Below are 114,305 nucleotides of genomic sequence, written 5' to 3' on the forward strand. Positions count from 1 at the left end.
AGGACCCTTGTGATTACATTGGGCCAACCCAGGCAACTCAGGATAATATCTCAAGATTGTTAACATAATCTCTTCTGCAAAGCCCTTTTTTGCCATATAAGGTAACACTCACAGCTTCTACGGGTTAGGACGTAGACATCTTTGGGGGAATATTATTCTCCCTATCTTAGACTGGAACTATATTATCCCCATTTATCAGACAAAGAAATTCAAGCACAAAGTTTAGTATGTCCACGGTCACACAGCTCATAAGCAGCAGACCCATGATTTAAACCCAGACAGTCTGGCACCAGAACCTGTGCTCAAAACTGGGATACTGGGCTTCCCTGGTGGCGCAGTGGTTGAGAGTCCGCCTGCCGATGCAGAGGACACGGGTTCGTGCCCCGGTCCGGGAAGATCCCACATGCCGCGGAGCGGCTGGGCCCGTGAGCCATGGCCGCTGAGCCTGCGCGTCCGGAGCCTGTGCTCTGCAACGGGAGAGGCCACAACAGTGAGAGGCCCGCGTACCGCAAAAACAAACAAACAAACAAAAAAACTGGGATACTTTTCTGTCCTGGCAGAATTCTGGGTTTCTGATGATTGTAGGGTCACCTTGCCGGCCCTGGATAGCCTGCAGAGAAAAGTCAATGTCCATCTTTCTAAGGACTGTCATTTGGGGAATCTTTGTTATAGTAGCTATATTCTTATAGAGGAATCGATAGCTACTCTACATAATTAAAAATAATGATTTTATGTTATTCTGAGTGGTTTGAATCTTTTACAAGGAAAACTTACTCTTTATTCATTTCAAATGTGTTCCAGTTGGAGGGTATGGCTGCCAATCTGCCCACATCATACCCCCACTCACACCTTTCAGGGACTCCACTGTCTCTGGGATGGAGTCCGAGCTCCTCAGCCTAGACTGAAAGCAAGCCCTTCACCCATCTTTCTGTTTCTCGTTGGTTCTCTTCCTGGGATCACCCTCAGGCCAAACTAGCGTTTACTGTGACCCCAGAACAGACCTTTGGCCATGCCCACCCCTCATGCTGCCCCCTCTGCCTGGAATCCTGCCCTTTTTTCCTGTCTCACTCCTGCCCAGCCTGTCTCACTCAAAACCCACCTGTGAACTCCTATTCATCCTTCAAGACCTAGCCCCTAGTTGCCTCTGGAACGTTTTTGCTTATCTTGGTTTTTCTGTGTCATGTTTAAGATTTTCCTCAAATGTCTGGTGATCCAGGTCATAGTTAATTTGCTCCCCACCCCCAGTCTGCACACACACACACACACACACACACACACACTCACTCACTCACTCACACCCCTCCCAGGAAGATCAGGCATCGCCTTCTTTTGCTTCTCCTTGTATGTTCCTGTGTTGAAATAACCACACCAGCACACATTTCCTATGATCATTGTTTATTACTAATATTACTTATTATTTTAGGAATTGGATCTTTTAACAGCCTCCAGCAGCAATACATGACTCAAAATAAAAACAATACCAAATAACGGGATAAGCATAAGGATATCTGGCAAAGTCCTGATTCTTCCCATGAAGACCCCTCTGATTTTTAAAAATACTAAATTATTTTTAAAATATCATATGAATGAACGTGTGGTTGTCTGTCTTGCTGGTGCCCAGCACTTGCTGCTCTGCACACCTGCCTGTTTGCAGTGAATCCTTACACAGCTCTATATGGTAGAGGTTCCTGTTGGTCTCATAACCAGTGAAATGAGGCACAGAGAGGTTGTATTATTTCCTATTGCTGCTGTAACAGATTACCACAAACTTAGTGGCTTAAAACAACACAAATTTTTCTCTCTTATGCTTCTGGAGCTCAGAAGTCCAAAATGAGTCTTATGAGGCTAACGTCAAGGAATTGGAAGGGCTGCATTCCTTCTGGAGGCTCTAGGAAAGACTCTGTTCCTCGCCTATTCCAGCTTCTAGAGGCTTGTGGACCCTTCCAGCATTGGCACCACTCTAACCTCTGCTTCTGTCATCACATCTTCTCTTCCTCGCCCTCTTGCCTCCTTCTTATAAGGACCTTGTGATTATATTGGGCCCACCTGCGTAACTCAGGATACTCTCTCCAACTCAAGATCTTTAACTTAGTCCCATCTGCAAAGCCTCTTTTGCCTTGTAACTCATTTATAGATTCTGGGGATTAGGACATGGATATCTTTGAGGGTCATGACCCAGCCCACCAGAGAAGTGAAGGGACTAGTCCAAGATCACACAGTATTAAGCGACAGAGCCAGGACTCTAGCCCACGCTAACTCCTTCTGGCTCCAGAGCCTGTGCTCCAAACCTTCTTTCAACACTAGGCTTAACAGGCTGAGGGGTCTGTTTGTTTTTTCTTTGGGTCCACATGCACTATCTGTTTTTGGTCCCAGCCCCATCCTACCCCTGGCCCTGACTCTACAGGCTCCCACTCTAATGCATTTGATACCCACCCCCACCCAGGTTTACATGGGGTCTCCCCAGCCTAACCAGGAGGGACCCCAGCTCTGCAACCTACCTGCCACCAGTGCTTGTTGAGTGGGTGTATGAGTGAGTGAGCAGACAGAAGACTGCTATCTCCAGCACCTTCCCTCTAGCTCCTGCCTCTGGCTTGAAGATGCTCCCTAGCTTGTGGAGCCACCGAGGATGCCTGACCTCGGGACCTGGGCCCCTCATTCTCCTGGTGGATGTTGGTTCCCTTCCAGCCACTCAAACCCTGAAGGAGGGCCAGCCCTCCCCCAGACAAGGGGCACAAAAGCTGAGTGCCTGGCCTGGAGCTGGAGGACATGAGGTCCCTCAGTCCATCCCGTGGGCACGGCACTTTGTCAGGAACTTCCAGAGGCCAGTACTGTTGGGCCCAAGGACCAAAACATCCCAGTTGCCTCAGTGGCTTGCCTGGACTCAGCCCTCAGAATCCCCCTTTCTGGGCTCACAGCCCAGTCACTGCTGGCCCACACCTCGCCCCACCCCACACTTCTGCTTGTTTTCTGATCTCTGTTCTTCTAAGAAGCACCTCTCTCCTGCCTGGGGTGTTCCCATCCCCATCCTGGGCCTGCAGCAGCCGTTAGCAAGTTGAAAACGCAATTACATTTTGATTATTCTAGTGCTGGCCAGACAGAGGTTACTGTAAGTCACGATGGAATTGGGAGGGAGGGGGAGGCAGCACCTGGGGCCAGTGCCTGGGCTGACACTTGAAGATGGATGTGACAGGGACCTGTAGCTCAGAGGCTCAGGATTAGATCAACAAGGCTGGAGCTGGCTGGTTCCAGGAAAGAGGTCGTGTGGTCTCGGTTGACCCTCAGCTCAGGCAAAGCAAGGGCTTCAGGCTGGCCCTCCCTGGGAGAAGGAGATGCCAGGCTGAGGGCCCAGCCTGGAGATGGAGGATATGAGGTCACTGGGGTCCCTCTCCTGGGCACAGATGCTTTGCCAGAAGCTCCCAGAGTCCAGGGCTGTTGAGCTCCCAAACCAAGCAACTGCAGCTTCTTGTGGGTCTCCAGGAGTGTCACTGGCCCCCTTGGGACCCCAGGATTTTCTCTGAGCAGGCATACCAGGGTCTCTACCCCATGCCCGCAGAGGACAAACAACTGGCTTCTCCTACTCTCAGGCCGTGGCTAAGAGAGCCAGACTCAGGACCTGGGGACCCAGAGCCTCCTCCCTGGCCAGGGTCTGATAGGGGAGGAAAAAATATCTGCTGCTTCAGGGTACAAGGAATCACTCAGGTTTCTTTGTCCTGGGGAGCAGCCATCTCTGGGGTACCAAGGGATGAAAAGAGGGTTTGGCAAGTGGGAATCCTCTTAAGGGGAGACAGGACTGGCTCTGCGACATTGGGCTTTGCGGGGGTGGGGGTGGATTCTCCGCCTGACTCCGTCCCCACACAGACAGGTGCACCCCCATTATAATGACTTGGGGGCACCTGGGAAGCCGCTTGATCACTCCAACCCAGGGTGTCTGGGAGGCCTTGAATCATGGCACTCTGAGCCCTGGGCTGGGTTCTAAGCCTGGTCTGTGCTGAGCTCAGCTGGTGCCCACCACCCACACAGGCACAGAGGGGTCTGTACCTTTCACACCGCCGGCTGCAGCTGTCATTTGACTGTCCGGCGCTATGTGCCTCCCCTCCCCGCGTGTGCCGCGGGCCCCTCCCAGCCCCTAGCAAACAGTCACAGCTCTAGGTGGGGGGTGATTCACGTGGGGGATTAGATGAGTCATCCCCGTGGGGGCAGACATACTGAGTTCCACGCACGCACGCTCGGTCGCAGAGCCATGGACGCAAAGGCACACCACACTCACATTCCCATACTCACAAGAGAACACACTGGGAGGCCAATGCTAGTCAAAGCCACAATCACACACCCAGACACACTGAGAGACAGACACCCCCCAACACACACACACACACACACACACATCCCTCACAGACACAAACACCAGTACACACAGAGACAAATCAAGACCCATACAGACATATCCCACCCAGGATGCCCCCCAGTCATCAGCCCAGAGCCTGTCCCTACCCACATGCAGGCTCAGAGACACAAACACACACACAGCAACACACTGGATTCCCCAGACACACAGTCACAGCCCTTACTTCTAAATACAGACACTAACTCCATTTCTCTCTCTCTCTCTCTCTCTCTCTCTCTCTCTCTCACACACACACACACACACACACACACACACACACATCCCTCATAGACACAAACACCAGTACACACAGAGACAAATCAAGACCCATACAGACATATCCCACCCAGGATGCCCCTCAGTCATCAGCCCAGAGCCTGTCCCTACCCACATGCAGGCTCAGAGACACAAACACACACACAGCAACACACTGGATTCCCCAGACACACAGTCACAGCCCTTACTTCTAAATACAGACACTAACTCCATCTCTCTCTCTCTCTCTCTCTCTCTCTCTCTCTCTCACACACACACACACACACACACACACACACACACACACACGTCCCCTGATCCATTCCCTTACCTCTGCCAGCACCTAGGGCAGGCAGGACAGAGTGTTGTTACTGCAAGGATGCTCTGACCCATCACTCACTGCGCGGATGCCACCCAGGGACAGGGTTCTGCTCTAGGGCCAGCCTCAGTCCTTCCTCCTGCCCTGGGCAGGTGAAGAAGGTCCCTGACCCGTCCCCTGGGCTGCCCCAACTTCCCTCCCACACACTCTGTGCCTAATGGTACATCTCTAGCTCCTTTGGAAAAAGGCTTTGGCTGCAACAGGGAAGATGGAAGTTCCATCTCAGGAGTCATCTCCCAGGAGGGAAGGGGTGTGACTCTCCGAAGGTCAAAGGGGAGGGTGAATCTGATGTTTTAGGAAGGTCCCATCCTGAGACAGATAATAGCCAAGGTGATGGCTTGATGCTCAGAAGGTCACCCTTCACCGACTTGTGACTCCTGGAAGGGCCAACCTCCTCACCTTTGCCCCTGTTGTTTTCTTTGCCTTGAATCACTGGCTGCAGGCCTTCCTTCTCATTCTTTAGGTCTCTGGTGTGTTCCTGCTGTAGGAGGCCTGTCCTGACACCCTGGTTGGATCAATCTGTCCTGTGCCCCCCAGCTCCTGGGCCCCCTGGCAGCTCTCCTCTCTATAGAGGACTTGCCTGTTTGTGAGCCCACCTGGCTCCAGCCAGCCTCCGTCTGGCGTGGGGGGGAGGTAGACCTGGAGAAGAGTGCAGGTTTGAGTCCCATCTCGGCCTCTGCTGTGTGACCTTGGGCAAGTCACTGAACCATGTGAGTCCAGGGTCCTTATCTGTGAAATGGGGATGGTAACAGCTGCCTCACTGGGTTGATGTGAAGATTAAGTGAGATTATGCACATGGTGGGGACTGTATAAATGGCAGCTGTATTATTCTAGCTCACTGCCTGGCACACAGCTTGGAAAATGTTAGTTGAATTCATCAGCCCTTCTGGTGCCCCCCCTTCCTGCCCCCACCTACCGTCCCTGTCTTGGGAGGGGGGAAAGTAGGTATGAACAAAAAGGATTGGAGGGCAGATGGAACAGGAGGCTGGGAGAAGGGCGATCAGGGCCTTCTGGCATCGCTGGGAGCTAGCTGCTCCAGCAACAGCCGGAGCCTGGCTGGAGGCAGTGCAGTGACCCACCTGTGCCCTCATCCTCATCAGCTAGGTGAGGCAGCGGGAAGAGGTGGAGCTGGGATCCACCTCTACATTGTGGCTCTTCAAAGCTACCTGGGGCCCACCGGCACACAGTAGGTGCGTTCTGAAAACAGAGTAGTCGGAGGCAGAAATGTTGAATGAATGCGAAAGGTATGAATGAACGGATGGAAACATGAATGGAGGTGGGATGGACGCTTGAAGTCTGGGGCGAGGAGGAACGAGCATCTCCCTCCCGATCTCTGGGTTGGGAGACCTGCAGCCAAGACCGGCCCGGGGCTCCCTCCCCTCCCTGCCCCTCCCGCCCCGGCCTCCCCCCTCTCCGCGGCGCGCAGCCTGGCGGAGCCCGCGCCCAGCCACAGCCCGCGTCGGAGCCAGCGCTCGCGCCCAGCCGAGAGAGCCCAGGCAGCGCATCCTTGGGAGGGGGTTGCCCCGGCCCCCTCCCCTCCAACCCCAGTCCCCGGAGATCGGCCTTCGGGGCGGGGAGGCAAAGTCCCGGTGCAAGATCGGGGGACCAGCAGCCGAGGACGCCGGGGAACCGCAGCCAACAGGTGCGGGGCTTGGGGGACCCCCGGGCTCGGGGTGGGGGACTTCAGAGGACCCTCGGCGGGAGCCAAGAGTCTCGGGAGATAACCTGGGTGCTTGGAGGCTGGGTCCCCGGCATGCTCTGCCCTCCTCCCGGCAGGCAGGCTCCTAAAGAATGCTTCGCGCCCTCGCTCCCCGCACCGCAGCCCGCACAGCCCCAGAGACGCAGGGAGGTCCCGCTGAGGAAGCGGGTCCGCCGGCGCCCGCTGGGGGTGTGAAGGAGACCCCTCATGCTCCCCGGGGGGTCTCCAGGGATCGGCAACCCTCCTACATACGTCCGGGGTCCTCCCTTCTCAGCCGGGGAAAGGACGGGTCTGAGCGAGCGAGGAGGGGCGGGGTGCGAGGCCGGATTTATGAATGAAGAGGGCAGCCCGCACGCCGGTCCAGCGACCCCTGGCGGCCACCGGGGCGCATCGCGGCCACGGGATTCAAGGGGGGACTAGCGGGGGCTGGGGGCTGACGGGCCCAGCCCCTGTGCCTGGGGCTCTCCCCTCGCTTTCGGAGAGGCTGTCAGTTCCTCCCTGCACCTCTACCCACACTGTGTGCGTGTGTGTGTGTGTGTGTGTGTGTGCGTGTGTGTCCCCACCAGGGAGGGTCTGGCAGGTCTTGTTGGCAGGGCGTGGGTCTTCAAAAGCCTCCCTTGACCAGTTTTTCAACCAAAAATTCAGGCCTGTGAACTGACTCAGGAGAGAACATTTAAATCAGGATGGCTTCCCCTCTCCAATCTGTGGTGTTTGGTGGACTCAGACAGACCTGGAATAACAGCTTTGTGACCTTGAGCAAGGGGCTCAACCTCTCTGAGCTTCTATCTCCCCCTCTGCAAAGCAGGGCTCTTAATAGTGGTAACCAGCAATGACCGTGAAGCCGGCTTCCGGTGCCAGTTTCTGGGTAAAGCACTCGGCATTCATTAGAGCTCATTATTCCTCAGCGAGGCCCTGTGAGGCCGGCTCAGTTATTACTCCACGGGATAGATGGGGAAACCAAGGCTGAGAGGGGTGAGGTAAGTTACCCAACTGGTATGAAATTGGGAGGCAAGGCAGATCTGTCTTTCTCCATCGATTTCAGGCTCTCCATAACCCACATGACTGTGAGAATTAAGAGGAAGCTCATCTGCAAGTTGCCTGGCACTCTCCCTAACGTTCCCTTTTCCTTCCTTCAGAAGGTTTCAGGCTGGGACCACAAACACCTGAGTGCAAGACTCTGGGTCCCCTGAGGGAAGTGGGCTAAGGCCTGGCCCAGGGGCGCCCCTCCCTTGGGGGAGCCTGGGATGTCCATCAGCTGTAGTGGCTCCTGAGCTCATGGAGCCCTCAGCCACCCCAGGGCCCCAGATGGGGGTCCCCACTGACAGCGGGGAACCGTCTCCGGTACCTCCAGACTACGAAGACGAGTTTCTCCGCTATCTGTGGCGTGACTATCTGTACCCGAAGCAGTACGAGTGGGTCCTCATCGCCGCCTACGTGACTGTGTTCCTCGTGGCCCTGGTGGGCAACACGCTGGGTAGGTCTCTAGGTCCCTGTGGTGCTTCGGGCTTCCCCTGGGGACTGGGAGGGGTCCTGGGCCTTGCTTCTCTCCCCCTCCCCCAAGTCCCTACTGGGTACTGTGGGGGAAGGGTCTCACTGATGGGACCCAGCTAGACTGGGCGTGACTCTGCCACCGGCCTCATCTCATCCTGCTCCCACCCCGCAGTCTGCCTGGCCGTGTGGCGGAACCACCACATGAGGACGGTCACCAACTACTTCATCGTCAACCTGTCCCTGGCCGACGTTCTGGTGACAGCCATCTGCCTGCCGGCTAGCTTGCTGGTAGACATTACTGAATCCTGGCTCTTCGGCCATGCCCTCTGCAAGGTCATCCCCTATCTACAGGTGAGCTTTGCCTGGGTGCCCCTCATGACCCCCCTGTCATACCAAGTACAAAAACCATGGCCTTGCGTAGCTCTCAGTGACCCTCAAACTTGCCTTTTAGACAGGACATGGCTCAGTACCTCGGCAGTGTCATGCTCTATTGTTAGCAAGGGCAGGCCGTCAGGCAGGACACTCAAGGACACAGACACAGACACAGCCCCATATACTCATACAGAGATACCCTCCAGGTCACACTCATAGACATTCACAGAGGCATGTTCGGACACATGTACAGTCACTTCCAGGTACACGGGCACACAGTGCAGGAGAGAGGCGCAAGCCCACCATGACAGAGAATGGGCCTGTTCCCTGACCCCAAGGGGGCAGCTTTGAGGTGGCGGGCTGGCAAGAGTCTCCTCCCCGGCCCTTCCGCTCCCGGCTGGGGCCTTCCCTCTCCCAGTGGTGGGTGTCAGGCTGTCCTGTACGGTTGTTGGGCCAGAAGGAGAGCTGGCCAGAGGGTTGCATCCCTCGACCCTCTCCCTGTACCCCAGAGGGCAGGGGGCACTCCTGGAGCCAGTGCCCCTGCGTCTCTGGCCTAGGTTCATCTCTGCCTCCCAGAATGAGGACTCTTTCCTCACAGCCTGGGGAAGGGATGGGATGCCAGGGCAGAGAGAAATGCCTCTTGGATTTCCCATTATTTGGAGGTTTCCCACTCAACCCATTAACTTTGGCAACCCTGAGAATAAAGACAGGCAGGTGAGGAAATCCACCTTAGGCAAGTTATTTAATCTTTCTTGCTTCAGTTTCCTTACCTGTACCTTGGGGGTAAGAGGACACACCTCAAGGGTTGTTCTGAGGATAACGAGAACAGTGTCCGGCATGTAGTTATTTCCTAAAGTGTAAATTATTATCCATAGTAGGGGAGCACCTACTATGTGCCCGGTCTCAAGCTGGACATTCTCCATCCATAATTTCATTTATTCTCACAAGAATCCTGCCAGGTGGATGATACATTCCCATTCTGCATACGAGCCTCAGAGGGGGTGAGTGATTTGCCCAAATCTACACAGGCAGTAAGTGGTGGAGTCAGGATTTGCACTGCACCTGGCTGCCTGGTATTTCTGGGCTGTGAGCTCCATCACTCACCCCATGTCTCTGGGTGGCCCCCAAAAGGACTGACACTGTGTCCCCATGGAGCAGGCCGTGTCTGTGTCAGTGGCAGTGCTGACTCTGAGCTTCATCGCCCTGGACCGCTGGTATGCTATCTGCCACCCCCTGCTGTTCAAGAGCACTGCCCGGCGTGCCCGTGGCTCCATCCTGGGCATCTGGGCCGTGTCGCTGGCTGTCATGGTGCCCCAGGCTGCTGTCATGGAATGCAGCAGTGTGCTGCCCGAGCTAGCCAACCGCACCCGGCTCTTCTCTGTCTGTGATGAACGCTGGGCAGGTAACGGCGGGAGCCTTGGGCAGGTGTCCCTGAAGTGGGCACCTCCGGGGCACACACCCCCAGAGCAGACATCTATCAGGGCACTTTTGGGGTGGGCACCCAGGGGTGGGTATCTCTTGGGAGGATACCCTAGAGCAGGCATCTAGCAGGGATACCTCTGGTGTGGGTACCTTCTCTAGTGTAGATATCTGCCAGGGGTCCCTCCAGGATGGAGACCACTGGGCTGGGCAACTCCAGGGTCTCTCTGCCATGGCGCCTGTACGGGGCCCAGCTGCTTACTTTGGCCCTAGTCAGGGCAGGGTGGTATTGCTAAGCAGGGCAGGGTGGTATTGCTAAGCAGGGCAGGCCGGGGCTTCCCAGACTGAGCCCAACCCCTGCATCTCTTGGCCCCTGCAGATGATCTCTATCCCAGGATCTACCACAGTTGCTTCTTCATTGTCACCTACCTGGCCCCACTAGGCCTCATGGCCATGGCCTATTTCCAGATCTTCCGCAAGCTCTGGGGCCGCCAGGTGAGGCCCACTCTGGTGTCACTGTGTGGGCTGGGAGGGGACAGGGGTACTGGTCTGAGGGAGTAGACAGCCCTCTGCCTTCAGAACATGCCATCCTGGCTGCAACCAGAGAGGCAAGGCCTAGGCATGCGTCAAACTCAAGGCCGAAAGTGCTAGTGCCGGCCCTGGAACCGAATAGTAACTGGCATCCTTCTAATATCAGTAGCTGCCAGTTACTGCACCAGGCACGCCCAGCTAGTCTTGCACCCCCTTCACCACCATCCGTTATCCCCTTTTTTTTCTTTTTAATAAATTTATTTATTTTATTTTTTTTGGCTGCGTTGGGTCTTTGTTGGTGCACGCGGGCTTTCTCTAGTTGCGGCGAGAGGGGGCTACTCTTTGTTGCGGTGCGCGGGCTTCTCATTGCGGTGGCTTCTCTTGCTGCAGAGCACGGGCTCTAGGCGCGCGGGCTTCAGTAGTTGCAGCACGGGGGCTCAGTAGTTGTGGCTTGAGGGCTCTAGAGCGCAGGCTCAGTAGTTGTGGCACACGGGCTTAGTTGCTCCGTGGCACGTGCGGTCTTCCCGGACCAGGGCTCGAACCCGTGTCTCCTGCATTGGCAGGCGGATTCTAAACCACTGCGCCACCAGGGAAGTCCCTATCCCCACCTTAATATATGAGAAAACTGAGACCCAGAGAGGCAAAGCAACTTCTCCCAAATCCCTCACCAGCGAGTGGACGATCAGGGACTAAAACCCAGGTCTGTGGGGTTCCAATGCCCGGTTCAGTGCCACAACAAGAATAACACCTCCGTGTTGCTGTCCAAATTAGGCACTTTGCTTGCAATGTCTTCACAACTATCTAACCAAAGAAGCAATATTACCCACTTTACAAATGCTGAGTAAGGGCAACCAATCTGCCACGGCTGATGAGTGGCAGAGCCTTTCTGGTTCCAGGGCCTTCCTTCTTTCCTCTATTACACACTGACCAACAGCAGGGGTTTTTTTTGGAGGGGGGCGGTTTGCCATGGGAGGGCATGCTCAGAGGCCTTTGGCACTAGCGGGGTGAGTCCTGGATCAGCGCCCGGGCAGGGAGAGGAGGCTGGCCGGAACACGAGCAGCCTCGCGCTCCACCAGCGCTCGCCATCTGCTCCTCACAATGCCCCGGGTCCACAAGGCAGGAGTCGCTATCCTTATCCAACAGGAAAAGCAGGGCTCAGGAAAGAAAAGTGAGTTTACCAAGGTCACATAGCTCTTGAATGGCTGAGCTGGCCCTAGATCCCAAGTTTCCTGAACTCTAGCCCCATGCCCTTCTGTTGTGGGGTGATTCAGGTGTCCAGTGTGAGAGAGGCTTTGAGAATATCTGTGGCTGCTCCAGGTGCCTAGAACCACCATAGGCCTATCGGCACTGACCTAGGCTGGGACCTATGCTCTGAGGCCCAGGCCATTCCACGCTGTCCACCTGCATGCCCCTTGCTCAGGCCTCCCAGGGTCAGGCAAGGACCGGGGGAGGCACGAGTCATCCAACCACCCCCGTCGCCACAGATGCAGGTGGTGATTTAAGGAAGATGGGTGGGTAGCTGGAAGGATGTTCAGGCCCCAGGCTGTGACCTGGGGGCTTGTCAAGGGTCCCCTACTTCATCTACAACTAAGGGTGAATAATACCGTCCCAAGAGACATATTGTGGGTGGTCTCACGATGAGCTAATGGAACACGGAAGTCCACTCAAGTCCAGAGTGTTGGTCTTTATCATGGATATTAGGCTCCTTCCTGCTGCAAGGGTTTGTTCCCTTGCCCACCTCCCCCTGCCCCAGGGTCCAGCAGGCCCAGCGAAGCAGAACGACCCTCCCAAGGAGCTGTACCCACCGCTGCTGTCTGTGTGTGCTGGACAGATCCCCGGCACCACGTCGGCCCTGGTGAGGAACTGGAAGAGGCCCTCAGACCAGCTGGAGGACCAGGGGCAGGGCGTGGGCGCAGAGCCCCCGCCTCGGGCCCGTGCCTTCCTGGCCGAGGTAAAGCAAATGCGAGCTCGGAGGAAGACGGCCAAGATGCTGATGGTGGTGCTGCTGGTCTTTGCCCTCTGCTACCTGCCCATCAGTGTCCTCAATGTCCTCAAGAGGTGAGAGCGCGTGGGGAGTGGTTGGGGGTGGGGAGAGGTGGTGGGGTCAGAGGAAGGAGCTCTCTCTGCTTCAGAGAAAGATCTGGCTCCACCGCTCACCCACTGTGTGACCTTGTGGGAGTAATTCTCTTCTTTGAGCCTCAATCGCCTCATCTGTAGAATGGGAATAACCGGCCTGCCTCCTGGGGCTCTCGTGAAAATTCTCTCGTCTGGCCACTCAATCATCAGGTTGTTAGGGCTGGGAACGGAGTGAACGAGTGCACGGGACAATGTCCTGCATTCGTGGAGGCGACATCTGACGGGAGAGAGAATGGACATGTACTACAATGTCAGCCAGTGATAACTGCTTTGACGAAAAAATAGGGAAAGGGGATAGAGAATGACAGTGACAGAGGTTGGTGGGGTTAAAAATAAATGTTTTTTAGATGTAATGGTTAAAAACAAAAAAGCCTCTCTGAGGAAGTGACATCTGGCAGAGACTTGAAGGAAGGGAGCAACCACACCCACAGGGGTCTGGGGTGACCTGTGAGAGGCCATGGGGTGGGGGTGGGGAGGGGGGCAGGGCAAGACCCTGGCCTCTTTGCCATGAGACAATCTCAGTGTGTTTGTGCTTGGTCACTTCCTGGCTGTGTGATCTTGGACATATCACTTTGCTTCTCTGAACCTCAGTTTCCCTATTTAAAAAGTGGATGATGTCTATGACTCATCGTGCTGCTACGGGGATGGATGATAAAGTGGAGGGGGAGCCCCAGGGGGTCACACGGCTGGTGACTGAGCAGAGGTACCCTGGTCCCTGTTCCTAGGCCCACTCTGGTCATACTTTCTGCACCCAAGAACCCCAAACTGTGGTCAGGACCCCAGACTCAGAGGCCCAGGAAAGGGCTGCCTGGTGCACAGAAGGGGCAGTGGGACTCTTGTACTTTACAGCCATTCATGAGCTATGTGACCTTGGTCACACACACACACACACACACACACACACACACACACACACACACACACACACACACACACACACACACACACACACACACACACACACCGCCCTCTCCCATTTCACACACCCCGCCCTCTCCCATTTCTGAGTGTCCTGCCCCCTGGTCCTAGGGTGTTTGGGATGTTCCGCCAAGCCAGCGACCGAGAAGCCGTCTATGCCTGCTTCACCTTCTCCCACTGGCTGGTATACGCCAACAGCGCCGCCAACCCCATCATCTACAACTTCCTCAGTGGTGAGTGGGCTGGGGACGCAGAGTAACTGAGGGTGGCAACAGTCCCCAGGACAATGGTCTCCCCATCTTCAACCCAGGCTGAATAAAGCATGCGGGGAAGAATACACCTGCTGCCTCCTGGGGATCAGGACCCTGCTCTGGGAACTCCCACTCAGGGGGAAGACTTGTCCCCGCCCAAGAGCCCTGGTCTGAGTGGGAGACAGGCCACACTCCCAATAGTGGCCAAAGAAGGTGACCAGCTCCAGGATCCAGTTTTGCAGATTATGCAGACCACTGAGTGGGGGGGAGCACAGGGGCTGGGCCAGCTCACCTCCACCCCTGCGTGATGCACGCACAGCAGGACTGCCAATCAGCCAGTCTGGTCAACACAGGCTCCAGATGGAGCCCCTGCCTGAGAAGATGACTGCATAATCGAGGCATCAGGGGGAAGGGAGGGCCACCAGCGAGGCAGCCCAGGGCCGGGAAGCAGCTTCCCCATGCCCAGCTAGACACGTGCTGGCAGAGTGGCCCGAATTTGGGGGGGCTACCCCTGAATCCACCTGCCTCCAGCACCAGCCCTCCCACTCTCCCCTCTGCAAGTCCAGGCATCCCTGGTCCCCTGCCCCCCCCCCCCCCGGCCCAGGCCTCCTCTGTCCACTGTCCCATAGCCCCCACCCCCTTCCACTACCTCCCGGTCTCAGGGTGGAAAGGCCCCACCCCGGGCCCCCGCCTGGACTCAGCAGAGTGTGACTCACCAGACCTGACTCGGACCAGGCCTAGAGAACTGACCAGATGACTGCTCAAGCCTGGACAATCTTTGAGAAAAGGCTGAAAGGTTAAAGAAGGGGCTGGGGTCAATGCTGTAACCCTCACTGAGACTAAAGAATTACTCAACAGAGGCTAGCCGGGTGGTTTCCAGCTCAGAGGGGAGAACAGAAGAGACGAGCAACGGCAGAGGACACGTCAGGCAGACTTCCTGACGTGCATTTCTTCGTTTGGTCTACATTTACTGAGCGCCTGCTGTGTGCTCGGCCCTCTGCTGGGCACCGGCCAGGCTTGCGGGGCGATTGAAACATGGTTGTTCAGTTCCAGCACAATCTGTTGCCTGGTGTCCTCTGACTGTACAGATGGCTGTGGTGATCCCTCCTTCCCCACTGTTCCCTACCCTTTAAGCGAAGGCTTTGGAATTAGACCGCTGGTGACCTTGGGCAAGCCACTGCACCTCTGTGTGCCTCTGTGGAGTGAGGCTAGAGGACTCCAGGTCTTCAGGGTGCTGGGGTGAGCTGGGCGACAAACTCAGGTGCCCGGCACAGTGCCTTTGCAAGGGCTGCTGCCGCTGTATTTTCATCACCATGGGGCAGAGATGGGGAAAGCCTAGCCACAGATGGTGAGCCGTGAGCCCCTCCACCTGCCCGCCAACGAGGGCAGAGGTGACCTAAGCTCCCTGAGCCAGACAAAACGTTTTCAGCCAGGCTCAGAGCCAGAGCGCAGTCAAGGAATCAGATGAAAATTGCATTTCTCCTTGGGAACCTGCTCCAGGGCCTCTGTCCTCACTCTCCCTGGCAGTGACGAGGTCGCCTTGGGGCTCTTTCCTGCCCAGCTCTACCCTTCCCTCCCACCCCCTCACAGGCAGCTTGGCTGGAGCTGCGTGGGTGTCCCTGGGCCCAAGGCCCCTTCCTGCTGCTTCTGTCTCCTTATGGCTGTGTCTTCTGTCTCTCAACCAAGGCAAATTCCGGGAGCAGTTTAAGGCCGCCTTCTCCTGCTGCCTGCCTGGCCTGGGTCCCTGCGGCTCTCTGAAGGCCCCCAGCCCTCGCTCCTCTGCCAGCCACAAGTCCTTGTCCTTGCAGAGCCGGTGCTCTGTCTCCAAAGTCTCGGAGCACGTGGTGCTCACCAGTGTCACCACGGTGCTGCCCTGAGCGAGGGCCATCCTGGTGGCAAAAGGGGGTGCAACCTATCCCCTGCCTGGGCTGCTCCTCTGGCTACTGGGGGAGCTGCCCCCACTCCTCATGGAAAGACTGCTGGTTGCAGTGCGAGGCCGGGGCTCCTCGCCTCGTTTTCTGCCTGTTTAACTCTGGGCAGTGTCACTTCCCTTCTCTGAGCTGCGTCCCCTAAGCGGATTCATGTGAGGATTAAGCACGCTCAAGAAAGTGGAAAGCTCTCTGTAAACTGTAAAGTGTTAAGGACAAGATTAACGTTGTGTTCCTCTCACTTGGCTATACCGCACAGTACCATCCATCACTATCATCCTTCCAGAGCTTGGCCCTCCTCCCAAAGACCCCTCTCCTACCCAATCATAGGTCTTCCCTGGAGTCTGCTATAAGGGTCCCAGCAGGCATTTCCATCTGGTCCAGGGGCTCTAAAGCCCAGGCTGCACTTGGCAGCGCTCCTTGAGGCCCATGTGAACTAATCTGAGCCCAGCCCCTCCCCAGTGGGAACAGAGCCCCACCCTCGCCAGGTGCCAAGTGCACACACCACAGACTGGACCCCGTCGGTTGTGCAGTGGTAGAACACTCTCCACGAGGCCATCTGGTATGGAGGCCAGCAGCCTGAAGCAACTGTAATTAAAAGCCTGGCACTGCATGTTCCCTCTCCTTGTCATTGCACAAAATCTGTGCTTCTTAGGTTAGGAGTGAGAAGGTGGGGAGGCTGGGGGAGGAGAGAAGACAGTGCTGAAATGCAGCTATCTGCTGACCCCTCCCACCTCTCGTCCCCTAACACACGGGATCCCAGATGGCTCCTGGGCAGGTCTCAGAGCACACGTGCTCCTGCCCCCTCACGTGGCTCCGATCCTCTGATGCCAGGACCTCGATCCTGGCCACATCTGTCTGCTCATGAGCCCAGCAGTCTATGGAAGGTAAGGGGGGTAGGGTGGGCAGACAGCAGGGTTAACAGACCAATTTACTGTTATCTTCACCTTCTTGGAAATCAGGGCTTGCATTTATTTTCTATGAACTCACAGATTAAAAAGAGAAAGCCAGAGACTGGGCTAGACGTGTTCCATCTGCCACCAAGATGATTAGAGGGCTGCCAGAGGCCCTGATCCTTGCTGCCAGAGCAGGAGGTGGGAAGCAGTCTGAAGGACTGTCTGCTGAGACAAGCGGGAGACATCTGGCAGAGGCCAGCTCGGCCATGCGCACCGCTGGGTCTGCTTAACCTGATTAATGACCTCACCCGTCAAGAAGTGGGGCAAACCGCAAACCGCGGCTCCTGCCAGGGGCCCAGCCCAGGAATGCTTTAGCTCCCCTCCTCGTAGGCAGAGCAGGTGGAGGGAGTGGTCTGAGCATGTCATCCTGCTCTCCAGATGACTCGCCAGCCCAGCTCACGTGAACACTGCCACAGATGTGCAGCTGTTGCCAGAGGGTACAGGGTGTCCCGCCCATTCTCCACTCCCTTCCCGCTAGCCTTAGGATCCAAAGCTGTTTGTCAAGTTTGTAGCCAGGCTTGGAGGGGCAGTGTGTGGAATGAGGTGTGAGGGCTGACGCCCAAGCCCAGAACCAACCATGTCCACAAGGAAGAACCCAGGTCCTGGGTTCCTCAGCCCCAGCTGATCACAAAGGTGACAGAGTATGATTGACACTGTTCTAGACACAGGTTTCAGTAAACACTTGGCTCAGTGGGAAGAAACCACAAAAGCTTCCCCTAATGGCTGCAGTGCTACTCTGTCCTCTGCGGGTTGAACCCAGCACCATGGTGGGCCTCAGGCCTCTATTTTGGGGGACTCAGATGAACTCACAGGATGCCATGGAATGAAGCTCAGTGAACAGCTTCTGGAGAGCCTGGGACTATCTGGCCTAGGGAAGGGAGGACCTGGGGGAATGTGGTGGCAGGTTCCAGATATCTAGAGGACTGGCATGCAGGAAGGGGTGGAGTATGTTCTCGGTGGCCCAAGAGAGAAAACCATAGCCAATGGGTAGTGTTTTCAAGGTGGTGGGATTTGGAATCCACAGCAGGAAGAAGTCCCTACTAGTCCAGGAGGAAATGGGCTGCCTGGAAAGGCACTGAGTTGTCATTGGAGGTTGGCAAGCAGAGGCCAGACTCAAAGTGGGGTAATGGAAGGGGTTCTAGCTCTGCATGGGGGCTGGCCTCTGGGAACTGGATTCCACCTAACTCTAGGATTCTAGCACGACAGCAGCCCCAGAGGAGAACCGGGGCTGAACTGCCTAAGCCTGACATAACCTGCCAGGCCTCACTGAGCTGCTTCCCCAACCAAGCAGGGAGGAGAGCCTGTTTTCTTATCTTCATCCCCCAAAACAAAAGGATTAGCTCACCATTACCCATCATAAGGTCCCCCAATCAAACCAAAACGTCTGGTGTCTTGGCTTCGGATTGAACTTTTGTCAGATCACTGTCGACGTTTGGTATAGACTGATTATCAAGCTGATGTGAAGATCCAGCTGGCAGATGTCTGCACTTAATAAAAATGGGGAGAAAGTTATGACTGCATAAATGCAGTTTGTCTGGAAGATTAAAACTAGGGTTTGAGATAATAAAAAGGCCAGGCTGTGGAAAGTCTGGGGTGGCTGCTTCTAGCCCAGAATGCCAGCCCTAAAACTGTTATAAAACACACGGTCAGCTTCTTGGACTGAACCTGGCAAGGTTAGACTTAACCTGAAGTTAAGTTACACTTAACTTCAACCCAGTAAGTGAGAGCAGCCCTGTGGAGGCATGTCCCCCTGAGCTGTTTCTTTCTGCATGGCATGGTATACACTATGTACTTAAATACTCGTTGAACGAAAGAATAAATGAGTGACTGAATGGATAAGCATATGAACCTGTAACTGGGACGGTGTGGTGGAAAATGTGGAACTCCAGAGTTTTATTCTTGTATTGAAGCTTACAGTTGCACCAAACTTTTGGCCCCAAATGAAAACAACCACAAATAAAAAAAAAAAGCATTGGCAGTGGGAGGTAGCAACTTGTCCCCTGGGGACTGAAGCCAAGCAGAGGATGGCAGGCAAGTATGAGGGGTCCAAGCTGCAGAGGGGTAGCCTGGCCAAAGATGCCCAGAGAGCAGACTGCCCAAGCTCCCTGAACAGGCAGCTAGAAGTCAACACACACGGACTTGTGGGGGGTGGAATCCAAGCCGCTGGACCCATGGGCAAATCTCTCACCCTGGTCAGATTCCATTTTGGAGAAACTGGGTTCATCTGACAAGACAGCATGGGTGAGGGAACACAGGTGCTAATGGTTAAAAGGCTGATGAACACTTACCGCTGGCGTCAGGGCACAGAAGGAAAAGCTAGAGTCTGGAGTCAGCTGACTGGACACTAACTCCATTGCAATGACCAGCATCTCTGGCACCTGGCGCAAGGCTGTGCCATTTAAATACTCAGGGATGTAAAAGGACATTCAATTTCCGGTCCTCTCCTAGGTCAGGCCCCTACCTGTGTGGCCTCAGCCCAGGCCCCCACTACCTGGCGGCTATGACGCAGACTCCCAGCCCTCTTTGTGAACAATGCTGAATCAGGCAGGGGAGAATTCTTTTTCTAGGAAGGGCAGGAAATGAAGAGAGGCCCACATGCTTCTCCCACCCTAGGAGCCAGGAAAAGTCCCTTGGTGCACTCCCCACTTTACAGATGGGCTGGTCATAGCATCCGAGAAGCTGTCATGGTGACGAAGTCCTCGAAGCTGAGCCGAATGTTGCCCTGCACAGCTGTGTCCTTCTCCCGGAAGGCCTCAGTCAGCACCTGCAGCTGGGTGCACACCTGGATGAAGCGATCTAGCTGCATGGCAGGACTGGCAGAGCGCGGGCAGTAGCGGGAGATCAGGAGCTGGGTGAACTGGGGGCTCAGATTGTAGCCCATCTGGGACAGAGCTGGAGAGGAGGGGCACACAGAGCAGACACAAAAACCTGCCGTGAGCACCGCCATCAACCAGCTCCACGGAGTACAGCAGTTCAGGAACTTCAAGGGGACTGGCACCAAAGCAGAAACAGGACAGATGTCCCGAGGGGCTGTCCAAAACGGCAGGAGCACACAGGGGCTCTGGATGCTCCCCTGGGCTGGAAGGCCCCCATCCCTCTTTCTCAAAGTCTCTGTTGTCTGTTCAACTAGGGGCCCGCAGGGTCCCAGAATGACACCAGTCTGTCCATGCTCATCTCTGACTCGTCTCTATTACAGACAGGAGCCTGAGCCCCCTCGGGTCACCCTGCCCCGAGCAGACACACATGAGAGGTGGCTCAGCGTGAGGCTATGAGGGCCTGCTCTGGAGTCGAGATTGCCCCTCTGCAAGTTGCTTATTAACCCTTGCTAATCCTCTGTCTTATCATCTCTAAAATTGGGATAATACTTACCTTGTAGGTTCTAGTAAGGATTAAAGGAGGTGATCGTGCAATGGATTTGGTGTAGTGCCTGGCACATAATAAGCACCCAGTAAGTGTTATTTGCTAAAAGTTATAAAATCATCACCATCTCCCCAGGCGAGGCTGCTGGGCAGTTCCAAGCCCACAGCCTCCACGCTGCTCCTCCTGTCCCTCCACCTGGGATGCTTCCTTCTTCCTCTCTGTATAATCTACCAGCTCAGGCTAAAGTCTCAGCTCCCCTTTTGCTATGTGGCCCTTGGGCAAGTCACCTAGACTAAGCCTCAGTTTTCTCACCTGTAAAAGGGTAATAATAAGAGATCCTTCATCTAAGCGTGGGGAATAAGAAGCAGTACCGATCACATGCAGAGAAAGAATGATGTAATATATGAAAAAAGCTTATTACAGTACCTGGCCCATAGCAAGCATTCAATAAATATTAGCTTTCCTGTGATAATATCACCCTTACAAATATCCATCACCGGACCATTACCTGACAACAGAGTAGGTGCTCAGAACAGGTCACCTCCTTTCCCTTCCACCAGGGAGCTCCCCTTCCCCCTGCTCCCGCCCCCAGGCTCCTTAGTCGGATTGAAATCCATGGCCAGGGCGAGGGGCTGGGTTCTGTGGGGAGCCCTTTCTCCCTCTCAGGTGGCAAAGCTCCCCGTCCAGTTCTCATCCCCACACTAACCAACCATCCTCTGGAGTCAGAATTGGAACCAGACCTGGAGCTGTGGCCTCAGGTCATCTTACCCAACTGCAACTTTTAGAGTGGTCTGGGTCCCAAAGCTGGGAATGAGATTGCCTTCTAGTAGGGCTGGCAACAGAAGCCACCTTTCTGAGCCCCTCTACAGGGCTCTTTCCATTCTGCATGCTAGAAACTAGAGAGGAAAGAGCCACACGAGCCACATGGACCAGTCTCAAAGTGCCCTCGGCTGCTGAATTTCCATCCCCAAGGCTCCCTGACAGCTGCGCCTGTCTCACCTAGTGCTGCCAGGAATCCCATCGCCAGAGAGTCCAGCCCCGATCGTTTCCCTGCCCTGGACTGGGCTCACGGCCCAGCCAGGTCACAGAAGGGGTGGGGAGAGGGCCTGTGCTGAGGGCAGCGTTTTGCAGTGCAGTTGGACACGTGGTAGCCAGAGGCTAGAGAGAACCCCTTGCTCTGTCTTAGGGGGCAAAGAGAAACATCCGGCTGTGCCTGTGCGCTGAGTCCCTGCCAGGCCCTCACCTTGCTGCAGCTCTGTGTAGCTAATGGAGCCCGAGCAGTCCCGGTCATACTGCTGGAAGAGGTTCTTCCACTGCTGGATGCACTTCCACAGAGCTGAGAAGCCGTAGACATCAATGTGGCCTGACTTGGTCTTGTCAAACATGTCTTGGGTGGGGGAGGGAAAGAAGGCTTCAAGACTAAGGGCCAAGGGTCCTCAGATACCACTGAGGCTCCCTTCTCCCCAGGCTGGAGTAGGACACTCCACAGAACCACAGGCCTGAGGCCCAGATGCCGGTACCCAAGATGCTCCCTCATCAAGTACGATACCAGCCTCCACCCCTGCCAGAACTGCATCTTCTCCGCAGGCTTGGCAGCCGACCCCCACCCTGCCATCTCCCACCAGGACAGGGAGTCCCATTCTGCAGAATGAGACACTGAGCTGGCCTATGATTCAGCAAGGTCTAGAACTTGAGCAAAGAGCTAACGAAAAGAGCTCTCTAAGGGATCTCACCTTGAACCCAGTTTCCTGTGAGAAATCCTCCCTGGCCAAAAGATTTCTCCTCAGAATGGCCTCCCACCCACCTACCGTCAGACAGGAGGTGGCTCTGCCCCAGCCGGAGCCCATGAGGAAGGGCTAGGACTCACTTATCATCATGAGGCATGTCTCGTCGTTGAACGAGGACCAGTTGGAGTTGACCAGGGCCTGCTTCAGCTCCTTGATGGAGATATAGCCACTGTGATCGGAGTCCACTGACTGGAACCAGGAGTAAGCCTCGGGATCCACATTGGGAGGGGTGCCACCTGCAGGAAGGGGTGCCAACCAGGGGAGTCAGACGCAGGCCTCAAGACCAATCCACAGAAATGCTGGGAAGGGTCAGCCTCAGTGCCCCCCAGCTACCCCAAAAGTCTCACAAATCTGCCTACCCACTCCCTGTCTTCCATCAAGACAACATCCTTACTCTAATGGAAGAGGACCTTCTGTGTAAACTCACGAGTATTTGTGGTTGATTTCTACTCCACAAATCCTTCAGGTTTTTCCTACGGTGCTCCAGCCACTTCTCTAGTTGATTTTAAGTTTCTAAGGAACAAGGACTTGTCCGGCAGATTAAGAATTCTCTGAAAAGGGGGATCATCTCTTCCCCAAAAATGTTTGCTGAGCACCTAACATGCACAGCCCAGAGACAAGCATTTGGAGAGTCAGGCAGCAGGGAGCTCTCTGGGGTGGGAACCAGGTCTGGTCCATCTCTGGCACCAGGAGAGCTGGTATATTCTATCAAGAGCTACCAGAATGTGGGTGGCCACGGAGCTCCACGTCTCTTCCCTCCCCATCACCTCCGATGCCTGTCCCCATCTCCAAACCTCCCTGCAGACATCTGTGACACGTCCTCATCCCACACACCCAAAGAGCTGCCTAGAGCTGCCAGTTCCATACACAGGTGTCAACTCCTCCCTGTTCCTACTGCACCTGCCCTGATTCAGACACCTCTCACCTGACTGCGGAACAAACCCAAAATCCTAACCAAATCCTCATGACAGCGACTCTCCACCACTTAGCACTTGTTGCGGAGTAATCTTTGTAAAATTCCACTGTTCTCACCAATTTCCCCCCACCTCAACTCAAAACTCTTCAAAGGCTCCCCACTGTCTACAAAATAAAGTCCAGCATCCCTAAAACAGCATTCCAGTTTCCCCACAATGTGGTCTACCCCCATCTACCTGTCACTCTATCCCCACTCTGTCCCCCTCCGCCTCTGTTCCAGCCTAGGTGCAGTAAGTAAGACACGTGGTCCTACCCAGACCTTCACAGCTCCCTATGAAGCCTTTACTCACCTCACCAGGTGCTCTCTGTCTCATACCCTCTTCTCCCTCATCTCTTTGCATCCATTTCCCACCCACCCTTCAAAACCCAAATAAAATGCTGCTCCTTCTATAAAGCCTTTCCTCTTCTTCCATCCCTGGACAGGCCTCCTTCCTCTCTCCTTTGTACTCCTCTCTATGGCCCTGATCACTCCACTGTGTACATGTTTTTTCCTACTCTTTCCAGGTTACACTTGGAGCAACTTGTGGGCAAGATCCCAGCCTAACTCATCTCTGAATTCCCAGGGGCTAGCACAGAGCCGGACACAGAAAGGGGAGGTGCTCAATTCATGCTAGAATTGGCCTCCTGGTTCAAGTCCCAACTCTCCCATGTGCGGCCTTGGTTAAGTTATTGAAGTTCTCTGTGTTTCAGTTTTTTTATCTGTGAAATGACAAGCACAACAGCATCTACTTCATAAGGTTATTATAAAGATACAATTAATAAATGAAAACCCTCAGATCAACACCTGGCACTATCCAAGCACTTTATACCTGCTGATTATTAGCGTTGCTGTTGTGGTTCAAACGGCTTTGTGTGTCTGGGAGCTTTATGTGTACGTCAGATGGAAGAAAGGATCATTCATTTGGAAAGACATGCAGGGTGGGCTGGGGGTGAGGGGAGAAGGTGACAGATGAAAGCAGAGAAGCACAGAAGACCGTCTTGGGAAAAAGCCAGAGTTACACAGTATTGGTAAACCTGCTGAGTTGACTGAGGGCTCCTTCACACATGTAAGTATCAGAGACAGCACAGAAACCACTGTCCAGTCCCCAAAGTAAGGCCAGAAGGATAAAGGTTTGCCTGACTGAGGGACTAGTCTGACCTCCTCGGATGGGAAATCCAGACAGGCCCCACCCTCCTTCCTAAAACAGTTGCTGTGCCATGGCGGAGAGGAGGTCACAGCCACAGGCAGGAGAGTCTCTGTAATATGTGGTCTGCGCAGTCAGCATAGAACAGCTCAGGCTCTGGAAGCAAAGAGAGCAAAGATCCTTACTAGCCTGTGTGGTTTAGAGGAATTGTTTCATTCTCTGAGTACTGATTCCCCCATTTCTAAAATGGACCTACTTCCCAGGGTTGTTGTGATGATTAAATGAGATAACAGCAAAATAAAGTTTTCACAGAGGGCCTGGAACGTGTGCAGTCACATTTTCGCGGAGGAAGGCCTATTTAAACTGGGTCTGAAAGGATGATTAAGAGTTACGATGGGGAAAAGAAAAAGCATGTGGCAAAGGCACAGAGTGTGTTCAGAGTACTCCAAGGGGTCTGGGGTTGATGGGAGAGAGGGTCTGGAAAGGCCCGTTGGGAATCGAGTGCCCTTAGGATCTTCCCTGTGGGCAATGAGGCACCTTTAAGGGTCAAACCTCTCTTGCAGAGCATGGTGTTCAACATTTAGACCCTGTATTCAGCGGGGTTAAGTTAGTGGGGCCTCCAGGTGACTCCACTGCAGGCGATATACGGATCATACTTTAAGAAGCACTGCTCCAGGGACTTCCCTGGTGGCCCAGTGGCTAAGACTCCGCGCTCCCAACCCAAGGGGCCCGGGTTTGATCCCTGGTCAGGGAACTAGATCCCACACGCATGTCACAATTGAAAAAAAAGATCCTGCACGCTGCGACGAAGATACCCTGTGCCGCGACTAAGACCTAGCACAGCCAAATAAATAAATATTTTTTAAAAAAAGAAAAAGAAGCACTGCTCCAGGGGCTCACGGGCGGCACTGGAGAGGAGAGAGGAAGCTGCAGAGGGTGAGCAGTTAAGAGACTAAAGCACATTTCTCCTCTCCACTGCAGCCCCATTATCTCTGGCCTTAGGCCCTGGAGGGATAAGCCTCACAGCCAGGGGTTTCTTTCCCTGCAGTGACCTCATGTAGGCTCCGAAACAAAATTTTAAAAGGAGGAGGAAATCCACCAGGAAGCTTCTGAGCTGAAAGCAAACAGCCAGCAGCCCCAGCTCTGATAAGATAAATGCCACTGGCTCACAGTGTTTAGAACCCCCAAGGTCTGAGCCTCTTCCTCGGCCACCTGCTGGGTGTGTATGCTAAGATGCTACAGCTTCCCAGCAGCACCATTCCCTGGAGGCCCTTCAGGTGCACCAGAATGGTTCCAGGCTGCCTCGCTGCTGGTGTGGTCTCCTGGGAACAAGCACTGCGAAGAGGCTGATTGAATGAGCCTGGGAGGACACAGGGGTCTGGGATCTCACCTTCCCCAACCCCGTCTGAAATCATTCAGAAATCTTCACTGAGCTTGAAGCCCCACCTAAGATTCTCTGCCTCCACTGAGCTGCCAAGCCCCCTCCCCAGCCCCCATTTGTCCAGTACCTCAGCTTTACAGTCTCTGCTCTTTATCCTTCCCCTATCTCATCCCATCACTCTCCTGCCTGCCTCGGCATCTTTCAGTGGTACGGCCCTTGCCATATCTGCTATCACATTAAATGCCACATACCTCGTTGCTGAGAATGCTCCAGAATGAGTCCTCTCACAGAACTCTGTTTACTAAGCCCCTCCCATTTGCCATACCCTGTGCCCAGCGTTTACCTGCAACTTCTCATTTAATCTTTATTAACAAACTTGTGAGGTAGTGACATTTACACATTTTACAGATGTGGACACTGAGGCTTAACGAGATGACGTCATTTGGTCAGGTCAGTAAGTGATCTGATCTCAAGAGCCCAAGCTTTCAACAACTATGCTATCTTACCTTTCTACATATAGCAGTCAGTCTCTCTTACACAGAAATGGGGTTTCTCCCCACGGTAGACTGTAGTATTATCTCCAATCATTTGCTAATCCACTCCCTCCCCTGCTTCCCTGCAAGAGCATGGTACATCCTCTCCACTGCCTGACGGCCTGCAGAGCCCCTCCAGTGAGAGGAGTATCCATTCCCATCCTATTGATGTCAGGCTTGACCAGAGGATGTGGTTTGGCCAATAAACGTGAGTGGAAGAGGTATAAACTACTTCAAAGCAGAAGCTTTAGGGGACATCGTGCATTCCTGCTAGCTCTCTTACTCTTTTTGTCTGCCACAAAAACAGTATATCCCAAATAGGGGCTGCTCCTCCAGCCTGGATCCTGGAAAGGAAAGACACGTGGAGCAGAACTTCAGCAGCCAAGCCTGCAGCTGCCGACATGTAACCAAGAGTAAATAAGTGTGAGTAAGGAACAGAAATAAACATTTGCCACTGTAAGCCAGAGATTTAGGAGTTGTTACCACAGCAAAGCTAACTAACAGACTTCTCATTCTACTAATGCAAGCTAAGCTAGAGACAAGATGCTAAGGTGCCGGAGACCAGGCTGCCTACACATCCACAAGGAGGGCAAGGAAGGGCCCTAGATAACTCAGAACAAGGTCAGAGGCACTTGGAGTCCAAGGTCCCTACTTACCTGGAGGAGGTGTTCCCTGTCCATAAGGCCCGGGATGCTGGGCACCATAGGAATTTGGAGGTGGTGGTCCATAGGGGCCCCCTGGGGCCGCACCACCATACGGTCCTCCTGGAGTTCCAGAAGGGAGCCCCCCAGGGTTGGGGTGTGCATAGGGCCCTCCACCAGCTGGTGGTCCGTAAGGCCCTCCAGGGGCAGGACCTCCTCCATATCCGCCACCAGGGGGTACCCCGCTAGCATACTGCCCTCCAGCATGGGGGAGTCCGGGGTAGTAGCTACCCGGAGGGGCTCCGGGTGCTTGTCCTCCAGCTCCTGGGCAGCCCTGCAAGAAGAGCAAGATATCAGTCAGAATGACAGGGCCAGAAACCAGCCACAGTATGGAACTTTACAGTTATAAGGCACTGCCACTGCCTTTCTTTCAACTGATCCTATAGGCTGAACTGGACTGGAATCATGACCCCATTGCTCAGATGGGGAACCTGAGGCTTCTGGAGGAGATACAACTTACCCAAGGTCACACTGCCACTGACCTGCAGAGGTAGGGCTGGAACCCTGCCCTCCTGGCTGCCCTTCCCTGCACACCAAGGGGCTCCACAGGGGCTGGTATCATGTCTGGTTTGCCACTTTATCCCTTTATCCCCAGCCCCCAGTGCAGAACAGATGCTCAATACATATTTATTGTATGAATGAGTGGGAAATTAATCAAACTGAATTCCAAATCCACCCCTGTGGTACCCCCATCTCTATCCGCAGAATTCACAGTGCAAATGTGATCTCCAGCCCATGCCCCTGACCCTCTTCAGTCACAAATGATGTATCTAGAGCACGGATTCATCCACAGCATGTCTTCCTTACCCTACTCTAGCTCATGATGCAAAACCATTTCCCCAGCCTCATTCATGGCTCTGTGAGACAGGTAGGCAAGACCCTATTCCTAAGGCAATATAGCCCATGGTTAAGAGTGAAAAAGACCAGTTCAAGCTTGCGGTCTGCCACTTACTAACTGGTCTAATGACTTACCCTCTCTAAGCCTAAATATCCTTGGCTCTAAGAGTGCCTGCCTACCTCCAGGTTAGTATGTGAATGAAATGAGGCCGGTCACGTAAAGGGCTCTGACACAGGCCCTCGCACAAAGTAAGCACTCAATACCCAGTAACTACTAACAGTAGGACTCTTCTATGGAGGAGGAAACTCAAGTCCAGAAAAATCACACAACAACCGTGTGGAGGGGCTGGGGCCAGAATCCAGGTCTCCTGGCTGCTAAGCCCAGGCCATGTAAACAGTAGAGCATACATGGGAGCACTCCTCCCTCTCTTGTCCCTGTCCCCACGCCACTAGCCAGGGATCCCTGAGGCTCAGAGTGTTCGGCTCCATCTCCCTAAATGGCCTAGTGGACCACAGCCTCCACACATCTGCAGTGAGCTCAAGGGCACAGAGAGCAACTGCGCCCGGCTCCGAGCATTGTGAGGACGGTACCATCTGGACACGTTTTAGATCAACCTGTAAGGCACACCGGTGGCCTAGCCAGTACGAGCCTGGATTTCCTCTTTTAATTGCGTTTGATAGCTTCCAGGACAGTTACCCTCAAGGCTAAGGCCAAAGTCACACTTCATCTCAAGAGAGTCTGCTTGCTCGGGGAGGAGAGGCTTCTTGAGGGAGGGCAGGAAGCACGCCCTTCCACCTTCCCCACTCAGCATCGTGGACCCTCTTCTGCCCTGGAAGCTGCCACAGCTCGTAGCAAGACTCCTTCACAGATAATGAAGTCACAGGCAAATCTCAATTCAAAACTCTGCTCTCATCAGCTGAGCTCATGCCCATGGGTCAGTGGCCTGTTTCCTCACAAGTAAAATATAATAATCCCTTCCTCACTGAATTGTTCTGCAGACTACAAGAAATGTATACAGCAGAATTTTGTTAGTTAAATTTTTAGCTAAAGAACCCCATCCGCCCCCCCCTTTTTTTTTGGCCACGCGGCTTGCAGGATGTTAGTTCCCCAACCAGGGACTGAACCCGGGCTATGGCAGTGAAGGCGCCGAATCCTAACCACTGGATCACCAGGGAATTCCCTAAAGAACCTTTTGATGAATAAAAATATTTAAAAACTGGCAAGAGAAAGTTGCTCTGGTTGGAGGTGGGAGTCCCAGAGCCCTGACCACATAGGCCCCTCCCCTGCTAGGCTGTGAGTGAGCCCTGCAGAAACCCCCCAGTGATTCAAAAGGCAGTTTGAAAACCATTAATACAAGAAACAGTTCTTACAACAGCGTCCAGCATAAATCGTAGCTCTACTGTTATATTAATTATTATTATTGCTATCAGCAAAGCCCTAGGCCAGGTAAACTCTTGGGGCGGGGGATGTGTATAAAGGAGAGTGAAATGTTCAAAGCAGCTCAGTTAATAGGAGAGGCACTGAAACACACTCTGTAACATTTAACAAAACAGCATAAGGAAACAGGTGTTTAAAATGGACACATAAGCCATGTGCCATGGGACCACAAAGGAGAGTGAAACCGGGGAGGGTTTCCAGGAGAAAGCAGCATTTGGATTAGGACTTAAAGAATAAAGACTCCCAAGGGAGCTGGAGAGGTGTGATGGGAGAGGTGCCCAGAAGACCTCTTCAACCTAACCCCTTCAGTTTACAGACGGGAAACTAAGGCCAGGTGAGGGGAAGAGACTGGCTTAAGAAACACTGTGAGCTGAAGGCGGAGGCAGATCACTCCCTGTCCATATCCCAGTCCACTGACTCCCACCATCTCCTGCCAGGGTGCTCTTTCCTTAAGCGACAGGGCACAGGATTCCAGTGTAGGCTAGATAAGGGGATGGGGACTCTGCAGAGTCTGGGCACACCCGAAGAACAGGCTGGACACCAAGCCAGGAAGTTGCTGCTCCACAAGAAGTCGTGTGAGCAAAGCCATCAACTAACTGTTCCTGGCTTACGACACCTGAGGCACAGCCCTTCCCCCAGGAAACAACCCCACGACAACCAAGCTAGTGCTGCCGGCCGGTCTTCTGACCTTGGTCCTATCACAATCCAGGGGTCTGGTGCAGCCTGGCCGCAACTAAACCCTTTCCTTTCTGCCCTGCATTAAAGCCCTTACGTGTACAGTTTACAAAGCACTTTCACATACATACAAATGCTACTGGCAAAATTCTGCCAACAATCCTCCAACAGAAAAAAGGAAGGTATTAGTAGGCCTATTTTCAGATGAAGAAACTGAGGTGCACAACTGTAAAAAGACTTCATTCATTCAGCAAGCATTTACAGAGCAACAATGTTGTGTTAGGCTCTGTGCTAGGCCAGGGGACACGAAACTAAACAGGGCCTGGCCTTGAGGAGCCCCAGATAATTATGATACAATCTGATCAGTGTCATCAGAAAAATCTACTTAAATGCTATTAAGAAGGCATGGGCAGAGGAATTGTTTCTGTTTGTCAAATGATAAATGAGCAATCAAATTAACACATGTAGGCAGTGGGTCAAGGAAGGCTTCCTGGAAGAGGCAGGAGTAATACTGGAACTGGCACTGAAGGATACACAGGCATTCTCCAAAAGGAAGGCAGTAAAGGACATTCCAGACGGAAGAAGAAAGACAAACGCACAGACCTATGAGTGAGCATGGAGTAGTCAGGGAGTGGGCTAAAAAGCAGGGGGCTGGGGCAAGAACACAGAGTGAACTCAGAAAGGCAGCTCTTTACATGCTCCTTATCACCTGTCCTGCTGCATTTCAGTTAGCTGGTGCATCTTAGAGCAGTTTCTCTCTGTCACACAGCAGTGAGCTCCCCAGGGGCAGACAGTGGGCCTCATTGATCACGGTAGCCCAGGGTCCAGCACAGAGCCTGGCACCGGCAAGCCGCCATAAAAATGTGAACAAATGAATACCACTCAAAAGATTTGGAGCTTTATGCCGGAGGAAACAGAGCGCTACAGAAGGGTTTCCAACAGGGAAGAAACGTGATCGGGCGTTGTTTAGAGAACTAAGCAGCGTTGGGTGTGAAGGATGAACTAGTGGGGGAGACGGCAGCCCAGGTGCTGGACAGGCAGGGCTTGAACCAGACAGCAGACTCAGAGAGAATGGGATGGATTCTGAAGCTATTTCAGAGATAGACTAGACATGACTTGGCAACTAATTAGGTTAGAGAAGCGATGGAGGGGGCAGTGAAGAAAGGGAAGTGTTTAGAATGACTCAGGTTTCTAGCTTGCACCAGAGGGGGAAGAGAGTAAAACCACAAGAATCCAGGCTGGGGAAGAGGGTTCCCAGGGACACTGAGTTGTTAGTAAATGTCTGAACCAGAAATGAAAACCAGAGTCCCTGATTCCATGTTCTTTTATACTACTCCATGCCATTTGCCAACCCTCTGAAGAGTTTTTCCAAGAGCATTTCTTGCTGATAAACACAAGATTGTCAAAAAAAAAAAAAAAAAAAAAAAGACAGGAAGAGTTCAGCAATCATGGTTTCCAAAACCTTACAGAAAACTAACCCTAGGTCTTTACTGATTGCAAATTACATTTGATAAATTTGGATGGGGGGAAGGGGCAATTAACATTTTATTAAGGCTCTCACTGATCCTCAGTCCTATGAGGTAAGTGCTATGATCCCCATTTTACAGATGAGAAAATTAAGGTGCAGAGTTTAATCATGTGCCTGTGATGACGCAGCTAGAACTGGTAAGCTTCAAAACAGGGTCTGCATGACTCCACCACTCTACCCTCTTCTGGGTGTTCACCAATAAATGAGTGAGTGTCTACCACATGCTAGTGCCAGAGACTGTCCTAAATATATGTGTCAGATATGATGGATTTCTACAGTGGAAGGGGTTGAAGGGGAAAGGGTTGGATTAGGTCATCTTTCAGAGGCTTCAAGCCCAGAAATTAGGGAGACTCAGAAGAATCTTATTCTGTTTTCACCCCCGCACCTAGACCCAATTCGAGAGCCACAGTATTGTAAGAGACCCCAAAGACCTCCCAGTCCAACCTCTCAGTCGATGATGGAATCTCTGCAGCACCATCTGGAATCTCTGTTTACCTTCCCGCAAGTGGTGGGGAGTTCACCCCCTCCCAAATAACCCACTCAGAAAGTCTTACATTTTCTTTTGGCTCTGAGGGCTCATTCTTCTACCCCAAGACCCTTGTGAAGCCCAGAGGTGTCAAAGTTTGGTCCATGCTGAGTACTGAGGGGAAACACAAGCCTGTGCTCTGGAGCTAGCCCCCAGCCCGCTGGAGGAGGTTAGAGCCCATTCTAAGGGGTTAAACAATCACAAGACTACAGAAGGAGTGGTCTGGGCATTCACCAGCAGAACCTCTTAAAATATTTCAAGGCCAGAAATCTGCAGCCAATAAACAGCGAGCCAAGAACTGTCCCAAGACTTCAATTACCACCTCTGTGCTGACACTCCAAAATCTTTCTCTCCAGCTTCATCTCTCATGAGCTGCAGACCTCATATCCAACAACCTCCTGGACCTTCCAAATCTATTCCTCCTTCTGTGTTCCCACTGCAGTGAAGGGAAACCCTGATGCCCTCCTGGACACCTCCTCTTTCCTTTCCTCCGTCACCTCAATTAGGCACCAAGTTTTCTCACTTCCACCTCCCAGCTCCATGTTCACCAGGTCACTGTTCTCTCACCTAGATTACTTCAACAGCTTTGAAACTGGTCTTCCTGCCTTGTCTCTCCTGCTTCAACACCCCGTGACAGTGCCCCACGGTCACAGCTCAAAGCACGAATGGGAGAAAACTCTTCAGGAGCTCCCCAACAACTCTCAGGATGAAGTCCACACTCCTCAAAAAGGCACATAATGCCCTTTAGGATCTGGTCCTTGCTTGCCTTTCTGGTCTTGTTACCCTTTCCCCCGCTCCTCTTCACTACAACTAGACTGATCTCCTTAAATTCTTCCAAAATACTGGGCTCTCTTACTTGCTTCCGGGCTTTGTGAATACTATTCCCTCCACTGGAATACCATGGCTTTCTTCACCCAGCTAACTCCTACTGGAGATTCGGTTTTTGGCTTAAATGTCACCTCCTTTAACAAGACTTCCTTCCCTCAAGACTAAGTTAGGGGTCCCTCCTGTGCTGGCCTGACGCTTACTCCCATTTAATACTCATCGCACAGATTCTACAACGTACGTGTCTGTATCACTCTTCCCCTTGGAGTATTTACTATATGCCAAAACACCATATCAAGCACTTTATGTGGATTATCTCATTTAATCTTTGCAGTAACCCTTGAGGTAGGTACTCTTATCACCCCATTTTTAAAAAGGGGGAAACCGAGCCTCAGACTTCTGCAAGAAATTTCTGCAAGGAAATGGCAGAGCAAGGATTTGAAGCCAAATCTCGCTGGCCTCAGAGACCAAGCTCTTAAGCACTGAAATCCATCAGGCTGGCTCCCCCACAGGAACAAAGGGTACTTGAGTTTTACTCCTCCAACACCCAGTCCATGCTTGAGGACCCTGGGGCAGGATGCAGCAGAAAATTACAGGAGTTTTGACTCCTAACAAGAGGCTGGAATCCTCCAGGGCTATGTACTGGGTGGAGGGGAGGCAGCACTGACTAAGCCTTTGGATGCTTTCAGACAACCCACTTCCTTTCTTGGAACACTGTGGACCAGGAGCTGGATAGGAGGAACGAAGAAGGTATGATGGGAGACAAGCATTTCTTCCTCTACTAGAGACACATTCCTCTCTGTGCTCCTTTTCAACATTTCACTGAGCATAAGCCCAGGCAGCACGGCATGATAACAGTGACCCCAGCAGCAAGAGCTATGCCACCACGCTCTGGCACACACTAGGTATCAGCAATGCGCCAAGCTCCCTACAGGCTTTATCATATTTCATCCTCTTTTCAGCCCTATGAAGTACTATTCCTCCCTCTTTACAAGTGAAGAAACCGAGGCTCAGAGCCCTTAGATGATTTGTCCAAGGGTGTATAACTATTAAATAGAATTAGGATTCTAGCCCAGTTCTGTCTAACCTGGAAGTTCAGGCTCTTAATTTCCAAGTCACTGCTTCTAGGATGCATACAAATTGTCTCCAAAAGCTTATTAAAATGTAGATGCATGGGCCTTTCCTGGGTACAGAACAGGTCTGAGGTGGAACCCCAAAATGTGCTTTTTTAACAAGCTCCTAGGTGATTCTGATGTAGACCATCCACTGAGAAACAAAGTACTATGGCAATGTTTTCCCAAACTGTGTTCCTCAAGAATACCAGTGTCACCAACATATGACCAGACTTATGTCATATAAGTGGGGTGGGGGGTTCCATAGTTAAGTAAGTTTAAGAAACACTTCATATTCTATCCCTCTCTGGCAAATTTTGCCTCTCTGGCAAATTTACAATGTCTATTAACAAATTAAGAATTCTGAGATGGCCTGTGGTTAACAGGTTAACAAAACTCATTAAGCTGTATTTAACAGTGTATTTCCCAAAGTTATTTAACCACAGAATACTCCTTTATTAGCAATACTTACTAACATTCACAAGCCTCAGCAAATGCAGCTGAGCTTGGGAAACACTGCTAGGTTATACTTCCTCCTAACCCCAGCCCAGGCTGGCCTCTCTCCTTCCTGCCTCTGCTAAGTATGCAATGACAGAAACTCTAAGTTCTAGCATGGGCACTCCCTCACTTGCCATGTGTGACCTTGGGCAAGCCACTTAACCTCTTTGGGCTTATTCCTCAGCTATAAATTGGGGGAATAATCCCTGCTAGCCTGCTTACAGAGCCTTCATGATTGAGATAACGGATGTCCAAATACTGTGTGCAAAAACTGTACAGGGCTGCACTCCCTACGAGGGCTCTTGCCACATCTTCTGATATGTGATTACCCTCAGCCCAGCGCTTAGCAATATCCCATGGGACCTCGTTTTCCAATTTTTCCTGCATGGGTTTTATCTCCTAAATTAGTGTGATCTTAGGCAACTCAGGAGCCCTCTCTGAGCTAAAACGAAGGGACTCTTCTGAGGGCCCTTCCAGCACTGGCCTTCAAGGAATCTAGTAAAAATCAAAGTACTAAAAGGTAACACCTGTCACACTCTTCATAGTACCAAACGCTTTACAAGCATCACTCCATTACTCTTCATAACAGCTCTATGAAGTAGATCCTATTATTTGGCCCTATTTTACAGAGGAGGAAACTTCAGCTCAGAAAGGGCTCAATGGCTCAAAACTATTTAAGTGATGGAGCCAAGGTGTGAACCTTCCTCTGACTCCAGACTGCACTTCACTACTCTAACGCTCTTGTTAGCCAACAACGGATTCTGGCCACAGAATCGCCTTGCTGTGGTGTTCTTGCCTGGATCAAGATGGGCTGGCAAGTGGGGAAAAGGCATTTGCTGACAGCTCCGGGCTCTGCTGCCTAACTGCCTGGTGACTTCAAATAAATTCCATGTCTCCTTGGGTTTCGCTTTCCTGTGTGTGAAATGGAAGTGTTGGACTCAGTCAGTAGTCGAACAAGCTCGTTTGCGCAGCCTGCTAAACCCACAGGTTCTCCTGATTATTCAGATGCAGTACGTCAAGGGTGTACTTTTATCAACTCCCCAAAAGATACCGACAGAACCAGTGCTCTAAACGTTCTGTTGGCGTTGATGACCCCGCCTGTGGCCCCAGCGGGATCCTGGGAAAATATGGGGCCCAGGCCAAGCCCAGTCTGACTCTGTGGGGTCCAAGAACCCCAAATCTTCCCGTGCACGACGTCAAAGGGGGCGCGACACGACCTCCCAGACGTGCAGTCCTGCGTGACGTGAGCCAGGCGCGACCGACCATCCCTTTTCCCTTCTCTCCTGCGCGAAACCTCGTTGAAGCCAACCTCAGCGTGGGAAAGGCGCGGAGGAGGCGGGGAGAAAGAGAAGCAAGGGATCCCGGGCCTGGACTTGGCGAGGCACCCACTTGGATTCGCCCGCCCCTCACACACTCACCTGCCCGTAGGGGTAGCTGGCCATGGCGACTCTGACGTCTCACGTCGCCGTGGGGCGGGACTTTCCGTCTCAAACCCACCTCCTCCTGGGCGTGGGGGCGGGACCTATTCTGATTGGATGTCCGCAACTACCAATCCTAGGCGCATGGGTCGACGGAAGTGACGCTATAGGGCGGCGATTTGGTGCCTCCCAGAGACGCCAGAGAAGCTAAGGATCCGGAGGCGTTCCCAGAAATCTTCTTCGCTGTACTGGCGCACCTGTTCCTCTTTTTCCTGCCCTAGAGTAGGCTCCAGGGCTGGTCGGGCCCGGGTATTTAGGGCGAAGCTTGGGTGGTGTGTTGCAGCGGTGGCCATGTTTTAACCTGGCAAATGGGACGCGTGATAGTGGCGTAGTTGCTGTCGTCACTCAAAGTTTCCAGCTGAGGAAGGCCCAGGCGGTTACCGTGACGACGGGGAACAGATGGAGGCCTCCGGGGAAGGCTAGAGGCAAGGGCGAGAAGTTACTGCGTTCTAATGTCAGGCACCACGTGTCAGTTAGCAGCTTTGGAGTGGGATCTATGGTGTTTGGACAGGAAAATTGCAAACCGTCAGAATGGGAGGGAAATTAGATCATCTAGGGCCCCTTCTTTCATAAATGGGGAAACTGAGGTCCAGAGAAGCAGTGACTTGCCCTAGTTCAGTATGGGTTAGGGGCAGAGTGTAACCTAGAACTGGGGTCAGTGAATGTCCCAGTTCTCATCAGGGAAGTCTTGAGGACTGGTGCCAAAGTAAGTAAAATCCTGGTGACTAAGTGACCTCATAGTCATGTACTTGCCTGTTCATGGTTCAGGCTCTCCACTTGTTTGCATGCTCATTTAATTTGTTAGTTCTTACATGCGGGCACAGATTGTGTCAGGTTTTGCTTGTCATTATATCTCCAGGACCTGTATTTTTAAAAAATTAATTAATAGTATTATGAGGTGCTTTCCATTCTGGCCCATCTAACCATCTCGCCAGTGTCACCTACAGATTGGCACTTGCCAACTACCTCTACAAGGATCAGATTAAGAGCTGCTGTAGCTGCTGACCTTCAACACCCCCTGAAAGGAGTTCAGAGTGGAGATCAGGAATGAGGCACTCTGTGCTCTGGGAAAAACTGGCAGAACGGGTTTTCAGATAGAGGAGACGATTTTATGAGCCCAATTCTTCATCTCCTCGTATCTAGAAAAGCAGGAAAATCCTCCATGGTGACATCTTCCCCTCATGACTAGCAGTAACCTTCTGCAAAAAACATGTGCTTGACCGTGTGTACTCCCCCTTCACCAAAATCACATGTATACTGATCTTCCCCCCAATCTCTTTGGAGCAGTTTTTCAGATCTATCTGAAATGCTGTCTCCTGGGCTGTAGTCCTCATTTTGCCCCGAATAAAACTTAACTCACAACTCTCAAGCTGTGCATTTTTTTCAGGCAACACCAGGCACTTTCCAGAATCACAGTGCTGATCATGCTCCTTGCCCACGGGAGAGCCTACAATGACTCCTCTTCATCTCCACCTGCAAAATAAGGCCCAGCCTCTGCGTCGTCACCCCAGGCCCTTCACAATTTGGCCCAACCTTCACTTTTTCAATCCTGTCTTACAGTCCCTGTCTGTCTGCTGCTCTGTGCTCCTGTGTTCAGTTCCACCATTCAGCCCCCTTTCTTTGGAATGGGGATCTTGATTTTACCCCTTGCTAACTCTATGACCTTGGGCAAGTGATTGAACTTCTGAGTCTCAGTTTCCTCAGCTGTCAGAAACCAATATGTAAAGAGATCCGAAAAAATGAGCTTATGGCACCTGTTCATGCCCAGACTTATGCTCAAACCACTCCTTTCCCGGAACCAGCAGCCCTCCCAAGTCCAGTCCTTCAAAGGTCAGTTCCAATCCCGTCCTGCATCTAGCCGCCCCACATTCCCCGCAGCTCCAGAGTTAGCCACGCTCTCGCCTGCCTCCCAGTGCCCTTGGTACTGTCACTGTGCTATATTCTAGCCTGCCTGTACACGAGTTCTCTTTGATATGTTTCCCAAAACCTGTTCCTCTCCTTCATCTCCAAAAATCCACCCAGCCTCTCAGGCCAGAAACCTAGGATCATTCTTGTGTGGCCTCTGTTTCTCCACATACTCTCCCACTTCCCTGTGCTCTAGTTCAAAAATAGACCCATATCTGCTCTTTTCTCCAGGTTTGCACTGTCACCCTAGTCCAAGACACCGTCATCTGTGGCCTGGATCATGACCATAGCTTCCTGATCCACGTCCCTGCTTTCACTCTTTCCCCCACATTCTATTTTTCACAGGGCAGCCAGAACGATTGTCTTAAATATAAATCAGATAATGTCACTCCTGGACTTAAACTCCTTCAGAGGCTTCCAATAACTCATAAGAACATCTAAACTCATCCTTATGACCTTCATGGCCCTACATAACCAAGACCCTGCCTGCGTCTGCAGCCCCACTTCCTGCCACAGCAGTCCTCAGGTCACTCCAACCATGCTGGCCTGGTCTCCACCCCTGGAACGTACCAAGCTCATTCCCACCTCTAGATTTTGGATTAGCTCTTCCTTCTGTCTGGAATGCCCTTCCCTTGGCTCTTCACTGGCTAGCTTCTCCTTGCCATCCAGGTCTCAGTTCAAATATCCCCTCCTTGCGTGGGGGAGGGGGACATTCTTTGACACCACAAATACAGTAACATTGCCCCTACACACATTCTAGTCATCTATGGTATCACTATGTCTCATTCTTTCATAACACTTGTCATTACTTGAATTGTTCTCTTTAAAGTTTACATGTATATCGTAGGATCGTCCTTTTCTTATTCACTCCTCTATCCTCCGTGCCTAGAATAGTGCCTGGCATGCGTTCAATGACTATTATAGTTAGTAGTAGTAGTATTATCTTGTATTGAATGCTTACTAGGTGCCAGACATTGTGCTAAGTACAGTGTGTTTCATTTTCACCACAGTCCTTTGACATAGATACTATTACCCATTTATAATGAGCTGAGGTTGAGAGTGGCTAAGTGACTTCCAACTATCAGAAGGAAATGGAGAAGGCAGCATTTGAAGCCAGGTCCACAACCTTTTAACTACTCAGTACTTAGTAGTTGGTAGGTCTTATCTTCTTTACCTTTGTAAACCAGCCTCCCCCCACCCCCGCCCACATAGTTCAAAAAACTGGTGGAATCGAACTGCAAAATCTCAGGAAGAAGCCCTGCGGTCTGGGTTGAAGGTCAAGGGAGAGAGAAGAGTGACACCTGGCTTGCAAACTGGAGCAGTGTGAGGCACGCTCATTTTACTCCACAAACATATTAACCTGTTGAGTTCCCACCATTTGCCAGGCTCTGTTCTAGGGGCTGAGGATTAAGCTATGAGAATTTCACGCCCCAGCCCGGGGCTCTGCCCATCACAGGGCCCATACGAGGACATTCTATTGGATGTCTGTGCTATTTGGGGGCAAGGCTATCCAAGTCGTCTCTCAGGCAGTCAGAGACCAGCCAAAGCCAAGTCCAGCGCTGTGCCTCGGAAGACCTGCAGCAGGACCAGGTGTGTTTATTTTGGAGAGGGCCGGGTAAAACGGAGATCAGGATCTTCCAAAGACTGAAAAACAATTAACTAATTTCCAAAACCTCAGCTACCTGAGGCAGACACAGGTGGGTGGAGAAGTTCCTGTTTTTGTTTCAGCTTTAGCCAAAGGGGGAAACTTGGATTCCAGCCCTTTTTAGAGCACAGAGTACTTTCCTGAGTTCATGGAAGCCCCATGGTTGACCCATTAGAGGTGAGGCATAGCTTGGTCATGGAAGGACCATCCACCGGAAGCTATGGCCACCCCTGGAGACACATCATTCCCTCCAGGCCTCCTGTCTCAGCGCCAAGCCCCAGTATTGCTTACTGAGAAGGATACCAATACCCACTTAATTACTATGGGATTAATTCTCTTTGATTCCGACTAGATCCAGTTCCAAAATTTAAATTCCAGTTGCATGCCTTGGATCAGAGGGTGATTTGTAGCTTTCCACAGAACCAACAGAAAAATGAGAACAGCAGACAATTGGCCACACTCCCCTAACATAGCATTATATGGAGGCTGCACTGATACATTCTATTCCCATAAACTATTCAGGACAACGACACAATGATCTAGTCTTACAGGGGGCTTAACGGACCACATGTGAAGAGTCTAGATTCTGTTGAGTTCTGGTGACAGGGAAAAAATACTATGACAGAAAAGAAGACAAATTCCAGAAGGCATCAAAGTCAGGGATTTTTCTCTGCAGAATAAACACGCAGCAGCCTTTTCTCCATCTTACAGAGCAGAGGGTTTCTCAAATTAAGAATTCCCTGTTAGGCAAACCTGGCTCGACACAGCCTCACGTGAAACCCTTGCTTCCCACTGTCTCTCCCGCTCGCACTCCACATTCCAACCACATGCACTGTCTCTCATCACTCAGCGTGCTGTCCTCAGTCATCTCTGGACCTTGACATGTGCTGTTCCCTCTGCCTACATAGATCTCTGTCTAGACAAGATTAGGTCTCTCAGCTCTGTGCTCCCCTGGCGCCTGGTACTGCCCCATCATCCCATGTTATTGTAACTGCTTGTTTAACTCTCTGCTCTCCACCTAGACACTGTGGAGGCGGGGATCCTGTCTGTCTAGTTTGCCTCTGAATCCCCAGAGCCTGGTACAGTTCTGAGCACAAAGTAGAAAGAGGAAATGGACTCATCAAGTTAGATATTGCCAATCTGAATGATCTGTGTGTTGCCTTCAAAGCCTGGAATAACTACACTAAGCAATGAAGACAGACGGGAAAGTGAGAGAGCTGCCTGAAAGGAGGGGAAGGGGTGCACCCCTCCTTCCTTTCTCTAAAAGCTTACCCAGCTCCTGAACTTACCAGCAAAATCCATGGATTTTTTTTTTTTTTTTTTTTTTTGCTGACCATGGTAACAGAGACTATAAAATTCAGCTTTCCATCTGGTTCTTCATGGTCCAAGAGAATACAGCAATTTCAAACTCCGGGGAGACAAACACTCAAATCATGAAAGCTTAAACCTAGCCTTCGCAGAGCCCCCTAAGAGTAGTATGAATTTGACTCAAGAAGAAAAGTGAAGAAAACATCATTTACTCTGTAAGGATCAGTTCCCTGGTGGTCCTCAGAGGGCTTGAGTTTGATGTTTCCTCATAGCGATTTTCCCCCTCTGGCCTTCAAAGCCAACCTGCTCAATTCAACAGCTGGTCCTTGCTTCCCTTTCTTTCTACTCACACCAACGTGCTTCTTATCACGAGGCCCATCATCGGTTAGTGCTTCACAGACTGGGTGGAAAGGAAGCTGGCCTTCCAATGGGAGTACTTTAACATCTGTCCTCGTCCGCTGTCCAAAACTGGCTGCTACTTCAATGCAAAGAGGATGAGTTTGCTTTTTAATGTTTTATGTTGGACTCAGGGTTAACTGAGAATTGCTGGTGAGAGATAAAATAAGAATTGGCTCCTTTAGAAACATCATGTGAGGCACTTGGCATGCTCAGGAGTCTGCCTGATTTCATTTCCCTGGCCATCGGCACACCTCTGCCCCTGGCAGGAAAAAAAATAGGGCAAAGGTTCTGAAAACCTCTCGGTATTGGGGGCTCAATGGGAGAAGGGAATTTTCAAAACTGTGCTGGAAATGCCAGCTCAGGAGAGATTTTACGGCCAGTTTGAAGGCTTCAGGCAGTTTGGATAAGCATCTGGACTCTGGGTACATTTCTCAGCCTGCTCTGTGATCCCTTTGAAGTTTATCCAACTTGAATAAACCTTCCAGAAAGCTGGGGCCAGTAAAAAACCTTTCTTTGGAAGTCCCTCTGGATGTGCCCTGTTGATTTCTCACAGAGCAACCAGCCCGTCAGGACAAGAGATCTGAAAAGCAGAAAAGGAAGAAGCTTGAGATAGAATGCTTCTGTAATATTCAACTTGCTGTCTTTTTTTCTTTTTCTTCCTAGCCTTTTTACATATGGAGAAGGAGGCAGCAGATAGATCAGCAAAGTCCCAGTGGACTTTGAGGACAATGAATTCAGATCTGATTGTGGTTTGCCCATGACCCCTTTGCACTGATGCAATCTGTTTCTGAAGGCCTAGACTAAGAGGTACAGGAAAAGCACCACACGAGCTAGATTAACAAAGAATAACAAAAGATGTCATGCGCCGTCCAGGAGAGCTGGTGACAGGGCCATGCACTGGTACAGGCAGGAGTTTCCATGTCATTTCCTGGAGAAGCAGCAGTCCCTCGTTGCCTGGGCCAGGGGCTGCGACCTATCGTTCCTCCTGTTTGCACAGGCTTTCTAATCATGGAATTACTGGAGCAGCAAGAAGAGAACCATGTGTGCTTGGAGGTGCCGCCAGGCAGATGAATGCACCTCAGCAGCAAGTGGCAGTTCCCAAGGTGCACCTGGACTGGCTTTGGGTCACACCCAAGAAGAGGTGGGTGGGGTACCAAACACTGGTTTCTTAAAGGGAAGCAAATAGGGAGAGGCCTTTATGAGCTGCAAGCAGGGTCTTCAAACCCACCTTTGGCTCACCCATGGGAAGAGGCTGAGCGATGCCCCGTCTCTGACTTGGAGAAGTGTGCCATGAAGGATAGGACACAAGGTCCAGAGGCCCAAAGGTTGACTCAGAAGTATCTGGAGAGGAGAGCTGAGCTGGGGGCCACCTATACAGCAGCATCCCACAGCTTGACTGGTTGACCACAGACGATGAAGGAAATGCCCTCTTTTGACCCTGGGACCAAGTGACAAGAGGAGGATGACAGGGAGATGCAGCTGCAGCCCCAGAGAAACCCCACTGGAAGTGAGACTGCAGATAGTTTTGTTTCTTTGTTTATTGATAAAAAAATATTAATAGCAATTAAAAACCCAAAACATTCACAACCCATCCAGAATCCTATAAGTTTTAGCCATTTGTTCCCAATGGAGTCCTTCATCTGATGGAAATGGTGATTTCAGCCAAAAGGCCCCTTCATGTTTTTCATGGGTGGGTACTCTTGCTCCATTGGCATGGCCCCAAAGCAGTCAGAGGGGTTACAGTGGCCGGCCTTGCCCGGTGGGCCCATGGAGCCTGGGGCGCCAGGGATGCCAGGAATGCCTTGCTGGCCCATCGGCCCAGTTGCACCCATCTTGCCATATCCTGGAGGACCTTGAGGACCTAGGGAGGAAGGAGTCAGAGAAGGAAAATCAGGAAACCCAGATCACAAGAAAAGAAAACATAATAGTCATGGTAAATAATACCTTACATTTGATAAATATTTCTCCAGTTACACCATATTTTCATGAAGACCTGATCTGATCCTTACATTAGTTTAACGATAACAATAATACTACTGGCTAGTTTTATTCAGAGTTTCCACGTGCCAGGCACAAGGCAAGTGCTTTTTCTGCATTATTCATTGAATCTTCACAACAATTCCATGAGAAAGAAACTATTATCTCATTCTGGAGACGAGGATACAGGCTCAAAGACGTCGCCCACCTGGTAAGTGGTGAAGCTACACCTCAGAGCCAGGCTATGAAGCTTTAGCCATTTCCCTCTTAGGCTCGTCAAGGTCACAGAGCCAGTAAGAGGATGAGCAGGACCTGGACTTGCGTTCCCTGGCCCCACCACATCGAGCTCTCTTCCACTGTGTGGTGCTAGCCCAGGTTAGGACTTGCGGGCAGGCACTGGGTCTTCCACCGCATCCCCAACACCCGCCCCCCTCCCCACGCACACTCTCACACACGCCCTCGTAGAGTATCTTACACGCAGTGGCATTACTCTAAATGATGGTTGGTAGGCCTGTGGTTACTTCAGGTTCTACACAACTATGTTATAGAAGGAACATAAAGAAAGGCGATCTCAACTGCTCCAGATTCATGGTCTCAAAGGCTGGCTTTTCCTACCTGGGGGGCCGGGGAGACCAACTTCTCCTGCAATGCCTACACCAGTGTCTCCCTTTTCACCTTTGGTACCAGGCAATCCTGGAACAAAAGGAATAAAATAAGAGGCCCCATCCCTGAGTAGAACAATGACACACCCAGCAGGATTATTTGAAACACACGTATACACACAAATGGCATATTCACAACAGACCTCATGCAATGCTCGTGTTTGCCCCCAAGAGCTAGGTATGCACCTCAGTAACCGGACGGCAGACCTACCTCTCATCCCGGGCAAGCCCTGCCGACCTTCTCTGCCAATCTGACCAGGGAGCCCAGGTGATCCCGGGGCACCTGGCCGGCCCGGGGGACCATCCTTCCCTGGGGGCCCTGGTCGTCCCGGAGCTGCTGCCATCTCCATGGGAAACTGCATCCTGGAGGTGTAGTAAGCCATCCTCTCTGTAAGAAAGGTCAGGGACAGGTCACAGGGTGCCCCCCAGGGACTCAGAACGACTGCAGATGCTACAGACAGGCCCCCAGCATGGAATCCAAGACAGCCTTTCTTCAGAGGGATGTCAGAGCAAGGAACGTGTGGGTGGATCTCTTAAGTGGTCTCCTGTGCCCTAGCCCCACCTCGCTCCTCGCTCTCCACCGTGAGCTTCCTGAAGCACAGATCTGATTACAGCATCTCTCTTCTCCATTGGCCTTCCTGAGTTCACCACTGGCTTCAGAATAAAGTCCAGACTCCTTGCTTGGCATTCAAGGTCTGCTTCCCAAGCAAGATGTCTAGCCCCTTCCGGAAAGGTCCATGTTTTCCCCAGTCCCTAGCCTGTCAATGTTGGACAAACAAATGAACAGGAAAAAAAGCTTAAAATGAAACCACAGCAGCCTTCTTAGCGCTGCTGCTTGCCCCTTTATTTAGAGCTCACTCTATGCAGACTCATTTGATATCAATTTTCTCGTCTGTCTCCTCTGCTCCAGCGGGGGCTTGGGGAGGGCAGGAGGGAATCATTCTGTCTCTGAACAGAGCAGGTGGCAGGAAAGGCTGAAGCCTAATTGAACATATGCCTGTAAGTGGGAGAGCAAGGTAAGTAGGGGTGGGGGGGGAGGTGGATATTGAGCTCTAAGGAAAAGGAGGCCGGGCCGGGGTGGAGAAGCAGCTGGGAAGGGCGAGCAGCACCCACTGCCACCCAGCCAGCTGCCAATTACCATCAAACATTTTAATGATCTCTTGTCTGATGAACCTCTTGATTTCATCATAATTCACCATGTCTCCCTGAGGAGAGAGAAGAAACCTGCCTCAGTGATACTTCCAAGCCTGGGGCTCATCTCCCCTGGGGATGGACTTCATGGAAGTAAAGGATGGGGAGGGAGGCAAGGGTCCCAGGAGCCTCCCACAGATACTTAACCCACTGTCCTAACCCCCTGAAGTGGTACAAAACATTTCGAGAGTCAGTGCATTTTTCTGGGGAAAGGGTCCCCAATCCCCTCAACTCGCCCACACAGCTAAGAACCACCCGTAAGGGGGTCATGCTCCTTCCTGTAGAGTGTCAGCAAGAGCTTCTAAAATGGTCCACACTCTACCCCGCAGGCCTGCTCTGTGGGCCAGTGCCCATGGCTGCCAGCCTCCCCGCCTTACCATGGAGCCAGGCACCCCGGGCAGACCAGGGCTCCCCGCAGGTCCCGGAGATCCAGGGTGGCCTCTCTCTCCTGCAGGACCCGGCTGCCCAGAAGGTCCCATGGAGCCACTCTTGCCAGGCCCACCAGGCATGCCAGCTCTTCCCTTCTCCCCTGCCTGGCCCTTCGGCCCTGAAGGTCCCGGGTCACCCTGCAAGGACAGGAAGTCACAGTCCAGCATTGCCGAGTGCTGTCAAGTCTACCTCACGATGTCTCGGCAATCTGCTCCTGTCTTCAGCCCCCTACCTGGCCCCCGGCGTCTCCCTCTGGACTGTGCACAGGATCTTGACAGGTTGCCCCATGTCGCTGCCCCCAAAGCAGTCCTTCTAAAGGACAGTTTTCATGTTGTTACTCCCTACTTAGAAATTCTGATGGCTCCCAGCTGCCCTCAGGATAAAGGTCTAATTCCTTGGCCAGGCATTCAAGGCCATTCATGAGGCGGTCCTGACCACATCTTCTCCAGCCTCGTTGCACCTCCAGCCACACCTCACTGGTTGTAATTCTGACTCGGCCGTGTGTCTTAGTCCTCCCTGCCTGGACTGCCTTCCCCTCCTCTCTCCGCGGTGCACTCCTCCTACTCAGCTGAAATGTCCCTGTTCTCTGTGCAGCCTCCCTGACGCCCTAAGCTGAGCTGATTGCTCCCTCCCTCTGATCCCACGGTGCTACGTCTAATCTTCCTCAGTAAAACCTGCCACGCTCCAGTGTAAGTGTGACTGAACTAAGTGGGCACCTCTTGTTCAGGGACCTCTGTTTGCCCAAGGCTAGGACAGAGGGCCTGGCGGGTAAGCAAGGCCAAGCGGATGCTCGCAGAATGAATGAATGAATCAATCAATCAATCAGGAGTGAATGAACCTTGGAACAGCCCCTCGTGAGAAGTTGTCAGAGACGAGGTTGCTCCAAGTTCTGCCCACATTTTTCCCTGCCCACTGGCCTTCCTGTGTCTCCTCTCCATGGCTAAAGTCAGAGCTTAGAGTTGGGCTTAATCGACTCATGAGCTGCTCCTCTCAAACCCGGCCAGTGCCCACTCACCTTTGGACCAGGGGGTCCGTACATTCCCTGTTTTCCAGGGGGTCCCTAGAAGAAAGCAAAAGTCAGGGATCAAGTCTGGGCAGCGTCTCCAAGCTGTCCAGGAAAGACAGGTGCCATGAAAGGACCTCCCACAGTGTTAGGTCCCCAGGCCGTGTCCACTGGGCTCTGTGTGAGAAAGGATGTCAACCTCCCTGCCAACAAAAGCGGGGACATCTGGAAAGGAGACTCATGTTCCTGGGGTGTGGCCGTGTATGATCGTGTTGGTTGGGTCTCTTGTCACGGACAAAAAGAGGTGAGAAGTCAGAATGAAAGGGAGGGCCTGGCTAGAGCTGGTGCCCAAGAAATGTTTATTTGGAGTATTATTATGATTATTGGCTCTTTTTGACCAAGTATACGGTTAAAAAAAAAAAAAAAGTGAAAAGCAAGGCTCACTCTCATCCTTTTCCCCTAGTCCCCAGTCCCTCTCCCCAGAAGAACAAGGGCACCGGTTTCCTGTATATCTGTCCAGAGGCAGTCTGTGCAAACAGGGAGCATTTACTGAATGAATGAAGAGGGGTCAGGGCGAAGCTAGGAGCAAGAAGCAGCATCCCCAAGAGAAAAGGAGGAGCCCAGCACAACGGTACCTCTTTGCCAGCTTCACCATCTGCACCAGGTTCACCCTGGGGAGTAGAGAGCAATGGAGCTGTGGTGAGTGCCAAGCCAGTTGGGCATTTCATGCCTCACCTCGCCCACCAGGCATGGCCAGCCCCAGTTCCACCGAGGAGTCACGATCCTCCCCACTTCCCCCCGACGCTCCAGGCACAGGCTGTGGAAACTTAGACCCCACCCCACCCTCCAGCCTGCTCCCGGCCGCCCCACTGACTGAGCTCTATGGGGAAGAGCAGACTGCACCTGCCCTGCTCTTTGCTTGAGATCCTGGCATCTCGCACATTCCCTGGCTCTGAGTGTATGTTCGGTGTTTGCTGAATGAAGGTGTGAACTCGGAATCTCTGGCCTTGATGAGGTCGCAGAGATCGGCCAGGGCAGCCTAGTGTCCGCTCCCTCCCCAAAACAGGAGAGGCTGCTTCCAGGGCCCTGCCATTTCTAGTGGGATGCTGGGGAAGAGGAATCTGTGATTGCAAGGCAACTGACACATTCATCTGGGGACCCTGGAGGCTCCTGAGCCTGTAGGCAGGAGGGATGGAGGGTTGGTGGGACCTGCCTGCCCAGGGTCTGCAGCAGGAATCAGATGAGTTGGAGGCAAGACTCGGCCCGTCCGATTACTCCTGCATGGGCTAGAGTCATCCACCCCATTCCAGGGCACCAGCCCCAGGGGCATTGCTACTGCTCCCCAGAAGGAAGTCTGCTTGGGTGGAAAACACCCTGACCTGGGGACTAGGAGACATGGGTCCCTGCCTCAGTCCCCGGGGAGATTTTTCATCCCTGAGACTGGCAGTGAGTTCCACCTGATGTGGCCACCTGTCTGGAACCTTTGAAAGAGAAAGTATCGCAGAGTGGCTCTGGACGCAAGTTCTGGAGTCAGGCAGCCTCTTGCACTCACTAGCTGTGTGACTCTGGACAACCTACTTAACCTTGCTGAGCCCTGGTTTCCTCATCTGTAAAATGGGGACAATCCGACCTACTAAATAGGGTTGTGGTACAGATTAAATGACAAAATGTCAAGCACATTTGTAGGTCACCATTTGTAGGTCACCATTCAGCACATTGTCAGTGACCAATATATCACAGCTCTTAGTATAAACTCTAGCTGAAACTAAGGAGTGGTTTCTGAGCTGTTGCAACAGCTCCAGCAGTAGCGCAGCGTTTCTGGTGCCTGACATTTACAGGTTTTCTGTGGTTACCAACAGACTCCCCTGGGGAGGGGGCAGGGGTGGAACAGGGGCCAGTCTCCCCTGTCCGACACCTAGTGGGGGGATCTGTACAGCGGTGCACGGCTGGAAGCAGCGGTCTGCTGTGTGGCCGGCCCAGTGCTGGCTTGTACAGCTTGTCCTTCTTTCTAAATAGGACGTGATCCTCAGGCACAATCTCCGAGCTGCCGTCGTCTGTGCTAAATGCCTCCCCTTCCCTGGAGGCCTCAGACGTGCAGGGCTGCGTGCAACTGACAAAGCCCACTGGCCCTTTCCCCCGGGCTGTGCCGCAAGATGTGGGGGCTTACCGGGGGGCCAGGGTGTCCAGGGGGACCAGGCTGGCCCGGAAGACCTGAAAGGCCCCTTTCTCCAGTGGATCCTCGGTCTCCTTTCGGGCCCTAGGGAAAAAGACGGGGATGGTGAGAGGGAAAAGTGAACCCCACGCAGCCAGAGGCAGACATTGTGCGCCAGGGGCCATGACCCCCACCCTAAGGCCGCACACGGGGAGGTGGCGCTGCCTGAACCTGGGGAAGGACCCTGGGATGGCCTCCAGGCTTCTCCAAAGGTCTTCACCACAAGCCAGTGAGGGAGATGTCTGGACGCAGGAGAGGCCGATGCCAGGGAAGGAGGGGGGCTGGGGACACGCTGCTCTCCAGCCCTCACCCCCTACCCCACCCGGCTCCCTCTGCGAGGAGCCTGCAGCAGAGCAGGGCCAAACTCCGGGGAGGGAGGGACAAGGGGAGCACGCCACTCACCACTGCAGAGATTCCAGCTGGGCCTGGCTGGCCTGGAGACCCCGGAGGCCCCTAAAGAGAGACAGTCAGTGGGATGGAAAGACGCTCCAGTAATACGGCCCCGGAGGCAGCGAAGGACCAACAGCAAGAACATGCCCTAACCTTGTCATGACTGCTCCATTCTCTTCCCCGAACCCTCCTTCCTTCTGCTCTTGCACTTGACCTACGCCAGAGCTGAGGCCTGGGGGGCCCTGAACACACAAGACCCTCATGCCTGCCGCAGGCCGAGTGGTACCTCTGGGGCCCGCACGGAGGGGATGATCTGGGAGTCAGAGTCAAGTGCAGAGGGAGTAAGGTACATGCTACGTGGGCCTGGGTGTCTTCTGAGTACCCCCCCACACCCCCTGCCGCCTTCCTTCTGTTCTCTGGGAAGAGCAGAGACCAGAAGCTTTCCTCTGCGCAGCCGGTGGGTGAGGGACAAGGGCTCAGCACCGACTCCAACGTCCTCACAGAGAAGCCCCAAGCTCCCTGGTCGCCTGCCGCTCACGTGCTGCTGGAGGGCGATGAGCCTGAAACATGCAGGAGGGCTCCCGCCTGCCCTATCTCTCCACATCCTGCCCCTGAGGCTCAGCTCAAATGTCACCGCCCTGGTGGTCAGAGCTACACTTTCCCTGAACCCCAGGGCACACAGGTCTCTCTCAGAGCACTTCCCTCCATGCTCCCAGATGGAAAATTCCAAAGGCACAGGCTCTGTTCTACTCATCTCAAGCCTCCTAAGGCAGGAATGTCCAGCACTGAGACTGGCACACAGCAGGGGGCTGGGCTGGATGGACAGAGGTGGGAAGAGGAACCCTGCATACCCCCCAACCCCCCAGGGGGTCTCCGATGCGGACACAATTCAGAGTATGTGACTCCTTCTTTCATCTGTAACGTGGAGGGGACCGGACTAGACCTGGGGTCCCCAATCCAAGGTCTCTGGACACCTTGAGATCCATAAAAATAGTGATGAGGACCCGAGAATTCCTTTTTGGGGGGTTCTGCACTATTCTTGACATTTCCAAGAGCCTTCTGGAAAGTGTACAGCCAGCCTCAACAGGGCTCTCTGGAACCCCGCCAGCTCGGCATGGTCACGCTGATCAAAGACGCCCACTGGCAGTCATCTGTGTTACAGATGAGTAAAGTAGACGGGAAAGCCATTATTGCTTAATAAACATCCTCTCCAAGTCACCCTTTCTCAGTAAATACACCACCCACTCACCCAGCTGCCCGAGCCGAACCGAACAGGAGTCGTCCTCGATTCCTCTCCTTCTACCGCCTCCTGCCCCCTCCCCATCCAGGTCACGAGCAAGTCCTCTATCTACCTCCAGACACTTGCGGGATCTGTCCACTGCCACCAGCTCCACCGCCATCATCCCTCCGCTGATATCTCTGATGTCATTTGCGCACCCAACCCCCTCCTGCCCATGCCCCCGAGGTCCTCCACCATCTGCATCAGGTCCTCTCCCAGCTCAGCTTTCCCGTTCCCACTCACACCCTCCTCAGACTCCACTCCCGCCACGCTGACTCTGAAGCTCCCCAAGCCCTCCCTGCCTCAGGCCCTTTGCAGCAGATGCACCCCTGCCGGGATGCTCTTCCACCAGACTGCTCGACAGCTGGCCCCTTCATGTCATTCGGGCCCCTGCTCAAAGGCCACTTCTCCCGTAAAGTCGCCTCCCAGGCCCTCTATGACAGCACATCACTGCCTGATCCTTCCGCGTTAATCTGTCTGTTGTGCCTGTGTGGAAGCTCTGGGATCAGGGGACCTTGTCTATCTCACCGTAGCCCAGGGCTTGGAACAGTGCCTGGTGTGGAGCAGGTGCTCAATAATTACTTGTTGAATAACTGAATGATCTTTGTTTGATAAGCAAACTCGAATGTGCCCAGAATATCAGAAAATGGCGAAAAGCCGGGGAACCGCTGGATGGGTGAGCCCAGAGCCCCTTACTGCTCTACGTGGCTGGCACTGCTGCTGCGGTCAGTTCTTTCGGGTCATCACCAGCTTGCCCACCACCACCCAGCCCAACACAGTCTGAACTCTCACAGAGACAGAGACGAAAACAGAGTAACTCACAACGTGGCCAGGGGGGCCGGGTCTTCCCTGGGGTCCCATGGCACCAGGCTCACCCTGCAGGAGGGAGAAAGAAAGAGGAAGAAACAACACAGAAACAGACTTATACACACAGGCTGTGAGGTAGGAGAACGCTGAGCACAGCAGGTGGAACACCAATGGCCAGAAGAGCTGCGTTGAGTCCTGGCCTCTAGGCCTAAGCCTTCTGGGGACAGGGGACCAGCCCTGCCCATGAGTATGGTTGGAGGGGGAAGGTAGAGCCCAGGCCTCTATGGGTTAATAACCCAATAGCCCATAGGGAGAGGAAATCGGTTATAAACTTAAGAGGAGGAAGGTCAAGATGTGCAGTGTTGGGCAAAACCTCCCCCAGAAGGCAAGGAGAGGAGGCTGCCACTTTGCCAGCGAAGGGGGAGGGAGTGGCCGCGTCCTGGACTCAGCAGAACCCAAGGGCTGTCTAAAGGCAGCACGCACAGACCCCGGGCCCTTACCTCTGCTCCGGGGCGGCCACTGCTGCCCGGGGGACCAGGCTTTCCACAGTCACCCTGGAGGAGAGAGGGGCAACTGAGGCTCACCAGACCGCCATTTGGCTCCGACACCCCAAGCCGACCCCACATCAGAGGAGTCCTGCCACATGCCCCGGCTTCGGCCAGGGGCTCTCTGATGCCCTCGGGCTGGCAGATGGCAAAGCCCCAACCCAGTCTGCCAGGCACCGGTGGCCTCAGAAGGCCTGGATGCTGGGATGGCATCTTAACCAAGGGTCAGGTGGCACTCCACTGCGGCCAGACTGCCACATCTGCCCGGGGTCAGACCTTGAGAAAAGCCGAGAAAAGCCGGTTGGCAGAAGTCACCAGGCCCTTACCTTCAGTCCTGGGAGGCCGGGATGGCCCGGTTTTCCCTTGAAGCCCTGGAAGAAAAAGCAGGAGCTGCCACGTCCCTCACCTCAAGCAGAGGCCACCTCCCACTCCTCTTTCCTCAGGTTAAACGAGTCAAATCCATCCAAAGTCATACCATGTCCACAGGGGATGTGGATTTGAGCTGCCCCACCCATCAGGGCACCCGTCCAGCTTTGCAACCTCCCAGCTCCCAGCTCCTTCCTGCAGCTCAACTTACCGGGGGTCCCATGAGTCCGGGGGGGCCAGCAGGACCAGGGTCCCCCTAGGGAAAGAGACCAGGGGCACTGAGACAAGAGCTTTGTCCAGCTTGTACCCACTCATTCACCAGTCTCCCCCTTTCTCCAGCCCCTCCCCCAGCTCTCCCAGGATGGAGGGATTGTCACGTGGGGCACAGGGACGATTCCAAGCCGGGCTCAGCCTCTGACTGGCTGTGCACGCTGAGTGAATACCCGTCCCTTTCTGAACCTCAGTTTTCCTTCTTTTGGGTACAGAAGGGGGTTGACCTTGATGCTCTGCCCTTTGCCATGGCCCCATCCTTTTCAGATGCCCCAGCAAAATCGGATCCAAGGAGCCAGGGCCACTCAAGTCCTTCCCTGTCTGCAGTCTATTCTTTCTGACACCCAGCCTAGTTTCTTCAGCTGATTGAGTTTCTGGGTATAAATTTACTCCCTTCACTGCCTGCCTTTGGTGAGACCCAGCTCATCCAACCTGGTTAAGGCAACCGGGAGAACAGAGAAATCGGGGGGCTCTGGTGCCATTAGAGAAGTGGGCTGCGGTGAGAGGCAGACCGAGGGAAGGTGGGGCACCTCCTGCAAGAGGTGTGGGGCAGTGGAATTCAATTCCCTTCATCAGGGTTCCCTTGACTTTGGCTCTTGGAGAAGGAGGTAGAAGGAAGGGGGTGCCCTCCTGGGCCCACCATCTCACCCTCACGCCAGGCTTGCCGTCCTTCCCATCTAGACCATCCAGACCGGCAGGGCCCTGGAAATGGGAAAAAGGCATTCCTGCACGCCTGTGCTGGAGCCCTAGGAGGTGGGAGGCCCAACCCAGCCCCTCCACCCTCTTCACCGCCTCCACCCCTCACCCAACTCCTACCCCTAAAACACACACACAGAGACACACACATGCATGCATGAGCACACACACATACACACACACACACCTGTCAGGCTAAGCGGGCACAAGCTCACCTGAATCCCGGGAGATCCTGGTGGTCCAGGGGGACCAGGCAGGCCTGATGGACCTCGAATCCCTTCACTGCCCTGGAAATGAGCCCCCCAGCAAAGTCAGTGGGGCCTTGCCCCCCTCCCTCCCGCTGACACACACCAGCAGGACAAGAGACCCCGGCCACAGGGGCTGGTGACTACTGGAAGTCAGGACAGCTGGCTTCGAACCCCAGTTCGGTTCTGGCCTAACTGCCTGTATCCCACACACCACTCCCCCGTGAAAGTCTGTCTTCATCTGCCAAGCATCCCCCTTTCTGCACTGCTCCACGAAGAGGAAACAGAGCCTTCTGGGTCCAGCGCCTTCCTCGGGGTTGACCAAGGACTGGCCTGGTGGGTGCTCAGTAATGTGGGCTGAAGTGAGAGCACACATTCAATTCACATTGATCCCAGCAAGGTGCCAACCACCATGTGGCCTCTGATTCCCCCAGATGGCAAAAGGGTGGGCCCTGCCCTCGAGGAGCTCACAGTCCAGCAAGAGTCACAGGCCCAGGACCATCAAGGGCATTGCAACAGTCGATTTGCCTTGTGTGAGTAAGGGGCCCTGGGAGCTGGGGAGAGAGAGCAGCTCACTCTGGTCAGGGGCAGGGAAAGTGTCACCGAAGAGTTAGCAGGTGCTGGGCTCTGAAGGACGGCTGGGATTCGGGTAGGTTTAGGAGAAAAGGGCATGCCACAGAGGACTTCAGAGAAGGATAAAGATTTGGCGGTGTTCACATGCCTGGTCTAGCTGGGGTGTCTGGGGAGCCTGTGTGATGGGGGTGGGGGGCCCTGAAACCCTGTACTAGATTTTATCAAACAGACCGTTAGTTTTCAAACTGTACTTCCCAGGGCCTGAGGGTTCCTGGAGGAGCCTGGAGAGGCTGGGGGCACAAAGTGGAGGCCAAGGGGGTGGGACTCCAGGACCCCTACCCTCGCCTTAGCCAGAGCAGCTCCACTTGCATCTGTTTTATAGACTGAGCATTCATATGAGATTTTGTGTGACAAAAAGCCTTGGGGACTACAAAATAAAGCCTGAAAACACCACTACGGGCACTGGGGAGCCACTGATGGTTCAAAGCAGGGGAATGATGAGAGCGAACGTGTGAATTCGAATGTTTATCAGAGAAGAGAGGGGGAGGCAGGTAGCTAAGTGGGGAGGCGGCAGCATTTCCCCAGTGGGGAGAGGGTGGCTGACCTGGAGCAGTGGCTGTGGGGGTCACCAAGGGGAAGGGATCCAGCTAGAGACCCCACAGGGGGGTGGGGGGGGGAAGGGCTCTGGGTGGCACTGCCATGCCACCAGCTACCAGGAGGGGTCAGCACAGCCCCAGGAAATGGCAGCCCCACAGGGAGTCAGGACGGAGAACCGCTGGCCAGAGGTTTGGGAGTCTCTGCAAAGACCGGCCTAAGGAGAGCAAGCTGCACTGGGGCACAGAGGCAGCGCGGAAGACTCTGGCGGGGGCCGCCACTCAGGCGCCCCACAGAGAAGTGAAGGGAGGTGGCACCCGCACTGCCTCAACCATAGCTGATAGGTGCTGGCTCTGGGGTGGGGGGCGCAGCCAGGGGCTTGAGGGTTCTCCTGAGCTGGGAGGGAAGTCTCAGCCCCGCCACTGTCTGGCTGTGCATACCTGGGATGCCCCCAGCCTCTCTAGGCTTCAGTGAGAACCTAGACCAAGGGGGCCCTTCTAGAAGTCCTTTCCAGCTTTCAGAGGAAAGAGGCTCCCCAAGAAGCTGCAGCTCTCCTGCCCCTCCCTGTACCCCAAGCTTAGAAGTCAGTTTGGGGCCTCATTACATTGCCCACCTGTCACATCTGGAGAGCCCAGAGGATGGGCTGAGACAAGGATGTCAGCCTCCAGAGCAAGGCAGAGCTAGTCCCAAAGTTTATCTATAGCCAAACCCAGGGGCGGCCAGTGCGGGGGCTCCCCAACTGCTGCTCCTTCCCACCCTTGTCACCAGGTCACAGGCCACGCCTGCCCTCTCTGGCCCTTGGGGACACCCTGAGCATGGCCTCCCAGGAGGCCCATCCTTCTTTCCTGTTGTCAGACCCAGAAGGCAAATGCCCAGACCACCTCCTGCTGAAGGGCCCAGGGCGCCCAGTCTTGGATGTGCTTCCCTCCTTCCCTCAACTCCTCGCCCTCCCCTGGAGGAGCTGCAGCTGGCCGGGGCTGGCCTGTCGCATCTAGTGGCCCACCTCTCACTACACCTCTCTGCCTCCTCCCCACCCACACTCTCCCATTGGGTGGGCATCCTGGGCCCAGCTGTCAGCCCTAGGGGCCCACTGGTCTGCCCCGGCCCTGTTGCCCTACAGCAGTTGCTGGGCTCATCCTGGAGGTCTCTTTGCCCCCACTTGATGTAACTGAATTAGTCCTTGAACTTCTGATGGCTCAGAGCTGTGACTGTGGCCAACTTGGGGTCCTGCTCACCTTCTCCGCTTGGGGGCCAGGTGGGCCAGGTGCTCCAGCTTTGCCTGGGAATCCAGGGGGACCCTAAATCAACAAAGAAGCAGGCAGGAATGAAGGCGGGGCTGGAAAGCAGCTCCCCTTCCTTCTTCCTCCTGGGTGTGCTTCACCACTGTTAATGTGATGCGTTTTGACTTCCCAGAAACACCACCCAGGAGCATTACATCTGGCTGGGCGGCTGGGCTGGGGCCCACCCAGGAGGCCCTGCTCTCCAGGTCCTGGCTCCTGGAATCAGGCCTGGCCCCCGAGGCCATTCCTCCGTTCTTCCCGCGCCTCTTTGCTCCCCTCCCTAGGCCCACCCTCAACCAGCCTGGCCTGGCCAGGCCTGCCCCTCGCAGATGGGATCACGTTGGACAGAGCTGGCTTTGTGTGTGCACTCACCGGTGGGCCTGGAAAGCCTGGCTGGCCTTGAAATCCCTAGGGGAAGAAAGCAAGGGACAGTTTGCTGTGCCACCCTCTCTCTCCTGCCTGGCTACCCAGGTGGAAAGCATGACAGTGTGAGGCTGCCTCAAGTCATCGGCCTTGTCCTCCGCTCTGCCCCAAAGGGCCAGCAGGTGAGGCTCTGGGCACGAGGTGAGAGGTTACAACTCGAGGATGGTGGGGGGGTGGGAGGCTAGAGCTGGTCACTGTGCCCCCTCCCCCACTGTACATGAGGGTGACCATCGGGGGAGGACAGCTAGATAGGGCCCTGCCACCACTCACCTGGTCACCTTTCTCACCCAAGTTCCCTTGGGGTCCTCGCTCTCCTCGGGGACCCTGTCACCACAGAGAACAATGCATCTAGAACCCAACCTTCCTGTCCCCAGACCCCAGGGCAGGATCAGGGATCCCCATGTCCACATCTCCCTGTCCCCTTCCCCACTCACTGCTGGGCCTGGGGGACCTGGGAGGCCTTCAGATCCTGGCGGGCCCTGGTGATACAAAGGAGAGGAATCGGTCACTCTGACTGGGGGAGGTGGGAGATCAGGGGATGGGGCAGGGGACGGGGCACAGAGCAGAGGCAGGGATGTGGTGGGACGCCCCTCTAAGCGGCAGGATTCCTCCCCCTGCTCTGTTCAGGCTTCCCTTCCCTTGCCTGAGCTACTGAACCAGCCTCTTAACTAGTTCTGCCATCTCTTGGTTTGCTCTAATCCAGCCAGCAAGAGGCTGCCATCTCCTCTGCTTCAACGCAGCTCTGATTATAATACTCTCTTGCTCCAACACCCTCCATGGGGCCCCTCTGCCAACTGAATGCTGGGTTTTGAGGCATCCTGTGATCTGATACCAACCACCCTTCCCTGCTTCACTTCCCTCCCCTTTCCTTATCTTCTGCCTGGCTTGGTCAGACTGCCGTTCCCTGAACACTATACAATCATACCACTGGGCATTTGCACAACTGTCCCCTCTACCTAGAATGCCCACCATCCCCCACCATTTCTAGGTCTCTTGAAACCTTACCAAATCATTCGATGGCTCGAATCTGTCCCTGAGGTACCCTCACACACGGCTTCTCCCTCTGCGATTCCCCAGCACAGACAACCGTGTGCTGGTCGTCTGTGCTCCCACACACCCCCGCAGCTCCATTCAGGGCTCAGCTCAAACGTCACCCGCTCAGAGAGGCCTCCTGACCCTCTGTCTAATGCTTCCCGTTCATGGCTCCAGCTCCTTACCCGGCTTGATTTTCTCCACCGGTCCTACCTCTCATAATTTATATGTAGCTGTTTACTCATCTGTTATCTACCTGGCCCACTGGAACGTGAGCTCCCTGAGGACCAGGGGCTCAACTGCCTGTTTTATCCACCAAGGCATCCTCAGAACAGAGCCTGGCACCCAGAAGGCCCACGAGAAAGATTCGTTATTGAATAAATGCACAATGGGGTTTGCTGCATCCCACCGGGGCCTCACCGGCATGAGCGAGGGGGAAGGTAAGACAAAGACTTGGGAGGTTTGTCACAGACTTGGGTTCAAGTCCAGGCTCGGCCCTAGTTCACTAACTAGCTGCAGGACCCTGGGTGAGCCACGTCACTTCGTGAGCCTCCGTGTCCCCATCTGATGACCGCCCCAGCCCCAGTGCTCAGTGTGGGGCTGGGGACAGGCCGGGTGGCAGAGTGGGGTCCAGAGTCCGGGGCCTGGCTCTCCGACCTGTGGGCGTTGGGGGCGGGGGGGGGGAGGTCCCCTGCCCGCTGACTCTGGCCCCCTCCCCCCAGGCAGCCCCTCCGCCAGTCTCCACGAAATCTGCCGGGATTCTCCTCCTCGCAGCTTCCGCCCACGCAGCAACCAGCCGGCAGCGCGGACTGCTTGAGACGCAGCTGGAGCGACTCAGGGGACCGGAGGGCCGGGGTCACGTCTCCCGTTCAGGGGCGGCTGGGAAGCTCTCCAGGCGGCAGAGAGACACTGGCCATTTGAAGCCCTTCCTCCCGCCCCCGCGGAGGGAGCTGCCTTCCCGCACTCACCGATTCTCCCTTCTCTCCCGGGGAACCCCCGTAGCCGCGCTCCCCCTTGATGCCCTGACAGGCAGCAAAGAGAGAGGGAATTAGCCCCGTGGTCCGCCCGCCAGGGGCGCCGATGCGAGGGGTGGAGACTGCAGCTGGCACACACACTTAGACGCAGAAGGCGCCCCGGGCGAGGCTGGGGGGCCCGAGGGGTGTGCTGCTCCCGGAGCAGAGCGGAGCGGGGGCGCCTCTGCGGCCTCCCACCGCCACTCAGTGGAACGGGGGTCACGTCCTCCTAACAGGCGCCTCCGCTGGATCTCCCCAACTCTCCCCCGCCCCTGGGGAGGCAGACCTCTGTCCTCTCCTAGTCTGGGAGGCTCCGGGTGCTCTGAGAGTCTGGCCCTTGATGTGCAAAGCGGAGAGGGAGGCCAAGCTCCACTACCAAGGGGCCTTATGGGGTGGGGGGTGCTCTGGACGGACAGCCTGGCAGAGACACCAGCTGAAATGCTGGGAAAGGAGGGAGCCCGCTGAGGATGCCCAAGCCTGGGCCGGTCCTGATCACCACCCCACGGCTCGGGTACCCCCAGACCCGGCTCCCCTTACTCACAGGCAGTCCTGGGGGGCCCATGGCACCTGGGTAGCCAGGTTGCCCTGGAGGACCCTGCAAAGAAAGGGAGACATGATGGACCAGGCCCCCAACATTTCTGTCCCCATCCCTGGCTATGAGGGCGGCCAAGGCCCGACAGTCTGGAGCTGCCCCTCAGCAGGTGCCCCGGTTACAGCCTCCACCTTGGGCCATTTCCCCCAGACCCGGCTCCCTTCGGCTGTGGTCACCACCACAGTCCTGGATGCTGACTGCTTGAGACTGCTCCCTCCAGAGCAGTGCCTGTCACTTTCTAGCGGAGCTGAGCCAGAGGAGAAGGCCCAGGACAGGGAATGACGAAGACCCGGGTGGGGGCAGTGGAAGGGACATGGTGAACGCTGCAGGAGAAGGGAGGGAGAAAGCCCCCAGGGATGGAGGTGTTTGCCCCTTACAGGGAGTCAGGGCACATGGAGATCAGCTTCCTTTGATCCTGAGGGATCCCCCAATACTGAGGGAATCAGGGCCGAGGGGCAAAGAGTTTCAAGAGAAGGAGTCCACCTCCCACCTTCCACGCAGCAGCCATCCCAGGGGGCCCAACCTCCGTCTCCCCAAGGTTCTTCATCTACCTCCATCCCCTGCTGCCTCCGCTTACCGGTTCCCCCTTCTCTCCCGTCAGGCCCCTGAGGCCTCGCTCTCCTTGAAGACCCTTGGAGAGAAAAATCATGAGAAACTGCAGGAGAGGGCAGTCTCCACCCAGCCCCTGACTCCTCCCTGCAGCCCCCCAGCCCTCTGTCCCCATTCTAGGCAAAGGTGGGGGGCTACTGGTGGCCCCCCTAGTGTCCCCAGCAAAGTGACCATAGGGGGTGTGCCCAGAAGGGTAACTATCAGAGGTGTAAATCCCCATGTAAGGGTGCCCCAGAAGCATGCCCCCCAAGACAGGTCACCACAGAGATATGCCCCCAGTCGGGTGACTCCCAGGTGGGACTTCTCAGGTGGCTGCCATTGGTGTGCCCTACTGTGACCACTGTCTGGGGTGCACCTTTAGGAGGGTGACACATGTGCTCCCCCTGAGGGGCAACTGTCCAGAGAGGTGTCCCTAGAGTGATGCTCCCCACCAAAATGTATCACCAGACTCGCAACACTTACCTCTCCAAGCCCCCCGCCCCAGCCAAAAATCACATGCTTTTAGGGATGCTGGGGAGGGACATGGGAAGGCTCCCTCCAGAGCAGTCCCTGTCACTTTCTAGGTGGAAAGGGATATCCATCTCAATCAAAGCCAGAGCCCCCATCCCTCCTCACTCCTCGCCCTGGCCTTCGCGGATGCACCGCACTGTTAAGGGGCCGTGTCTGCCCCTTCTCCCTCGTGCCCTCAAGAAACGGCACCCAAACCTTTCCACAACACAAGACAGATGGCTAGACGGACAGATGGCCCCTTCACCCAAGCAAGCAGAAACAGACAAGGTCCGGCCAGGATGAGGACGTGGGGACAGATGGAGCTGTGACAAGGAGAGGCCTTGCTCCCTGACCCTCCTTCACCAGGCCTGGGAGGAGAGGAGCCAGGCCCCAGGAACACGAACTCTGACAAACAGGAGGTTAGTTTCCATGACCCAGGAGGGAGCAACAGTGAGGAAGAGGACGACTCAAACATACTTGTGACGATGACGAAGGCAGAGCAATTAACGACACCCGGCAGAAGGAGGTGGCCAAGACACTGGGCACAGAGGGGCAGGGCCCCACGACACCCAGAAGCCCTACTGCTGGCATCACGTGCCCAGCCTCGGAGCAGACTGGGACCAGAGCCAAAGAAGAGGAAAGGAAGAGGAGGAAGTTTCCTCTAGGATGATGGGAAAAGTTGCAAGCGTGGCCGCCTTGAAATCCCTGGGGTGCCTCTGGACAGCCCTGCCAAGCAGCAGGGCAGCAAACCTGTGCCAGCCTGCAGTGTGAAGCCCTAAAGCTTTGGCATCTCTGCCGGGCTCTGGGCCAGGTGGCTGGCAGGGCCTCAAGAACTACTTTCAGCAAATCTTCAGTCAACACCAAAGGTGGGAGAAGCAGGAGGCAGAGTGAGAAGGCAGGGATAAAGAGGCCCCTAGAGGCACCAGCTTAAAATAAGAAGGTAAAATAGCTCTGGAGGATTTAGGGGGAGTGATGTGTGACTGTGGGAGAGAAAAAGGGAAACGGAAGGGGGGAGAAGAGAGAAGATGAGAGAGAGAAAGCAGAAGAGGGAGAAGGGAGAAACGAAAAGAAGTCAGAGACTGGGAGGCCGTCCAAGCTGCTGGGACCTCAGGGAACCTGTGTCGTTAGCTACCGAGCCTGAAGGGGGACAACGACAAACATGGAGGGGGGAGGCCAGGGCACGACAGGAAGGGAGACAAGCAAAAGCCACAGAGACCTGGCTGGCAGGGGAAGGGGAGGTCGAGCAGCGCTAGGTTCTTACAGGCAATCCGGGGGAGCCAACAGCACCAGGAAAACCTGGGGGGCCCTGGTGGGAGAAACAGGCAGGTCACAACTCACAAGCACAGTAACCCTGGGCCACAGTCTGGGGCTGAGAGGTCACGGGGAGAGGAAGTCATGGGAATATTTTCAAGGCAGCTGGAAAAGAGACTCATCCCAAGTCTTGGCCCAGAAGACATCTGCTCCTCGCCTCGGCTCCAGGAAGAATGGCTCTGCCATCCGTAGAGATGCGCAACAGCCCCCAGAGTCAAACCACCTGCCCAAGTCTGCCCGAGTCCGAGTGACTCCTGGTGCCAGAGTGGAAGCCCATCATGCCTGTTACCTGACCTCCATGAGCCCCCAGGTGGGGGCTCCCTGGTTCTAAGAGGCTCCCACCAGCTATTTTTGTTTCCTCCAAAGAAAGCATTTTCAGTTCTTCCAGGCTTTCCTGCCATATCAACACCACAGAGGACTCCAGGGTAGATGCCCCTGGTCTAGCCTTTGTAGGCTTGTCTTAGAGATGGCCCTACGGAGCGATAGAGGGCCGCTCCATCTCAGCCCCTGGCCCCTGTCTGAAGGTTGCCACACGCTTTCCTGGCTGCCCAGACCATGAGCCATGAATGCAAAACACAGCAGGGACGGGGCTGCAGAAACAAGGATGCGCCCTGAGGGCCTCCTCTAAGCAGGACCACAGGCAGAGCGGGGCGGAGCAGGTCGGTTCTGGGGATTCGGAGGTGGGAGGCCACAGTCCCCGCAGATGCTCTGACGAGGGAAAGGGGAGGGAAAGGAAGTTCCCTCTTTCTGTCCTGCCCAGCTTCCCGGAGCCAAGGCAGCAGAACGGTGTCTGGCTTTACAACCCCTCTGAGAGCCTCTCAAGCAGGCCAGGAAACCCACAGATACTTACAATAGGGCCTGGAGGACCCGGGGAGCCCCTCATGCCGGGCGGACCCTGCAAAGGAAGCCAGGGAATATGGATGAAGAGGCTCAGGCCCACAGCGCCCTGAGGTCTCCGCAGCCCTCCTCCCAGCCTGCCACAGACCAAGTCAACAGGCAGTGCTGTCAGAGCAGGATGTTAAAGCTGACGTTAAACCTTTCATTCGGTTCATTCAATCATCCAACAAACATTTATCGAGCAGCTATTACGTACTGGGCACTGGTCCAGGGGCTGAGGACACAATGACAAATGGAACATTGAAATCCCCACCTTGTGGCGCTTACATTCTAGGGAGAGGTGGACAGTAATGCATAGAACAGAGGCTGGCACACAGGCGGTGCTCAGTAGACACCTGCGGCGTGCTCCCAAATGAAGGGAATACACAGGATGCCAGACAGTGCGGAGCGTGGGGCAGAGAGAGGGACCGGGCTTTGAGCACGGCTGTGGGAGTTCTATTTTAGAGAGGGTGGTCAGGGACTGTCTCACTGAGAAGGTGATATGTGAGCAAAGGGCTGAAGGGGTGAAGGAGCGGGCCTTGGAGGAGAGCTGCAGGCTGAGGAAGCAGCAAGGCCAGGGGAGGAAGAGTGGCCCAGGGCCCAGAGCCGCGAGGAGGCCCGGTGCCAGGAGAGCAGGTGAGGCCAGAGCAGCGAGGGGCGCCGGTGACCTCAGGCCTCGGAGGGCCCGAGAAGGCTTTCGGCAGGAAGGAAACTGCCCTCGGGAACTGAGAGCCATTTAAGTGGAGACTCCAGCTGCCTCGGGGTCCAGCCCAGGCAAGGGCCCTGCTCTTACCTCTTCTCCTCTCTGGCCGGGCAGTCCTGGAGCACCGGGCAGGCCGGGGCTCCCTGCACAGCCCACATCTCCCTCGCCGTTGTCTCCCTGGAGTGGGATGGACGGTGAGTGTGAGAAGCCCCATGGGGCTCGGGGCGGGGGGTGAAGAGAAGACGGAGGCCCACTCACCCGGGCCTCCTCAGCCCTCGGCCGCTCCCGCTCCGTGAAGCACTGCGGACGACAGCCAGAGGCCCGGTCAGCAGGGGCAGCCGGGAGCTCGCCCTGCACCCAGGCCACCCCGAGCCCAGCCTCCTACCCGGGCGCAGCTGTCAAGGCCTGGCACGCCGGGGTTGCCCTGGTCTCCCTTCTCTCCACTTTCCAGGAGGGCCGCCGGGTGGGCCGTCTGCCCCTGGACACAGTCCCCGCAGATGCTCTGATGAGAAAAAGGGCGCGGTGGCGTGGGGCCCGGGTCGGAGAAGGCCAGGGTGGGCCGCATGGGGGATACCCACTCCGAACTCAGCCAGTGGCATCCTGCTGCCCGGCACCCACCCACTCTCTTCCTCCCCAGCCACATGTCTGCGGCAGCTCTGCTGTATCCTCAAGGGACCCGATCCCAACACTGGCTTTGAGTTTCCTCCAGGAAGAAGCTCCGGTAGGGCCAAGCCAACGCCACTTTCTAGACAGGCGTGTGGGAGGAGGCGGAGGGGCCCGCGAGGGACCATCTGTCCCGGCTGTTCTTGCAACCTGCACCCAGTGTGAGGACACGCCACGAGGATTTAGACTGAAAAGGGCAGCTCCAAACACCAGCTTCTCTGCCCAAGGGAGCAAAGCAAACAGCTGCAGGAGGAGCCAGGCCCTTCGCAGACAGCCTCTGGGATGGGGCCTGCCCTGCACTTCCCAGGGGACCCCGGCTGTTACAGGCTCCCCAGTGGGCCGGACCTGAAGTCTTCCTGACAAGAAAGTCCTCCTCTTACCTGGAGGCTTTAACCTCTTTGGGTCACAGACCTCTCTGAGAGTTTGATGGAAGCTGTGAGTCCGCTTCCCCTCAAAACGAAACATACTAGTGAAAGCTAGACTACAATTTCAGAAGACTCGGGAGCCTGGCATCTATCCACGGCCTGGCGGGACGTCCATGGGCCCCTAGAGGAGACGCCGCTCCACCTCCACTGTTCGCTGCAAAGCTCAGTGATGATGGTTGTCATTTACTCAGCGCCCACGGTGCCAGCGATGGTGGCAGGCCTTGCCCATTATCACATTCAACCCTGACAGTGCAACGAGGCAGGCCGTCTTACAAGCACTCTGGAGATGAGAAAGCCGAGGCTCAAAGAGACAGCATGACTTGTCTAAGGTAAGTGGGGCCCTGGATTGGACCTTGGCCTGTCTGAGGGCCAAGGAAGCACTCTGTCCACAGGCCCAGGCTTCCTCTGGGCTGTCGGTGCCCATCTGACCCCTTTTCCAGACCACACTCAGTTCCTGTGGGGGGCCCTCCGTGGAGCACTCGATCAAGAAGCCATCAGACGACATGTTACACAGAGAAATGTCGAATCCTGCATTTGGAGTTGCATAATCACTTGCCCAGGGGCAGGACTTGGGGAACCCTGGCTTGCCAGAGGCCTAGGGCAGAAGAGCGGGGGTTCACTGCCACAACCCTGACGTGATCCAACCCGTAACTGCTGCCGGAAGGATAACCCGACCTCAGGCTGCTTCTGGAGATGACTGCTGTGCAGAGCAGGGGCGGGGCAGGCGGTCCCCATGCTCTGCCCTGACCAGGACCACTGGGGTCGTGGGAACTCCAGGGCACTGACCAGCCAGTGCTAGAAGCGGGTGACCAGGACAGGGGCTCTGGAGGCCAAGGCGTGGGAGGGACCCCAAAGGATGCTGAGCTGGAGGAGGGAAGAGTCCTGATCTGGTCTCTACAGGTAACTGGGCAAGGAAGGGCTGTGTCACCTGTGGTGCCCAGCGTGGGAGATCAGACCAGGCCACAGCCCTCGAGCATGGTCTTAACGCTACTGATAGATCCTGGCACAGGCCGACTCTCCCTTCAGGCCCCAAGTCCCCTTTCTTGCCCCACTAGAATCACCTCTCAAATCCCTTCTCCTCCCTGGATTCTTTCTGGATTAAGCAGAGGACAGCCGGAGCCTTCTTCCAGGCCCCTACCCAGTCCTATCATAGAACATAACCTTCGCAAATCCCTGCCTGACTGCCCTCCAGGTGCACGTTCACCTTCCCTGCCCTGCCCCCACGTGACCTCACTGGCAACTGCTGAGGGCAGGTCTCTGAGTTCCCACTGCCCAGAGCACCCCTGGCCACCTGGGTGCCTTCACAGGATTCCTTCAAACACTCGCTCAGCAAACACTGACTGGGGGTCTGTTCCGAGCCGGCCCCTGACTAGGCCCCCTCAGCCAGAGGCCTGGCATGCACGGTCCCCACAAATAGCCCCATCTGCGGTTCTCTGTGTGTGGTGCGACGCAGCTGAGCGCTCACTGCAACGATCCCCTTAGGGGAACCCCTGCCGGTTCCTACACCCTCCCTCTGACTCTCTTACCTTAAGGACATGCTGTTCAATGGGCAAGGATCCCTGCAAGAGACAGACAGGAGGGCTCAGAGGGCGAGTGGAAGGGGGACGGAGACTTACGGCACCTGGTGGAGCCTCGGGAAGCCACATGGCATCCAGGTTTCTCCCAGCCTCGGAAGACGGAGGGAAGAGGGACCCCCACAGCAGCTAAGGGCGCTAGCATGGCAAGCTCAGGCCTGGGAAGAGCAGGGGAGGCGCTGGACTGTGAGTCCAGGCCGGTACCTACCAGCTCTGCAGTCAGCCCAGGCTGTCCTGGCAAACCGTTGTTCCCAGGCACTCCCTGCAGCCAAGGAGAGACACGGGTGAGTGGACACCTCTCTCTAGCCCGCAGGCCACCCAGATTCTTTCTCACCATCGCCACTGCCCCTCCCCCTCATCCTGAAGAGCTGAGAGCCCTGGCTGACATCTATTCTCAGCTCAAAAGTCTCCAGGGGCTTCCCTGGTGGCGCAGTGGTTGAGAGTCCGCCTGCCGATGCAGGGGACACGGGTTCGTGCCCAGGTCCGGGAAGATCCCACATGCCGCGGAGCGGCTGGGCCCGTGAGCCATGGCCGCTGAGCCTGCGCGTCTGGAGCCTGTGCTCCGCAACGGGAGAGGCCACAACAGTGAGAGGCCCGCGTACCGCAGGAAAAAAAAAAAAAAAGTCTCCAGACTGTTTGTAGGGGGAGCTGAGGAGGCCCAGAGGTGTGACTCACCCCCCCCAAAACCAGTCCAAATGATTTCTTCCCCTACATGTTAGGGCAGTGGGTCTTCTATATAGTAAATAACTATTATTTCTTTCTGTGCTAAGTACTTTTCCTATATTTTCTCACTATATTTTCTCATGTAATCACCACAGTCGTTTTGGTGAGGTAAGTGTTTATCTCCATCTTAAAAACAAGACGAAGAACTCAGAGAGGCGAGCAACTTGCTAAAGGTCACAGGGCGAGCAGGGCACAGAGGTGACATTCAGATTGAGGAGCACTGGCTTCAACCCCGCTCTTAACCACTATTTCTGCATCATTCCTCAAAAGACATTCCCCAGAACACTCATGCACACACAGGGTAGAGGCCTGGGAGTCATACCCATCTAGGTGCAAATTCTAACTAACTACCTGTACAACTTTTGTCAGGTTACTTGCGGGGAGGTGGGGGGCGGGGAATCTCTGTGCCTCAGTTTCCTTTTCTGTAAAACAGTGGTAGTTTGTGCTGAGGCTTAAAGGAGATCACGGCTATAAGGAGCTTAGTACAGAGCATGGCACGAGGGATGCTCACGTTAAGTGTTTACCACCCAGACTCTGTTCCCCGTACAGACTCACAATGCACATCTGCATGTTAAATGCTCCGTGGAGGCAGGGAGTACGTTGGGTTTTAAATCCCCAGTGCCCGACCTGGAGGAGGCTTGCATCCCATACATGCTGAGGGAACGCACTGCTGCTCACTCCGCACACGGGATTTCCCTGGCCCGCTCTGAGAGCTGGCCTCCCTTCAAGTCCCAGCTCCCAGCAATAGAACATGTTACCCTCTCTGGCAGCCCACCCGATTTCAGGCCAGGCTCCACCAGGCCTGAGTCAGACCTGGAGTCCGTCTCCCCCGGCCCCTCCTGCACCTCCACGTGCCGTCACCCAGCCCTGGTCATTCCTAGTCCTCAATGAGTTAAGAAGGCAAAGTGCTTAGAACAGCCCCTGGCACAGGGGAAACACCGTGACCGTGTTAATTCTAATTATGCCCCTAAATTATCATTCACCCCCTGCCCCACTCTCCATTGTCTGTGTTAGTTCAAGCCGGATACTTTGTGATTTTCTTTTCCTGCGCGCCCAGAACTATACCTCCCACTTGTTCTACTGTAGAAGTGAAGAGCTACCCGTGCACTGCCTACTAGCTATAGAGCCGCACACTTCTTAACGTCTGTAGGAGTGGATGGGGATTACTGGAGCTCTGGTTGCTGTCTATCTCTGAGCCCGTTCCTGCACCTGAAGAGAGGAGCTGCTGGGCCCTCCCTTCCTTGAAACACCCTGCCTGGCACGGGGCAGGTGTCTGCAAACAGCAGCCTCGGCTTGGTCTCCAGCACTGGTGCCAGAAGAGGACTCTGGTGCCTGGGACCAAACTCAGTGGCGGTCACTCTTTTCTGCCTCGTTCCCCCAACATGTCTTGGCAGGGTTCACGTGACATCTGCGTGCGCTTGTTAATGGGTCACTTTGAAATGACTCTCACGCTTCTCCAGGCAAACCGCAAGCCCCCTGCAGCCTGATGCCTGTTTCCTGGCAGTGCAGCAGAAAGCCTGGACACTTGGTAAAGGTGTGGCTGGCCTGTGGGGGACACAGAGTTGGCTCTAATTCTGAGCTCTCAGTGAGACAGAGAATTGGAATACTGACAGAGGCTCCCATCAGCAAAGGGGGCCCACCAGAGCAGATTCTCAGCCCAGGGTGAAAGGGAGTATATATAAAATCATCAGGGCAGGGGGGAGTAGTTTGTTAAAAGCTTCCATGCAGTTCTGCTCTGCCTTTTTGGGTGAGACTCACTCTTCCAGGAGCTGGGAGCCAGACACACAGAAGCTACTGTCTATGCCTCCTAGGGCCTCTGGGAAGTGTGGCCTGGCGTGCAAACCTTGGGGAGCCACCCTGCCGGGCAGTGGAGGGCAGAAGAAAGGGCCCTGCATGGGAAAGCCCCAGCCCAGCACTGCCAGTTCGTAGCTGATGACTTCAGACAAGATATTTCATCTCCCAGAAACTCAGTGTGCCCAGCTGTGACTTAGGGATCCACCGCCTTCCTATTGGAGTTGATGTAAGGCTCAAACAAATGCGGGAGAATGGATGTAAAATCGTAACAGTGGTTGTTGTCATAACGATGGCTAATGCCTTCCGAGCATTCACTATACGCCAGGCAAGGTTCTACACATGTAGCATGCATTCACTTGTTTAATACTCACAAAAGCCCTGTGAGGTAGGTCCTGTAATTACAATATCTCCACTTAACAGACGAAGGAACTGAGACACAGAGAGGGTAAGTAACTTACCCAGCACCACAAAGCTAACACGTAGCAGAGCTGTGATTCAAAGTCAGGCTGCCTGGTCCTGGAACACACACTCTAATCATGATGTCACAAGGACCTCAACTCCTACTGCTCTCCCCTCGCTCCCTGGCCTCCTTCCTGTTCTCCAAACACGGCAGGCATGTTCCCACCCCTGGGGCCTTCGTACCTGCTCCCACCCCTGGGGCCTTCGTACCTGCTCCCTTGTCTATCTGTCGGGAATACTCTCCTTTGCAGGCTCTCCCCTCATTTCCTTCAAGTCTTTTGATTTTTTCTTTTTCCCTTTTTTTCCTTTAAGTCTTGATTTAAACATCCCCTTCTTTTCAACACTTTTCTCAAATATCTTCCCTGGGCTCTCCCCATTTTCTATCCTCACTCCCTGCTTTAACCTTCTTATCAGGACATATCATTTTCTAACATACTATATTTTATTTATTTCTCTTGCTTATCGCCTGTCTCTCTTACTAGAATGCAAGCTCCCAGAGGGCAGAGATTTCATTCTGTCCACTGCTGTATTGCCAGCACCTAAAACAGTGCCTGGAAAATGCTAGGTGTGCCAAAATTTCGTTGCATGAATGAATGTTGAACACTGCTCCAAAATGGTGAGCTCTGCACCAGTGTCCAGGATTGTTAGCTGACCCAGGTTCTGGGTTCCTGACAGCTGACCAAGGCCCGAGCTTGACACAGGTGTCAGTGGGGTACCTGGGCTACAACAACAGGGCATTCCTCAAAAAAGGTCTGGGAGTACACACAGCCTGCCCTCGGGGATCAGTGCGTCCTCCGTACCACTCTGGGAAGCGGGAGCACAAGGAGTGAGAAATGACACATACAAGCGTTGGGGCAGGGGAGCGGCACACTTTGGGTCCAGCATAGAGCATGCGCCCTGTTGCCTTGACCCCCCCCTCTTCTCTTCTCCCTCTTTACCTGAAGCCCAGGCGTTCCAGGGGGGCCTGGTGGTCCGGGAACACCCGGAGGACCCTGAAGGAGAGAAGAAACCATCAGACCCAGAAGAAAGTTCTGCCCCATCGCTGGGGGTGCCGGCGTTAGGATGCGCAAGCCTCGAGGCGCGGGCGGACAAGAGGAGAGACGGAGGAGACAAGCGACACACACCTGCGGGCCCGGCTGCCAGGAGCTGCCCATCCAAAGTCCCGGAGCACCCTGGGTGGGAGTGGGGATCACAAAAGAAGGGGAGAGGCTATAGGCAACGTCCACACCAAGCACAGGGCTGCGTGGGGACGCAGTTGGCTGGGGCGCAGGGGCCTGTGCGTCTTGGGCACGAGGCCGGAAGCCAGGCCTCACCCCCAGGCTCGGGGGGAAGGCTCTCGGTACCACTTACCGGCATGCCAGAGAAGATGGGGTCCCCTCGGGAGGGGCAGGAGCACTCCCCTGGCTCACCCTGAAAAGAAAAGAGCCTTTGTCAGCAGGGGGTGAGGATGGAGGACCCTCTGGAAATCAACAGCTGGGAGGCAGGGCAGGCTCTAGAGATGGAGAGGGCAGGGTTTAAATCCAGGATCGGCCTCTTTTGACGGTACCCTTGGGCAATCTGTTCAACCTCTCTGAACCTCAGTCTCCTCATCTATAAAATGGGGATAATAATACCAAATGCATAGACTGTCATGAGGATGGAATGGATGAACGTATATAGGGTTCCTGCCATGTGCCAAGCACTCAGCCATCAACAGCTCTTGGTGTTACTGCATTTTTAGCTTCATCATTGTCTGCTGCTGCGTAAGTCTTCAGCCCCATTCCCCTTGGCCCAGCCTGGCTTCCATGCCCTCCTCTCCTGGTCCCTCATATCCCTGTCCTCTCACTAGTCCTTCTGAACTCAGTTCCTTTCCCTGTCCTCTAACTCAGCGTCCATCTGAAAATGTAGCTTCCCCGCATGGGGGCCTTGGAGCTCTCTAGGTCTCCTGGGATCCTGACTGAGCCCTGGGCCAGCAACGAGGGAGCTAGTGGGTGGCAAGGAGACCAGGATGACTCCTCAGCACCCATCCTTCAGTCCAGGGCTACAGCCCAGTGCAGAGGGTCCCCTGGGTGGCAGAGCTCCAGGGGCTGCAAATTTCCCCAGAGTATTGGTCACAGGTCCCTGGGACTTACCTTTTCTCCCTGTGCTCCCTTTTCACCCTGCGGGGAAGAAACACAGGGGGATGAGTAGATAGGGGTGTGGAGAAAGAGCCAGCTGTGGCTTCCTGCTGCCCCTCGACACGGTACTCACCAGCATCCCTCTGGCTCCTGGAAGTCCAGTCTGTCCCTGCTGCCCAGCAGGCCCCTGAAGGGAGAGAGCCCAGGGTCAGTGGACGAGGCTGGACAGCAGCCAGCCATCTGGCCTGCCAGCAGGGGAGGGACAAACAGAAGCAGCGCCAGGCTTCCCTGGAACCCACATCCCAGTGCCCATGTCCTAGAGTAGGAGACTGAGGCCCAAGAGACAAGGCGAGGAGGAAGGAGGAAGAACACTGGCATTTCCCCAGCACTTTCTGGGTGTCAGGCACTGGGCCAAGCACCTGTCAGGGCACACTGGATGGAATCCCTACTCCCAGCCCTGCAGGATGGTATTGTTCCATTATACACGTGAGGAAACAGAGGCTTAAAGACATTTTGTAATAGACCCAACAGCACGGCTGCACCCAGGTCTGTGCGGCCCAAAGTCCCTGCTCTGTCCTCTTACCCTTTAGTGTTTGACACAATTCTCTCCATCATAAAAGTTCTCTCAGTTGATTTAAGGAGGAGACAGGAATTTCAGCCCCGATTTGTCAACAAGGAATTGAAGGCCCTGAGAGGCTGTCACTGGCCTAAGGTCACACAACGAGTGAGTGTGGTGCCAGAACTGGGGAACCTCCCGGATGGGATTCAACTTGAGGGAAGACGGTCTGGAGAAGTCAGCAGGGCTTTCTGATGGCTGCTGTCCTGCGGGACAGGCCACCTTCGCACGTGGGACTCAAAGCTCCCTGAGGATCAGGGCTGCCTTCACCTTCACCTCTGCCTTTACCGGGAGCTCCCTGGGACAGGCGGGGACACTGACTACCCAGCTGTGCTAGGCAACCACACGGACGGTGGGGACTTGGGCAAGGCTGCGGCCCCTCTGGGCTTCAGCGCACCCTCAGGAGGAATCCATCTGTGATTCCCAAACTGGGCCTGGAATTTCTCTAGGGATCCATAAAGACAGAAAAGATACAGTTCATGGGCTATTTTCAACATTACCAAAAGCCTAGGAAAAATTATACATTTGCCCACAACCTGGCATGGCACAGGCTGGCTGAAAGGTAGCATTTCTTTGATTTAGGCTAGAATTATGTCATATTAAAAATTCTAGTGTGTTCATGTGGAGTCGAAGCTAGCTATTATACAGGTCTTTGATGAATAAAAATGAGGAAGTGCGTATATTATTACCTAATCTATGCAATTTGTTCAACAGACACATCTTTCAGAGCATGGGAATCACTGGTGGAACAGCAATAAAGGGAGGTCCTTGAGGGTAACACGGTTGAAAGTGTTGCTGGTCTAGATAGATCTGTGCGGGCTAGTACGGTAGCCAATAGCCACATGCGGCTACTTAAATTTAAAATAGTTAAAATTAAATCTAGGGCTTCCCTGGTGGCGCAGTGGTTGAGAGTCTGCCTGCCGATGCAGGGGACATGGGTTCGTGCCCCGGTTTAGGAAGATCCCACATGCCGCAGAGCGGCTGAGCCCATGAGCCGTGGCCGCTGAGCCTGCGTGTCCGGAGCCTGTGCTCCGCAACGGGAGAGGCCACAACAGTGAGAGGCCCCTGTACCGCAAAAAAATAAAAAATAAATCTAAAGTTTAGCTCTTCAGTCACACTAGCTACATTCTGAGCGCTCGACAGCCATGTGGGGCTGGCGGCCACATCTCAGGCAGGGCAGAGAGTTCTATTGGGCAGCACTGTTTTAGACGATCCCAAATGACTCCAAGGTTTGAAGTGGAGGGTGGCGGGCAGAACATATGGGCTTTGAGTCAGACAGACCTGGGTTCAAGTCCCGGCTCTGTCTCCTCACCCTCTGGCCTTCAGTTTCCTCATCTGTGAAATGGGGATAATCATAGCCATTCCCTTACGGGGCTGTTGTGAGGATTAAGTGAATCTCTGTTTGTTTAGAGCTTAGCACAGGGCCTCAGCACCATCACTGCCCAAAAACTGGTGGTGTTCAATACTATCATTCTTCAGGGGCTCCCCCCATACAGGGCGGTCTTCCTTCTCCCAGGCCGGGCCAGGCTGAGGCCTCTCTCCTCCCGTCCCCCATGTTGCTGGGATGGGCAGGGTCAGCCCCATGCCCTCTTCCTGGCGGCAACGCCCTTGGTCCAAGCAACATCCCCAGTGTGGAGCGCAGGGGGCGGGCCCTTACCGGAGGCCCAGAGACACTGGCACCAGCAGGTCCCACAGGCCCAGTGGCTCCTTTCACCCCTGGAGATCCCTGTGGAAGAGAGGGTAGAAAGGTTGCAGGGCCAGAGTTTAAAGCTAGCTACAATCCAGCAGGTGAGACCAGGCCTTGGGCGGCCCTCTGACGAACATCCCTCAGCTCCCATGTCCCCTGTGCCCACTGCCAGGACATTCCGAAGTGTTATAAGTCTAGAGCCCAGGGCTTCCCTGGTGGCACAATGGTTAAGAATCCGCCTGCCAATGCAGGGGACACAGGTTCGAACCCTGGTCTGGGAAGATCCCACGTGCTGCGGAGCAACTAAGCCCGTACGCCACAACTACTGAGCCTGTGCTCTAGAGCCCGTGTGCCACAGCTACTGAAGCCCATGTGCCTAGAGCCCGTGCTCCGCAACAAGAGAAGCCATCGCAATGAGAAGCCCGTGCACCGCAATGAAGAGTAGCCCCCGCTCACCGCAACTAGAGAAAGCCCATGTGCAGCAACAAAAGACCCAACACAGCCTAAATAAATAATTAAATACATAATAAAATAAATAAATTTAAAAAAAAAAAAGTCTAGAGCCCAAGCAGGCAGAGGCTCACCTTGGCACCCTTCTCTCCAGCAGGGCCAGGTGGCCCCCGAGGTCCCAGAAGCCCCTGCAGATGGAAACACACTTAGTTACCTCTATCCTAGAGTGGCCCCTTCACCTGCCCATTTCCTCCAGGCCCGAGGCAGACATACCTGAATGCCAGGCAAACCCTGGGCTCCAGGCTCCCCCTGCAAGTCAGAAAAGGCAGACTGGGCCACAGCTGCCCAAGCCAACCTGCCCTGCCGGCAGACCTGGTCTGGGGTGGGGTGTCGGCCAGCCCAAACTCAGGAGAGCTCCCCAAGGAGACTCTGAGGGTCAGAGAGGAGCAGGGGGTCAAAACCAAAGTCCCAACAGAAACAACCGCAGGCCAGGGCTGTGCCCTTGAGCGTCTGGAGGCAGGCAGAGCTCTGGGGTTTGGGGCGCAGGTGGGAGTGAGCAGCTGGCTAAGGGAAGTGCTGGGAGGCAAGCAAGCAAACGTAAGGCTGGAGACTCACCTGGGGCCCCTGGACTCCCACTCCTGGAGGCCCTGGCTCTCCCTGAAGAGGCAGAAGGACAAGCCTGCGCTTGAGATTCCCCACTCACCCTTCTCCCCTGTCCCAGCCCCTCCTCCTGGACCTCCTCCACCTCCGCCCCCTCCCTGCTCTGCAGCTGATCTCCATTCCCCTCACCAGGCCCTCCGTCCCTAGGCGCATCTCCGCATCCACGCCCTCACCCACACAGAGCTGCAGCCCAGGCCCTCACACTCACACACACCTGTATGCCCTTCAGTCCTGGGGGTCCTTGAACTCCTGGTAGACCAGGCTGGCCCTAAAAGACACAGGTGAGCCATGGGTCCCCTCAGGGGAAAGGGGGCAGGAGGGAGAGAAGGAAAGCCCAGGGAGGAAAGGACAAGAGGGCAGGTAGCCAGAACTCACCGGTTTACCAGGCCGGCCCACGCCTTCCGGCCCCGGATCTCCCTTCAGGCCTGGCTTCCCAGGTGGTCCTGCCCTGTCGGTCAACGCCCCCTGCAGGCTGGGGCAGGCAGTGCAGCCATCACCCTGGTCAGAGAGGGGCACAGCCAGGAGCTCGTGAGCCAGGCCTGGCGGCCAAGCCGGGAGGAGACATCGGAAAGGGGATCCTTGTGCCCTTCTGAAAGCTCTGCCCCTCCACTGACCCCTCCTCAGCCTGGGATATCAAAATCGGCCCCTGACACGCCTAGCTCTCCTCCCTGCCTCGGAGAATAGCCGCGGCGCCTCCACCCAGTGATTCTGGCATCCCCTGAGGCTCACAGCCTGACCCCGAGTCCTTCCCCTCACTAGCTCTCAGCCTAATCTCTTTCTGCTCATGCAAAAAACTGCGCCCTGCCTGACTGACCTTTTCTCCTTTTGGCCCTGAAGGGCCCCGAACCCCAGGCTCTCCCGACAGTCCCGGCCGCCCCATGGTGCCCGGTGTTCCAGGATCTCCGGGATTCCCAGCATCGCCCTGTAAGGAGTAGGGTTCAAAGAGGGCAGGGGTGATCCAGCTGGAGTAGGGTTCAAGGAGGGCAGGACACGGTGCCCTCTTGGGACCTGCAGGCACTCAGAGCCCTTCACTGGGGCTGGGGGCTGGGCAGGGAGTGGAGAGTGGGCACAGGGCAATCAGGAATAGGAGGTAGGGAGGGCATCTGAGAGGAGGTGGTGCCCACCCGTGCCCACCAAATTATCTTACCTTCTGTCCCTTCAATCCATGCTCTCCAGCTTTGCCCTGAGGAGAAAGCACTTCCAGCACCCATTCACTCATACTAGACACCCTTAAGTGTCTGGCACTGTGTTAGACTCCAGGAATATACAAGACAGATCAAAATCTCTGCTCTCATTCTAGTGAAGCGATATTCAAGAGAAGAGACTTGAGCCAGGATCCCTGCTTGGGTGATCCTGGGCAAGTTACTTAACCTCTTTGTGCCTCGGTTTCTTTATCTGTCAAATGGGGACAATAAAAAGAGCACAGGCTTCTCCCTCGTAGGGTTCTTGTGAGGTTAGACAAGCTGATACAGCTGATATGCGTGAAACAGTGCATGGCTCATGAAGTACACTATGTCAGCATTCACTGCTACTAGTAAAGCAGTAACAATAATAATCGCCACAGTGGTAATTATCATTTCTTGAATGCCTATTGTGTGCTGCTAAGTTCTTCACACACATCGTTCCTAGGCTTTACAACAACACCGTGCATAGGAAACAGAGGCACAGAGGGGCAAGTAACTGGCTCAAGCCAAAGGGCTAGTAAAAGGCAGATCTGGACTTCGAACCCAGGTCCACCTGGTTCCAGGTTGGTGGTCTTTCTGCACAGCCGGCCATGCTGTGTCCCAGGACGAAGGGCAGAGGCCTGTCAGGCCAGCTCCCTCTGGGGACAGAGGCACTGACCCCTCCACACACTCTCACCTACTCCCCACTGCACAGGGAGCCTAGAGACCCAGGCAGCCCCTGTCCCCCTTAAGCCCTGCCTGTATCCCCCCGCAACAGGCCCCAGAACTCACCTGTTTTCCTGGCAGGCCAAAGCCTGGATGCCCAGGCTCCCCCTTCTTTCCGGGAGGCCCAGGCAAGGCCAGCACGTGGCTGTCCCCTTCCTGGTGCTTGGACAGGGCGCTGCATGACTCACAGGGCTCCCCCTGCCAAGCAAGGACACGGAGCTGGGGGACCCCAGGCAGGTTTGGAATCTGGGGCTGGGGAATGTAGCCCGGCCTGACGTAGCACCTGTGCTTGCCAAGGGATATCTCAGGAGACATTGTGGGAAAACAGGTAAGAAACGAAGGTGGGGGCCAAGGCCTCAGGGGTCCTGACATCATGCTAAGGGATCAGATGTTACCCTCAGGCAGTGGGGAGCCTCAGAGGGTTTGAAGTAGAGCGGGATAGGCGTGCATTTGGGAAGCTGGCACTGGCCACGGCGCGGGGAACGTCTTCAACTTACCTTCTCCCCCTTGACGCCTGTGGGTCCCACTGGCCCTGGAGGCCCCTGTGTGATAAGAAGCCGTGTGTGATGGCCAGCATCTGCCCGGGCCGTGCTGGGGCCTCTCATCTCCCCACGTCCCACCTTGTCCTTCTCCCCAGAGCTGTTGGCATCCAAAGCTCACTTACCAGACCGCCAGCTGGCCCTGCCTCCCCGAAATTACCCTGAGAGCAAAGCAGAGAACACAGGGTCAAAGTGAGGAGGCCACTCTAGGTCATTCCCAAACCCCAAACTACACAAATAACCCCTTGGGACCCCCAGCTACCCCCCTCATTTCCTGGCTAGGGAAACTGAGACCCAGAGAGGGAAAGGGATTTCCCCAAGGTCCCCAGGGGAGTCTGTGGCCAGCCTGTTTCTGTCCCCAGCCTCACTCTCCAGAATCCCAGCCCCACCCTCAGCTCCGGCCCAGCACGCAAAGATCACGAATTCATTTATCCAACAGTCACTCGCTGGATGCCTGTACCCACTGTGCACTCAGCGAGGTGCCAGTAGGTAGCAGTGAACAGCACAGACAAGCACACTTGTGGAGCTTACACTCTGGTAGGGACACCAAGAACTTTTAAATAATTGTAACTGAATAGCGATGAGTGCCGTGAAGGAAATAAACAGGGTGATGAGACAAAGGAGGCAGGGGAAGCCGTTTTAGACAGGATGGTCTGGGAAGTGTTAACCACAATTATTATCAGAAAGACGAGACAAAGGCCAACCAATGAAACAATAGGGGGAGGTAGAGAGGAAAAACATTCTAGACAGTGGGAGGCACAAGTACAAAATCTAAGAGGTGGGAACATTCTTGACATATTCCAGAAAGTAAGGAGGGCAGCACATCTAAGGCACAGGAAGTGGGGAGAGGAAAACCAGAGGAACCTTCAAGGCAGGCAGGGCCAGGTGTCCAGGGTCTTGTTAGGCATAGAAGGCCTTCAGTACAAAGTCGAGTCATAGAAGTATTTTAAGCAAGGAAATAATGTAACCTGAGGGGTTTGTTTTGTTTTGTTCTGTTCTTTTCTTTTTTAACAAAGCCCCATTAGCTACTGGATGAAAAAGTTTAAGAGCTGCAGTGGCCACAGGCAGGCCAGCTGAGGGACTGCTGCCACCATCCCAGTGAGAGATGACGGGACCCAGACGAAGTGGCAGTCGTGGAGGTGAGCAAAGCAGGTGGAGTTGAGAGAGGTGCTGCGGCAGAACTGTCAAGTGGAGGAGATGATGTGGAGATGGGAGGAATCAAGGATGCTGCACCGTTTGGGGTTTGAGGAGGTTTGAGGAACTCGGGATATGCCATTTACAGAGATGGGGGGAGCGGAAGAGGAAACAAGTGTGGGGCGGGGGCACAAAGCTCCTCTGAGAAATGACAGGCGCGATTTGCCTGGCAGAGCGGAGTCTGAACGTCCTGCATTATTAGTTCAACGCTGTCATTTGTCTCCAATGCAACCACAAGTACAAATGTTCACATGGCACTGAAATCGAGTAACCCAGCCGAGCAGGGAAGATGACCAACTCTGGAGCCACGTTCCCTGGACTCAAATCCCAGGTCTGCACCCAAACACCCATGTGACTTTGAGCAATTTACTTGGCCTTTCTGGACCTCTGTTTCCTCAACCATAAAATGGGAATAATGGAGTACCTACCCCATGAGGTTTTGGGAGGAGGAAACAAGTCAATACACCTACAAGCCCTTGGAATGCTGCTCGGCACAAAGTAAGTGGTAAAGAAGGGTTATCATTATTTTATTATAAGGTAGTCTTGAATGTACTTAATTGTTTTGGATTATCAGTAAATTAAAAATAAAACACTAAGGAACTTTCTTGGAGAACATGCGGGCTCTCAGAAATCAATTCTTTGACTCCAGTCTGCAAAACACTGACGAATTTCTTTCTCTGTGGATTTACAGTTTGATCTCTTGTCTATGTTCTCCCTATTCCCCGTCCAGGGACCCCCTCCCCTGCCTCCCGGCCAAGAAGACCCCGGTGTTCCTGACATCTAACCAGGTCTCACCTTCTCTCCTTTCAGCCCTGTTGGCCCTGGAGCCCCAACTTTCCCCTGAAAAACAATCAAGTCACAGTCACTGCATCCCCCCCACTCCCATCCCTCCAAGACTCCATGGGTCCCAGTGTCCACCCAGAAAGAGAAAGGCCAGCTCAGAATTACAAATCCCACAACCTGCAGGTAGCTGGACAACTACCTCTGTTATACAGATGGGCACTCAGAGGTACTAAGAGGGAGTCCCGGGGCAGTGCAAGGGTGGAGGGAGACACCGGCCTACAGGCCTGGAGAACCTGCCTCAGGGCCTCCCTCCTGGTCTCTGCCTTGAGACCCAGAGCCTAAGGAGCCAGGGAGGCCACCAGTGTGTCAAAGATGGGCTGGCCTGGCCTGGCCTGGCTAGGAGGCAGCAGTCACTCACCGGAAGGCCAGGCAGACCGAGGCCAGGAGGGCCCACATCTCCTTTGGGCCCTACAGAGGGCCCAAAATGTTGGGCTGCTACGGCTGAGCTACAGGACAAGCAGGACTCCCCCTGCGGAAGGAAGAAAAGGGATCAGAAAGGCTCCCAGTAGTCAGAAGGCGCCAGCCAGAGAACAGGGACCCTCACCTTTTCTCCTTTGAGGCCTTGGATGCCAGGGTCACCCTGCAGGGAGAAAAGGTTTATGGGCTGAGAGACTGGGTATGTTGGGGCACCCCAAATTTCCTAGCCATATATGAGGACAGCAATGTCACACACCACAAACGCTTCAAACACCCAGGGGTCCCAGGGGATTCAAGGTCAGCACCCCAGAGCCGGGGCTCATCAACCCATGTGACAGATGGAGGAAATGAGGCCAGGCTAAGCTACCCCGCCAGAAGTGCCGGTACATACCCGATCACCCTTTTGTCCACCAGCTCCCAGGCCCTGCTGAAAAAAAGGGTCAGTGAGGGAGTGGGGTACAGAGTCCAGCACAGGACCATAACCCAGCCCTGCCCCCTCCTTTCCTCCACCTCCAGCCAATACCCAATCCCAGGAGGAGGGCACAATCTCACTCACTACAAGGGTTGGCTCCACCCCAGCTTGCCCAAAAGGCATCTTAAGCTTTGGCTGGGAGAACCCTGGTTGGTTGCCATGGAAACCTGGGGTGGCCTTCTAGCCCAGCCCTAAACTCTATGGTTCAGCCCCCACCCCCATGGAGCTAAGAGCCTAGACTCTCTGCCCACACTGTCTCTATGGCCATGAGAAGTTTCCAGCCCCTCTGCCCAACACCTTTCCATGATTATGCCCCCTGGTTTTTTGGTGGAGTCCCACAAGGGCCACCCTGGGCACTCACCCTGGCTGGTGCAGGAATACCCGGTTCTCCCTTGGGCCCTGGCTTTCCAGGGAGCCCCACAAAGTTCTGGAACCCTTCAGGCAGCGCTGGGCACACTTCGCAGGGGTCACCCTAGCAGAAGGGAGAGAGCATGAATGGACAAGTTGGGGCTAAGACCCTGGGAAAGACAAGGAGCTCTAGGCATGGGGTGGGCCAGGGCCAAGTGGACAGCTGGAACACTGAGGGGGCTTTCCACTCAACCGACTCACTCATTCAGCTTACGATTCCTGGACATCAAAAACTACATCCTCAAAAGAAAAAAAAAAAAACTACATCCTCACAACAAGCCATAAGAAATCACTGTGTCCCATTTAGCAGTATGGCAACTTGGGCAAAGGGAAAAGCTCATTGACTTGCTGTGTTCATGTGCATGGTCGAGGTGGGACTTGAACCTGTCTGTGTAACTCCAAAGCCAGGCCCTTTAGTAATCACACGCACATCATAGCAACAAAGAAGGGGTGGGGGTCCCCCCAGGAGGGTCCCAGGCCCAGCGCCCTTGATGCTCAGTGTCACCTTCAGAGAGAGGCTTGCCCTCCCATCCCAACCTGGGGAAACCAAGCCTGGGACTCACCTTCTCTCCCTTCAGCCCTGGAACCCCTGGCTTCCCCTGTTGGAGAAGCAGTGAGCGTTAGTGCCACAGCAGAGAGGGCCCGAGGACCTAGCCCCTCTCTCTCTGGAGGACTTGGTAGACGAGGCCTGGGCATGGTGGGCAGCAGCTCCCCTCCCCCACCAGATTGGGGTCACTCACAGGTTTCCCACCAGGACCTTCCTTTCCCGGCACTCCGGAGCTGCCCTGTGGTCAGAAGAAGCGTTAAGGGGGAAGCTTCTGGCTGTGACCTCAGCCCATGCACCCCTTGGCCATCCAGTTCCCTCTCTGGACAGCAGGACAATCTCGCCAAATCTCCCATCTCCTCTCAGTCGGTTTTGTCAACAAACACTCCCTTCCTGTTGCTTGTCCTCCATGTCTAACCCAAGTCCTTCTGGTTGCAAAGGAAGGGAGAACATGAGGCCTCTATGTGCCCCTTCCCCAGTGCAGCACGTTTGGAGGTGACACGGGTGACCCCAGAGGAACCACAGCAGAAAGACATTTCCAGGGCTTTCTGCTTGTCAAGCATAAGGCCCTAAAATGAGCTTGGGCCCTCCAATTAGGCCACTCCGGTCATTACCAGACTTAGGCCTGCCCGTCCCTGTGCCTGCAACCCAGGCCGAGGCTCCCACGTCAGCAAGCACTGGGATGGGGACACTGCCCACTGCGGGGCCCAGCCCCCAGCCCCTTCCCCAACATGCCGGCCACCTCCCTCCTCCCCGCTGCTGTCCCTGCTGCCCCGGCCACCCCGGCCCCATTCTCCTCTCTCCTCCCGCTAAGTAGGGAGCCTCCCGCATGTGCCCCTGCTCCTGCTTGCACTTACCTTGTCTCCCTTGGGGCCTGGAGGGCCACCTGGGTCCCCCTGAGGGCAGAAACAGGGTCAGGCAGGTGCTTCCCAGGGCCCTCACATTACAGTGAGATCCACTCTGGCCCTTTCCCCCAACCAGGCCCCCTGGGACCAAGCCTTACCTCCCCACACCTGGCCAGGAGGGAGAAGGGTCTCTGAGGAAAGGAGGGCAGAAGGGGCAAGGGGTACTCACCGGGGTCCCAGGAAGTCCTATCCCAGCGGGCCCAGGGAGGCCAGGGGGCCCAGGCTCTCCCGCCAGCCCCTCAGGCCCAACAAAGCCAGGGTCTCCCTGGCACAGAAAGAAGGTGGGTATGAGAGAGCTACCGCCTCAGCCCCATCACCCACTCTTCACCCCTCAGACACCCACACTCACCTTCTGCCCTTTGGGCCCCATGACACAGATCTCTCCTGGCCGGCCCTGTGGGCAGGGGGAGGGTCTAAGAATGGCTGAGGCCTGGCACCTCCCAGGGACAGCAGCCCCACTGGGACGTGTAAATACCCAGCTGCCCACCCTCCCTGCCCTGTCCCAAAGGCTGACTTCACCCAGGGCCCCAAGGTCATTAGATGTTAACGTCAGGACATTGGAGGTCAGGGGCTCCTAGGCTGGGAGTCAGGATGCCCAGGGTCTGCCCCCTCCCGGGGCACAGTTCTCCCCTCCCTGGGTCTCTGTTCTGTCTGAGCAGAGTAGTGGGTTAGATTCCGAAGCTTATAGTCCAGCATTTCAGGACCATGTGCTGAGGGACGTGGGGATCGTGCTGAGGAAGGGTTCCAAGCAGCGTACATCTCGGCCTGGCTTTCCTGGCGAGCCCTTGATGCCTCCGTCTCCCTTGTCGCCTTTCTGGCCCTGAAGAAGGAAGAGGCAAAGTGACCGGCGCTGAGAGAAGGGGCTAGAAGAGCCAGGACTGCTGCATCTGGGGAGGGACAACTGCTCTCTAGATCCGTGGTCTCAGCCTCCCCAGAGATGAAATGGCTTCACAGGAGGGGAGACAACAGGAAGAACTGCCACCAGCCAGGCCACTTGCTCAGGGAGTCTGTGGCTTTTCTCTCCAGGTCTGGCAGGAATTTGGACAAGGCAGGAGGACTGGGAGGCTTCGGGAGTACTACCAGCTCTGGGCCCAATGACACCATCCCCTAGGATGACTTTGGACACCTCCCTCCTCCTGTCTGTAGGGTTCGCAGACCTCCCTGGCACCCACCCCTCAAAATCCTGGCCCATTACCTTCTGGCCTGTGGAGCCGGGGAGTCCTGAGGGTCCCTGAGATAAGGAGGGGACACAAAAGAGAGGTGAGGGAAGGAGGGGGAGGCTGGCCAGGACCCCGCTGCCCTGCCCTGTCTCTGGTCCCATACTCACCAAGGCTCCCGACTCCCCCTTCTCTCCCTTTCGGCCTTCTGCACACTGAACAGGGAGATGAGGTGTTGAGAGGGGCCCAGGGTCACCCCTTCCTCAGGGGCTGACCCCATATTGGCCCTAAAGCAGGTCTCTCCTCCAGGCCTTACCTGAAGCGGGGCGTCCGGGGAGATTCGAACACAGTCATTGCCCTAGAGGTAGGGAGCAAGGGATCAGCCTCCTAGGGGAGCCATCCTAGACCTGTTTTGAGGAGGATGGGCCCAAGAATCCCATAGTCGCAGGTGCCCCTAGAAGATACAGGTTTCCGCACACTAACCCCTAGAGAGACCCTGTCCCTCATCCCCTGTTTGGACCAGGCTGCAGGTTTCCATCTGAGATGATGGGATGATGGCTCACATTCCGGCCCAACCCCAGGGCACAGGTGGGAACGTTCTGCCGTGGACGTGGCCGGGGCACTTACCCGGGCTCCCTTCTCTCCCTTGGGTCCTGATGGACCAGGCAGGCCCTGCTCACCTTTCTCTCTCTGTGGATGAGACCAAAGCAAGGGCTGGGACCAGAGGAGCACATGAGAGCCTTGAAGAAGCTCTCCCCATCCTGGTCTTCTCCACGCATCCACCACACACGGGTGTGTAAGTGAGCACAGCCCTGCCCCAACCCCCCGCCCCCACACACACAGCATATGGATTCCATACGCACTCATCCGCCTGTGCCTCCCACCCCAAAAGACCATATCTGGCAAATCCGTAGTTTCAGGCAGAAGGTATCTCTTCTCCCACACTCCAACCCAAGCACGCTAGCTCACACACAGCACACCCAGGGGCACAGGGACACATGTGCGTGGACACACACATGTGCAGTGGAAGACACCCATGATGGTGAGTGTCAGGCTGCCCGAGTTCAAATCCTACCTCCACCGCTTACAAGCATGTGTCTCAGGGCAAGTTATGTGAACTGTCTGAACCTCAGTTTCTTCATCAATAAAATGGGATTCATGTCAGCACCTACCTCGAGGGGCTGCGGTGAGGAAGAAATGTGACACTGCAGGTGAAGTGTGCACCACTTACACGCACGCGGAGGGGCTCCAAGAATGACATTATATACTCACAGGCACACAGGAGTGTGCAATCTCACACTTGCACATCACCCACAAGCTCTGTGATCCTGTCAGGCCCACAGGTATATGGGTTCACCCCCCTGCACATGTGCAAACATGTATCCAGACATGCACGTAGTCACACACATAGACACACACACACAAAATCACACCAGTCACCCACGTGGGCACAGCTGGGCCTCGGTTTTCCCTGAAATAAAATGATAGTACCCACCCTGCAAGATGCCTGAGGGGGTTCAGGAAGGTCATGGTGCCAATGGGTGGCCCAGTGCCTGATGCACAGTAGGCCCTCAGAAAAGGGCAGTTCTTAACATCCTCTCATCCACACAACCCCCTACTCTCTCCAACACACACACACACACACATCTAATCACCCCACATATACGCAGGCTTGGGTAGCCCTGATATATACACACAGCCAAGGGGCCACATGCCGTGAGATGGACTAGCATCACTGAAGAGGACAGAGGTGGCCTGTTCTCCATCTGGGACTCACCTGGGGGCCAGAGGGACCAATTGTGACCTGAGGGGACAGATGAGAGAGGATGCAATCATCTCAGGGAGGGAGAGGAAAACAGAGGCCCAGAGAGGGCAAGCAGTTTAGCCAGGGTCACACAGGGGTGGCTGAACCAACAGCCCGAACCCCAGCCCCTGCTCTGTCTCCCAGGCCAACCAGCATGCTGATTTTATTTCCCAAAGCTGTCAAACTTACGGAGGGGTTTGACCTACCTTCTCTAACCTGCCTGGCTTTGGCTAGCTCCACCCCGCAGTTGCTAGGATAACATGGCTGCTTGGTTGCCATGGTAACCCCTGCATATCTGGGAACCATCAGCTTTACTGGATTTGGTGGAGGGCAGGACGGAAACAGGGGAGGTCAGCAGAGGGGGCACTTCCTGATGTCCCCCAAGGCCAGGGGCTTAGAGCTGAGGGGAGCGGGGGCTGTGCCCTTTGTGGATCAATGCAGAATGTCAACTCAGAATGTCAGGCTGTGGGAAAGTGGTGACTCATACTGCCCACGGAAGAGACGCAGTTGGGTACCAGCTGGGCTCGCACTGAGCCCCTTTCCCTTGTCCTTCTGGACCCCAGAGGGAGGATGGGCCAGGACCAGCTAGAGAGGGATAGGAGGGGAGGCCCTGAGCCAACACGTGGTTTGGGGGGCCATGCTGGGCTGTGCCACCCTGAGCCAGCCGTTCCCCTTCTCTGCCTCTAAGATGACATGGGAAGCCTTCCAAGGAGAGCAGGCCTGAGTCCTTGAGGGGAGGGCCAAGCTGGGGTCAGCACCCAAGGCTCTGATTCTGCCAGCCGCCACCCCAGCCCCATTCCACCCTGGAGGGGCCCTGGCTCGGTGGGACTGCGGGTGTGGGTCAAGCCCAGCTCTGGGGGGCGGGCAGGCAGAGAGTGCGAAAGTGCACAAAGACCCCCTTGTCCTGAACCAGGAAGCCGCCAAGCCAACCTCTAGGCCACGCCCACTCCCAGGTCCCGTCCACCCCACCCAGCACACTCTCTCTTCACTCACGTTGCTCTCCCGGGCACCATGGACACAGGGTGGGCACTGAAAGGGAAGAATGGGCCTGGAGGTCAGGTCTGCGAGCCCAGGACCAGCCCCCTCCACCCCACTGGCCCCCTTACAGACACCAAGAGCATCACAGGTGTCTGGGTGGAGCTGAGGAGCATAAAGATGGAAACCCTGCCAAACAGGCCTCGCCCCTCAACTGCCACCGACCCAGAGCCAAGCCATTTCTCAGATGAGGAAACTGAAGCCCAGAGAGGAATAGCAGTGGGCCCTGGGTCACACAGCATGCTGGAGCAGAGTGAGGCCCAGAATCCAGGGTCCCATGGCCAAGGCCTGGGCCCTCTCCAAGATACCCGTGGCCATTTGCTGCCAACTCAGCAGGAGTGCCCAGGGCTGAACACCCCGCTCCTAAGGAGAAGCACAGGCAGACAGGGTCCAGCATCAGGTCCCCAAGGAATGCTGGGAGCTGTGTGGTCATCCCACACCCCCATGCCCAGGCTCCAGGGCACCAAAGCCTTGTCTGAAGGGCTCATGCTGGCACCTTTCCAACCAAACTCTTTTTGCCAGTCTAGATGGGAGGCTTACCTCATCCACTGCTGTCTCCTGGTGGACCTGGGAAGAGGGAGGGCATGAGAATGGGTGGGGAATGGAGGGGACAAAGCACTGCTTCCAACACCCCTACCCAAGAACCACCAGAAGCGGGTGCCCTAGATAGTGCCAGGTACTGTCTGTCTCACTCCCGTTCATCCTTCCTTCTCAGAGCTGGCACCTACGAATCCTAAGCTCTGTCCAGGAGAGTGGGGGCAGGTAGGAAGAGCATGGGTGGAGAGTCTTACTCAAGGGGTTTACGGAGGGCAGGGAGGGCAGCCTGAGGCCACTGTGGGCTCCTCCGCCCACGCACTGTCTCTACCTTTGTTTCTCTCTCTGCCTCCTGGCTGATTCTTCCCGTCAGCTGGGCGTCCACCTGAGCAGACAGAATAAGGAGGGAATCTTGAGGAGGGGGCAGTTCTGGGGCCCACACTAGACAGGGGCCCCCAGGCAGGGGCATGGACCCCTGGGATGCCTCAGCCTGACATCCGGCAGTTCCCAGGTCATCAAGAGCCTACTCAGGCCCCTGGCACCCCAACAGGCCCCCCGCCTTCCTTTTCACCCCACCCACGTGATGTCGGAGAAAACAAGACCACGAATCAATGGGATCCTGTGTTCCTGCAGCCAAAAGCTGGGCAAGATGCCCGGCGGGCAGGGAGGCTGCCCTGCCACGGTGTGGGGCTACGGGAGGCACTGGGCTTCCCTGCCGCCCCCGAAGAACCTAAAGCGGGCAGGGCAGCTGGCCATGGTGCTGGGCATGGAACCAGCCTGGCACTTGCCCGGGCTGAGCCCAGGACAATGAGTGAGCCCCAAGGCAAGCAGTGTGGCACCCGGCCTCTGACCCCAGATATCCCTGTCCTGGAGAAACTGCCTTTGGGTGCCAGCCTGGTCCTTCCCTCACTAGGGTCTGGGACGGTAGCAGTGAGGGTGTGGGTAGTACCAGAGCTAGATGGGCACAACTCTCAATGCCAGCAGGCAGGCGGGCACAGGGTATTACAGTGGGCTGTCTCTCTGCCTACCAGAATCCAATAGGGGTGGGAAGCAAAGAAGCAGGGCTTCCAGTGCCCTCCCTGCCCTGGGGCACATGGTCAACTGACCCTGGGGGCAGGCCCCAGTCAGGTCAGGGGAGGGGCAGGCCCACTTGTGCCTGTCTATGCCCATGTCTGCCTGCCCTGCCTACCCACCTTGCTGTTTTGCGGCTCCTCCAGGCAGAAGCAGCGGGTGTAGACCTTGCCCTCAGTCTGTGGATTGATCTCGATGAGCTCATTGCTTTGGGTGTCCCGGCGGGCCTTGGAGGTCTCTGGGGGACACTGCCCAGTGTGGGGGAAGGGTTGGGGTCAGTACAGAAGGCAGACTCCCCCCACCCCACTTCACCCACTCATCATCCTAAGATCTCTAGGCATCGCCTTCCTGGTCCTCCATCTCCAGCACACTGTGTCCCTGGACAGTGCCCCAACCCCTCCCAGCTGTGCTGGGGCCAGGCCACTCACCCCTCCCGGCAAAATCTCACAGCAGCCCTCCTCCAGCACAAGATCCGAGTCACAGTAGATGTGTGCCTGCTGAAGGTCGAACTGCAAGGGACACACAAGTGTCACTTCATTCTAGCAAATAGCTCTGAGTCCTGGACCCTAATGAGGCACAGAGATGGCTCCATCCCAGAGTTTGCCCTCAGAAGGTTTCCAGTCTGGCCTGAGAGACCATCAAGAATACAGCTGTCACAAAAAGCAAAACAAAACTATACACGAAAGAAAGAGGGAGAGGGGGGAGAAATGTTCGCTTTGGCCCAGAGGAAAAGGGGAAGAGGAGATTTCATTCAAGCTGGGCCTTGAGGACCAGTAGATATTCAGCAGGTAGGTATACAAGGAAAAGCATTCCAGGCAGAGGTAACAGCATAGGCAAAGGCTGGTGGTGTGAAAGTATTAGGTGAGATGGATGTCTGGGATGGAATCAACCAGAGCAAAAGCTGCATGGAAAGATGGAACAGAAGATGCTGCTGCAGTCATTTATAGGGACCAGATCATGAAAGACCTTGAATGCCAGGTTAATACGTTCAGGCTGCATCTGGAGGTCAATGGGGAACCATGAGAGGATTCTGAGCAAGGGAAAGTCCTGGTCAGATATAGGTTCCCGGGAGCTCACTCAGGCTCCCAGAAAGTAGGAGCAGAGTCCAAGCCTGACCTAGCACTCACCGAGACAGGTTTGCCCTGCTCAGCATCTAAGCCCAGAAAAACATGGCCCACAGGCTGCATGGGTCGCCAGGGCCCCAGAGGCCGGGAGGAGACTGATGTGCAGTCCACATGCACAGAGGCTACGCGTTCAGCCACGCTCAGCACCAGCTTGTGCCAACGCAGGTCAAAGAGCTGGGGCACTGAGAAGATGCAGGACACGAAGTCGCCATCTTGGCCCCGGGCCCGGAACTCCAGGCTCCGCTCTTGGCTGTTGACTTCCAGGGAAATCTGTGTGGAATCGGGAAAGGCAAGGACAGAGAATCAGAGCCCCCCAAGCCACAGCATGACAAAGGTAAGGGCTCTCAAGCTCATTTCACAGGAGGGGAAACTGAGGCCCAGAAAGGGACGAAAGCTGGCTGGGGTCACAGAGCAATACCTCCTAAGAGGTTGGGATAGGTGGGGTGGGGGTGACCTTGAGGGTGGGCACTGGGATGGAGCAGGGAGGCCCCAGAAATCACAAGCTGGGACAGAAGCTGGTATGGACTGGTACTGCTCGATGGCCAAGAGCAATGGGGGTGGAGCGGGGGGGCGGGCTCACCTGCGGGTACCCATTTCCATCGGTCACTTGAAACAAATACCACGTATTCTGGTGGGTGTGTTTCTTCAGCAGTAGTGTCAGCACCAGGGCAAACTCACTGGGGAGGCCCCGAGGGAATACACGTCTGGGGGTAGAGCAGGGAGGGTGCCTTGAGGCTCAGGTAAGAGACCACCTGCTGCCCACCCTGGGCCCTCAGGACTGTTGAACCTACACGAGACACGCACAGGCAAACACCTCCAAACTGCCACACACATACATATACACATCCATTCATTCTACAGATGTTTCTTGAGGGCCTACTATGTGCCAGTGGTGGGTCTGGCTGCGGGGGGTAACAGGGGTGAAAACACAGAGAAGAGGCCTGTCCTCAGGGAGCCTTCAAGTCTGACGGGGTGATGCGGGAGGTAAGGCCATAAACAAAGGATCCTCAGAATGACTGTTGCACTATTTCATTAGGATTGTGGTAAGTGCTTCCAAGGAATCCAGGATGCCTTGGGGAGAATAACCGGGCCCGGGGCAGGGAAAGAAATACTGAAAAACGATGAACAGGTTCAGCACGACTGGAGCAGCAAGAAAGAAAGGGAACATTTTGGAAGATGAGGCTGGAGAGGTAAACAGGGGCCAGACCACCCAGGGATTGTGGGAGTTCGGACTTCACACGTGTGGGTGCGCGCGCACACACACACACACACACACACACAATTCTCGAAGTTTCCCTCCTCCATCCTGGAGTCCTCATGGTGCCCACAGGATGCAGACTTGTCCTCACCCACTGCTAGCCAGAGTTGGGGAAAGGACACAGGGTGGGCCTGCCAGTCCCCTTCTCTCTGCACACCCTGCAAGGCCCAGGAGTGGAGACCAGGCTGACTCCTGACAGGAAGCAGGATACAATGACCCACGGGTGCCCCTGAGCTTAGGCCCCACATGCAGAGTTGCTGGGAGTGTGGCTGAGGTCAGTACTGATTCCCAGCGGTCACACTGGGGCCTTTACCGCACGGGCTGGGTGACTGAGACCGCTCCCAGTCGCAGGATGAGAGGTCCCTTGGGGTTTCGGATCTTCTTAACGGCAGATATCTTCATGAGGCGGAGTCGGCGGATGAGATTGAAGCCTTTAGGGGAGACAGTGGATGAATAGCTCAGCTGGGCAGGTGAGTGGGATACTGGCCACTCCAGGAAGATGGTGGAGGGGAGACGACAGGATGAGATGAGCACTCACCAGTCACGTTGGTCGATAAGTCGCTTCTGGGTTCCAACTTGAGTCCTTCTTGCTGTGAAGGTGGGCACCGCTCCCCTGGAAAAGAATTGGCAGTGGGGCATCTGGTGGGCTCAGGCTGAGGTGACTGCACAGCCGGGCTCTTGGGGAGCCTGGGGCGGAGCAAGTTCATGTTCCCCACACTGCATCTCTACCCAGGCTCTGCCTTGGGGCTGTTTCACCTTTCGTCTTCTGACCCTGGCTACCCTGGGAGCCAATGCACAGATGGGAAGACTGAGGCCTGGCCCAAGGCTACTAAGTAAGTTCATAGCAGAGCAAGATCAGAATTCCTAGAACCCAAATCTCCCTAGGACCCCCAAGTCAGGGGCCAGGCCAGCAAGAGAATGAAAGAAACTCTGGGCAGGCCTACAGCTCAGATGGGGGTGGGGAGCTGTGTATATACACATGCCCCCTCCACAACATACACCCAAGTGGGAGACAGAGGAGCACTTCAGGGGCAAGGAAACGTCAGGTCCATGCACACTGTGTTATATACCAGTGCATGCACATGTCTGCACATGTGTGAGTTGTAGATGCCTGTGCCACCAGGGATGCCATGTGCTGCTGGTACACATGTTCTCAGCAATGGGTGGGGTTCCACTTTCCACAGCCAAAACAGACAAACAGGCCAGACACAAGTCTGAGTCAACAGATTGACTTTTCACCTGGATAACTACATTATGAAACTGTGAGAAAAGACTGAGGGCCTGAGTGGACCACAAGCTCAAGGAACCCACCAGAACCTTGGGGCTCCAGACAGGGTATATTAAGGGGATAAAGGCTCATGCAGAAGGGGATAGCTTAGTCAGGTCTCCAAAACCCTTAAGGGACAGGTAGGCAGCCATGCGCCTGTCTCTTCTCTAGGGCTGATTGAGCAGAAGTAATGAGAGAGTGCTACAACAGGAGAGATGGAGGCTAGAATCAGAAAAAACCTTTTAATCAATGCAGATGGGGTAGCTGGGACAAGCTGGTGGATACAGCTCCTAGAAGCTGGGCATTGGGATGCCTGGTGGGAAGAAGGAATCCTGGATTCCTAGGCCCAGTGACCCCCCTGGAATCTTTCTGCCCCAGGTTTGTCCAGAAAAACTATCACTGTCTTTAGCATCAGCAGCAGCAAAGGGTGACTCACCCCTTGGCAACGGGCCCAAATTCCTTACAGATGTTGAAATTATCTGCCCCAATCCCCAGGGGACCCGGTGAGGGAGAAGACAGTAAGGCATATATGCAAACATGCAAAAACACATATGTACACACACAACCCACAGACAGTCACATGTACCCCACTCACATCTGCATCTTGGTTTTTCTGCCTCTTTTGGCTGGATTTGGGGTTCTAGGAGTTCTATTTCTGCTCAGACACACAGCCAGAGGGCACCCAGCAGGGCAGGGCAAGTTGCCTGGTCAACTTCCTCTGGCTTTGGGCCCTGGAAAGCTGCACCCTTTGTCCCACCCGGCGTCTGGGCCTTGAGGCGTCCCCTTTATCCAAGATCGCCGTGGAGGAGGAGGAGCACGTGGGCTGGAAGATGGATTCTCCACCAGGGCAAGGACTGGAGAGGCCTGGCCCGTTTGGGGATATGCAGCCTCCCTCTGCAGGGAGAGCTTGCTGCCGGCTCCTGCCCACCACGCCGGCCCCACCAGCAGCTGGGGCACAGGTTGGGTTTATGTATTAGGGTGGGTGGTTCTTCCCACACACAGAGACACAGATGCACACAGCAACTCTGAGATGTAAATGCAGAGAGGCCCAGAGACACACAAATATGTAGACAGAAACACACATCCTCTCTAGCTCACCTCACACTGGCTCATGCACGCAAACACCTCAGGCCACTCTGAACCCAGCCTCTGGACTCTCCTATAAATGCCCACGTGACCCAGGCCCGTGGTCACATATGTGCACAGGACCCCACACCTCAGAGAGGCAGTGGCAGGCCTATGGCACTCTGATCCTCACGTCATCTCACCTGTATCTGCCTCGTGGCTGCAGATAACACAGAGACTGAGCAGCCACAAGCCAGGAGCCCAAGATGCCCACATCCTGGTCCAGAGAAGTCGGCCGCAGCCACAGCACCTGAAAACCACAGAGAGCAGGAAGGTGGATTCCTGAGCTCCCAGAGCAGAATTCCACACGTGGGCAAGCAGCGACCGGCCCATGGGGCCCAGGCGCTGGTACTGGGGTTGCAGGAGGTCTAGCCAGGCGTCAGTCCCCCTCAGAGGCCCAACCACAGGCCTCGGGCTAGGATTTGGGCCGAGGTGATATTCAAAATATTTAACCACCGGTATGGCACGGACACCGACCAGCCAGAGCAGGATGCTGGCTGGAGCGCTGAAAGCAGGTCCAGGCGGCATCTGGCTGCGTCAGTGGACAGTTGGTGGATTGAGGAGAGATCTAGAGGGTCCTAGAAGGCCAGGTCACTCGGGATAGCGAGGACGCTTGAGGCAGAGGCTGTTTGCCAAGACACTTGGAAGTATTTCAGTATTTTATCAACCTGTGCACTGTATTGGTATATGCTAGCCTGGCACCTGGCTAGCCGCACCCAGCTCAGCCAGGCGGCCTTGTCTGGCACCCGCAAGGTCAGGGGCTGACAGCTGGGCTGAGTCTCCTGGAAGGCATCACAGGGTTGATGAGCCAAGGAAGCCTCCCCCATGGGTGCAGTGGGCGGGAGGACAGGTCAACGGGCTCAGGACCTTGTTGCCAACCTCCCCTGCTGCTGGAGGCTCGTCTTTTAGTTTTATTAAACCCCGATGGATGGGCCCAGATAAACCCATGCGGGCTCAGCAAGCGGCCAGCAGAGCCATACATCACCCAGCCTCCCCCGAGACAGGCAGCTCGCTCACGCACACAGTCATGCATGTGTCAGCATGACACACACAGATACACGGGCACAAATACACAGAAACATATTTGTGCCCGTGTGTGCATACAGTCCTACCTGCACACAGGCATGGTCACAGAGACACATGTTCACGGTACACCTAGACACACCAGCTAGTACGTATACACGTGCACACAGCGAGCCTATGACTACCCCTCCATAGGCCCTCCTGTCGGGAAGTTCTTATGCAAGTCTGACCTCATTCCCTCCAGCTGTAAAGGAATTCTGTTTCCCCTCCCTCTGCTCTGGACAGGGAATGAGAGCAGGAAGGACCCCTAGCCTCAATATATTTGGAGATAGGACCCCAATCTCCTTCCTCCTGGGGCAGAACTGCTCCCCCACCCTATTCATCCCCCATTCTGGTGGCATGCACATCTTATCTCTCAAACCCTATCCTGACCTCCCCCTCCTGCCAGTCAGTGGAAGGACTGGCAACTGTGAGAGACATGTGAATGCATGTGAACTTCAATGTGTTCCCTGTCCCCTTCCTGCTCCTGACCTCTCGACTTCACTCCTCTAGCCCCATCCAGAGCAGGGGGCTCCAGGGATAAGAGAGAAGCTTCCAAGGAGATGACCCCATCCATATATGAAGGCACAGATCTGGGGGCAGGGAGAGTCAGAACTGCAATGGAGGTAGAGCTCATCCTGCTTTAAAGAAGGGGACTGAGGTCCAGAGAGGGGATGCCTCCTGCCCCAGGTCACACAGCAAGTCAGGGGCAGAAGAGGCCCTTCAGTCCAGAGGCCCGAGGCAACCCGCTCCGCCCCCACTTACCGTGGCTGGGGATCCCCGCCACCTCACTGTGTAATCCAGGCAGCCCGACGCAGCCAACCGCGGGAAGCAGGGCCTGGGTTCTTCAGACCCGCTGGAAGCTCCTCGATTACTTCTGGCCGGCCTCGGGTCCCCAGTTTCCCCTGTCCTGAGCTTTTGGGGCTGAATGCTGCCCCGCTCGCATGCCCGCTCGCCTGCCGGGGACTGCCGGCCACTCCGGGTGGGGGAAGAGGGGGAGGCACCAGGGGGCTGGGGACTTGCCAGGGCCGCTAATGGAACACAGCTGGACCCGCCCGCCAGGCAGGAGGAGGGAGGGAGGACCGGGAGGGGTCTCCAGCGGTGGCAGAGGCGGCAGGACGCAAGGCCCACTCCTGGCCTGGCGGCGCTCCCAAGCCCATCCCTCCCACTTGCCCCGCCAGGTAAGCGAGCGAGCAAGGCAGGACCCTGCGTGCCTGGAGTTGCCCTGCAAGGGGCTCTGGCGGCAGGCGGGTGGGCGGGGAGTCCGGCCCTTTAAGAGCCAGGACTGGAGCTTGAAGGGCCTCCCCTGTGCCACCCCCTTCCCCTTCCCTCGTTGGGCCGCCAGAAGGGTGGCGGGGCTGGGGGGAGGGGAGGATGGAGACCCTCCTCCCCAGCTCCGCAGCACCCGTGACGTGGCTGCTACCCAAGCCTCCTTGGTCAGCTTTTTCCAGTTTCTGAGCCTAACGTTCCCAGTTAGTCTGTTCTCTGACCGTCTGAACTGGGGGGAGGGGGCCCCCTCCAGGAGTTGGGGTGTGTGTGCACGCCTGGGGGGGTGCTCGCTCGCGAGCTAAATTAACCCCTTCTGCTCTGGACTCAATTCCAGACAAGTGGAACCCAGCGGGTCCCCTTATTCCTACTGACTCCGTGAAGTTAGAAGGGCTCAAATCCCTGTCCTCCGCTCTAGCTTTGTGGTTGTGAACTTACTATTTAACTATGACTCCACTTTCTCATCTGTAAGATGGGATAATGACTGCATATACCTCACAGGATTGTGAGCAGGAAACAAGTTAGTCTGTAAAAGTGCTTACTAAGGGCACAAAAGAGGAGCTCAATAAATATTCACTGTTATTATCATTATTATTGTGAACGCTGGCAGCGGGCGAGGAGGTGAGACTGGACCGGCCCAGCCATGGAGAGGGTGTTGCTTTACACTCAGGAGCCAAGGAACCGAGAGGAATTGAGGTTGGATGAGAGATTGGACTTCTGAGGAGAAGGAAGCAGGTAACGTGTCCAGTTCTGTCCTGAGGCAGGGGGATGATCAAGGTGACCCTCCCAAGGGTCTCCCCTGGAGGCAGCAAACAAATTTCTGGGCCCCAAGGATGAGGAACTATGGAGAAGTAGGTTCAAGAGGCCCTTGAGTGGTAGGAATGCGTGTGGTGGGAGCACCTGGAGTGCCCTGATGGGGGGGTGGGGGCTTCCTGGAGAAGCAACATGGTGGAGTCATAGCCCTGTGGCCCCATCTAGCCAGAGGGGCGGCAGGCCTGGGGTTTCCCGCCTCTGGAGCCCGAGGCGCTGAGTCAGCGGAAACCCGCAACCACGGCCACGGAGACGCTGGCCACTGTGGTCCCTGCGCAGAACTGGCTCAGATGTGGCTATGACAGCGGTGGGGCCTGGGAAGCGCTGAGCTCAGCAGGCGGGAAGTGGAGGGGTGGGGCTTTCTGGGAGCTTTGGCCTGAGGAGTGGGCAGGCACCGGCTCCGCCTGCCCATACGTGCTGCACCAGTGGCGGGCACTTGGGAATGAATAGACAACACCCATAGGTCAGGCTCTGTGCTAAGAACTTCACATAGGCTAGCTCCTTTCATCCTCGCAACAGCCCCAGAAGGAGAATTCTATGCTTACCCCCATTTTACAGATGGGGAAACCTGGAGCCCAGGAACAACTCAACTTGCCCAAGATTGCATGGTTAGTGGATGCTGGGGCAGGGGCCCATGCCAGCTAGGTTGGACCCACAGCACACGCTCTTAACCACTGTGCCATCCTGGGCAACTCCTATATCCTTCCTCCATTCATATCCCAGACCCTCCCGGGCAGGAGGGGACAGCTGGATGCAGTCTAGAAATGGGCCTATGCCCCTTCCTGCCCCTGACACATACATGCACCCATCCAGAAGCGTACAGTTAGATATGTTCTCTCACGACACGTGTATAGACTCCACGTACATATGTAGACACTTAGGTTCACACAGACACATGCACACACTTGATACTCCTCCACGTAAACAGACACACAGAGACACATGTGTGAGCACAGATGAAGCCACAGAAATATATCCCTGGACGTACTCAAACACAGGTGCATAATTTTCAGAATGCATGTACTTCGCACTGCTTTTACTTGGATATGCACACATGAGACATATGCATGCACACACACACGTGTGTGCACAAACATACACATAGAAGCACACACCTGTGCCCACAGGCATAATTCTTCATATATGCAAACAGAAACCTGCAGACCCACAGCACGTACACATGTGCACACAGACACAGCTGGCCACACAGACTCGGCTCCCGCAGAAACCCCGACTCAGACACGTACACACCAATGCACATCCACACACACGCAGGCAGAGATGCTGACACACTTACATGCATTCAGCCCCAGAAAGCCCTGCATGCCAGCAAGCAGGGTATCCCGTGGGGCTGGGCTCAGTGCCCTCACCCCAGATGGCATCGCCACGAGGTAATCAACGCTGCTAATTGCCACCAGCTGCCCCGGAGCCTGCCTGCCGCTGCCGGGCGGGGCTCCCAGGCCTCCTGGGCCTGGGGTTGTGTGCCCAGATGTCGGCAGTGCCAGGGGTCCACCCACCCCATTGTTCCTGCTGGCCACTGGGGAATCCCCAGCTGGCAGGGGCAGCACCTGGCGCTGGCTAGAGTGAAGAGCCAAGACAGGGCCTGGTCCCAGGTCAAGCCCAGGAGCTCCCACCCGGCCAAGCAGAGGTGAGCTGAACTGCCACAGGCACACGTGCACACCTGGGCCCCGGCCTGTGGGCACACAGGTGCAAACACATACACACACGGGCGTATCACACTTAGCCGAAACAGACCTCCTGACTGTTGCCCACAGAGCTGCATCTCCCTGTCTTCCTCATTCTGATAAACACCACCATAGTTCATTCAGACGCTCAGGCGAACAACCTAGGAGTCATCCTTGGCCCCTTCCTTTCCCCTGCCATCCCTGCTCTCCTGTGGATTCTACACCCCAAAAGCAGCCCACATCCACCTACTTCTCCCCGGTCTCACCCAAGCCACCATCCTCTTCTGCCTGGGCTATTGCAGGAGCCTCCCAACCCCCTACTTCCCACCCAGCAGCCAGCAAGACATTTCCAAACCTGGATCCGCTGGCTTCACTCTCCTGCTTCAATCTTCCAGTTTTCATTTCACCTAGAAGAAACCCCCAAATCCTTCCCTTGACCTTATCAAGTCCTTCAGGATCTGGCCTCTGCCTTCCTGTCCAGCCACCTCACCCCCAGAAGCTGTGGTCCCACGGGCCTCCTCTCTCAGTCCTGAATTCACCAAGTTGGTTTTCTCCTCCGGGCTTTTGTACCAAGTCATCCCTCTGGAAGGATTTGTCCCTGATCTTTGCGAGGCTGGCTCTTTGACACAGGTCTCACCTCATAAGTCACCTCCTCAGAGTGGCCTTCCCTGACCACCAGGTCTAGAGGAGCCCTGAGTCACTCTCTAGCACGTGACTCTGTTCGAAATCTCTGCATAGCTCCGGCATTTGTTTGTGTACCGTCTTTCTTTACTAATAAGCAAGAGTCTCCAGGAAGGGCCTTGTCTGCTGGTACCCACTGCCCTGCAGAGGATGAACGCAGAGGATGAATTAGCAGATGAACGCACACAAGCACTGTCTGGGCACTCAGACACGGACAGCCCCCACAGGGGCACAGACATGAATGTTCCTGTGGGCAGAGATACACACACATGCCCAGCTTCTGGGTCCCAGAGGAGAGACTGAGATCAGAGGACCAAGGTCTCCTCTGCCTCCTTGGGTTCCTCTGGGTGTCTCTGTCCCGTCTCTTTGTGACTCCGGCTTGTCTCTTGGGGTGTGCTCCAAGACAGAGAACACGATACACTCAAAGGGCAAATGTTGCCAGAACAAAGAGCTACAGCACTCCTATCACTGTCACAGTGCGACCATTGCAATGTCCCAGAGCCCTCCCAAGCAGCGTGCCCTGTCCTTGTCCCATCCCATATAAGGAAAGACATTTGCCCCGTTTTTCTCCGCTCAGCACATTGAAAGTATACATACTCTGCCCAGTCAGCAGATGACTTAACAGGTTCCCTGGCTATAAAAACAGACAAGCAACCCATGCTCAGGGTCGACTTTCCCTGGCTACCAGGAAGTCGCTGTTCTTGCAGCAACCCTTCTCTTTAATAAACTCTATCTTCCTTACATTCTGCCTTGTGTCTGGAAATTCTTTTCCAGCCTGCGCTCAGACCACGACATCTCTCTCACTGAATCTGGCCTGCTTTCTCTGCATCCGGTTCTCTAGCTCTCTTTCCTTCCTCTCTGTGACTCCGGCCCCCTCTCCAGCTCTCTCTCTTCTTTGTCTCTGTTTCTGTCTCTTCTGTTGCCCTCTGTTTTTGGATCTGCGTCTCTAACTCTGCATCTCCCTCTGTGTCTCGGGTCTGTTTCTCGCACTTTCTGCGTCTTTATGTCCTTATCTCCTATCTCTCTTTGTCTTGGAGCTTCCATGTTCTCTGCTTCTCTTCACCCTGTCTCTTTCTCTCTGTCTCTCTCTGGTTGTGTCTTTGTTTCTGGCTCTGTATGTCTAACTCTCTGACTGTGTCTCTCGTTCTCCCTCCTTCCCTCTCCTCGCTCTAAATCAGCCCTGCCACCATGTCTCCACGGCTCTCTGCATCCCCGGGGCAGGGGGACCCATGTTTCACCTCTGGTGGCAGCTTTATGGTCCCAGCAGGTGGGGCGGTGCTCCACTTTGCTGATGCCCTCCTCCCCCCGCAGGGCCATGGCGAGCTCCACACTGACACCCCCAGCCCTGGCAACTTTGGCCCTGGCAACAGCATTCTTAGATACCCAACAAGGGTGTCTTACTTCAGTAGCACATGACACCAGGCACCTGTTTGGAGCTTCTGGAGAGGTAAGCCCAGACTCTGATGGGCTTTGCAGTAGATGTGGCAATGGTCAGGCAGGTAGACACTGGGGGGAGGAGGCGGGAACGCTCCAGGCATCCTGGACCCCAGCTTGGTTGTCCCCTGGGCTCTGCCCACCTGTTCTGAGGGACCTGTGGAGAGGTGACAGGCACAAGAGCCCTGGATTCCAGACCTACCTCTACCCACTGTGTGCCCCTGGGCCCCAGCCTCCCCACCATACGAAGAGGTAAACCGTAGGATCCCGTGTTAACCCACCTGGTGTGTTAAAGCACCTCAAACCACCTTGACTGATTACCTCGGTAACTCTCAGCCAGGGCAATTTTGCTCCTCAGGAAACATTTGGCAATGTCTGGAGAACTCTGGGTCATCACAACTTGGTGGGGGACACCTCCTAGCACCCAGAGGGTAGAGGCCAGGGGTGCTGCTAGACATCCTGCAATGCACAGAAGAGCCTCGCACAATACAGAATTATCTGGTCCAAACTGCTCTCCCCTGAGGGGAAGATTCCGCTCCTCAGAATTCCCACGCTCTCTGACCTGCACTAAACTCTTAATCATCCTCTGACCAGGGGTGGGGGGGTGCTGTTAGAAGACAGTAGGGATTGATCCTGCCTCTGCCTTTAATAACAGCAGCTAACATTTACTGAGCCCTTTTGAAGTACTGGCCGGCACCATACACAGAGAAACTCATTTTAGTCTCACAACAACGGCAGGAGGCCCAGGCACTGTTACAATCCCCATTCTAAGCCCGAGGAGACAGGCAGAGAGAACACGAGGAATCAGCTCAAGGTTACACAGCTGGCAAGGATGGAGCTAGATATGAACTGATCACTTTGGGACAGACCCAGAGGGCAGAGTCCTCTCTGGAAAGGAGCCCACACAGCAGGGGCCTGGGCAAGTCCTTTTCCCTCTCTAGGCCGCCATTTTTTCATCTGTCAAATGAGATCTACTCTCTCATTTAACCCGGCAACAATTCTAGGAGGTGAGGCACTGTTACCACCACTTCACAGGCTAGAAAGGCAAAGATTCATGATTTAAGTCTCACGGTCATAGGGCTGGGAAGTGGTGGGACAGAGATTTGAACTCAGCTCTGCCTGACTCCAGGGCCCATGACCTTGGTCAGGACACCTGCCCCCTGCCCCTGCCCCCCCAGTCAAGGTGCTATAAAGCAAGAGAGCAGAAGCTCTGGAGCTTAGAGGACTTGGTAAACACAGACTGTCGGGCCCCACCCCCAGAATTTCTGATTCAGCAGAGTTTGCTTTTCAAATAAGTCCCCAGGCAAGGCTGGTGCTACCAGCCCAGGGATCACGTTTGAGAACCCCTGCAACAGAGCATGGTGTTAGATCGCCTGTACCTGGGTTCAAATCCTGGCTCTGTAACTTGGTGGTATCACTTAACCTCTCCCTCGGAAAATCAGAACTACAGCAACATCTGTCACTTAGGGTTTGCTGCAAGGATTAAGGGAGAGAATGGCTAAGAGAAAGGCGCACTCATGCTGCTGGCACCTAGCGAATCTGCTCATAAATGCTCGCCGGCGTAACAATCCCCAACACAGGCAAGTCCCTCCTCCCCAGACAGACTGGAAGCTCCCAGGGTGAAGGACTAAGCAAAGGCCTAAAACTTCCTTTTCTCCTGTCTACCAGCCACCTCCCCAGGTCTGCACAGAGCGGGACACAGAGATGACACCTCAGAACAAACACAGCAGGGACAGTGGGATGTAGCCCACATCTACCAAGGCATCCCAAGTGTCCTATGCCCCGTGGCACAAGGCCTGTGGAGAGGGGTGAGGGTGGAGCACAGGCAGCACTGAAGACCCCCAGATGGACCTGGCCCCTAGCCTTCCTCCAGGCCCTGCCCCATCCCCAATAATCCCTTTTGGGGCAAGAGTTGGCCACGCAAGGCCCTGGTAGGATAGTTTGTATACCCTCACCCAAGCAACCCTTTGGGTACCAACCAACTCAACTCACAGTCCTGTTATGCTGTGCGACCTTTAGCCAATCGCTAGGCCTCTCTAGGTCTTAGTTTCTTTACCTAAAAGTCAAACAAGAACTCAGCATAGTGGTTAACAGTGGCGGCTCCAGCCCCAGAAAAACTGGGTTCAAACCCCACTCCTGCCACTTACTAGCTGTGTGACTTTTGGCAAATCCCTTCATCTCTTAGAGACAGCTTCAGTTTCCTTGTTGGTAAAATGGAATTGTCCACGGCTCACAGAGATGCTGTGAGTGTTACCTGAGATGATCAATTTCAAGCGCTGAGCACAGTTCCTGGAGCTCAGTAGATGCCAGGTATTCCATACATGCGACGAGAGAGTGTAACCTTACCACCACTACAAACACAATCTGTTGGCTGCCTTCCCTTCCCACCTGTCCCTCACATGTTTAGCTTTGAGACTATCTTCACCTTCCTTCCCAATAGGGGCTGAGGAAGGCAGCTGGGAACAGTCTCCCAGAAGGGGTAGATCTGAGCAGAAGCTTGGAAGAGGGAGGGTACACCCCTCCCTGTAATCAATTATCAGCCTGCTAGACTGCGAGCCATAGAAAGCGCTGTTTTTGCTACCATTTTATCCCCAGAGCCTATGACAGAGACTAGGCACTTTATAAATACTGGCTGCAGGAATGAAAGAGGGCCCAGGACAAACTCCCTTCCGTGGAGAGCGGGCCAAGGAGTCCCCTGGGTGAGGCGTGGTGGGGAGAGGAGTCCCAGATTCTCTTTTTGCATGCTCCTCAGACAGTTGGACGCATAAATTCTTTGAAACCTGGAATCTCTGGTAGAGAGAAACTCTGGCTGCTGCCCAGCCCACCTCCTCCCAGCAGTGCCCGGGGCTGGGCTTGGGAGGCCTGACAACCTAGCTGGAAAGGGAGGCTGAGGGGGTGGGCAGGGCAAGGGAAAATTCAGAGTGAAAACCAAACTTTTTCATCAAGGCAAAAAATAAAATCTAAGCTCAGAGAGGGTTTAATCCTGGCTCTGCTGCTTCCTGGTTTTGTTCTCTTCCTTCATCTCTCTGAACCCTTCGTTTCCATATCTGTAAAATGGGGTGATAATGATAACACCCACCCACATGGAATTGTTTGGAGGATTAAATGCGATAATGTATGAAACTAAGCTAAGTCCATAGTAAATGCTGAAAAATGTGTATTATTAATATTATTATTATTGGGGAGGGCGATATAATTCACCAGGGACTCTTGCCCTGCACCTCACACCCATGCTCATCCCCTTCCTATTTACAAAGCTGATTTCATGTAGCTTTGAAAGGTCAATGACATTTCCAACAGATATCAGACTTTTTTTTTTCCCCATTAAGTGGCCTAAATAACAAATAATATGTAAAGAAATAAAACCAACTTGAGTATTGTCAGCCTTGACCATTCAGAAAAGGCTAGATACTTTTGATACTGACAAAGGACAGGTGGTTGAAAGGTGGGGAGAAAAAGCCTGGGACTGGGGAGCTGGCTTCAGGGCCAGGGTCAACCTTGATGCACTGTTTGGCTTTAGGAGGGCCCCTGCCCTTTGCCAGCAAGGAAAAGTTGATCTTAGGGACTCTTGAGTCCCTTCCATTCGCCAAGTCTGAGGCTCTTTACCCTGTAATGACCCAAACATGCCTCCTCCTCAGAAAGGGGAACAGGGTGAGGTGAGCCAGACCCATGCAAAGCCAGGATGCTGCCCCTCCTCTCCCCCGCTCTGGCCCATGTGTTCCACATTCACCTAAGTGCCCCTGTGACCGGGCCCCAACCACCTTAGCTGAGCCCCAGGGGTAGGGTGGGCAGGGCGAATTCACCACACCCATTAATCCTCCTCTGTACATGCAGAAGGGGAAAAAGATAGGTGCCAGAGATGAAAACTAACTTCCTGAGCTGGGACTGAACCCACGTGTAACACCCAACACGTCATTGCCACTTGTTAAAAACTAACTTTTTCGCGAGGGCACACCACCCAGCTTGTGGGATCTTAGTTCCCCGACCAGGAATGGAACCCGGCCGGGCAGTGAGAGCACCGGGTCCTAACCACTGGAGCGCCAGGTAATTCCCGTAAAAAAGTAATTTTAATCATCAGGACGATCCTAAGTATTTATCATTATTCCCATTTCACAGGTGAACGGGTGTCATCCTCAACTTGAGCGCTTTGCAGTAAGGAAAAGAGCCCTAAGAAGTGGCTAGCTAAGAGTCGGAGCTGGGATTTGAATCCAGGGCTACCAACAGCACAGTCTGCTGTGTGATAGGCCCCTTCCTCTCCCCTGGGCTCAGCTGTCTCATCTGTTGAATGGGGATGCTAACTCCGAAACCTCTAAGATCTAAGTTGGGACTTTTTGCTGCTCCGAGCCCAGGTCCCCACCCAGAAGCCTAGAACATCTCCTTGGGCCTGGGCGGGAGAGAAGGGCAGGTGTAGACGTGACTGTCCCGCGGGCGGGTGGGGGATGGGGGGCTGCCGCCAGACACACAAAAACAACTAAATAAATCAGGCCCGGGAACTCCTAATCCTTCCCGGCTGTGTTTGCTGCCGCTCACCCAGCCTGGGCCGCCATCGCCTGGCCAGCTCCCGGGCCTGGGAGGGGGACGTGGCACAGCCAAGAGCGCAGAGTCGGGCCAACAGGATCAGAGCGATGCCAGGCCGTCAAGGCGGCCTAGGTTCCCGAGATGGGGGGAAGGCCCTGCCGGCAGGGTGACTCAGGCCTCCCAGACCCCCTCCCGCGTAGGCACGTTCCCGCGCCTCAGTCTATTTTTAGAGCCGCCTCCAGGCCTGAGCGTTGAGGGGCAGGGAAGGGGTTGCTGGTGGGGATCAGGCGCCTGACCAGCTCCTCCAGCTCGGGACTTAAGCCCCAGGACCTCCAGCTATTCTATCTAGAAAAGAACGGAAACACTTGGGGTGTGGGGAGAGGTGCAGGCCCAGAAAATGCATCCTCCTTTCCCCCGCCTGCTCCACAAGGGCTGGCAGTTCCAGGGAGCTGGGCGCGGCCTCTCAAGAAACGACCTCTGTTAAGTGGGGCCAAGAGCTTCCCGACGGCTGGTCTGTCTGGCTATTGGACTGAGGGCCAGAGCGGGCTGGGCTCCCGAGCGACCGCAGTGAATGGGGCGGGGCGGGGCGGGGCGCGGCGGGGGTGGGGAGTGCTGGGGTGAGGGGAGGATGCTTCCAGGTTCGGGAGATCCCCACCCCGCCATAGGCCACGCTCCTATCCCTCCTTGGGCCGCACCCACGGCCCCGGTGGCTTCCCTGACTCCACCCTAGGCCCCGCCTCCTATCTGGCTCCGCCGGGAGCCAACCTGTATACGGTCCCAAAGGTCCAGGGAGGTCTAGATGCCGGGCGTCTAACAGCCTGGGACTGGAGCTGAGCCTGCCTTTGGGGGCCGGGTTAGAAGTGAAAGGAATGGGGGCCTCTCCCTCCCCCAGCGTGGGGTCGGGGAGAAGGAGAGCGTTGGGGGGGCAACAATGGCGCCATTGACGGGGAGGTCTCTAGGCTGGGGACGTATCTATCTGTGGGAGCCAGGCGGTTTTGGAGGCTGAAGTGGTGGAGGCAGCCCGGAGCACGGAAACACCCCTGTAATACGCGGGCACAGAGCTGCGCGCGGAGGGACCTGGACAGAGGTCTCTGGCCTGATGCCCCTACTACTGGGCCCTAGAGGCTGAGGCCACAGTCCTGGGGAGTGGGGGCAGCTGATGGCCCCAAATACAGCCGCTCTCCTATCGAGTTCAGGGACACGGGGTTTGGAAAGGCCCAAGTGGAGGCCCATCCCACTGGGGGTGAGGGGCAGAGGATGAGAGGCGGAGCCTGTCTCCCAGCACCAGCCCTCCATCTAGTGGGAAGTTTGGGAATCGCGCGATGCAGAGACGGGGTGGGGGGAGGGGTCCATTGCACCCCGAATCCTTCCTTCTTCTCCCTCGATGTTCTGCTGACACCTTCCCACCACCATCCTGCTCTGCCCCATCTCAGGGATTTGCCCCAGATAGTCATTGGAAGATCTGCCCTCCGCCCTTCCCCCCAAGTCCTGTCCCTTCTTCCTCATAATTATCTGTGGATAATGCTTCTGTCCATTACTGCCACCACCAGGGGTCCAGGCAGCCACCATCCTTTGCCTGGATCCCTGCAGCTCCTACCAACTGCTTTCCCCTGCCTCAAATTTTACCCTCTGCCTATTCATTTTCTACTAATAGCCAATTAAATGTTTCTAGACCAGAAATCTGCTCGGGTCTCTTCTTCGATTAAAGTTTTTCAGTGGCTTCTTATGGTCAGATTAACTCCAAACCTTCTCTTGGGATTTAGGAGGTTGTTCATCACCCAGCCCCACCTCCTTCAGTCCCAGCTATTCTCACAGGGCAATTGTCAGTTCCTCACACACCCCTGTTGGCTCTTACCTTGAGTCCTTCATACCTGCTGTTCCCTCTTCCTGGAACGCTTTTCCTTGCTGTCTTCAGGACTCATATGGCAAAAACTTCCCTCCTTGAGAGGCTTTTCCCGACCTTCTGGCATGAGCTAGGTGCCCCTTATCTGAGCTCCCACAGGACCCGGTGCCCGGGTCTCTCATCACCTATCCACTTTCTGTGGCAGGATAATTTATTGAAATGTTCATTATTTTGCTCCCTTCCCAGTTCAAGCTGGTATCCGAACCCTCTGATTTTTCTAGCCTCTGGAAACTTGTGCGGGGTTGAACATAAAAGCTGCTTGAAGTCTGACGGCGCATCCTGATTTTGAAAAAGCTAACCTTCTGGAAGTGACTGTGCTAGGTGTTCCCAAGGGGATGGGGAGAAGAGGGCAGCCAATGTGGGCAGAGAAAGGAGAGAGCGCAGCTAGCTGCAGAGGAGCCAGAAGTGGGGGGCATCTGAATGGTGGGGATCTGTGGCCGGCAGTCCCTCCCCTGACAGATGATGGGAGCTGGGGGGCAGGTGGAGCACCTGGGGAGGCTGGAGCCCAAGCACTGAGGTACTAGCCTCAACGCTTCCGGGTGGCAGAGGAACAGCTGAGTTGCCGAACCTCGAGGGACCACATGGACTGGTACAATGGGCATCTATCTCTGTGTAACTAGTGCACCTGGAATCAGGACTCCATGCTTAGACCCTGGTGGGACAGCAGGTCCTTGCATGAGCCTACAGAGAAAGTGGCAGACGGCTCCGGGGATGGTTGAGATTGAATCTTCTGCCAACTTCTAGGCAAGGGCTAGAGTGAGAGTCAGATTGGAGCTGATTTAATGAGAATACAGAAATAGTGTGTTTCTTGAGTCTGTGTGCCAACAGTCCCACCTGCTCCACCTGTCTGTGTATCTCACTGCAGGACTGAGACTAGGTGTGCCTCATTCAGAATTGAATCCTTAGGACCCAGCATGGTGCCTGGCACATAGTAAGTATGCATTCAAAATGTATTTGCGGGACTTCCCTGGCGGTCCAGTGGTTAAGACTTCGCCTTCCAATGCAGGGGGTGCAGGTTCGATCCCTGGTCGGGGAGCTAAGATCCCGCATGCCTCAGGGCCAATAAACCAAAACATAAAACAGAAGTGATATTATAACAAATTCAATAAAGACTTCAAAAATGGTCCACATTAAAAAGAAATCTTTTTAAAAAGAATGTATTTGTTGAATTCATTTATCCTCGGTTGCTACAGAAATCTTTCTAAAACCCAAGTCTGTTCCAGTGATTTGCCGGCAGCCCTCAGGATAAAATCCAAACCTCTACCGCAGCCCACAAGGCCCACTGTGATCAGAACCTGCCTCCCTCGCCGCCTCATCTCTGCAGCCCATCCTCCTCGCACTCCCCGCCCCACCCAAACCATATGATTTGCAATTTTCCAAACTTGCCAGGTTGTTTCATGCCTCCGCGCCTTTGCTTACATGGCACCCTCTGCTGGGAGTGCCCTTTCCCCTTTCTCTGCCTGCTGAGCTTTCAGTCTTTAAAGCTCAGGGCAAGTGTTGCCTTCTTTAAGTGGCCTTCCCAGACACCCTCCCCACAAAGACAGAGGAGACCCCTCCTGCTCTGGAGCCTATTGCTCACGTCCACGTCTGGCTCCCTCTTCCCCAAGCCCCGTTTCCTGGACTGTGGGCTGCTCTAGTGTGATGAGTCCCCAGTGCCCAGAGCAGGGCCAGGTACACCATAGGTTCTCCATAAATCCTCCCTGTCCACTGAGCATTACACCTGACCCCGCATGGTCTCCTGATGTAACTTTGCAACCTCTCCCCTCTATGGGCCTCAGTTTTTCTCTCTGCACAATGTGGGGAGTGGAACTCAATGGTCTCTAATGGCCCTTCCTTCCCTCAGTTGGGCTTGGAAGTGATGGTGTGTAAAACATAAATCACCTGTGTGCACTGCGTGCCAGCTAAGGGCAGAGCCTGCTCAGACACGCAGCTGCACATGGTAGCGCCCAGGGGCCACATGGAAGCCAACCCCTGCCTAGCTGTACGTGACACTCTCACACTCAAGTAAACGCGGCCTTCATCTCCAATCAACCACTGGCCCTGACGGTGAAAAACTCAGCAGCAGCTGGAGCTGCCAGTCTAGCAGCAAGCTGATATGCAAGGAAGGAGCCTCCTGCAATATGCATGCCCTGAGGCTGGACACCACTGGGGCTCTCCCCTTCCCAGGCCTGCGTATGCAACACGCAGATATGGTCGGTCTGTGGTGGGGCACCAAGGGCCAGAGCTTTAGCTCTACCTGCTTCTTGGATACCTGGGAACCTTAAATTCCACATTCATTCATTCATCCATTCAACATTAGCTATGAAGTTCATATCATATGTCAGGCAATGGTATGAATGTCAGTGACTATCACCCTTTTTCACCCTCAGAGGCTTACAGTCTAGTGGGGGAAACAGACAATACATAGGAAATAGGTGCTATAATTCCACATTGGGAGAAGTGGCACTATGGAAGGATTAGGGTGATGTGATAGAAAATGGCCCAGAAGGGCAAGGGGTATGCAGGAGGTGGCATCAGAGCTTCAATCAAAAGATGAGCCAGCAAAGCAGATAACCAGGGAAGAGCCTTTCAAGGGGTAGGTATAGCATATGCAAAGGCCCTGGGGTGGGAGAAACCATGAAATGTGTTCGAGGAGCACAAAGGAGGCCATGTGGCTGGAGCTCTGTCGGAGTGATAGGCAGGGACATCAGGCCCTGCCTCTTGGGCCACTGTGAGGAAACTTAACTTTTATTCTAAGAGCAACGAGAGGTCCCTGGAAGGTTTTGGGCAGAAAAAACAAAATCCATCCCTTCCCCCTGCTTCCTTCCTCCTTGGTATCCTTCTTAGAAAGTATGTCTTCCTCATCTTTACCTTGTCAGTGCCCAGCTCAGGGCCTGGCACAATTTGGCATTGGACAATGTTTACTGAATAAATGAATGACCAAACCAGCCTCTTCTGGCTCAAGGCTTGACTGAGTGGCTCTGAGTGGGTCAGCTGGGCTGCTGAGGAATCTCTGGGCAGCTCAGGATGGGAGTCACCTGGGCCAGACTAAGACTTAGATGTCCTAGTACTCCCCATACATAGTAACCCATGAAGCATAATACTTACGTGTATGCTGAAATGAAAACAACTTCTTTTGGGATTTTTCAATTGCAAAACTGTGGATAAGTTCACTGAAGCAGCATTTCTTCCCGTGTGTGTGTGTGTGTGTGTGTGTGTGTGTGTGTGTGTGTGTGTGTGTGTGTGTGTGTGTGTGTCTGTGTGTGTGTGTGTGTGTGTGTCTGTGTGTGTGTGTCTGTGTGTGTACGTGTGTTGCTGCCACCTTGCTGGTGCCCCAAGCTGGACTGCCTGTTGGGTCACCCAGGTGCTAGATGGCAGGCCTGGCCTGACTGTCCCCTTGGTGACATGGTCTTGGCTCTTCAGCTCAGGATGACGAGGAGCACCAAGGGTGCCACGGTGGCCCAGGCCTGATAGCGAGCAGCCTCAGCAGCGTTGCTGGCAGCTCCTCAAGGCTGTACCAGTGTGCAGCTGCTCAGTGTGAGAACTCTGGTAATACCCCCTTGGGCCACCAAGGCTTGCCCCTGCCCATCCCTGACCCTCTGAAACTGTAAAAAGTGATCCAAGAAACTTCTCAGAAGAGGAATCTAAGGCTCAGAGAGGTTATTTAACTTTCCCAAGGCCTCTCAGCAAGTTGGGGATGGAGTTGTGGTTTGAGCACAAGCCTGGCCCCCAAAGCAGACTCCATTCCCTTCCTGAGGGTGGATGGGCTGGGCTGGGGAGGAACACCAAAGGGCACAGCCTACCTGCCCATATCTGGACCCACAGAGCTGAGAAGAACAAACAGTGGAGCTGGACCCTGCCCTCCCCTCGGCCTCTTTCGCTGCCCAGCTGAGCTCTAGGCCTCTAAGCTCAACTCTCCCCCAAGCCTCTCTCTGAGGTCTGGAGATGGACCCTCATCTAAGGTCCTTGTGTGGGTTCCACAGCATCACATGGGTACAGCAGTGGGCACCCAGGAGGGGCTCTAGAAGCCTGAGCCGGCACAGCCCTCGGGTTCTGGGTCTTAGGATTTGCCCTCACTTTTCTCCCACGTTGGTATACTTCACGGTTTCTATCCTTCCCTCCATGGCAACCACACCTGCTCTGTGTATGGACCCTGCAAGGAGTTAGGCTCAGTCCCCGCCTGGGAGGAATGTGGACCTCCTGGCCTCCTCCTCACTGGAGAGAGGGCTCAGGAAACTCAAACAAAGCAGGTCGGTGATTCTCAGGGAGAATGGGAACCTGGGTGGCTAAGGGCAGCATCTCTACATGCAGGCCAGTTTTCCCAATCCGACCCAGGCTGAGCTCTGCCTCCACTGGGTTCCAGTACTGCCCCCCTCCACTCCATGGGTGGGAAGAGACAAATGAGCCTGAGGAAGTGGAGGAGGGGAGGTGGCAATCGATGGCATTAACATGGTGCCCAAATTAAATATTGACTTTTTTGGTTGACTCTGGGGATGACCGGATGGATGGCTGGGGCTGTGCCATGCCACGGCAGGGGATGGGGACATACCAGCCTGAAGCAGGCCCCGTGGGGAGCTGAGACTGTGGGGATGGCTCACCCCTGCTCCTGCCTGGTCAGAAGGAGCAGGGACAAGGGCTGCAGAGAGCCCAGGGCACTGGATCTATACCTCCACCTTGTGCCTGGGAGCTCCCTATGGAGTCTAAAGTTCCCCCCTCCCAGAAGACCTTGGAGCCACGGTTTTGCTGAATGCCCACCCCTATCCTCCCCGACCCTCCTTCAGGAACCGTGGCTGGCCTGCAGCCCAACAAACGAGCAGAATCAATCTCTGTGATGATATCCATCATCAGGTCTCAGGATCCTGCCTCCCAGGGTGGTAGGGCTGGTTATTTTTGGTCTGTCACTACGTAGGATCTAGGGGAGGGGGTAAGGATGGCTTCTCCATTCTTGGAAACATTCCATCATCCTCTCCAGCTAATTCACCTTAAGAGCCAACAGTGGCCCCTGACATTTCTCTCCCTCTTTTCATAACTCCACTTCAAGAATTGTCTATCCTGTCTTCATTTCTTCACCTCCCACTCACTCTACAGCCTGCTCCAATACGGCTTCCTGCCATGCCAGTAACTCTCTTCCCGCCCTTCTGAAATCTAGTCCTGTATGTCTAACCATCTACTTCCTACTTGAAATTCCCCCATGACTATCTCCGAGGTATTGCAAGGTTAACATGTTCTAGGTGAAAGTCATGACTGTCCCCCGCCAAAGCTGGTCCTCTTCCTGGCCTCCAAATTCAATGGCATGGTCATCCATCCAGGTGTGTAAGACAGAAGCCCACAAGCCACCCTTGGCTTCTTCTGATACCGTCCATACCAGGGGCTGACAATTCCACCATTGCATACATAGGGATTCCATGCTCCCTCCGTAGCATCCCCCTAAGTTAAAGTTTCCTTTGTATGGATGGTCTCTTCACCGGTCTCTCTGCATCCATCTCACTCTTCAGTAACTGCCCCCCATCCATTGCCCATCCACCCAGAGCCATCCTATTAAATCTGATCGTGCCACCCGCTGCCCCACACCCTTCTTGACTTCCCACTAGTCTGAAATGCCAAAACCCTTACTGGAGTCTCCTCTGACCTGGACACTTAGCATGTGTTTTGAGGGCCTGAGAGGGCAGGGGTGTTCCTGGGGTGGGTGTTCTTGGAGGAGCGCAGGGAGGAATAATGGGGGGTACTGGGGACTGGCTCTAAAAAGCCTCAACTCCTGGACCCAGGGCTGCCCGGGGGGTGGGCAAGAGGAAGCCTCAAGGGAAATAAGTCCAGAGAGACGGAAGTTGGCAGCAGCCTGCACACAGGTTCTCCCTCAGGCCACCTGGGTCACCTAGTTTCCTTTTAATTGGTGCATAGTGGAAGTGAATTAAACCCAGATGAGTTTAACGTGTCTGTCCAAGTGCCATTCCTAACCTGTCTCCCTTCTCCCAGGGGCGGGGCTGCAGTTGGGAAAAAGGAAGACAGGCTGTGGGGGTGATGTAGGGGTGTGTGGGGGGGGGGTGCGCCCTTCCCCCAGCCCTGCTGAGGTCGACCTGACACCAGTGCACAGGTCTTCTTAGGACTTCCTCCTACTTCCCCAACACCCCCTCCCCGCCCGCTTGTGTCCCCTGAATACCCAGATTCCAGGAACACGGACTTAGGGCCTCCTTGGTGCTGGCGCTGTGCTGGGAACCTGCTTTACATCACCTCCATGAACGCTCCCATGACCCAGTGAAGCAGGTAGTACTCCTACCTCCTTTTCAGAGGTCGTTGAATTGATTTGCCCAAGGTCACTGCGTTTGTTGTGTCTAGAGCTATGCTGTCCAATTTGATAGCCACTAGCCACGTGGTTACCGAGTCCTCAGCACGTGGCTCTTCTGAATTGAGATGTGCTGTACATGTAATGCACACACTGGATTTCAGAGACAGTATGGAACAAGAATGCTAAGTATCTCATCCATAATCATCTATATTCACTATGTGTTAAAATGATAGTATTTTTGATATGGTGGGTTAAATATGTTATTAAAATGAATTTCATCTTTTCCTTTTAAAAATAGCTACTAGACTTCCCTGGTGGTGCAGTGGTTAAGAATCCGCCTACCAATGCAGGGGACACAGGTTTGATCCCTCATCTGGGAAGATCCCACATGTCGTGGAGCAACTAAGCCTGTGTGCCACAACTACTGAGCCTGCGCTCTGGAGCCCGGGAGCCACAACTACTGAGCCCACGTGCCACAACTACTGAAGCCCACGCGCCTAGAGCCTGGGCTCCGCAACAAGAGAAGCCACCACAATGAGAAGCCTGTGCACCTCAACGAAGAGTAGCCCCTGCTCTCTGCAACTAGAGAAAGCCCGCGTGCAGCAACGAAGACCCAAAGCAGCCAAAAATAAATGGATAATTTTTAAAAATAGCTACTGGAAAGTTTTAAATTACGTATGTAATTTGCATTATATTTTTGTTGGACATTCCCCAGGGTATGGTCTTATGAAAGTAGGGGTGGTCTGCTCACCCGTGACCTTGCCACAGCCTGCAAGGCACGGAAAGGCTGCAGGTGAGCTTGGGTGAGCTTCTAGGTCTGTCTCCTTCTTGCTTGGGAGGGCAGCGTCCCATTCAGCACCCTGGACAGCACCCAGGGCTGCCTTCCCACCCGGGGTCCTAATATATATAGCACAGAGGCCCAGGAAGGAAAAACTGTGGGAGGGGTGGATACCACCTGCAAAACCCTCCCCAGGAATAATCTCATGTCATGTTCTGGATACCCAGTGAGGAAGGCTGGGTAAGGATTATCGGTATCCCCATTTTGCAGATGGGAAAACCAATGTTCCGAGAGATGTGTGCATTCCATCTGTTCACTCAGTAAAGAGCCCCTGAGGCCTGCTCCACATGGAGCCCTCGGCTGAGGGCACAAACGCAAACCAGGCTGACACAGATGATAGCCATTCTGTGCGAGCAGTGTGAGAGTGGAAGTGTGTGCCGGGGCCGTGGAAGCCCAGCGAGTGCTGACTGCTGAGGCGGGGAGCTCAGGGGCAGCTTCATGGGGGGGGGGGCACTGGGGCTAGATCTGGAAGGCTGAAGGGGAAGTTGCCAGTGTGAGCAGGCGAAAGTTCCAGGCAGAAGGAATGGCACGTGCAAAAGCATGGAGGTGAGAGAGATGGGCCAGGAGAGGTAGGCAAGGGCCACATCACTAAGGGCCTTGCATTCTAGGCAATTTCTAGGGTCCTTGGAAGCCTTCTGAGCAGGGAGGGCAGTGACCTGGCCAGATGTGCATTTTGGAAAGATCACCCCAGAGCCAGGTAGCGACTGGAGGCAGAGAGAATAAGGAGGACAATGAGATGAGAAATTCAAGTCTAGGAAAGACATGACAGGTTGTTAGATATTAGCCCAAACAAAGGACAATCAGGACTACAGATAAGGAAACCCAAGTCAGACAGGGCCCAGTGACCTGTCCAAAGAGACGCAGCAAGTCAGTGCCTAGGGAGTGGGGACTGACGGGCAGAGAGGAGCACAGCCCTCGACACAGGAAAGCTCTGCCCCTGACCATGGACGTGGTGAGTCTCAAAGCGCTCAGGAGCCTCTGCTGCAGCTGTGGTTACTCACCCTCCTCCTCAAACCAGACGCAAAGCAAGAAACTACAAGCAGGGAGGGGAAGGCAACATTGCAGCTCATCCCGAGAGATCCTTGTGGTGGCCAGTGGAGCCCAGGGCTGGGAAGTGGGGAGGCAGAAGCACAGGAGAGGCACCCAGAAGGCTTTAGGTGATGCCTCTTAGAAAAAGGCCTGGCCCAGGATGTGGCGTGGGATCTGCTGGCAAAAGGTCAGGGACCGGGGCTTTGTTTGTGTGAGCCTACTGCCCCCTTCTGGGAATAGGACCTCCCCTTTTGGAGACCTACTCCCCCTCCCCCTCCCCTGAGGTTCCCAAGGGGGCTGCCAATCACAGCGCCCCACCCCCTGGCTGGGGCCAATCAGAGCCCTTCCTTGGGGGTTTTCTGATTGGAATTCAAGAGAAAGTTTTTTTCCCTCTGGGGGCAGAGTTGAGTGATAGGGGCTGCAAGAAGGAAGCCTGGGGGGCCCAGGGGGATGAGGAAGCTTGCCTGAAAGAATGGAGCTGACGTAGAGAGCAGCTGGAAGGGATGAGATCTGGCCACACCCTGACCCTGGCCTTCATCTCCCAAGGCTAGCCACCCACCCACCACCTACCACTCCCTTCCTGCAGCTTGCAGCTCCTAAGCGAATGAAGTCCCCTTTTGCCTAAGCTGGCTGGTACTGGGGATTCTGCCACCTCCGGCCTCACGTTGCAATATAGCCACTAACAAGCCGTGGGAGTTTGGGAAAGTCATGCCCCTCTCTGAGCCTTGATTTCCTCATCTGTAAAATGGGGGAGTCACAACACCTACCTCGAAGACTCAAGTGAGACGGTGCCTGAGTGATCGCTTTGTACCCATAAGTGCTGGGGCTGCCCAAGGGGAGGGTGGGGAATCTGCTCCCTCCTTTGACCGGGCCGCAGCTGGCAGGATTCAGAGAAGACTTAGGGAGCCGGTACCACCATGACACCCACTCCTCCAGCCCCTCCAGGAGGCTGTTAGCTGTGACAGCCACCCCCACCCCAGCAGCCAGTCCCTTCTTCCTTCTCCCCCATCCAGGCTCCTATAGCACCTAACCCCTCCCTCTGACATGTCCACCTCCAGAGTCAGTCAGCTCTCCAGGGGCCTGCATCTGTGTCTCAGAGTCTCTGGGGAGGGGCCCAGAGGTGCCCATGCTGCTAAATGACCAGGTCGGCAGCTGCACCTGTGGCCTCTGCTCCCGTGGCTGCCTGACCACAGAAGAGCCGTGGCAACATGTCTCCACACTGATTCTACCCTTCTTTGCCTGGATTCCTAGGAACTGAGAAGGGTTCACTCACTCAGGCTTATACAGACTACACCCTAGAAACTGCCCTCTAGCCCCAAGCCACCCCGTCCCTCCACCCCACACCCACCCTGAGCCCTGGAACCTGAGCTCTCCCGATGCTCCTCTGCAGCCGTGAAGGTCAGGTCCCTGGAAGCTGAGCTCCAGCTTCCAGTCCTACCAGGACGGTACTGATAAAGGTGAAGTCCCAGCCCTGTCTCTGACTGTGGCCTTGAGCAAGTCACTTCCCATCTCGGGCCTCATTTTCTTATCCACAAAATGGGCCACCTAAAACTTTCCTGCAAGGTTGCTGTGACGGGTCCAGGCCGAGGGTGTGGAACTCCTAGCACAGAGCACAGCAGGAGACCAGGTGCCTTAGACAACAGGTAATACTAAAAGAGCTACTTCTGTGCCAGGCACGCCGAGCTAACTTTACATGTGTTAATCTGTTTCATCCTCGTAACAACCCTATGAGGTAGGTACTGTCACCATCCCCATTTCACAGA

At 54.9% G+C, this 114,305-nt stretch overlaps 3 protein-coding genes and 1 long non-coding RNA gene across 14 annotated transcripts; 2 read left to right on the forward strand and 2 right to left on the reverse strand.

Moving 5' to 3' along the window:
* Positions 1-6,527: 6,527 nt before the first annotated feature.
* HCRTR1 (hypocretin receptor 1) lies at positions 6,528-18,558 on the forward strand. The gene is made up of 8 exons (XM_067725219.1): positions 6,528-6,660; positions 7,854-8,191; positions 8,381-8,559; positions 9,739-9,982; positions 10,379-10,494; positions 12,362-12,588; positions 13,696-13,817; positions 15,522-18,558. Exons 2-8 carry the CDS (start codon positions 7,993-7,995, stop codon positions 15,710-15,712), a joined length of 1,278 nt encoding a protein of 425 aa, XP_067581320.1. The 5' UTR covers positions 6,528-6,660; positions 7,854-7,992; the 3' UTR covers positions 15,713-18,558.
* A 25-nt stretch (positions 18,559-18,583) lies between these two features.
* On the reverse strand, positions 18,584-35,778 carry PEF1 (penta-EF-hand domain containing 1). 2 transcript variants are annotated; one of them, XM_067725220.1, is made up of 5 exons: positions 35,438-35,758; positions 26,536-26,854; positions 21,947-22,102; positions 21,323-21,466; positions 18,584-19,611 (listed from the first exon to the last, which is right to left on the reverse strand). In XM_067725220.1, exons 1-5 carry the CDS (start codon positions 35,459-35,461, stop codon positions 19,382-19,384), a joined length of 873 nt encoding a protein of 290 aa, XP_067581321.1. In that variant the 5' UTR covers positions 35,462-35,758; the 3' UTR covers positions 18,584-19,381. The 2 variants fall into 2 exon arrangements, with proteins under 2 accessions (XP_067581321.1, XP_067581323.1); XM_067725222.1 differs by lacking the exon at positions 21,323-21,466 and having other exon boundaries at positions 35,438-35,778.
* Positions 35,779-42,274: 6,496 nt separating this feature from the next.
* Positions 42,275-93,022, reverse strand: COL16A1 (collagen type XVI alpha 1 chain). 9 transcript variants are annotated; one of them, XM_067725225.1, is made up of 72 exons: positions 92,882-93,022; positions 91,198-91,304; positions 89,201-89,275; positions 88,976-89,093; positions 87,985-88,108; positions 87,408-87,674; positions 86,709-86,789; positions 86,403-86,528; positions 85,541-85,594; positions 85,216-85,242; positions 84,634-84,669; positions 83,614-83,640; positions 82,464-82,526; positions 82,153-82,194; positions 82,007-82,051; positions 81,875-81,910; positions 81,437-81,499; positions 81,029-81,073; positions 80,849-80,944; positions 80,632-80,670; positions 79,971-80,015; positions 79,794-79,829; positions 79,184-79,294; positions 78,742-78,774; positions 78,478-78,513; positions 78,292-78,402; positions 77,886-77,930; positions 76,022-76,057; positions 75,855-75,899; positions 75,424-75,555; positions 74,616-74,651; positions 74,283-74,390; positions 73,844-73,966; positions 73,683-73,736; positions 73,424-73,465; positions 73,082-73,117; positions 72,943-72,996; positions 72,329-72,397; positions 70,189-70,242; positions 70,071-70,097; positions 69,310-69,369; positions 69,084-69,131; positions 68,898-68,951; positions 65,192-65,245; positions 64,936-64,968; positions 62,707-62,823; positions 62,580-62,621; positions 62,412-62,498; positions 61,593-61,637; positions 60,693-60,737; positions 58,911-58,964; positions 58,283-58,336; positions 57,697-57,750; positions 56,131-56,175; positions 55,967-56,020; positions 55,646-55,681; positions 55,229-55,291; positions 52,797-52,868; positions 52,534-52,587; positions 51,827-51,871; positions 51,576-51,620; positions 51,205-51,258; positions 50,720-50,773; positions 48,631-48,681; positions 48,184-48,273; positions 46,652-46,687; positions 46,029-46,073; positions 44,962-45,150; positions 44,532-44,598; positions 43,605-43,781; positions 43,347-43,424; positions 42,275-42,615 (listed from the first exon to the last, which is right to left on the reverse strand). In XM_067725225.1, exons 2-72 carry the CDS (start codon positions 91,268-91,270, stop codon positions 42,413-42,415), a joined length of 4,875 nt encoding a protein of 1,624 aa, XP_067581326.1. In that variant the 5' UTR covers positions 91,271-91,304; positions 92,882-93,022; the 3' UTR covers positions 42,275-42,412. The 9 variants fall into 9 exon arrangements, 8 of the variants coding, with proteins under 8 accessions (XP_067581326.1, XP_067581324.1, XP_067581329.1 ...); XM_067725223.1 differs by having other exon boundaries at positions 78,742-78,777; XM_067725228.1 differs by lacking the exon at positions 69,084-69,131 and having other exon boundaries at positions 78,742-78,777.
* Positions 93,023-93,175: 153 nt separating this feature from the next.
* LOC137218428 (uncharacterized) lies at positions 93,176-103,003 on the forward strand. 2 transcript variants are annotated; one of them, XR_010940695.1, is made up of 4 exons: positions 93,176-93,297; positions 93,993-94,117; positions 97,870-98,005; positions 102,109-103,003. It is a non-coding gene; the product is annotated as an uncharacterized lncRNA (long non-coding RNA). The 2 variants fall into 2 exon arrangements; XR_010940696.1 differs by lacking the exon at positions 97,870-98,005 and having other exon boundaries at positions 93,178-93,297.
* The last annotated feature ends 11,302 nt before the right edge of the window (positions 103,004-114,305 follow it).

The sequence above is a fragment of the Pseudorca crassidens genome, chromosome 2, assembly GCF_039906515.1.
Source record: "Pseudorca crassidens isolate mPseCra1 chromosome 2, mPseCra1.hap1, whole genome shotgun sequence".
NCBI lineage: Eukaryota > Metazoa > Chordata > Mammalia > Artiodactyla > Delphinidae > Pseudorca > Pseudorca crassidens.

Coding starts and splice junctions, on each gene's coding strand:
- HCRTR1 (XM_067725219.1), top strand. CDS start 7,993: ATGGAGCCCTCAGCCACCCCAGGGCCCCAGATGGGGGTCCCCACTGAC. Junction 8,192..8,380: donor CCTGGTGGGCAACACGCTGG/GTAGGTCTCTAG, acceptor CCCACCCCGCAG/TCTGCCTGGCCGTGTGGCGG. Junction 13,818..15,521: donor CATCTACAACTTCCTCAGTG/GTGAGTGGGCTG, acceptor CTCTCAACCAAG/GCAAATTCCGGGAGCAGTTT.
- PEF1 (XM_067725220.1), bottom strand. CDS start 35,461: ATGGCCAGCTACCCCTACGGGCAG. Junction 22,103..26,535: donor ACAGGGAACACCTCCTCCAG/GTAAGTAGGGAC, acceptor CCCTTCCTGCAG/GTGGCACCCCTCCCAATGTG. Junction 21,467..21,946: donor GACATGCCTCATGATGATAA/GTGAGTCCTAGC, acceptor CCCCCACCCAAG/ACATGTTTGACAAGACCAAG.
- COL16A1 (XM_067725223.1), bottom strand. CDS start 91,270: ATGTGGGCATCTTGGGCTCCTGGCTTGTGGCTGCTCAGTCTCTGTGTT. Junction 82,195..82,463: donor AGGGAGAGAAGGGAGCCCGG/GTAAGTGCCCCG, acceptor CCCTACCTCTAG/GGCAATGACTGTGTTCGAAT. Junction 55,292..55,645: donor CAGGCTTTCCAGGCCCACCG/GTGAGTGCACAC, acceptor TTGTTGATTTAG/GGTCCCCCTGGATTCCCAGG.